This window comes from Dermacentor andersoni, chromosome 3 (assembly GCF_023375885.2).
Source record: "Dermacentor andersoni chromosome 3, qqDerAnde1_hic_scaffold, whole genome shotgun sequence".
NCBI lineage: Eukaryota > Metazoa > Arthropoda > Arachnida > Ixodida > Ixodidae > Dermacentor > Dermacentor andersoni.
This window is the reverse complement of record NC_092816.1, coordinates 57,058,671-57,177,933: the sequence shown is the minus strand read 5'-3', so window position 1 is coordinate 57,177,933 and position 119,263 is coordinate 57,058,671. Positions and strand designations below refer to the sequence as shown.

At 47.1% G+C, this 119,263-nt stretch overlaps 2 protein-coding genes and 1 non-coding gene across 6 annotated transcripts; 1 reads left to right on the top strand and 2 right to left on the bottom strand.

Annotated features, from left to right (window-relative positions):
• The first annotated feature begins 5,496 nt into the window (after nucleotides 1–5,496).
• LOC126547603 (succinyl-CoA:acetate/propanoyl-CoA:succinate CoA transferase) lies at nucleotides 5,497–32,969 on the top strand. Of its 2 annotated transcripts, none has more exons than XM_050195496.3 (7): nucleotides 5,497–5,883; nucleotides 16,866–17,018; nucleotides 20,019–20,258; nucleotides 21,264–21,452; nucleotides 22,981–23,196; nucleotides 27,148–27,285; nucleotides 31,764–32,969. In XM_050195496.3, the coding sequence occupies exons 1-7, from the start codon at nucleotides 5,709–5,711 to the stop codon at nucleotides 32,075–32,077; spliced, it is 1,425 nt and encodes a 474-aa protein (XP_050051453.1). In that variant the 5' UTR covers nucleotides 5,497–5,708; the 3' UTR covers nucleotides 32,078–32,969. The 2 variants fall into 2 exon arrangements, with proteins under 2 accessions (XP_050051453.1, XP_072143260.1); XM_072287159.1 differs by lacking the exon at nucleotides 5,497–5,883 and adding an exon at nucleotides 6,307–6,352.
• TRNAK-CUU (transfer RNA lysine (anticodon CUU)) lies at nucleotides 15,638–15,710 on the bottom strand. The gene has a single exon. It is a non-coding gene; the product is annotated as a tRNA-Lys (tRNA).
• A 24-nt stretch (nucleotides 32,970–32,993) lies between the features above and the next one.
• Gug (arginine-glutamic acid dipeptide repeats grunge) lies at nucleotides 32,994–118,979 on the bottom strand. Of its 3 annotated transcripts, XM_050195487.2 has the most exons (18): nucleotides 118,867–118,979; nucleotides 108,151–108,391; nucleotides 106,057–106,255; nucleotides 105,530–105,610; nucleotides 105,152–105,296; nucleotides 104,398–104,493; nucleotides 103,321–103,517; nucleotides 92,668–92,829; nucleotides 84,695–85,028; nucleotides 80,357–80,585; nucleotides 78,258–79,907; nucleotides 71,296–71,440; nucleotides 69,109–69,467; nucleotides 63,530–63,829; nucleotides 57,759–57,772; nucleotides 57,442–57,671; nucleotides 48,195–48,367; nucleotides 32,994–38,078 (listed from the first exon to the last, which is right to left on the bottom strand). In XM_050195487.2, the coding sequence occupies exons 2-18, from the start codon at nucleotides 108,222–108,224 to the stop codon at nucleotides 37,931–37,933; spliced, it is 4,536 nt and encodes a 1,511-aa protein (XP_050051444.1). In that variant the 5' UTR covers nucleotides 108,225–108,391; nucleotides 118,867–118,979; the 3' UTR covers nucleotides 32,994–37,930. The 3 variants fall into 3 exon arrangements, with proteins under 3 accessions (XP_050051444.1, XP_050051441.1, XP_050051443.1); XM_050195484.2 differs by having other exon boundaries at nucleotides 57,442–57,772; XM_050195486.2 differs by having other exon boundaries at nucleotides 57,442–57,772; nucleotides 63,530–63,826.
• Nucleotides 118,980–119,263: the final 284 nt, after the last annotated feature.

Genomic DNA, 119,263 nt, shown 5'->3' with positions numbered 1-119,263 from the left:
CCCTATTGCGAACTGTGCTTTTGTACGTCTCCGTCTTTTGTCGTTTCCCTACTTTTCTTCCACCAATCCTCCAATCGCCTCTTACTGATGTCTATTGCGGACCTGTTTGCTTTACCACTGCTCCTGCTGAACCCAAGGGCGTCAAGGAGGCCAGTGCCTAAATCGACCGCTGGATAGACGTCTTCACATTCTAATAAAATATGCTCCGTCGTTTCCCTAGCTTTACCGCAGCAAGCACATGCTTCTTCTTCCTTCTTATATCTCGCTTTATAGGTGCGTGTTCTAAGGCATCCCGATCTCGCTTCGAAAAGTAATGAGCTTCCCTTTGAGTTATCATAAATGGTTTCTTTCCTAATTTCGTTTTTTCCCCTTAAGTAGTTACTCATGGCAGGTTTCTTTTCCATTGCCGCCACCCATGAGATTAATTCAGCCTCTCTGACTTTCCGCTTGACCTTTGTTGCTGTGTTGCCCACCCCACAGGCCACATACTTGCTGGTAAGCTTCCTAGTTCTTTTCCTCCACTGTGAATCAATGTTTTGCCTGTACAGATACCTGAACACTCTCCCAGCCCATTTACTTTCCTCCATATTCCTCAGCCGTTCTTCATACTCAATTTTACTGCGAGCTTCCCTCACTTCAAAACTAGTCCAGCCCATATCCCCTTGCACAGCTTCATTTGTAGTCTTCCCGTGCGCGCCCAATGCGAGGCGACCCACTGACCTTTGGTTCCCGTCGAGTCCTGATTGTACCCCTGATTTAAAGCAAACAACCGCATTTCCAAAAGTAAGTCCTGGAACCATTACCCCTTTCCACATACCTCGGAGGACCTCGTACCTATTGTATCCCCATAGCGCTCTGTGCTTCATTATGGCTGCATTTCTCTTCCCCTTGACTGTTATGGTTTTTTCCTGTGTTTCCATATATCCGTTGCCTTCGTTTATCCATATACCAAGGTATTTATATTCTGTTACCCGAGGTATTTCTTGGCCCTGTATCTCCACTGTCTGTTCACTGTTTTCATTGAATACAATAACACCTGATTTTCTAACACTAAATTCCAAACCTAAATTGTTGCCTTCCTGTCCACAGATATTAGCCAGACGTTGCAAATCACTTTGCTTGTTTGCGAGCAACACAATGTCGTCCGCATAAAATAAACCTGGGAGTTGCTGCTCTATTACTGTACCTGCCTGTTTGTATGAGAGATTAAAACCGATATTACTTCCTTCTAGCGCCCTCTCCATCCTCACCATGTACATCATAAACAGCAGCGGGGATAAAGGGCACCCCTGCCTCAGTCCCTTGTTGATATGAACTTTCTCCGCGCTCCTCATCCCTTCCCATTCAACGCAAACAGTATTTTCTAGGTAAATCTCTCTCAAAAGCTGTATACAATCGTTACCTAAGCCTTCCCCTTCCAGAATATCCCACAAAATGCTGCGGTCTACGTTGTCGTATGCTCCTGTAATGTCCAAAAAGGCCACATACAACGGTCTGCTTTCTGCTTTTGATATTTCAATACACTGAGTAAGAACAAACAAGTTATCATCCAAACGCCTACCTATTCTAAAGCCATTCTGAAGCTCTCCCAAAATGCCATTATTTTCTGCCCATGCTTGAAGCTTTAATTTGATTGCCTGCATTGCTAGCCTGTATATTACCGATGTAATGGTCAACGGTCTATACGAGTGAATTCTGTCTTTCTCCCCCTTACCTTTATAAATTAAATTCATTCTACTTTGTCGCCAACTGTCTGGTATTCGTCTATCTTTTAAAGTTTTTTCAACTGCTTTCACGAGAGCTTCCTTACTTTTTGGTCCCAGTTCATTTATCAGCCTAACGGGAACCTCGTCTAGCCCTGTGGCTGTGCGCTTAGGAATTTTCTCTTCCGCTTTCTTCCAGTTTAAATTTGTAAGCACTAGCTCCTTTCCCCCTTGGGTCTCTTTCATGCTCTTTTTTTCCTCAAGTACAACCTTGTCCTTGCCTTGGAAAGATTCGGCTGTTACTTTTTGGATGTAATTTATTGCTGCTTCTCCTTCCAGTCTGTTTTCGTCTTCGTCTAGGATATGTTGTTGTATTGTTGTTGCCTTCCTGCCTAATAATTTTATGTGATTCCAAAATATTCTAGGTGCGGCCTTCTTTTTCTCACGTATTTCTGACAACCAACGTTCACTTTCACCTTTTAATTTTGTTTGCACCAGTATTTGAACCATAGACTTTTTCTCCCGGTATATTTCCCATTTACTGGTTACTTCATCCTGTGGCAACTGCGCCTTCTTTGCCTGCCTGTGCTCTCGAGATGCTTTCTGTCGTTCGGCGATGGCTTCTCGTATCTCCTTGTTCCACCAGCTTTTCGGTTTCTTTTTTCCTTTCCAATGAACATGTTGTTTCTCTTTCCGTATTTCTGTCGTTACTACACTTAGAAGCTCACCATATTCCCACTCCTTACTTGGCGACTTGCCAATTTCTTCCTCCACTCTAGTGACTATATTTGCTATTTGTTCAGCGTTCAAATTTGGACTGGCCATTTTGCTTTCGTTGCTCTCTTTCCCAACTACATATCCCATTTTCAAAATGATGCGTTTATGGTCACTCCCTATGCTGCTAAACCCTTCCTCATCGATGACCATTTCTCTCAACTTATCATGAATTCCTTCTGTCATCAGACAGTAATCAATGGTCGATTGCCGGTTTCCCACTTCCCACGTGATCTGTCCTTCACACTTAGGCCCTGTATTCACGATCACGAGGTTATGTTGCTCGCAAAGGTCTAGCATTGACTTCCCGTTATTGTCGGTATAGCCATCTAAATCCTGTATGTGGGCATTCATGTCACCTAATAGGACTATCTCAGCACCATTCCCGAAACCCCTAATATCAGCGCTTATGCATTCCACTAACTCTTTATTCTTCTCTGTGCAATTTATTCCGGTCCACAAATATGTAACTCCAAGCCAAGTTTCTTTCCCACTCATTGTACCTGATAACCAAAGATGCTCTTGACATTGTGAATTTACTCTTTTCCATTTGGCTCCCTGATGGATGAGCATTCCGACTCCCCCTCCCTTTCTTTCCGACTTAGTTCTGTTGCACCCTTCCCATACATAATTCTCAATAACTGGCGGCTCTTCTGAGTCTCTAAGGTGCGTTTCTGTAACCGCATACACCCCTATTTGTTCTCTATGTAACTGCTCCTCAATCTCTGCCCACTTTTCCTTTCTTCTGCCGCCCTGCATGTTTATGTAGCCTATTGCATGGCGAGCTCTTGTTCTTGCTTTCCTCCTTTTTCTGTTATCGACGGCGATGCTCTTCTGATGTTCCCCTAGGGGACCTTCTTCATTACTACCTACTCTGACCTCCTGAGCGCCCGCGGGCCCCCTAAAAAAGCAACAGCGCGACCCCCAAGTCGCCAGCCCACTTCTCGTGCTAGCCTGTAATTGAAGTGGATCCCATCTCGTTTAAAACCACCACAACTTCTCACTTCCCTGTTTACTTCGACAACCTCAAAGCCTTTCTCTCGGCTCATTTTCCATATTGCCTCATTGGCAGCCATTACGGCTCTTTGTACGTGACTGTCACGCACAGGCACCTCCGGCACCGTGCAAACCACGATCTGCACCTGAGGGGATAGCTTGCGCAAGTCGTCCACCCCCTTCGCCAAGCGCTGGGCTAGTCCTGGCCCTTTCCTGTTCAGGACGTCATTTAGCCCACCTGCTACTACGACAAGGTTGCGCACGTGGGCATTTTCCGTGAGCTTTTCTTTTGCTCGCTCCATGACAGAACCCAGTGTCTGCCCTGGAAATGTCCCTACCGCCACTCTTCTGTCGCCTTTCACCCTCTCCACAATTGCTTTTGAGCACCCAGCCATGTTTGAGTCGCCAGCGATAATTACCCTTTCACTCTCACCTACCTCTCCCTGCTTCCCGGCTTCCTGTGGCTGCAGCGTCGCCTCACTCGGGGCGTGTTGCGCTGCTTCGCTATAGCTACGTCGATTCACCGGCGGCGAGCTGGCGACCGCTTGCTTTGGCTCCCTGCCTCCCACTTCGCCCTCGCTTTGGTGTCCTGACTCGACATTAGCCGCTGCCCGAGTCTCAAGAGCGTCGAGCCGCCTTCGCAGTTCGGCGTTCCTTTCTTTCGCCTCCCCAAGCTCGGCCACAGTCCTCACCAACTGCGCTGCCTGGGCCGCCTCCACCTTGACGAAATTTTCAACCTTCGCCTGCAGTGCTACCCGCTTCTCCTGCTCCTCCCTCAGGTTTGCCTTAAGCTCTTCAAACTTAGCCGCCCAATTCCCTTCCAGTTTTTGGACGGCTTCCCTGACGCCCTCGCACGACCTGCACGTGAAGCTAGACCCCACCGCGTCTGCTAAATTCTGGAATTTAGTCTCGTCGAGGAAGCACCAGCGCAGGCACTCGTCGCACTGCACTTGCTCCCCGTCCCCCGCGGCCTTCACGTTTTTCGATTCCATCGCTAGGCCTACGTCCCTAGGCCCAACGAGCAAGTTCGCCAAATCACTCACGCAAACCCGACCTCGACCGCTATCCCAAACAAAAACGAAGAATTATCACTCCCTACTCCATGTAAGAATCCGAAGAGCTAGCTGAAAGAAATACCCCCTAGGCCTAACGAGGGAGCCGCCAGACCTAGACTAGACAAAGACTAGACTAGACCTAGACAAAGCCGGTACGTTTCCTACTCCTACCAAAAATTCAAAATTTGCGCCCCTACTCCATGCAAAAGAAAACACTTCAAAACACTAGCTAATAAAGATAAAAGAGTACTTAGCTACGAACGAAGTCGCTGAAGCCTCGTCCACAGGAGCGTCCGTGAGCCACGAACGCACAATCTCGCACAAGCTCGAACGCACAAATCACGCCACCACCGCACCGATCACACCACCACCGCAGCAAGCAGCATGACGGACGGAGACAAAAAGCACGACTTGCACGGTCGCGATGTGTCGCGATAGAATCACTGGAGAACAAGGAACGTGAGATACGGTAGACGGCGCCCCTATGACACTGAAACTCACTGAAACTGGCCTCCGAGATTGAGTGCAACGCGAATTCGTCTTGCGCGCTGACCCCAACTTGCGACATTTTAGTAAATAGCCCTTAGTGAAACTCTGCGTTCTACAATATATATATATATATATATATATATATATATATATATATATATATATATATATATATATATATATATATATATATATATATATATATATATATATATATATATATATATATGTATATATATATATGTATAAACAGATTGCGTTTTCAGCCCTCGCGCAAATAGTTCCTTACGAAAAACCTTCCTATCAAATGCTCGTGGGCTCGTGAAAAGGATCCTTGAAACATATGACCAATGATATGACATACATATGCCTTGAAACCATGCTTGGAACGCTTTTTGCTTCGCCGCCAAAACGGATGTGAGAAGCAGAAGACGTCAGAGTGACGTTTGTGACGTCACTTTCCGCTTCAAGATCTACATAGCGAACATCACTCGTGCACAGGTGCTACGGGTGGCGCTGCTTCTTTTTGTGCTGTTTCTCCTAGTTCGGCATACCTGCGATTACGGACTGCCGGACACAGTGATAACGGCGGGAAAGATCGCGAGGACAACTCCACCGCTTTGTAGAGCCGTACCGTGCCGCGTCTGACAGGTCGCGCGTCTTCGTGTTCACGCTTTTTTGCAACCCAGCCATGTCGTTCAAGTCGAAAGCGGCCTCGCTCTGCCAGCGGTTCGTCCGTCCGGGCCTGGCGTTGAAAAATGCTCACCGGAGAGGCTACTACTCGTACTGCAACGAACCTTTTCAGCCGCTGAAGCGCGATCCGAAGTGGATGAAGGCTGAGGAAGCAGTCGGCGCGATCAAGTCCGGTAAGGATCTTGTAGTAGCCGAGCAAGAAACGAGCGAAGATCCGCCCTTCGTGAGTTCTAAAAGAAATCGCGTTCGTGATCTGTGGACACGCCTTTCACTTTCTTCCTGTACCCTTTTTTAGCGCTGTCGCATGTTTTGTTTATTTAATTTTCTTTTCTTTCAGAGCGGTCGCCTAGCACCGTAACTGACCTTGCGCCGCCTATATGACTTCCTTTACCATAAATCACCTGTGACGTTGCTGTAAGAGATCATGTCCACGCCGCTTGTATTGGCGAAAATCTTTTCTTGCGTTACGACGTTTGCTGTCTATTTGACTTTCGTAAAATTCGGAAGCGAACTTAACGGTGTCACTAGTGAGGTTTTCTTCGTCAGCTACGACATCCTCTGCATTTGTGGTGCGCCCGTAGGTAAAGTCACTGGAAAAAACCCGTAGGCGGTCTGGAAACGATTTTGGACCTGTTGTAAACGGTAATTTTATCCCTCTGTGAACTGTAAACTGCAATGAAAAAAGAAACAAGAACCAGAGAGTTTCAGACTGCCGTCTTCGTAACATACAGCCACGCTGTCGGACAGGCACGCGTGTGTGTATTTATTCGTGTGTGACCTTGAGGTCTGTTCTTGCTGCATTACGTTTCCAGATACGGAGTTTCAGATTCCTTGCGTAAACAGCGAAGATCTGCGGCGCGCCCGTGCTTATGGCGCGCCGTCTATTTTGAGCGTAAAAGTCAATCAACATCGAAGTGTCGTGCACGGGTACTTCGGCATCGATGGCTCGAATAGATTGGCTACAACACCGCGCGTTGACCTCGCACTTGTTAACGGCGCGTGCGGCAAGCTTTCAACCGGTACATGGGAAAGGAAACGAGACCCGCAAACGAGAATAGACAAAAAAGAAAAATACAAAAGAAAAGCGCGCCAGGCGGTTCGTTCGACTGCATTATTTATCAGGCTTCCAGTTTATTCTGTGCTTCCATTCGTGGAGACAGCAGTTGTGGCAATTTTCTCGTTCGACCAGTTCTCTCATCATTTGAAGTCAGGTGTACCAAAGCACGACATTTGAGCACTGTGGTGAACGAGACGTCTTCGTGCGTGGCAAACAGAGGATACAGAAAGAAGGGCTTTGAAATATTTGTCTTTTTTTTTTTTTTTTTCCTAACTGGCGTCGTGGTGGGAGGCTGACTAGAAACGTCACTGTGCTGTCTACCCAGCGAAAATCAAACATGTTGTCTAGCGGTGACGGCCGCTTTCGATCGCTATCGAGCCCGATCCGGATCGAAATTCTCAATCGCAGCTCGCGCAGAGGAGTCAATCGCGACCTAGAAATTCGATCCCGAGCTGGCCCGATCGCGATCGAAAGTGCGCCGTGTGATCGCTGTTGGTATAATATTCTGTAAATGCACAAATATTGGACAGAAACGGAGCCCGGTCACAGTTTCTGTTGTGTGGGAATTGTGTCCTCTTTAACTGTGAAATTGAAACAATAAAGAGACTTCTAATTACCACTTTTGCTCCTCAACACTGTACGTGACAGCAGAGGTTGCCTGCTGTTTTTTTCCTAATGACACTTCTCTTGGAAAGACAGACTGAAAGCTCTAGGCAGGTGTGATTGGGACTGTATGTATGTGTCAGGTTGGCTTTGGCCAGATCTTTCAGCTTCTCTCTCTTTTTTTGTTTTTCTTGCCTCTTGCGGAAAAAAAATGAAGCCATATAACTAAAAAGCACTTTTGCAGGGCAATTGCCAGGCATTGAAAATGAGAACTCCCGTTATCTTCAGCTGTAATACGCCTGCAAGAAGGGGTAAAACAACTTCCCTTTAGTGCCTTGACGCGACCACAGTCCCAAGCTGATAGGGGAGGTCTTTTGTACCTTTGGAACTTGTTTTGGTCACATGACGGCATGCCCGACTATCTTCTTGTGCTAACATGCAAACAAGAGCTCGCTCACTTCGAGAGCGAAAGGAAGGTTGAAGCCACTTCTCAATGAATGCAAGGCTCTCGAGAGAGAACTCAAAAGATAGTGCCTTGGCTGCAGTGGGGTTTCTTTCTTCCGTGTTCTTTTCTCTATCTCTCTCCTTTTTTGCCCCCGGTATGTGTGTATGCAGCCAAGTTGCTCTTTTTTTCTTGTGTCATTCACACATTTGCTTGCTTTTGTCAGTGTGCAGAACTCCAAAATTTAGTTAGCACACATTAAGTGCCCTATATAACTTGCTCGGTTGGCAGTGAATGAAACGTGATAATGCGAGCATGGTGTCAGACATTGTCTGATACGTGTACTACATTGTGTGTGTGCTATGCCCTTGCTTCCTTTCCTGAAGGACGCATATAGTTAGTTTGCAAGTTAACAATAAAAGGTGCAGGTAGCACGCACACTCACACTTTTCACCCTAAACGCTTGCCAAGTCTACATTTTGCAGGGATGCTCTCTCACAACACAGAACACTACATGGCTGCACACTTGCCATGTTGACTGAGTAACTGCAGCATTCCACTGTTGTGAATAAGATTATGGTGTCCACATTCTTGTGAGGACACAATGCAAATAGCTTCTCTTCTGAAACTTTTTGTGCACATTAAATAAACCTAGGCGGTTGAAATTAATCTGGAGCACATTCTGTGATGCGTTTCGTTGTGCAGCTGTTGCTTTTTGATGATTACAATTTATGGAAGCCTATAAATTGGAATCACTTGGCACAGGACAGGGGTAATTGGAGATGGCAGGAAGAGGCCTTCATTCTGCAGTGGACATAAAACAGGCTGGTGCTGCTGCTGCTGCTGATAAATTGTTAATCGTAATGCAGCATGGTTTCATTATTGCCTTTCATTCATTGCCAAATGTATCGGAAATTATTTAATTGCAATCAGTGGAAAAGGCTCATTCACTATCCTGGTTTGGTTTAAAGAAAGCTGCAAATCTCAACTTGATAAATTTGCAATGTTGTGTGCGACTAATGACCCCTTGGTATGAAGCTTATTGTGTTGTAAGATTTTCTTTTGCCACTGGTGCTTTGCTGAATGCAAAATAATCATGTGTACATCACACATGAAAAGGAACGTTTTAGAGAGTGAGATGGTAGAACAGGCATGAAAAAATAAAATCCAATGAGATGAAAGGACAAGCGGCAGCACGATGTAGGTTGAAGTTGTCGCTGTGTGCCTTTAGAGAATGTTGTGCAATTACTAGTGTGAAAATGTTGTCAGAACAGCATCCACATTGTTCATCGAAGATTGCAGCAGCATGGCTGATCCAAAACCAGCTGTGACCCAATACCTAGCCATTCGGAACACCTGGCATTCCATTGTGCACACGTGTACACTTTTTCTGAAGCGTGTGAGCCTCAAGTACTTTGTTTGGAAGCATTTATAGAATTTTCGTATATCGATTGTATTTACCACGAGCAGCAATTTGGTACTATGCCTGAAAGGAGGCAAAAACAATAGGAAGCCCAACGATGCCTCAAAATACCCATACCAGCTTCTCATGACCTCAGATTTTAGTGGAAGCATGTGCTAGAGGCCGTTCAATTCGCCGATAAAGATAACAGTTGAATCTTATTTGAGAATAAATGCAATCTCAACTTGGCCACTTTTGTAGAAAGTTCTTGAACAAAAAGGGGAGCTCAAAATAAGTAGAATGCTGTGAAATCTGTGGCATTGTCAATGCTGTGGATCAGTCAGAAAAAATCCCTTTCTAAAGCTGCACTGATGTTTATCTTCAGTGTTCTATAAAGGGACACCAAACAGAAACATTAATCCAGCTGTATTAGTAAATTAAGCTTCTACAATGCCAAGAAAGCCACTCTTAGTGCAAAAGCAAGCTTGGCAAGCCAGAAGAAATGCAAGAACGACAGAAGTGTGGTGATGCCACGCCACTTCTAAAGAGCCCCTCACCAGGCCACATAGCAAATTTTGGTTACATGCTGGAAGTTGTTACGTGCCCTCCAAGGAATGTTCTACTGCAAGAATTTTTCGAATTATTTCATTAATAGCAGACATAGAAATATTTGAAGTGCCGCGAACCCATGATTTGAGGAGGTGAGCGTCGCCGCCAACATAGAAACTCTCTCCACTTGCACCGTCTAGCCTCCACAAGCGAAATTCCTTCCCTGTGTTCTCCCATACTGGAGCCAAAGGATCTTGTGATGAATATGTCACGCGCCCCGCCTTCTCTTTAATACGAAAGCATTATATGTCCCATGAGGCAGAAAATCCGGCGTGATCAAGCGATGGTACCAAAAATGGCTGACGACGCAAACAGTAAAAACACGTAAAAAAATGTTTGGATTGACATCAAATTTTTAAGGAAGGTTCCTATAAACGAAGTAAATTAATGGCTTTGAAAAGAAAATTTAGTTCATTTGGGTTTGGGTGGGAGTGGGCCTCCGTGGTGCGAGACGTGCACACTTCTGCGATGCCACGGTGGTTCCACGTTTCTGACTAAAGGTGTGCCTATTTCGTGCGTCTTTGCACACATCGCGTTGCAGTTGCAACGTTAGAGGCTTAAGGTGGAGTAAAGTAAATGAAGGTGAATTAAAGTTGATCAAGGTTGATTAAAGTGGATCAGGGTAGAGTTGTGAAGGATATGTGACAATGTATGATGTCGCATATCATGGACGCAACCATTTCATTAGAAAAGTCAAAATGCTTTTGCATTTAAATCACGTAAGGGTACTTAAGTGACTGTCCATTTCTTTCTTTCTCTCTCACATTTTTGCTTAGTGATGCACTTCCGGCGACTGTCTCACGCCCGAGCTTTTGCATTGGTCTTGTTTCACACAGTGGACGATTTTGCTTGCTCGGCACGAGAAACTTGATTAGTGGTATAAGTCAGTGCCACACTCACGAGCACTGAGGCAGGCGCTGAAAGAGCATGATCGCGGCACTGGAACACGGTAGGAAATAACACAGTTTCATTCTCTGCGTGTGACTGCACAAAGTGGGAACAAGCAGACAAAACGGAAGTACACCTCTCTTGCTATGGTACAAAGTAAAACAAAAACACGCTGACATTTGGTTTTTTTGTTTGTTTCTCTGAACTTTAATTCATCTATTAAAGCAACAGACTAAACAAATAACTGACGTTGCCTTGAATAATTCTCGAACTCTCGTCCTCCCTTGTCACTATGAGTGACGTCACAGCACGGCCATGTACGTAGGCACACATGGGGCGTACTTTTGCGATTGACATCTACTCTCCAGCTGGGAGCACGGCACCCACAAGGAGAAGGGCAAACGGCGTTCGGTTTGAAATTTAAGCTCTTTCTGCGGCACGTAGGGATGTAATACTTAGCAGACACACTCGTTAGCATGCATTCTATGCACTGCGCTTGTAACCGTGTGAGGGGCCCTTTAAGTTCCGCATGAACTCGCTACGTCATCGATCTTGATAGCGTGTACTCAGGACTGGTCTGTTGTTAATTGGCAAAGTTGTACTGCACTGTATTCTGAAGCAAGTTTTGAGAAAATTTGCTCCACCACAATGGCTTAAATACAAGAAAATATTATAAAATTTATGACTGCACAGTAGTGTACTGGTGCTTAAGTTTCAGTGCAAAATATATAAAAACTTGAGGTTTTTAAAAAATGCTTTATCAGTTAAAATTGAGTATTTCTATTTAGTATTCCTTTAATTACAGCTGTCTTGCATTAATCCAGACTCCTGACAACTGGAAGATTTGTTTGAATTAGCAGAAGCGTCTGAAGTTACATAAAATGGTCCAAGAGAGAAGTATGAGTTATTATATAAGCAAATAAACATGTGAAACAATGCTTTACACAGTGTGTTAATGAAGGACTGGCCATCACTGGGTTGCATGATAAAGAGAGCGGGAGAATTCCACTCAGTCTCCGTTATCAAAGTCGTGATTGTGTAAGTAGTTTGGTGGCATCACTTGCCAGCGGAACCTGTCATCACGCCCAGTAATCTAACCATAAAACCATATGCATGTCTTGGCTATTTCTGTGTTATGAATGTCCTCTCATCAGATGATTGTGGCCATGTTTCTGTGCCCAGGAAAGTGCAAGATTGTGAGCGAATTAAGGGCCTTGTTTGAACAAGGCAACTTTGAAATTTGCTCAAAACATAGTGAGCCAACCAGAATTTTGAAATTTGTTTAACTCACATTATCTGTATTTGAATTGCTACAAGTGGGGTGGACAGTTGTTTTCTTCAGCTTTTCTCTTTACTTCTTTTTTGCTAAGGGAGAGAGGCTGTGTAGATGCAGTTTGGTGCGAGTCCAGTGACATCAATGACATTCAACGAATATCCTCTGAACGTCTACTGCCAGGACATGTATAACCTAGGGATGTGCCGAATGCATCCTGTGAAGATCCCTCACACGATCGTTTGGCTGCACTTTCAGTGTCCTGCAGGCACCCCTTGCATGTCCACGAGGGACATCATGCGGACAGGCTGTATACATTTTGTGAACATAAGCCAGGTTCTTTGGCATAGGGGGCGCCATAATGCCTATCATGTTCGCAGCATATGCTGTGTGACAGATGCAACGGTCAGAGCACTCATGCACCAAGAACGGATACATTTTGTGCACACGTTATGCACACACGCGTGCCAGTGTACTCCTCATTCTTCTAGACCTTTCGCTAAGTGCAAGTGGCTTATTGGACTGAAGTTTCCAAAGCAAATTGCATCAGAAATTTACCGAAGTACAATGTATACAAGAGCTGCAGACATGATGGTTTCGGATTGTAATTGAACATGTGAGAAAACAAAATTCTGTTACAAGGAAACTCAGACAAAGCCACTTGGAGGACAAATATTCACATGTATGCTAAAAAATGCCCATGAACAATATCCTTGGGACAACCGTGGTAGGATATCTGAAACCGGAAGTCCATTGAATGTCCTGTCTGTCTCTGAAACAATGCATGGACATGAGACATGATTCAAATGTCCTACGGACTAGGTGTTTTCACTGGGATGTTCAAGCGATGAAGCTATAACTGTTCTAGATAAATCAACACACCAACAAATAGCCAGAGGGACATTCATTGAAATAAAGCTTTACTCCGTCACCAACAAATATTTTATTAATACAAGGTGCCATGTGCGAAGCATGTCCATCGTGTAGATAGGAAATAGGGGCATTTGGTGGGCGCATTTTGGTCTTTGACCCTTCAACCTTCTTTTGCCACTGTCTCTTAGTGGCATGGATTACTCTTTGGCCCTATCAAAGATATGCTATATCTCTGTGGCACCGATAAGGTAAAAAGCTCAAGAGGGATTCTAAAGGACAATGTGAGAACTGATAATACTCGTATCATGGCTGCCTGTCTGTACCGGATCAGTTCTGCTCTACTTTTGGCTCTTATGCAAGAGAACATGTGAGATCACAGCTACTGAAGGCAGCTGCATCCATGTGAAGTGTTCAGACTGCCTACGTGTCCGTAGGGTGGGCTGGCTGGCATAGAATGCTCTCTAAAACTCTTTCAAACTGCAGTTTTGGAACATGCTCAAGAAGGGTATTGCAAAAATGGGACCTAAAAGTCAACTGCAATGAAATTTTGGCAAGCAAAAAACTAATTTCAAATAGTGCCGATACAAAGGACCCCTTGTGCAAAATCCCGATCACTACTAATAGCAGCTCAACCGGCCGAGGCATCCAAATTAAAATGCGGCAAGCATCTCAAGACGTTGGCTTGCCCACAATAAAATATGGGCATTCTATGTTGCTTGTCAACGCATGCATCAACAGTGTAATAGTTTCAATGTTGGGGTTCTGTGCAAGAGGTCCTGTGTTCGAATCCTGCCTATGGATGATTTTAATAATGTTCATTTAATCATTTATTACGCAGTACTTTGTTGGAAATGATGAACTTACAAAGTCGAAGAGACGTTTAAAGTCAGAAGGACAAAGTTTAGGCAAATGCGCATTCTTCCCATAATTCCCATGCCAGCTGAGCCGCCCCGACTGTAGCTCCCATAGACACTAGCATCAGAGTTCCCTCTGGTAATTCTTGTATGAAACTATGTATTGGGTGGTTCCTTAGCTTTCCTCTCGCTACGCCAGGTGTCAGCACATGCTTTACTGGTTTGCTTTGCCTTCTCGTAGAGGGTGCGGGAGCCTTGAGGCACATACATTGAGAAATCTATGGTTGGGTAGACATACACAGCTCCTTCGTAAAATAATGGTTTGAACCCACCGTGATGTTGTACGTCCTAGCCTGTGTGGAAACAAAGCATCATTGAAGCAGCATAAATTATAGCCATTGTGTGCTCACAATTGGAAATGAGCTTGCTACATATTTTTCTTGCAACTCGAAACTTCATCTAGCTCACATATTGTACAGATTGTGAGCTGTTTGCTGCTGTCTTGTTTATGGCAGTTTAGTTCGGTTCTCTTTTCTTCTTCTGAGCCTTTGCTGCTGTCGCACTGCTTGCTAAGAAAAATTCCATTAGTGTGTTGCTGTGCGACAGTGTTAAGCAGTGCTTTGATAAATCATAACCTGTTCTTTATTTTTGTAAAGGTATCACAAACTCTTTCATTCCTAAGCCGAACATTTCATCTCTCTGGCATAAGTGGAAGCTTCTAAATAATTACACATACTGAATTCCTTGCTGTGGAGGAATATATGTACAATGCAATGCGACATGCAGTATGAAGTCATTGTCAGACCAATTATTTGCAGACTGTAAGAGAATTATGGAGATTGCAAAATTAATTTGCAGTAGCTTCCTCTGAAAAAGTTGCTTAACTGTGGTAAAATGGCACATGTAGCATCGACAGGGTAATAACCCTGTCACAAGGCATGTGTAAAGTCATTCGCAGCGAATGAGATTACGTCTTAATGCCATTTTTGTTGCTTCTACACGCGCATAGTGAATGATATTTACAGCTAATGACATTCACCCATTTAATGAGTTTCCCGAACTCATGCAATCGTGACTTGTGTAATCTCGACAACAGGGGCTTAACTAAAAATTACAAAGTCGATAAGTTAAAATGAAATGTCATCAGAGTAGAGGGTGTCATAATTGCTGTTATGAACTTTGTGGGGATCGCACGCGCATCCCGATATCTCCGGAGCGGCCACGCGGTTATCACGCGATAATCACGTGCTCGCTCGCGGAGGGTAGCGGGGAGAGGGCACCTTCGCCGCTCCCGCTGCTCTTCGCGCCTGGCCGCGACGCTGCAGCCAAGGCACCCCGTTTCCTCCTTTCCCTTTCTTGGAACCGGGGAGACTCCCTCTCCGCCGCTCGGGGAGAAGCGCTGTTCCCCCGATGCACCGTTGTCTTTCGGTTGAGGAGCTTGCGACTGGCCGCATCTCAATTCAGCCGCTGAGACCGCCGCACGCCGTCCCCCTGTTGCGTCCGGCCTTTGTGTGCGACTGACCGCCCCAGGGCCCGAGCGCGGATCCACTCTGGGTGAGCTGAACTCTTATCAGCCTCTTTTGTGGTTCCCACACTGTGCGGTTTATTTCACCCCAGACGTGCGGAATGCTCCGCCGCTGAGGTTTTGTTTTGTGTTGTATTTGTATGTGTTGTGGCTGTTGTTGCCAGTTGGTATACATGTACTCTAAGGTGAATAAACACCTTAGGTCGAGACTCGCCCTGTCCCCCCTGGCCTGAACCCGCCGTGGTCGCAACTCACTGCGAACCGCGGGTTAGGGGTCACAGCTCTGACTGCTAGGGCTGCTGCGAAAGTGCTAGCGAGCGACTGCCGCTCCATCGGCGCTGTGCGATCCAGAGAAGGGTCAGGTGCGCACGCGCGAGCCTGAGTAATACCCCTATATTTGGCGCCCAACGTGGGGCCCGAACCCACGACCCTGAGATTAAGAGTCTCATGCTCTACCGACTGAGCTAGCCGGGCGACTGCCGCTCCATCGGCGCTGTGCGATCCAGAGAAGGGTCAGGTGCGCACTCGCGAGCCTGAGTAATACCCCTATAACTTATAAATAATTTTTTGATGTACAGCACAATATTTGAAGTAGTTTGTGCAATTATATTCTTGTTCTTAGTCTGGACTGGACGCTAGCACCTCTTGTCGGTCATGTTTACAAACGCTCGTCTGTTTCTTTTTTTTTTTTTCCCCGTTTCTGCAACCAACCACGGAAGCCAACTCTGCAGCTTCGTCAGTGGCGAATGAGAAGCCAAAAGCGCACTGGACCGATGCCGAGGCGCACGTGTTGCTGAAAGTGTGGGAAGACCACCTCACTGATTGGCGCAGGGCGAAGCGAAACCCGAAAATATACATGTCTATGCGCAAGGCGCTGAGAAACATGGCCATCAATTGCGAATGCCATTTTGTATACCCGTGTAGACAGGGAACACAAGACCCCAATGACTTTCGGCATGAATATCATTTACTGTGAATGATATTCCATGTGCTGTGTGAGATAGGTATAACGCACCATGATGTTCAGTGGAAAAATAAAATCTGGCCACTTCAAATTTCAGTCGGGAAGAAAATCTGGCCTTTAATCCTTTAACAGCTAAAGACTATTGTGACTTATCTTAAATTTGTTTAGCAAATCATGCTGAAGATGTATCAGACTCTTCTTTTAAGTGTCACTGTCACGAACTGCACTCGTCTTCTGTAATTTAGCACTGTGGTGAGTTTTTTCTATGGTTGCAAAGGGGCCCATAGACCACAAATCTCAATAAATTTATTGGATACCAGTGATCTTGTTTGTTTGGCAAGTGGTGTTGAGAAATGCCATTATCCAGTCACATGCACCCTTGTTCATCACACAAATGCATATTTCAGGTGACCTTGTGATCGAGCTCCTATGAGCATTTTGGTGCTTGATGAGACTGCCTACAACACATTACTTGCATTTGAAATCTTCAAGAGTGGTTCTCTTCAGATGTGCAATAAAAAAAAATATTCTTTTCCTTTCTTTTTTCTAAATGTTTATATAATACATACTTTTGACAAGCAGTTAGAGGCTTAAGGTGCTGTATGTGTGTAATTTTTCTTTGCCTCTTCAGCACCTAACTCTCTTCATCTTCTGATTGGCCACAGGCGATACAGTGTTCATCCATGGAGCGGCAGCCACTCCTCGAGGCCTCATCCCTGCCATGGTGGAACACGGAAAGAAGTCTGGTCTCAAGAATGTCACTGTTTGCCACATTCACACAGAGGGTGCAGCGGAATATAACCAACCAGACTGTCAGGGTGAGTGGCGCTTTTGCTTGTGGTGTGTGGAGCAGGAGCAGTCACTGTCTTCAGTGTTGAGTTTACTGTTAACTTGTGATGCTATATAAGCTGCATCGGAACTCTGTCAGGCTTCAGCCGAACCTGTTTATTAGCCGAGCACAAACTGGACTGTACTAAATTTGTTCTGCTACTGTGGCTTGCACTTAAGAGCGGACTGGAAGGCCTTACAACAGTCATCACACGATCGGTTCTGTCCATATTTATGTAAGATGCCTTTTCTTCCATTGGGGTTTCTGTTTAGGTGCCTTTTCATATGCCGAGAAAGCAGTACCACATATTTACATATTTAAATGGGAATAAACTATTTAGGGGAAATAAACGTTCAGTATTAACTTCTGCACGAAAGCAGAATACAATTAATTGGTCTAACATTGAAAATTTTGACATTGTAGCCTGCACAATGCTATTCAACCAAGTAACAAGTATTTGTGCAAAGAAGCTTTATTTTTTCATTGTTTGTTAAGTGATGCAAAGCTGGGAGAGTAAGCTCCTGAATGGCTGAATAATCCACTTGATTTTTCTGTAAATTCGTGTGCCTTGGTAGCTTAGTGACATGACATTTCGCTGACAAACATGGGGATCTCGAGTTCGATTCCCAACCATGGCGACCACATTCTTATGAGGGTAGAATGCAGAAGTACCCGAGATTTTGATGCACATTGAAGGAGCCCAAGTGGTCAAAATGAATGCAGCACACTTTGCCACCTCTCATATCCCAGGTTTTGGATGCAAAACCCTATGCATTTTTGTTTTTCGTAATGAAAATGCAGCAAGCGACTAAATTTTGTAGCAACCTGATTGTCGCCATCTTCGCAATGGCCTGTGTTCGTGTGACCATAGATCCCACCTAAAGTTAATGAAACCAGCTTTTATTACATTTCACTCTCCAGTAGCATGATTATCTCACAAAATTTGGGTCATAAATTAATGTAAAATTTCATCATGGGATATTCTTTTTCAGTCAGTAAAAATAAATAAATCATTTATTGAATCAATATATGCAAACAGTTGGGCAGATAAGTATACAGAAGGCTTGCAATATGGAAGAAAACTGAGGTCCCAATGAGCAAATAAGTTGATTTGCACCTCTTCATTTCCTGTTGCTGTTACAAGCGGAACTCATTTTCATGCAGTGTAGCTCTGGCATAAGCATACCAAGGTTAACTGGTGTTTGTGGCCCGCTTCTTTGTGCATTGCACCGAGGAGAGTTGCTAAACGACATGTGCACGTCAGAGATTGTGAAACCCCCCCCAGTGTCTGTGTCTTGGGAATGTAGTGACGCAAGTGCCTGTTGACAAAGGTAGCGGCCGGGCATGCTGAAATGCCATGGCACCTGGCAGGGTGAGAAGAAATGAACGGTGGCAAGCCATAAGAGCAGTCAGACACTTAAAAAAGAAACGGGCATGAGGAACTGAGAGGTCGTGCTAAACATAGCACGGGTGGAGCTTTGACAGGCCCGCACTGTACTTAAGAAAGCTTAAATGCATGGTTTAAAACAGGAAACAGGCGAAGAGGAAACACCACGTTGAAAGCAACCCAGGTTGCAATGAACTTGCCTGCGTCAGTTCACGTTGCTTGTTGGTGTTGTGAAATTGTTGACTGTGCCCGTGCATTTTTAGCTGGTGTGGCGTTCATGCAGTGCGAGAATCTTGCTTTGAGTTTTGTGTGGACATTTATAAAAGCCGACTGGGACATTGTAAAGTTGTTTACAAGCGATAGGGTGTCTTTTCTTTTTCTATGTTTCATTTCTTTTCTAAATGTGTTATGAGTTCAGAAATTTTTTAGGCTGGACGATGTGTACAGGGCGTGGTAATTCTTATCGTCGACAGAAATAATTATGCAGTCAGACCTTGTTGCTAGAAAGTTGGATGCAGTGCAAGCACTCTCTTCCTTCCCATCTCTGTCAGCTTTCTGTCCCTTCTCCTTCTTCCCCACACTGCTGATTGATGTTCAGGTGTCAGCCATGCGCTAGACAGTTACGGCGCGCTTGGGTGGCTTTCCTCTTCTCTGTCACTCAATCTGTCTCTCTTCCACATGGGAATACTTTTGTTATATTTGATATTCGTTGCAAGCGTATATTCGTCACATGCGGATATCGGCAAGAAACATTCGCTTTACTTTGTTATATCCAATAATTTGTTGTACCTGTGTTGTTTATGTGAGGTTAGAATGTAATTATACCTTTACTCTGGTCTGGTGAAGAGCACTAGTACAGCATGCAGGGCTTGGGGTCAGTGACTCGCGTAATGCTCAGAAAAAAAAAAAAAAAGGCAACGTGCTGTGTGCTCTGTTATGCTTTCTATAGGTTAAGTGGAAAAGGAAGTAGGTGATCATGATTTGGCAAGCATCATGAAAGGGGCTGATGCACATTGTATCTTTGGGAATGCAGTCTGTGTCTTACAGGAATACTGTAATTCTGCACTGTGATTGTGTTCAGAAGGAGGCAGACACACAAGCTTTCAACTTGTTTACTTTCTATTATTATTATTATTATTATTATTATTATTATTATTATTATTATTATTATTATTATTATTATTATTTCCACCAAGGACTAAAGGAAATAAGAGAATACTGTGAAATCTGTGCCGTTGCGCTGATGTCAGCACTGTGGCCTGGGTGCATGGTTGGAAAAAGGAAATGAAAAAGAAAGGGCTTGATTGTCAAATATATTTTGCATTTAGAGGTGCAATGTACTAGTCAAAACTGATTCAGTGCTTCTCTTTACTGTCCCTGCTGCCAAGTGTTGCTAATGAAGGTGATTTTTTTTTTTTTTACTTATATCGCTCCCCTGATGGATAACTCCCCCTTGCACGTCGGCCCAATACAATCAATCATAGAATTGATTTATACAATTGATCTTCCTCCTAGTCAGCGAGATGTGAGGAACAGACCTGAAGCAAAACAGATTGCACTGAAAAGATTACTGCAGAGCACCTTCGCTTTCTCGCTGTGCAGGCATCTTCCGAAGTATGTCGTTCTTTGTCGGAGCCAACTGCCGGGAGGCCATCAATGCTGGTCGTGCCGACTTCGTGCCCATCTTTCTCAGTGAAATTCCCCAAGTCTTCCATCGTGGTGTGCTCCCTGTCGACGTCGCTATGGTGCACGTGACACCGCCTGACATTCACGGTTACTGCAGCTTGGGCACCAGCGTGGACTGTGCGCGGGCAGCTCTCACCCATGCCAAGTACATAATTGGTAAACAGGAGGCTGTGGCAATGGCTAGAAGTAGTGTCTATCATGCAGTATACTTTCTTTTTCATTGCTTGTGTGGTGATAACTTGTGTGGATGATATATATATATATATATATATATATATATATATATATATATATATATATATATATATATATATATATATGTATATATAATAAAAGGTTAGTAGCATCCCTGAAAATATGCCAAGCATGCAAAAATCTTGCAGGGACAGCAAAATGGAGCAAATATGTTAAAATGTGTTAAAGTAGTTCAACTCTTCCAGGCGTGTGCGCTCCTCATATGTGCGTATCCACTAGTCCAGATGTTCGTGGATAGCTTGGAATCTGCGACAATGTCACATGAGGTGTGTGAAAAAAAAAAGATAGAAAAAAGTTGGAAGGCAATTCAACTTGTATTTAACATTGATTAAGGACAATGTCTTCCTAGGCGAGTTGGAGATGAGACTGAGGCGAAGTCACTGTGCACAGCACTCTGTCGCATCACTCCTCGTGTAAGGGGAGTAGGAGGAGCCTCGCACTGCCCGACTTTTTTTTTTACTTTACTATCTTCAGGATCAGCCCACATTTTTAGATTGCACTATCACCTGTATCGGCACATGAGAGAGGCTAGAAACACACATATCCAATATAGAAAAGTGGGGGTAACTTGATAAGAAAACATTGCGTTTAAAATCTTTTTTGTTCAAGTCGCATGCACATGACAGTAGAACTGTTGTGGCTTATCAACAGTCATCTGTGTTGTTGCCTTTCTTTGTCACTTGAAATCCTGTGTGCTTGTTGTGAGGGTGCCAACTCACTTAATAAAATTTTTCTCTTCTTCCTCACCCCCTTTATTCTTTTTTGTACCGTGTGCCTGAGGTTGATGAACATATGCTGCGCTTGTCATACGCCTTTTGCCTGTGTTTAACTGGCTTGCGTGCTGCCCGATGCATAGGCCAACTTTCCAAGATTTCGGTTCTTGTTCTGCGTCTGTGCCACTTTCAGGGCAGGTAAACGAGCACATGCCGCGCACGTGGGGCGACGGAAACATCCACATCTCCCATTTCGACGCCCTTGTGAAGCATGATGCCAAGCTGCCCGAGCACAAGCCAGCCGTGTTGACCGATGTGGAAAAGCAGATTGGCCGTAACATTGCCGACAACTTGGTTGAAAACGGTGCCACGCTGCAGCTTGGTGAGTGAATCCAACCTCGCAATTGGGGTTGCATACCAGAGAGCTTCCTATATAAAAAAAATTATTATAGGGGACTCCCGCGCTAGTCTGCCGGAGCAGCAAATGTGGTGGCTTAGCCAGCATGGGATGATGATGGTTAGAACATGGAATTACCTAAACTTTCTGTTTCTGGCTTCAAAAGGCCCCGCAAGAGCAAGATGATTATTTTCAACAATATATTGCATTATAAATGCCACAATTCTCAATGGTTATGCATATAGACTAATTGCCTCGCTGTGTTTAGCAAACTATGAGGGCTTGGAAGTTTAGAAAGACATAATAAATAGCGCCAGAAGAATGTTTGCAACTACAAGCACCAGGATTAAATTGATGTATGCCCACTTACCATCATTCCCATGGTAACTGAACGACTGCAGCTCCAGAGTTTGCTGTAGCAAATTTTGTCGGAAACTCTGTAGTGTCTACCACTGTTGTGTATGCAAGCGTGAAGTGTGCTTCCATTTCTCGGTTGCACTTCTGTGATGCAAAAAGCGGTTTACATCACGGAGCATGGATGACGCATTTTTTTTTTCCCAACCAAAGGCTGCTGAAAATTTCTTTCTTTTTGTTCGGCATGCAACATTTGCCACTTTGGCAACAACCAAGCAAGTGTCTGTGCTGTTCATTTGTTTATGCCTCCTACCTTTCACCAAGCTTCCGCACTCACTCTTGAGACGTTCACTGTACTGTTCTAACAGCCTTCGAAGAATTTCAGCTAGATTATGTCATAAAGGTTCATGCAAGGATAGCTGGTGCTGTTGCTCTTGCATTTAGTGCACCATGCCATGAATGGGATTCAATAGAAAGATGTTTCAGGAGTAAGATAATGTTAATTTTTTGAAGGTTTTAACACAGTGCTCATTCATTTATCTTCGATAAAGGTCAAGCTTGGGCAACTCTTGAAATCAATCACATTCTATCTACAGTGCCTAGCTATTGTGGCATTAAAGAACTCTATTGTGCTGCTGAGTGGGTCGTACGAGACGTGTTAAAAACATTGCAGTAAGCCTTGACATGCAGATGTCGCTGCTGTATGCTGTCAGTGAGAAACGTTTGTGGACCGTGCATGGCTGCTACAGATGCTCAATGTTTCAGCAGTGTATGTGTGCACAACGCGAGGTTAAGATGCAAGGTGTGCATCCGAATCTGCGACACCAACTGAGGGGAAGTGCAGGCTTTTGTTGGCAACTGTGGCTCGCAAACGTTTTCCCCCGTAGTACAGGTGGCTAGTTCAGCATTGCAAGGGGTCCACGTGCACCAATATGTTTGTGAAAGCCGCTTGAAGTTTTTCCCCCTCAACTAGCCCTTTGTATCATTTTCATTCTGCCACCAGCTGCTCACTTGCATTTCTAGATTGTTTAGAGTGCTGCATGTGTTGTGACTAGTACAAATAAACCCTTGACCAGTTGGTAGTTGGTACTCCTTTTGTTGTATTTCTTCTTGTAGTTTCTAAACACCACCCATCCTTGTTGCGCAAACTACATGCCAGGTATTGGGTCGATTCCGGATGCTGTGCTGAGCTGCCTCAAGGGCCACAAGGACCTGGGAGTCCACTCGGAGATGTTCAGTGACGGTGTGGTTGACCTGGTAGAAGAGGGCTGCATCACCAACAACAGGAAGGTCATCGAGAAGGGCAAGATCGTGGGCAGCTTCTGCATTGGCACCCAGAGGCTTTTCGACTTCATGAATTGCAATGCTGGGCTTGGTTAGTGCAGTGCATTTCATTCCTTATGCGCATTATCTTGTACATATCGAGCACCCTAAGCTCAGGAAGTAGCTGCTGAAGCAGTTGTACCAATGTATGAAGCGCCATATCGGCATTTTGCTGGCATCCAGGTTCAGCAGTTGGATAATCCTTGTCCCTATGTCAAGTACTTGCATAATGATCGCACTTTTTGTCAAAGAAATTGCCGCAAAATCAGGGGTGCTATCATTACGCAGGTTAAATTTCCCACAGAAAGAATCATTTTTTTTTTTTTTTTTTGTCCCGCATTTGCTGCGGGATGACAACAGATCAACAAACAGGCGGGTCGGCTGTAACAGTGCGGGACACCAAAACAAAAATGGCGACCGACGGAACAAGCCAAAGCGCCGAATGTGATTTTTTTTTTTTTCGTACGTACATTATGCACACTAAAACAGTTTCTTCCGTATCAGTAATGAATATCGGCATATCGTTAATATCGGCAAGTCTGTGGCAATAACGTAGCCATGTCCACTTTGAGGGGACAGAAACTGAGACGGGCGTGCTTAGCTGCCAGTGACATAGAAACACATGGCCGGTATGCTGCGGAAATTGCGGCATTTGTCTTCACTACTATCCTAATACGGCATGTTTCCGCTAAGGGTGGGCAAATATCTTAGCTGTGTTACAAGCGTCAGCATGTGAATAGGGTACACTTCTAACGTATCAGTGTAAACGTGGCTACCATCGTTGCTTCTCGTGATTTGTTGCATGCCCACGAGTGCAGACGAGAAGAATCTAAAGGTAGCCTTTTTTGTTCTTGTTGTTTACCACACCCATTATAAACCCTACAAATAATAATGCCAAGACAAGTTTGGTTATAGCTCTCTTTTTTTATTTTTCATGGAAGTGTGGAAAGTGATGAAAGGAATAAAATGGGACATCTGCTTAAGAATGTTTGGTGCATGCAGACCGCTTGGTATGTCTTGAAGTCGCATTCGACAGCACTCAACAGATGGTAAGCGCGATCATCATTAGCTAGACTTGGCACACGACATATCGCTGCAGCAAGTTTGGGGTGCGATCATTACACTGGAAAGAAACAAAAAATCTAATTCTGACGACAAAATTCAGGGGTGCGATCATTACACGAGTGGGATCATTATGCAAGTAAATACGGTATGTATTTGCAGTCGTTCAAATGTGAACAGTGGAATGCGTGGTTTCTATAGGGATAGCTGCGATGGGCCCACTGCACTGGTCGTTTGATGTCTAGTGGTGTCCATTGCTGTAATCCCAAAAATGTTTTGCAAGAAAAATACAGAGAAATTAATATTCTCGTTGTGCCGCGAGGATTCAAACTTACGACCAACAGATTGGCAGTCCAGGATTCTACCCCTCAGCCACTCTGCCACCCTGCTGACGCTACAGCAGTGCAAAAAATATAGATTCTGGAGAGCGTGATCATGCCAGCAGCTGCCATGATTGGCTAATGCCCTCTGAATGTCTGTATAGAGCTGGAATCCTTGCCTTCTTCGTGTTCTAGCACATTGCCTCCCAGTTATGGAGGCGTTCCTAAGTTTTCTTCATCTGCATATTGTAATAACATTGATTCAGCGCTTCTGCATTGTCATTTCTTCTTGCAGCCCTCAGCCAATTATTGTGTTTACTGGATGGCGCCGACATCCTTTTGTTTTCATTAAGGATAATGTGACGCCTATTAATGATGCAGCCCAAGTATAGATTTTAGAAAAGCCCAGTGAATCTAGCAACAAGGAGCTAAATGATTTAGTAGAGACCAGTAGCTAAGTTCGTATGGGTAAGAAGAGGAAGAAAAGCTGAGTCTTTCCTACTTCACCGCCAGGAGATGCATCTTCCACAAACAAATACGACTCGGTCTTCATTTACTTCTCGAAAAGAGATCGCTAGCTAGCACCTGCAAATGTTCGCACCAACAAAGACTGCACGAAACAGTGTAAGGCTTACTGCGCATTATATTTTGCCAGCTATCGTGTGACTGCTTCGTGGTATGGGCGAAGGTGCAATTTTTTTGTGCAACATAGAGAAAAACCAAAGGGTGTGAACATGTATGGCCTTCTGTGATGCATCTTGAGTGGTGTCTGTGATGCATCAGGATTCGTCATACAACTCTTCGGTCTTTGCTAGGTTGCATAAAAACCACTTACTCTGCTATTTTAATTTGGACTGCAGGTATAGTAGATTAAGCACTGCCACGCTGCCATGTATGTTGGCCACACTGGAGCAAAGATGCTGAAGATGTCAGTGTTGGACTCTTGTGTAGCTAATTTAGTCACAAGCATGGCATGTGCATTGAACATATTGGTGTAAACAACCTTATGGCTTGCTTTATGCGAGGATGCAATGCTGATTTGCTTGTTTAAGGACTTTGGCAAGATTGCGTCAGTGCAGCACATTGGAAGAGGTAAATGTTGTAGGTCTCCAAAAGTGCTAGCGGTTACCGTCACTGCTTTGTTTTATTGGGTAAGTCTGGAAGATGTTGTTCTGCCTTAAGTGTGGTTGTGTAGACTGAAACAAATTCTAGGAAGCGGCTACCTTTCTGCACCAAAATTATTCTTGTAAAACTCAAAGAATATATCATTTACTCAAACTTCATGCCATGCTCGATTCTTCTTCCCTAATCGACTGCATTTTTCTTGACCTTTCCAACGCAATTGACAAGGTGTGCTATAGACTGCTTCTGTACAAACTATAGCTTGACATAGACCCTAACCTACTCACCTGGCTATAATTCTTTCTTGCTAACTGTTCCCAGTTTGTGTCTGCAAATAACGTAAACTTTGAGCACCCTGCTGTCTGATCTGGGGTACCTCAAGGGACAGCGCTAGGCGCTTTACTGTTTCTTATTTGCATAAATGACTTACCCACGTGTTTCCTCATACCTGTCTGCCAATGATTATGCTGTCTATCAAGAAATAACCTGCGCTGATGATACCGAAGTCCTTCAACCGAGCCTTGATACTATTAACCATTGGTGAAACACATGGTTGACGGAGCGTAACATAAGAAAGTGCAAACGTATGTGCACATCTAGAACATCACATGTTCTGCCATTTACTACATTGGTAGCACTTCTCTGGAGACTTGTGCTTTCATACAAATATGTTGGGATTCTACGTCTAGCCTTTCTTGGTCAAACTGCACTTCATACATAATTAGCAGCGCTAATCGAATATTGGGATGCCTCCATAATAACTTTGCACAAGCACCTCCATCCTTAAAATTACTCCTGTACAAAACACTCATTCACTCTAAATTAGAATATGCTGCCTCAGTCTTCGCTAGAAATGGTTCAAACTAAGTTTGTCTGTTTCATTCTTTCAAACTGCAACAGAACAGCGAGCATATCGTTAATGAAATCAAGCCTTGACCTGTCGTCTCTTGCATCTTGATGCAAGTTATTTCATCATCTTCACCTACACACAGAGTTTATATTGCCTCCACGGTTTGTTTCATCATGCTTAGGTCATGCACAAGAAGTTGAAATTCCTTTCTGCAAAACTGATCTTCTTTTCAGTCATTCTTACCATGGATATCAGAAGAGTGGAATCACCTTCCTGCACAAATAACGATCACAGGCCAACACTTGTTCAGGAATGCCTTCGCTAACATCATATAATTAGGACTTTTTCATATTTTTGCCAATTCTTTGTTTTTCCATTGCTGATCATTTATGACTCTCTCTAATTCCATTGGACCTGACAGTCTGTTAAATAAATAAATAAATAAATGGTGGTGATAACTTGGCAAAAGTTAGTGTGGTTTCCTCTACATTTCTTTAAATGAAGCGAAAATGATCTTTTCTCACCCAGTGTAAAAGGATGTGTAGCGAACAAAAGCTGTCACAACTGTATAGGATATGTATTGAAGTTGCCAGCAGGCTATGTGCCGACAGATTCACCACAACATCTCCAAACCTATTTTTATTTGCAGTGATGCTGGACGTTTCATACGTCAACAACCCTCAGATCATCTGCCAGAACCCAATCGTCACAGCCATCAACTCTTGCATTGAAGTTGACATCTGTGGTCAGGTTGTGTCAGATTCTATTGGCCCAAGAATTTACTCGGGTGAGTAGTGTTCACGGTGCATTATGCTAGTGCCAGACTGCTGCAGTTCTAAGTGGCGAGGCGATATAAAATGTGTGGGCAAAAAATGACGACGTGCATCTTCAGAGTTCACTTGCGTAGTAAGAGAGCCCTTCATTACTGGAACAGGTACTGGACAACTCTGCTAATAGTACACAGGTACGAAGTACTAGCTCTTGTCAACGAACATGCCCATTTATGCATTCTGTGTTTTAGTTCCTCTCACATGTAAATTCAATGTTTCCTCTCATATGGACTCCATTGTGAAGCACAGTGCACTGGGAAAACGTCCAGCACGTTTTCGCTGTTAAAACCCTATATCATTGTATCTGGGGCCATTTTACAAAGTTTCTGTATAACAAGTACTACAGTGCAGTCCACTTATAACGATACCACATATAACGATATATCGGTTATAACGATGGGTCGACATGAGAGTGTCATTTTATGCATTAGGTCTATGGGGAAAAAAACCATTTATAACGATAGGTTATTCACCGCATATCGGATATAACGATCAAAATTTTGCAGTCTGGACGGCGTTTTCCGTGCCAAATAATCGTAACGTTTGCGTTGGTTAGTTCCCTGAAACGAACGATGTCGAGGCGAGGCGATGTTTACCTCTGTAAGTTCGTATCTGCCGCCATTAGCGCGCAGCGCGTCTCGCCCCGCCCGCGCACGAGTAGGCGCAGCCAACGTTGGCGCAGCGCGCCACAAGATGGCGCTAGCTGCTTCATGCGCGTCGGCCCCAGTCGCTCCGAAAGAGAGAGAAAGAAAAAAAGAAGCGACAAGCAATGCGGCGCGACGGCACCCGTCCCGCGTCTCTTGCTTTCCTTAGATCACTATCATCCGGCGTCTCTCTCGCGATAGTAGGCTGACGCCACCGAAGCAGCGTGCAACCAACGGTTCAACCCAGTTCGACGATGGCGCCGACAAAGCGCAAAGCTGTGTCGCTTGACACGAAGATGGATATATTGCAGGACTCTCGATGCGGCTTCAAGGTGAGCGCCCTCGTGAAGAAGTATGAGCTCGTCCAGTTAACGATATCAACCATCTTGAAAACCGGGAGCACCGCGATTGTGAAGGCAGGAGCTATCAGCGGCCATTCCGATCAGCGGAAAAGGGGTTAGTGCTTTACCAATGGTTCATCACCAATTGCTTCAAGAAGGCGGGCTTTGTGCGTAAGGACGAACTTCCCCAACCCGCTGAGACCGACCCGGTGGAAGTCGCTGACATAACCGAGCTCTGGGAGCTCGTTCCTACTGGTGACACAGGTGGTGTGTCGAAGGAGGAGTTTTTGACTGCAGACTGTGCTGCCTCGTTCTGCGATGAGGTCACCGACGAGGCGATCGCCGAAGATGTGCTGTCTTGACAGACGCAAAGTTGTGCGACGGTGGCGACGGCATCAGTGACAGTGACAACGAGATCGACAGTGGCTCCTTGACCCCGACGACGATGTCCACGCAAAGTGCACTGTCGTCGATCGACTCCTTAATTGATTTTGTGCATGCTAAAAGATTGCCGCCAGTGTTCGCGCAGCAGCTGGAATCCATGCACACCGTGGTTGTGAAGCTGAAGCTGCCGCAAAAGCAAGTGCAGATTTCGGACTATTTCGCTGCGCCTAATCCTTGACACGGTCATTGGCGCTAGAAATAAAGTTTGTTTTTCACGGCCTGCTGTATATATCATCTATTCTTTAGAGCAAGTAGCGAATTCGAGTTCAGAGCTGCAAAGGTAAAGAGCGCAAACGCGTTTAATTTTTATTTTTTTTTTGATAACTGCAGTCCAGATATAGCGATCATCGGTTATAACGATCATATTTTTCGTCTTTCTCGATATCGTTATAAGTGGACTGCACTGTACTAGTAAACCTACCTGTTACGAAAGGCTAGCCACCCAAAGTGGACTGCACTGTTACCAGCTGTTAGGCTTTGTTTGTACCATGCATTTGCTAGCAACACTTGCCAGAACTTGCGTAGCTTCAGCCCGAGTCTGCCTTGGGCCTGGCAATTTTTATTGCTTACAGTGTCGTAACAAAATGCCAGGTTCATGTTTTTTCATATACACTAGTGTGCGTAGTCTCTGATGGCGAATTTGGCAAGTCGCACTCGTGTGCACCAAGGCACCGTTTCATTCAATCATGGTCACACCAAGGTGCCCTGGCACAATTTGCCGGATTTACCATAAATGAAATCTCGTGCCTAATCACAGCCCAATGTTGTGCTTCCTGGGCAGAGTTGATGCCATCAGATGTGCATTGCCATCTTAAAAGCTGCTGCCTAAAGCCTGCATTTGTCTGTATTTTTGAGAAAAGGAATTGCAAAAATACCATACTCGCGCGATTCTAATGCGCACCTTTTTTAATATCACGTGCGTTCAAATTTGCATGCACATTACAATGGTAACTGATTCTACTCAATATAAAAAACGAAACCGAAACCGATACTTACAAAAGCTTAATGCAAGCTAACTAGCCATGCTGCCATCGAATGGGTCATCTGAAGATAGCGACGCTAAGAGATTGTAAGGTGCTATCATGGTGCGTGAAATGCCCTCCCGCATACAATGGTTGCGCGAGCCTTCAAGTGTGCCATTGCTAATGCATTAAATGAAACTGAGCGAAAAGTAGGTGTCATCGGACTCCAATAGCAACTAGCCACCAAGGTTCAGCTGTGTGCATGTCCTTTTCAACATGGTATGCGTTGACTCGCGTTTCTTTACTTGATGTGTGCATTAGAATAGGCACCAAGTTACTTTTCTTTACAGCGAAAGCTTTAGATCTGTTTCAAGGTCACGTTGTGAGGCACAGAAAATTCGAGCGCTCCTGCATTCGTCACCCTCCACATCGATGCCACTAATCATGCAAAAACAGATAATTAATATGGAGTAAATTAAGACACTCAAACCCACGAACATTGGTGGGAGTCGAACTCATGGCCTTTAGTGTTAATTAGGGTAATGTTGATTAGGGCACAGTTAATTTATATAGAATTAAGGCATTCAAAACCCACAAACTTTAACAACACATTCAGATGACAATGGCAAATAATTTAATGGATCTCTCTTGAGTGCGTAGGCTTTTGCCTTCACCCTCTTTGGCGCATGCTTAAGTGGCTCAATTTGTTTAATATTTGGGCAGTAATATAACTGCATGTTATGGTGGCATGGTAGAACCGTGCAAATACTTCTGTGTGATGGCTGTAAATGGAAGCAAACAGATAACCTTCCGTTAATTTGACCCTGACAAGACCGACGAAATTGATCTATTTATCTGGCGGGTCAAATTAAACTAGAAAAAAAAAAATGCCAGAACACACTGCCGATTAATTTTGCAGTATTTGCGCGAATAAGATGCGCACCCGCTTTCTGTGTGTGCAAAGTAAAAAAAAAAAAAAACGTGCGTTGCACAACAGCAGCCAGTTTGCTAAATTCAACTTCGCCACAGTACATTTGTGTTATGCGGTAAAACATATGAACACTGTAAAGGCAGTTTTTGTTTTGTATATTTGAGCACTGCACAGGCAATTTGTGGCCCATTTTTCTCTGGGGGGAGGGGGGGGAATTAAAGGCATGCATTAGATTAAGGCACGTGTGCTGAAGAGCCAAGATCAAATTATGTGGCAAAGCTCGAAATAATGATATTTAGTGCTCGTAAAAGTGCCTGGGTGCCAGCCAGGACTCAATCCAGAGTCGAATTTAATGGAAGTCTACTGTACCAAAATCTGCCTTTTTTCATGGAGTACTTCTGCGAAGCAGGCGATTGCAAATCTTTTTAACTTTATTAGTAGGTTCAACGAGCGCAACTGTTTGTGTGCTGGCAGACGTAGTGTCCCAGGTAATGTCTACCAAAGTTAAAAAAATATATACTATAACAGATCCAATACAAAGTAATGAAACAAATTGGTTACGGGTTCTCTAAGAGAGCGCTAGCATAACATTTGTGTACTAATTGCTTTGATAACTTGAGACCAATTGAAAAACTTTCCAATATTCATATTAAGGGCGCAACTCCGATGAAAAAGCTGTTGTGTCCCATAACATCCTGTTCAGTCATTTTCAGAGCGCTACGTCCTGTGTAAATATTTTCCCCTTTAGTTGTTGCCGGCAAAATACGATAAATGCCGCATGGTTACCTGCTCGCGCAACACTGGCAGTCCCGAAATGAAGGAACGAACTCCTACTGCCCAACCTTGGTGACCACCTGTCACTGTTGCTGCTGGCTTCTGCTAATAGCAAGCTACGAATTGCGCACAACAATCGTAGTCTGCTCAATGACCGGGCAGCAAGGCCAAGTGAGGCAATGAGTGGAATTCATTCTTTCAAAGCACTTTTCGCACCGCTGGCGCTGCGGCATGTAGGCATGAACAGCAAGCACATTAACACGGGTGCCACTGCAGTGCCGTACTGCTGTACACTCGTCTCCGCGAAACTCATTGCTACTTCATCGCCACATTTTGCAGGTTTCGGCGGGCAGGTCGACTTCCTGCGGGGAGCAGCTATTGGCCAAGACGGAAAGGGCAAGCCCATCCTGGCCATGCCTTCCGTGTCCGCCAAGGGCGTGAGCAAGATCTGCACCTACATCAAGCAGGGTGCCGGTGTCGTGACGACTCGTGCCCACACCCACTATGTAGTTACCGAGCACGGAATCGCCTCGCTCTTTGGCAAGAGCATCCGCCAGCGCGCCCATGCACTCATCAACATAGCTCACCCTGACCACAGGGAAACGCTGGAAAAGGAAGCCTTCGAGAGGCTCAAGTGCATGCCCTCCCCTTAAAGAACTTGCCTTGTTCTGTAGAGGCACTCGTACTTCATCATTTCTACTTTACATGCTCGGTGATTTCAGTTTATGTCCGACCGCAAGCAGCATTCGCGGGATAGATCTAAAGGAACTTTGTGTATAGCATTTCTTTGGCACATATTGAATTCGACAACATTCTTTGCATAGTTAAAACAATGACCCGCACTTGTTCAATGGGGCTATGGTTCACGACTAGTCCTTGGCACGTTTTCCGTTGAGGCCACTTTCACTAAACCCAGGTGCAGGCTGTGCACTGCAGAAAGCGAGTGCAGTTAAGGGCAGTTGGCTTCACCAGTCAGTCAGGTTACGTCAGCACTGCCATTTTCAATAAAAAAAAAAAGTGAAATCGAGCCGGATGGAGTTGTTTCACAGCTTGGCTAGAAGTCCTAATGACAAGTATTTTATTGCCTCGAGCCATATTTCATTGGCCATAGAAACTGTTGAAAGTCTTTGTATATTGCTGTTGTTAGCAAGCTGAAGGAGTTTACTGCTTTTTTTTTTTTTTTGCAACACTGCATTTGACCAGTCTTCCAAGCTGCATGAACTGTCTCCATCAAGCTGTGCCCATAGAGGCTCGCGATATGTAAAATATTGAAGCACAGCACCCCCACCGCCCCAGACATCCTTATATATAGCTCATGCTCCTTTCAAGTCCTACAGCCATTACATGTCCGGTGCAGTTCTCTCAATGTAAACATTTATGTGCACAACTTTTCAACTTGAAGAGGAAGTGCTGGAAGCATAATGCTTACTCTTTAGTTCAGAAGCAGAGTTGTTGCTTCTCCTCACTGTGTACAATTGTACAATAAGTTTAGAAAAAGATGCATATACTGTGAACGATTCAAATAAACAGCAATATTTTCCAGCAGATTCAGTCATTGGTGTCACTGTCTTTTAGGGGAAGAAGTAATGAATATTTATTGTCTGCGATACACAAGTTTTACACAAACTCTTCCAGGTGCCCAAGTAGATATAAAATTACAGTCGCCTCGCGCACTTCACAAAATGTACACCATAGGGAGCAGCAAGGCTGGGACAACACTGGCTGGGATGGCCTCGGAACAGAAATTTGCGAGGTGGGACGGGACAACATTTAAGTATGAGACGAGAAGAGACTTCCTCCTTGCTGGCTGCATCTTTTTCTTTAGTCCTGTGGCCCAGGAGGCACTTGCAAAAGTAATGGGTGGGGGGAAACCCTTGGGCAAGGTCGTTTTCAATGCCGAGGAAATGCAACCTACAAGGAGCTGCATCTCAGTGCTCGTTGAGGTGTAAATAAGATGTAGAAAAGGAAAAGCAATGCTGCATTTGTTTTAGAAGGCACCTGTATAGACAATGCACGAACAAGGAAAAAAAAGAAAGTGCAGGAATACAGCTATTTTTTTTTTTTTAACGGCTGGCCCGTCCCACCGGGCTGGAAGCCGCCACTGACAGAGCGACATGGAAACAGTCAAGCCCCTTGCCAGCGCACCCCACAAGGAATATGCAAGAGAATCGCAGGGGTGAGGAGAACTGTGCCCAGCTTGTACTAGAAGAGTCTTATTTGGTGCGACTGAGTTGAGATTTTGGCAGCCCCACTGACAACGCTCGCGGAGGAAGAAAGGCAAGGGGACACGGCCACAGTTATTTACATCGATTGGCAATAAATACACAAACAATGAAAGCATTTGCAGGCACTACGGAGGCAGCTGGGCAACTTGGAAAAGATGCTTGGAAACAAAAAAAAGGGGGGGAAAGCAAACCTCAACTCCAAAGGGAGAGTTCTCGGAGGAAAGTGACATATTTTGGGGAAGGTGCGCATGTCTGAATGAGCACATTCATCATTTATTTACACAAAAAACATTTTGCTGAAGTTACGTGGCATTGCACGTGCCGGTCGGTGACTGACCTTGCCACATTTTTTTTCTGAAACTGCCCACTTGTTGCCTCTTCGATTAAGGCGATGGGCGACGACAAAAAAAATGAATTGTGAGGGATGGGACAGTCTGTACAGATGCAGTTCGTATCTTTGTGTGTTCGCTTCCCGGCTCTCCCGCTTCTAAAGCTCGGGAGGTCTGCAATGAGGAAAGCCTTTTTTTTTTTGCTCTTGTACTGTGGCGGTTGATGACTTTTTTTTTTTGCATTGTTCTTGTAGTAGTTGTAGTAGCGGTCGTAGTAGTTGGTGATGGGGTAGCCTGTCTTTGCACTAACTTTTGTTTAAAAAGTTTTGCGAAGTTGTGTTTTTTTAAAAGTGCATTCGTTGGGGGAACACCCACAGTTGCATACAATTGCATTCCTAGTGATATGCGCGACACAGGTTGGCGCGCACTACATGACAACAAAAGCCTGCACATGTTGCAGATGCCAGAGAAATATCCATCTAGCAATTTTTATATATATATATATATATATAAAGAAAAGAAGAGACAAAACAAACGACTTGACAGACCACCCACTGGTACAGTGAAAAGTTGCATTTTCTTTCCTTTCTTTCCTCTTGCAAGTTGGCTAGTATGTACAGGGAACACTACCTCATAACTATGTTACATGAACAATGCGTGGCTGGCCCATGAAACTTGCGAAGAAATAAATAAAAAATAAAGTAATCAAAATGTGGATATTAATTTATCCCTTTTCTTTTAAGCGTAAAAATACTACCATCCTAAAAATGTCACGTTAAACACGAAAACAGCACAATAAGGCCCTTTTAAAAGGTCAGTTGCCACCAACACCCCCTTGCCACCAAATTGAAAATGGCGCACGTTTTTCCTTGTCTGTGGATAGAATCCAGTGTGCGCTGTCTGCCACTTCAGACACATTGAACAACATTCGCACACTAACAGCGCTGATCGCCTCAAAGCCAGGCATTCTGCCTAAAATTATTAACGCAGACTCAAATGACCGTGAAAGAAAATTGTCATCCACCCGACTGTAGCACGAAACTACAAAAGGAACGCATACGGATTTCTCGGAAAGAAAGCTTCATGGCTGAACAATGATTCATTACTGGTCCAGGGAACTTTCACTGCAAAGTCAATATGGGTTTCCTTCATAGCGAAGTGCTTCAGCCGGATGGATGACAATTTTTACGCTTCGTGAACCTGTCCCCACCTTTGCTGATTTGCCATATCCAATGTCCCTGTGCTTCGAATCGTCAATCAATTCGGCCTCACTTTGCAAATGCTAGCCTCCCGGTTGTAGATGGTAAATGCCATGAAAAGGCGTTGGTCCCGGGTTCAATCCATAGACCAGGGTGAAGCTTTCTTTCTAAGGAACTCTTACGGGCTTTCTTTATAGCATTGTGCGACAGTCACGTGGATGAAAATTTTGCCCTTCCAAGAACCCTTCTGCAGCTTAAGGTCTTCCGCCAAACTGATTTGCCACATTCAACCAACCGTATTTTACAAAGCTATAAAAAAATTGTATTTTTTTAAAAATCAGCCAGCCACTAGTCGGGCTTCCTCCAAAATCTTGCAAGAACACACACACACACATACATGGCACCAGAAGAATTGCTTTTGCACAAATACAAAATAAGCACATCTGAACAGGCACACACATACAAGCCAAAAAAAAAAAAAAAAAAAAGAAAAGAAAACCTTATTTTAAATGACCTATTATACCACACTGCTCACTTGCGAGCCCTTTCCACCAGCTCATTCAGTACGGAGCGAAGGCTACCACATTAACAGGAGAAGGAACACGAGGTTGGGGAGGGGAGCCATTGCATGATGTGAAAACTTAAAAAAACATCTGTGGTCCTAACTAACACTGGGCGAGGTGAATAATAAAACTGTTCACAACAACTGGCGGCACAACAAGTTTGCAGGAGGAATAATAAAATGCCGCAATGTGGGGCCAGAGCATCTTGTAGCCTTGCGAGAAAGGAAAGGCAGGTTCTCTTTCTTGACTAGTAAAAAACCTCTACATGCAAAGTGTCCACAAAAAAAAAAAAAAAAAAATACAAACAACCTCTGCAAAATGAGGTGCTGTGCCGACTGCCGTTTTCACATAAAAACAAACTTGATACTTACGTACTTAAAAATATTAAAAGGTAATGCTTGCAAAAGGGCAGAATAAACACTTTACAGGACAAGTTCAGTACCTACACATGAAAGAGAGCCAAAGGTATTTTTTTTTTTTTTTTTTCAGAACAGGAAAACAATTGTCAATGAAAAGTGTGTACGTGCACACACACATGCACATATATATAATATATAACACATCTCTGTTTGTGTACATACATGTAGAAAATAACTTTATGAGAATAAACAAGAAATAAACGCACCACCTTTTTATCCTTTTGGGTTTCGAGGAATGACTCAACTTGCCTCTGTCACAAAGAAACACAAGTCCTTGCCAGAGTGATCAGATTCAAAGACACGCTGCAGGCCAGGATGACACAACCTCATTTTGTCCTCGTGAGGGGTGGGGTGCAGAAGATTGAAAAATGCCATCGCAAAGGGAAGGGGGGGTTGAAGATCGTTGTAGCAGCAGCAGCTGCAGTTTGCAAACACACACTGGGCCACCGTCGAGGAGGTTTTAAGATGTGCCCCCTTTACACCTTGTCACACACTTCTCTCTCAACCGTGGTAAACCAGTGCATATTGACTTGGAGAGCACAAGAAGGTGCCGACTAGTGCTATGTATAAAGCAAAACCTTTTTGTAATATCTTTGGTACGGCACATCCCTTGTCATGTTAAACCCAATCAAATCATTATTCCAATGGAAAAAAAAAAATCACTACGTAGTGAACTGCAACAGCAGAGAAGCTCATTATAGCAAGAACCAGCAGCTTGAGTCGACGGTTATCTGTGTGGTGTGAGCTAGGCGTTTTTGTTCCCTATCTCGAGGTCGCTGAATTGTTTGGGGGTCTGAAAGTCCCACTTCCTTCATGACATTTGTGTGTAAAGGTCGTTTTGTAGCATTTTGATTTAAACTACTATGCTCCTCCGATACTCTAGTGCTCCCTGGCTGTCCAAGCACACACACTGCTGCAGCTGGGTGCGCAGCAGCTAGCCACTGAGCTACCACGATGGGTGTAGGGCTAACAGCACTGCAATCGTTAAAAGCAATTCAGTTGCCTGTACCAAGTACTCTGAGAGACTTCCCTTGTTAGGTGAAGCTCCCGTTGCGGTAAACACATCACGCAGGAAAATGTGCCCGAGTAACTAGAGATATTATCCAGCTGTACCCCATTGCATTAAGTGTGCTTGATTATCCATAAATTTAACAATAATTAAATTATGGGGTTTTACATGCCAAAACCACGATCTGATTATGAGGCACGCCGTAGTAGGGGACTCCAGACCACCAATTTGGACCACCTGGGGTTCTTTAATGTGCACCTAAATCTAAGTATGCGAGTGTTTCCGCATTTTGCCCCTATAGAAATGTGGCCGCCATAGCCGGGATGTGATCCCGCGACCTCGTGCTTAGCAGCCCAACACCATAGCCACTAAGCGACCGTGGCGGGTGTCCATAAATTTAAGCTGGGAGCCCATAACTTGTTTGATGACTTTCTCCACCCTATATCATGTTAATATGGGCTGGTTTACCACAATACAAGACCAACTTGAACAAAGCCACACCTTGTGCATTTCTCTCTTAAGCTTAGGTCGTAAAATCCTTGTATTCGGTGGAGAGAGAGAAGTTATGGGGTGGAAGAGTGGCCCGGTGACGGTCGTCACGGCGATTGCATTTCCCGTGCCAGCCTCTGCAGCTGCTGCGGTGGCGGCAGTGATGGCGGGTCGAGCCAGGTGAGAACACCGCCACCAGATAGGGGGAAAGTTCGCAGGAACCATTGCGTCGGCAGTGGCGGCCGCGCTGTTGACGGCATCTGCCCCGCCTCCTCAGTTGATGGGCGGCCGGCCACCGCGGGCAGCCTCCTCCAGTGTCCTGAGCTTCAGCTCCCGCTCCCGCTGCTGCTGTTGGCTGCAGCGACGAGCCGTGGCACTACAGTCACTGGACAAGTCTTGCCTTGGGACTGTGGGGCGCCACCTGACAACCCCCGGGAGATGACAAATCACTGGCACACCACTGTCGTGGCAAGAATTAGGCCCTCCCCCCCGCCCACCCCACCCCCCCACCATCCCCACTATGCTACTGCTGCCACGTCCTTTGCTCAACATCGTCAAGCTGACATGAGAAGGAATACACTGACATGAAAAGAAGGAAGGGTGATGGGGTTGTGCCACTGACCTTTAAAAAGACAAAAAAAAAAAAGTCAGTATGCTACCCTTCTGCAGTACTCCCCCCTCCTTCTGCCCCTTCCTCCCTCTGATAAAAACACTCTCATTGTGAGAAGAGGCTTGGTAAGCTAGAAAAGATGCAAAGAACGAAAGATGGCTGACTATGCCGTGTGGAAGTTAGTGCATCAGCTCGGCATGACATCGCAGACTTCGATGGCATCTGCTCAGGCTTAGCTGGCTTTCTGCCGGTAAAGGAAGACTGCACTAGCTGCATTTACATGGATGTGGTAAAAGCATATCGTATTAGTTTACCGTATCACATATACCCATACGTAATTGTCTAGATTAATGCACATTTTCCTCTCCAGCAAGCTAATGCCATTAAGTGTCGTATTTGAAAGTTTCCGCTCTATCTTCCGGCATCCTGGTTTTGCAGCTGCATTGTGAAATGCACCACAAGTACCTCCAGGGTGTTGGCTAGATTTCCTCAAGTTCTCCTGCATTTGTTCATATACACAAATTTACACGATGGTTATTTTGTGGAACCATGCAGTACCGTATCAGGATGATGAACTTCCCAAGCGTGTCCACAACATGACATGTCCAGTGATCTTTGAAATCCGTCACACCACACTGGTGTGCGGGTGATGTGGTTCAGGCACAATGTTAAAGGAAAAACTGACAATTTTTTTGCCATGGTTAACCTCTTGCTGCAAAATACTTTCAAATCCGTGATGTCGCACCGACATGCGGGCGATGGGATTCAGGCGCAACATTAGAGTAATTACTTTGACCTTCATTTTATTTTCTTGCGAGCAATCTCTTGCAGCAAAATGCCTTGAAATCCGTGATGTCACACTGACGTGCAGGTGATGTGGTTCAGGCACCATGTTATAAAAACTCTGACTTTCATTTTCTTTTATCATGCTCAACCTCTTGGAACAAAATTCACAAAAATTGAGTTCTGGAAGATTACTTTATCAATTGAATGCGATTTGGGGTTTCTCTTAAACAAACAACACCTGGGAAGTACAGCTAAGTAACCAGAGAAGGCACCCAAGCAACGATGCAGTCAGGCTTCCAAAGTGAACATTTTGCATGGCTCTGTTGTTTCCTTGCAGTTTGATAACATACAGTCATTCTAAATGCAAGTATGTACTGAGGGAAAGTAGAGGACATCACACAATTAGACCCCACGAAACGAAACACTAAAAACAAAAGCGTGTTTAAAAACAATAAGAAAAAAAAAAAGAATGCGGAAACAATGTGTGTAACAAACTTGGCCATCCACTACTCCAATGAACCAGACTCACCGATAAGCTACATCATCATACTTACAGTTGGCACTATTTTGATATGCTACCATCACAGTTCAAAGCCATCTGGGGAGTTAACACATTAAGCTACACTATCAAACAAACATTCTCAGCCTTCAAATTATGAGCAGTGATTGAGACACTACGTGTGAATAGAGTGGATGACCCAAAGCTAGAGGGGAATACGCAGCTGCATGGCCAGAGCTCCAGTGCATGCAATGTGCCAGGTGCCGATTGATGACCAATGAGGTATAACATCTCAAGAAGCTGGGCAATGAGTGTTGCACATGATCTAAGATATTCACGTGTGCTGGTCTGTGCAGGAAAATTTTCGCAAATGCAGCTATGGGTACAGTTGGAGAGCTGCTGGTTGAGGCTGACTTGCACTTCCATTTACCTTAGTCTGAATTTTCACGTAACTGTCTGGACACATCCAAGGCGAAGCTAGCACGTGGTATCACAGCATCCAGTGCACGGGTGTTTGCCCCCACAAAGCTATGGGCTACTTGCAGAAGCTCAGCCACACCCTCAGAAATTCCGAAGGCAGTTGCACTGTCAGAAAAAAGTGCTCCTCCCAAAGGACGTAAGTGAGTGAGTAACAGGAGGGGCCCCGGTGGAACAAGCCCTGAAAAAACCAAGGGGGCGCGAGAAGTTGTACAGAGATCTGGCTGAAGAAACAGGTTCGTTGCTACAATCGTGGGAGAAATGCTTGGACCATTACAGCTTTACTTTACTAAAAAAGTGGTGCTAGGCTGGAGGAACTACGTGTTAGGTTGTTACGTGAAGTATCATATTTAAATACACAAAGAAAACATTAGGCACTACCTTTGCTAAGCAAGTAATGCTAAAATGAGAAAACAAAAGGGGGGGAGGCGGGCAGAAAATCTTAAAAGGAATCGTAGTGCGATTATGATGTCAATAAAATTTACGAAAAAAGAAACTGCAACCTTTGCTTGTTAAATTTGTTGCTGTGCTAAAGCACTGCACAGGCCTGGGCCCGCCCGAAAGCCTCGGCCGTCTAAAGCATTTTTCAACGGGCCCAGGCCTCGGCCGAACTCGGGTGGTCTACGTTAGCACAGAAAATAGAAAAACAGATGGTCTAATTTTTTTTCTCCTCCAGAAAAACGAACACTGTTTCCATGTAAGGAACAATTATACAAAAACACTGCTCTTCAAACCATTTCCCTGTTACCATTTGTTACTGACGCATAAAGCACGCCGTGATCCCCTGCTGCAGATTGTGATCGTACGATATGTTTTCCGGCAGCTAGATCACATGTAGAACAGTAGCTGCCCGTTGCACCAGCTTCCCGGCAATATTCGCCCACCCATCTCACATGAAAATGGCGGCACATGCTCAGTTGCTTGTACTGGCAAATCTCCTGGCAGGATATTCACAGCTATCACCGCCAAACCTGTTGCGATAAGCATCTTCACCTATATGTTTCACAGTGCATGGGGCGTAGTGCTGTTGGAAGCGCACTACAAGCTTTTACTAGCTGTTAAACCAAACGTGCCACCGTTCCCTGCTGCAGGCAATGTAATATGAGCATGACGTTTCACTCAAGCAGCATCGCTCCACTAGCTTGATTTCATTTTGGTACCCTGTTACCTACGCAACCAGCTCGATGCGGGGTGGTATCTCGTCTCGCGCCTGGTGCCGCAACGATTCATGCAACCCTTTGCATTACGTAGATGTCAACTACAGTCAAGTCTCACAGTATTTACTTACTCTGGATGGTACATTTTCTCTATTAGCAAGCTTTTTTCTTTTCATGTTTATTAAAGAATGTATGAACGAGGTTCTACTGTATTCAATTCTTATAAGAGTCGAATATTCAACTCTTAAGATTGCGAAAAGAAAATGGAGTTGCAAAATACGGCCCTTAGCTCATCACAGTTGCACATCTATGACAAGAAATAATAGCGCTCCGGTATTGGAACCATAAAGGGTTTCCTATTAAAATTACTAGAGAAAAACCTGGTGCTGTGATCATTACACTGCCATGGAAGTGATGGCTAGCATACAGATTTGTATAATCTTTGTACTTGTGGCTTCAGATCGCACTGTGGCTTTAATTATCATGCTTACACTTTTCAGGATGCATGACAGCAATGAGTATCTACAAAGATGCATAATCATTGCAAACTGTTGCATCATTAATGCTCATTGCTGTGCCCAGAGAAATCCGTGATCGACAGTTCTTCTGCACCTTGTCGAACATTTCCATTGGAATTTTTCTGCTAGTGATGTCATGCACTGCATAAAATGACAACTGAACTTTCACTATCACTGAACTGAACTGATCAAATTTGACAATTTTTGGCAGATTGGGAAGTACGGAGAAATAAAACTTCAACTGGAGGTATCTTTGAAGCTAGGCTCCAGTGCTCCTAGCACTTCAACAAAACGTCACAAAACTTGCCTTTTGGTTGACTCATAAATCTAATTTTCAAGTGACAGTAGCAGTGAAGACACATAAGCCTCCGTCGAGCTGTCCAATTTTCCGATCTGACGTTTAGGCTGTTTAACGATGTCTCTACAAACAATGGTAGATGCTCATGAGTGTGTGCTATTCTGATAATAGTGTTCAGCTAATATAGAATGCCATTTTATTGTTTCCCCTGTGGGTTACTTTTATTCATCATCGTTTTGACAGTGTATGTACATATTATCATGAGCAATCCGCCCCATCGTGTGGAGTTTTCGCACACACAAGAGCATGCAGTCAATTTCAGACCTACCTTTGGCCAAAGCTTGACTAACTCTTACATATTGAACACTGCCTGTGCAAATGCCCTTATTCATTATCGTACAAGATTGTGTGACACTCCACACTACTGTGCACACTACTGTACACTACTGTACAGCAACTCAACAAAGCACGTGGAGGCTACCACGCCAGTTGAACATGCACTAGTCAAGCTTTCTTGCACAGGAAACCTGATCGAACACATTAATCAAGTATGAGGAGGCTTCTGCATGCTCCCTGTGCTGACCATTGCCTCGAGAGCCTAAAGAATGCAGTAAAAAGCGAACCAGGTGCCTGCTGCAATGAGTGAAAGCAAGTACTCCGTGCACAATAGGAACTTACCCAATTTCACATTTTTTCCACGCATAGCATGGGCATCACTATGGCTAGTATTGATGCCAATAAATTTACGAGATAATATTTTTTTTCACGCGGTCTGATTCGAGTAAGCTGAGAACAGGATCCGGGCACATATTTTGTACATTTCAAATTTCAAAATCAGGGAGAGGCTTTCATCCTGCAGTGGACATAAAATAGGCTGATGATGATTTATATAAGAATAGCTAATTATTACTTTCTTTCATGTTCCTTGAGACACTTCCTTGAAGTTTCCCATACCAGTACTCAATAACTGTCTGAGCAATCATTACTTCTCTACATCCACATTCAAGGCACCAGTGATCAGGCTATAATTTTTTGTATAACAGTAAATGCTGTGACTGCTACATCTTGACAAGAAGCGTTAGAACATAAAAGCACCAAAAATAAGCACATTTCTAGCAGTAAAAAAATATATAACAGAAATTTTGTTGGAAAAAGTCAATCTGTGAAATCAACAAGTCGTTTCAAGCCAAAAGGGTGATGTTTAGGCAAGTACCATAAATCTAGGGATCGCTAAATTGCTGCGCTTGCAACTCTATTAGACACAACAGTGACAGACAACTTTCTGTGGCAATGAAGGGAGAGCTCATGAGGCATGGTGCACATGTGACAGCACTCCTATAAATAGTCCCAGTGTCTCATTTGTGTTTAGGCAGGGGAACAGAAAACATAAAACAGCATTTATATTAAAGACATAAAATAAACCACTTTATGTTACCGTATTTTGTGCTTACACGTGACACAGTAAAAGCTAATTAATTCGAATTCCACGGGGATGCCACGAAAATTCCAATTATACAAAATTCGAACTACTGAAAGCCACAGAAAAATAACCTCTCAGTTAGGCGCGTATATAATCCGACGTAGTGTGAGCGCACGCACACGCTACGTCACGTTGGCGAGAACGTCTACAGTTTTAAGCACTGGCGCAGCCAACCTAACCGGACGTGGCCAACGCAGCCCGGCGTGCCCGACGTTGAGATGGCTCTCGCTCCATCTGCGCGTTCGTCGCGCCGACTGCACCAATCCACAGTGCAAGTGTGCTGGAAAAAGAAACGTGCTCACGCTGCTTCACCAACGATCACAGGCAGCCGTTCAAAGCGGCGCGCGGGATGGGGATCGGTCTGCATGTGCTTCGAAGAGAACAGCCGACGGTGCGTGCGTTGAAGTCTGGAGGGATTGGCATTTCGGTTGGTGCAGCGCAAGCGCCATAGCGTGACTGGCTGCATGCGACGTGCGCCAACGCTCGCTGCAGGAACAAGAGCTGCGCTCTAAAATGCGCTCTCGAAACACATCACAACCTGCTGCAATGTTTTGGTCTGGGTTGTACTTTCGGAGTGCACTGGCTGCACGCTGCTGAGTTCCAGCGTACGCAAAGGTGGCGTCGAAACACGTATCCCAGTGATGCTTTCCTTTTAGTAATACAGTCGAACCCAACTATATCAAACCTGTTTACATCGAATTTTTCTATATATCGAACAATTTCTGGGCACGGTATAGTTACAATGAGTATATATAGCAAAACTTACGTTTACATCGAACAAAAATAGCAGCGACTCCGATATATCGAACGTCGAGCGTCGGAAAAGTGCCCCCAGAAGTTGGCTTTCCCTCGCGGTAGCGGGGAAACACGACGGCGTGGCTCCATCCTACCACTTTCCCTACCGTGACCGCGCTGCGTCAGACGAGCCCTCGACACCCCCCTGCAAATAAGGATCCTGGCCCGCCCTGAGCACTTGCTCAGACAGCCAATCAGGGGCTCTTGCGCCCTCGTCGTGCAAAATGGCGAAAGTGAGAGTTGTCTCGGTGCTTTTCTGGTCCATTGTGTGTGTGCCTTGTGAGCCTTCTCCCGCAGTGTTGCCGTGATGAAGCGGCAGAATTTGCCTTTTGTCGTGAAGCTCGAAATCATAAATCGGGTCGAACGCGGTGAGAAGTTGGATGTTTCCACGCAGCGTGAATGACTCCGAGGAACACTCTCACGACGATCTTGAAGAATAAGGGCTAAAGCGGCCAAACTCTCGCCCCGGTGCCTGTAGCGCCCGACGCGTACACACGGCCGTGTACGAGTGGTTCATCCGAAATTGCTTCAGCCGTGCCGGCTTCCGCGTGCTCGATGATGACTGCCAATTCTGATGAATGCGACGCAGCCGTTGCCGGTGTTGCCGAAACTTGGAGCGAGCTGTCAGAATTTCCGGAAGCTGTTGACGAATCAACAGTGGACGAGTTTGTGAGTGCAAATGATGGTGTCGGGACCACGGGAGAGCCCAAAAACGAAGACTACATTGCTGACATCGTACCGAGCACAAGTGAAAGTGGGCACAATGAGGAAAGCAACGACGGTCCTTTGCCTACTTCCTCCGAAGTGATTGGTGCGCTCGCACTAGTCCGGTGCTTCTGCGCGAATGCGGAAGGTTGCGGCCTCAGCTGCTCCCGACTCCTTAGACAATGTGGAGAAGTGCGTGCGTCGCAGGCAGCGAAATTGCCCAAGCAGAAAGAAATGCAGGACTATTTCATGCGAGACTAAGCTAGTTTCATCAATAAAGTGATTTGATAAATGGTGTGTGTGTGCTTTTATGACATCCAATTATTCAGCAGGCTTATATCGAATTATGCTCTAAATCGAACTGATAGGGGTTTTTTTGGGAGTTCGATATAAGCTGGGTTCAACTGTAGCCACGAATCTCAAAAGCTATGCTTTTGGTTCTGCAAGTTCTGATAAATGTCACGGCCGCTGTGTGATAAATGCTTCTCGGCATAACCCCTCGTAGATAGAAAGCATAACCTCCAAGATGTAACATGAAAAAAAGAACGAAAAAAAAAATGACGCAGTTTCGCCCGAAAGGGGGAGCATCGATTGCGATAGCAAATTAGCAGACAGCCGTACGAAGTAAGGATAGTACTTTTGTCGGCCGCATCAACTTTTAAACATTCGCTTGCTAACTAAAATTCTAAGCATGGTGTCAGTATGCACAGCAAACATGAACACATCACACCCGACTATGGACACTTGCTGTCAAAACGCTGGCGTGAGAAGACGCAGCAACAGCAGCAAGTGAAATGACATTTGTGCTGTCTATCGCTTCAACGCAAAGTGAGCGCCGAGAACACACAGCCCGCACAAGGCTGAAAGCCGCCACATGTACAGTTGCAGGTGGAGAGAACGCCCTCCTCCTGGCGCCTCGCAACGTTGGGTGCCTCATGCACGAGGGAAGACAGCGCACTTCCTCTTCGCCTTCGTCCCTTTCGCACGGACAAGATTGAGCTGCAATCGTCCAAAGCCCCTTAAAACATTGTAGAGACACTCTCCTCCTCCGCCTTCACTCCTCCTCGCTACTCATCTCTTTCAAGCTCCCTCCTCGACCATGGCGCCACCTACACCACTCGAGCGTAGCAGATGACCGTTCGCAGAGTGAATGCACGCATAGCGAGGTGGTGCGCTTTAGGCGTTCGCATTGGACTTTTGGCTCCGAGTAACTTCGTGTACAGCATAGAATTTTTATGTGGACGGTTATACAAAGTCAGTGACAGCAGCTTTTTCTTCCTGTTTTGGTATTTATTTATTTTTATAGTATCTGAGCGAGCGCTAACGCTGTGCCATGACAACTCCAAATGTATTCCATGCGCTACAATGAGGTACGCAACATTTGTCAAGTGAGTGTCGAAAGACGCTGTTGCGAATGGTTGTAAATAAGACATATTCGATCGAATGCCAACATCCTGACCTCCAGCAAGCCCTCAGTAGCCTAAATAATCTGCGCCGTCCTTACCATGTGAATTTGCGGCGCATCTCAGCTATGACGCACAAAGGCTGACAGAGGGCACAAATGATCGCTGCTCTGAAGGTTCGAAAGAGTATTACAAGCTACAGTGCTGCCAATGTGCGTGCTTGCCAATCTTCTGAGCATATGCAAAGGCTCAAAGGTGGGCGATGGTGCTATTATGTTTCTCGTGCCTAGAAGTCGACAGAAATACGCACGGCCAATCAGTGTTGAGATTCTGCGTATATAGACAATGAAATCAGTTTTTTACTATTTGTTTGTGAAGCGGTAATGCGGTAACAGCACTTATTCAGGCTCAAACAAGTGCACTATTTTTTCAGGTTAGTGACTCATCACAAATAACATTTAATTGCATGTTAGCTCGTCTGTTCACGAAGTGGCGTCGCAGCATATGGGAATTTATGCTGCTATGCTGCTACAGACGTGGGATGCCAGCTTTTTCATTCAAAGAGCCATTTGACGATTTCGCATAAAAAAGAAACAGCATATTTGTGCCACGAACACCAAAATACAGCGCAAGGCTTATTCTGCAGCCAGAAATTTCGGGGGAAGAAAATATTGTTATTTTTTTGTACGAACATGGTACATTTTAATTTGATTGGCAAATATGAAACCTTTGAAACGATCAATCTATGCTGATCCTACATCAGCTCTGAGAAACCAGACCCCTTGACACAGTACCGTATTTGCCCAATTCTTATGCGCAGCCAGCTTTTGCGGGCTTAAAGTAAGAAATTAGAAGTGCACCTGAATGTAACATGCTGGCGATTCATAAAATAGTAATATAGCATGTCGACCACCCATTTGCGGTCACACACACACACACACACACACACACACACACACACACACACACACACACACACACACACACACACACACACACACACGCACGCACAAAATGGAAACGGAAGGGAAACTTTTTTTAAGGGAGCCTTCGTAATGAAAGCGGCATGTCGTCGCTGCCATTTGTGCCTCATTGGCTACGATACCATGCAAACAGCAGTAGTATGCTTGAGCAATTACTTTTACTGATACTGCTGTCACTTTCACGAGACTGCATTGCACTTGTTGAAGTATGTGACTGACAACATTCCTGGTACTGTGTGCAGGAAGCAAATTTGGCACAGCACGAAAAAAGGTCTTGTCCCTATACGCCGCACATCTGGTGCCGAGTCGAGTGAAACCTCGCAGAAGTGATAGTATCTTTGAAAGTTATTGACCGAGCATACACCACACACTAGGTCTATCACCATGGCTAGATTGTAGTCGAGCACGAGACGTGGCCACAGCCCATTCACAAAAATGTGCTCTGTCGACATCTTTGTGATGGCCACAGCCTACTGGTAGGCTGTTGCCTACCAGTAGGCTGTGGCCATTGCCTCGAGCCAATGGCCATTTTGTGGCCATTGCCACACAGCAAACACAGTTTTGGTGTCGTATCCAACTGTGACGTGCAGACAATTTTCGGACCCATATCCTGGGAAAAACGGAGCATGTTAGATTAAGGTAAAAGAGGTAACGCGTGTGGCAGCTCTGTCCCTGTAGCTTTTCTTTCATTGCCACAAAAAGTCATCCGCGAGTCTGCAGTACTTTAGTCATTTTCGTACAAGAACTGGCCTCGCCAGAATCGAGCAGCAAGGATGTCCAGGTGCAAATTCCACGATGACTTGAGAGTGGTAGTGGAGCTGCTTACCGTAGGAACTCCTCATGCTGGGGCAGCAGCTGCGCGGCTGAGGCCTGGTGGGCCGAGGCCGCGTGAGCTGCCCCCAGGGCACTCAGGTGGGCCAGTCGCTCTCGTTCGAGCAGGAACTGCCTCTGCAGCTGCTCTTGCTGCTGCTGGGCGGCCGCCACTTGGGCTGCATTGATCTGCACAGGAAGGGTGGACCACAACAGGGAGTTGGACAGAGTTGGGGGAGGCACAACAAAAGCAGAGTGCTAAATAAGGCAATCAAAAAAAAAAAAAAAAAAAAAAAGAAGAACCTTATGCAGATTCGACAAACTGTGGGGATGAATGGTACGTGGAGTGTTTTGCGGGTAAGCTGGTAATCCAGCCTTGTTAGGGGTTGCACAATGTGTTTCCAGATGGCGCAATGTGGGTGTGCAAGTCTAGCCATAGACCTTTTTCAAGCAATCCCACTGTGCCCCACGGGCGCATGATGCACTATGGGGAAAGAGATACGTCGAGCGAGCAAGCTCATTTGGGGGCACACCACCTGTTTCATGCGTTCGCACTGTGGGAGTGTGAAACAAGAAGATGGACTGAGAATAAGGCCCCGTTTCATTCTTGAAACTTCTCACGACTTAAGTACACATGCCCACAAGCATACACATCTGTATTTCTAAGAAAGGAATGGGAAAGAAATAATGCAGTCTTATGTTGGCTTCTTATGATAGTCTTATGGGTAACACTGAGCTCCTGCCCTATTGCAGAGAGTTCAGCTCCGCTGTATACATATAACATTCATCACTTAAAGCTTTGTTTACAGAATACCGCTTTGTCAGACAGCATGTTAACGGTGACCTAAAAGAAAATGCGTTTGTGCCTCTTCTGCTGCCACAGTGGTTCGATAAGAGAAGTGCATATACATTGTGAGGTTTTAGAAATGGTCAGAGTGCTCACTGGTTGAGTGCGCGTAGGTTGGGTGCTCATGTATTCCCATTCCTAAAAAAAAAAAAAAATTGCCCATACACCCTGCCTCTTTCGTACGAAAACATTAAGCTAGGATCGAATTTATGGCTCGGCTACTCCCAATATTGCGTTCTAGTACTGCAATCCACTGAATCTAGGTAGTAGCTCGCAATACAGTTTTCATTTGAGTGCATGGGTCACAAGTAGCTTGCTGCATTGAGGTGGCAATCTGTCTGTAAATCAATCTATTTATTACATTACATAAAAATGTTAGTAGGGCATTTTCCTTGAATTTTTGGGCAAGTGCTATATGCAGCAAGGTTCAGACGTTAAATCACCAATCACAGTTAGCCCTTTCCTGTCTGCAGGAAAATAGGCAGTTTTTGGGTAGTCTAGTAAATGATTTTTTTACTGCTACAGCAAACGCTTGATACAGTCGCCGACTGCGGAGTTCCAGGATGTCGAAGAGAAACCCAGCAGCTACACCAAATACAATGGGGGTGTTAGTCTAGCAGCACTAGTTCTAGCTTGCAGCAGTAGGCTGAAACAGGTCAGTGCTATCGCAAAACAAAGAAGCAAGCAATTCTCATCGCCGTCTTCTCTCCAATAATCCGGACATGCTCTGTAATTCAGACAGCTTCGCAGCACCGCCAATGGCCCCATAGACTTAATGTGTACAGACGACTGATACTTTGGACAGCTGCCAGCTCTACATTCGATTATTCTGACTCTGTCCGTGGCTGTAGCCTACGCCGACTCTTCCAACATTATCTCCTCTGGCAATCTCGACAAGACATCAAGTATGGCCTCGAACGTGAGGCATCAAATATGGCCTCAGAGATTACACATGTGATGGCGATCCCTGAGGCCTTGCCTTGATCGCAGCACTACATCTAAAGAGATTTAATTGCAAATGCCGATCTTGGACGCTTTGTCTGAATTATAGGTCACACCAACATGGCGATCATGTAGAGCGCCATGTTGTGATCATGTGAGCGCCGGGTGTAGAGCGCCCGAATTCTATCTTTCACTGTCTTGTTCAAACAAACACCGAGCGATGTCAAGCCGCCAGGTATCATGACAAGGTCGGTGTTGCATGCAGCCAGCTTGTCCTTGATGCGCTGGTCAAAGTGGCATCTGAATGCATCAAGCACAAGCATCCCACGCAGACCCAAACTGCCACCGGGTCTCTTCCGCCAAACGTTATCAATCCAGTCAGTGACGAAGTCTGTGGTCATTCAACCTTTTTAATTTGCGCGCACAATCACACCACTCAGAAACACGATTCCTTTTGGGAGCATCTTCCGTCTGAAGATAAGATACAAGGGCAGCTTGCGCACATCCGCAATGCAGCAAAGCATTGAGGTGACTAGTTTTTTTCGTGGCCGGAAGACAAAACGCGCACTTGCTTTGCCCCCTTCTTTTCAATGGTTGTGGTGGCAGGCATGTCAAAGTAGAGCGGCATCTTATCGGCATTTCCAATCTGTCCGAAGTGGTAGCTGTTTCTATGGCGCAACTTCAAAATGTACCGCTGAAAACTGTGCAATTTCTCTTCATAATCTTCGAGCAATTTTCGGCATATCCTTGTCCGCAGTCGAAGAGAAAAGCCTTTTCTCTTCACAAAATTTGATAGCCAGCACCTGCTCGCTTTGAAGACACTCCGCATTAGCCCTTCCTGTAGGGCTAACTGCATCGCCCACACTTTGAGCAGATCGCTCGTCACAGGCTGCTGTGCCGCTCACTGCTCTTGCACGTATTCCGCGAGCAGCTCTATTTCAGCGAAGCGGCCCTGCTTCGGTCCCCTGAAACTCTTCCTTGTTGCTTTGCTGGTGAAAATATTCTCCTTCTGTTTGCGCCAGTCCCGCACGCAAGTTTTGGAATTACCGAACGCCCATGATGCAGCCTGATTTCCGCCCGTCTCTGCGCACATGATAACTTTCCTTTTAAGTGCAGCATCACGGTGGGCTCGGAATGTCTTCGCAGTCGGCGCGTCCATGCTGATTGAATAAACGCAGAAAACGGGAAGACAGGCGGTAGATTAGGTTATACCAGCGCCTGATTACACGTACAACATGGAGGTATGCACATGGAGGAAGCTACTGCAGCTAGGCTAGAAGCGCGTACGAGGTGGACATTTTTCGAATGCCGATGGCGATATGGTAACGCGGACTTAGGGTCGTACTCGATTCTAACGTGCATGCCATTTTTGGACCCGTTTTATCGGAAAAAAGGTGCGCGTTAGATTTGAGTAAATACGGTAAGTATGAAGAGTGGGTGCAGAACTCTGACCGGAATAAGACACTGATGGGAAAGATGCATAAAACATCCCTGTCAACCAACGCAAAGGGGATTTCAGATGCGTGAAAGCGGGTCCAAGGCGACGTTGTGTCCATGTCATTTAAGGGGCGAGGAGGGGATCAGAATTAACTTTTTTGTTTCTTGACAGAAAGGGCTGAAATTTGGCACACACACTGCACATTGCAATAAAGAGACAATTCTAAAATTTCATTAGGATATCTTAATTAGTTTTTGTTTTATAAGAATTTATAAGTTCCTTGCTTGTGGAATGCCTGGCACAGTAACGAAACATGATAGGGAGCTGGAAATACTTTGCATGTTTGCCCAGATGTCTAATCTACATCAAGACAGTGTTCGATTTTTTTTTTTAGTGCGCTAATAATTTTTTGCTCAACATAACATGCACATGACTGTGCTTCACTGCATGGAGCCATGTAGTAATTGTGAAATAATTAAATAATGGAAAGATAAAGAAACATTTCAAGACTGTCTTTAAGTACAGCACAGCTTGTGGATCACAGCAAAACAAACTGGACCAAAATCAGTCAAGCCATTGTTGTGCTACGCTTTCCACGAGCGAGGTGATTGACAAAAAAAATGCAATTGAGAAAACTGGCTGCAAAGTTTGCAAAGTTTTAAAAGCACTGCAAATTTATTAAAAAGCACCAGGACTGTAATATTTTGAATCATTGCTGTCAGGCATCTTCTTACACCTTTGCCTCTTTATTTGGTGGGCTTTGGATGCCTTCTTCAGGCGTTCTTTATCCTTTTCTTGCGCCGTTTGGAGTAGTGCATGACCACCATTTTCACTGCCAGGCCGAGCCTGGTATCGCAGTGTACACCCACAGAACGCTGTTGGCATCTTGGGCACAGAGCTTTAGCGATCAAAGAGTTCATCGCGGAAACAGGCATAATAATGAACTCGCAGTCACAAGGGGCCTAAATTTGTTCTTGGCATTGCTGCTTCCACTCAGTCGCTGACACTGCGCGAAGGGAGTCGCGAACGCTGCATGCCTGCGCTTCTGCAGTCACCGCTGACACAAAACGCGGCTCGAGGTGCGTCTGAATCGTGCGACGATTCGTTTGGTGAGCCTTGAGTCACCATACAGTATGTAGCTCGTCGACAGTTGGGGGTCACTCGCAGGCTGCGTGTCCCTGTCGCAAGATGCATCGGAAACGCACACCGTCTCTGCCGGCGATGGAGACCTTCGACCCGCGTCGCCTCCAACAACGCGATCTCGGTTGCTGACTCGCGCGGCCGTACGCACAGGTGCGAGAGCCTCCATTGGCACGTCTTCCGGTGGCTTAGTTATCAGTATCGATGTCACAGGGCGATTGTTGGCTTCGCTGCTGGAATAGCACGGTGCAAGATAACGCGGCACGTTATCCGCGTGTTCAGTCGGGTTCTCCGCTTCTCCCGCTGGCCGCCGTCTTTTTCTCGCCGTAGGAGGCTTGCGCTTCCGTTTTCAGAAGGCATGCTTCATTTAAAAGTTCTTTTGGAACGAGCGACGATCCATCACTGACCTGGGAGCTTTCATAAATCCGAATTCTGCGAGTGTCAAGCGAAGAACGACGCCGGCGTGGGTTTCAAAGCAGACAACTGCCGTCCGCTGTGGTTGCCAGCTTGCCCGCTGCTGCAGCAGCAACCAATGGCGAGACGCCTTTCAGTACGGCAACCAATCGGAGGCCCGCTTTCATCGCAGGGCCCGTGTGACCGCCTTTAGCAGACCCGCGCTTCTTTTGTGTTTGTGCGTTTGTTACAAGATGGCGACGACCGAAGAATTCAGAAACGGAATGGTGAAACTTCGAGCGTTCGAACGATACCAAGATGGCGGCATTCGGTGGCGGGAAAGACGAGTTAGGGCTCCGCGTACTGCGGTGATTTTACGCGATTTAAAGCTGTTTTCTCGCCCTACGCACTGATAAATTAATTTTTTTCGGGCACTTTTAGTGCGTTTTCAGTCAAACCATATTGATACAATGTAGATTAGGCATTGCAGATACCAAAACGCGTCGTTGCCAAAAATCGATCTTTCTTGCGATTTTCGCGATCTGATCCCCGCGTCCCCCCTTGAGAAGTGTTCAATTACAAACCATTTCGATGAAACAGAAGATGACCTGCTGTGGGATACTGAGAGTGGCGGCTCAAGCGATGCGATGGACTTGAGTGACAGTGACCGAGCAGTGAGTATTAGACACAAGAGGGTGTCTGAGTCTGCACTTACGCATCGTTCCTTTGAGAGAGAGAGAGAGAAACAACTTTATTGAGCCGAGCTCGACATCTTCTTAGACGCCGTCGATGGAAGTAGTTCCCTCTTCACGGGACCCATATGCTTCCCTAGCCGCCTGGCCCCTGGAGATCAGGACGAGCTGGTCTTCCAGGGCGGTGCTGGTTAGCAAGGTCTCCCATCGCTCGGTAAGGGTGGATGAGGGATGGGGTAAGGTAGCGGGGCAGTTAAGAGGTGGGGGGATCCGCCTTGATGAAATCGCATACTCCAATGACGTGTTGGAGCGTGCCTAACTGAGTTTTGCACAAGTTACAATCCTTCTCGTACCTTTCCGGGTACATCTTGTTTTGAAGGTAAGGGTGCGGGAAGGATCCTGCCTGTATTTGCCTGTAGATCGCTTGCTGTTCTCTGCTAAGCGATTTGTGAGGATCGGGGTAACGGCGCCTCTCCGTCTTATAATGGTTCGTAATGTCTCTGTAACTAAATATGGACTGTGGCTCACCTTCCTCAACCCGGTGTTCCATCTCACGGGCGAACTGATGGGCAAGTTCGTTGCCCTCCAGCCCAGAGTGAGCCGGTGTCCATATTAACTCAACTTTCCTTTCAGGTACGTCGCGTTTACTTTGGAGAATATCTAGTGCCGCAAGAGACACCCACCCCTTCCTGTAGTTGTTATATGCCTTTTGCGAGTCGGTGACAATTCTTCCCACCTTGGGCTGCGCGAGTGCGAGCGCTATTGCGGCCTCTTCTGCCACCTCTGGAAAAGACGTCTTGATGGAGGCGCAGGTTACGAGCACATCCCGCGTCGTAACTGCCAGCGTTGCTTTTGATGAAAACTTGGGTAACGAAGCGTCTGTGAAGAGAGTGACCCCTCTTCCTCTTCTACTATTTGACCCAAAGTCTCCGTCAAGGCCGCTATACGAGCCGCTCTGCGGCCGTCGTTACGACCCGACCTCATGTTTCTAGGCAGCGGCTTACTGTGGATATTATGCGCCCACAACCTGGGTAACGGCCCCGTTTCCTTCCGCTCTGCCTCTTGCCAGCCCAACTTGGCAAGAACAAGACGTCCCGCCGACGTCTGACTGAGCCGAACTCTTTGATTAGACAGATGAGCTTCTATTAACTCTTCGACGACGTTGTGCTTGGCCATGCCGAGAAGCTTGTCGGTAGAAGAATGCTTCGGAATGCCCAGCGCCATCTTGGTTGCCTTTCGTATAATGACGTTCAACTGGTCCCTGTCTTTTTTCAGTAACTTGAGGTACGGCGCCGCGTAAACGATGCGCGACGTCAAGAAGGCCTGGACGAGCGTCAGTACATCGTCCTCCTTCAATCCCCTTTGTCTGTTTGTGACTCTTCTGATCATGTTCGAAATTTGTTCCGTTGCAACTTTGATTTTGTCTATCGACGCCCCCGCCTTGCCATTGTTCTGGAAGATGACACCCAGGATACGTGCTTGCGTGGTTGGTGTTATGGTCGTCCCGTCGATGGTGATGCATACGTTCTCTTGGTCTCCTTTCTTTCTTCTTGGCTTGATGACGAGTAACTCGGACTTCTGTGGCGAGCAACTGAGGCCGCACGATTTAGCGAACTCGTGCACGGTCTTTGCCACTCTCTGAAGGGTCTCCTCCATCCAACTCTCCGACCCTGCCCTCGACGTCCACACAGTGATATCGTCTGCATAGAGAGCGTGATCTATGCCCTCTATGTCTTGAAGCAAAGTCGGGAGAGGGAGGAGTGCCAGGTTGAAGAGAAGCGGCGAAAGAACCGATCCTTGCGGGGTGCCTCTGTCTCCCAGGGCTATCGGTTTCGACTTCTCCTCTCCAATTTTGATGGTTGCCGTTCTATTGCTTAAGAAATCCTGCACATATTTGAATGTTCGCTTTCCGCATCCCGTTTGGTGCAGGTTACGGAGAATACTTTCGTGTGTGACGTTATCGAAGGCCCCCTTGAGATCGAGCGCCAGGATAGCTCTTGGCGTAGGGGACTTCGCTTGCTTGATAACCAGCTCGTGTATTTGCACCAAGACGTCTTGCGTGCTCAGGTGCCTCCGGAATCCGTACATGGTCGGTGGCATCTGATCAGTGACATCCAAATGTCTCTGTAGTCTCTTGAACACCATACACTCGACCACCTTCCCTACACATGACGTGAGGGAGATGGGGCGTAGATTGTCGACGTGGGGTGGTTTCCCCGGCTTGGGAATGAAATGCACCTCCGCTTCTTTCCATTCTTTTGGTAACGAACCCTTCTCCCAGGACGCGTTGACGAGGTTTAGCAGTTCAGCTTGGCTTTTGTAGCGCATATTTTTTAGCATCTTGTATGTAACGCCGTCAATTCCCGGTGCGCTGCCTTGATTACTTTCATCGATGGCCGCAACCAGCTCCAGTTCGGTGAAGGCTTCGTCCATCTCGACGTTGCTATCGCCTTCATACTCGTGAGTCGGGTTACCGCTCTTCTCGGTCTTGAGGTATTTACTTGTGAGTTCACGAATGAGCTTCTCTCCGTCCCCGTCATAACTGTTGATCGTTCTTGTGAGGTCTCGAGCGCATGCGCTCTTGCTTTTTAACGGATCTATGAGGTGTCACAACAGCTTCCAAGTCTTCTTCGTAGACAGTGTGCCTTGCAGGTCATCATACATCTTCATCCAGTTTTCCCTGCATAGTTGTTCCGCATACTCGGTCACTTGCTTGTTGAGCGCGTGTATACGTCTGCGAAGCTTCATGTTATGTCTTTGCCTCTTCCACCTTCGAGTAAGACCGTGCCTGGCCGCCCACATGTGACTAAGCCTGCTGTCTACAAAGGAAATTTGCGTGGTCGTAGTAATCTTCTGCGTAAATTTCTTTACAAATTCGCGTTGCTTTTTGGCTCACGCCTCATACGTCTTGGTGTCTTGGTTTTCGTCCTTGCCTTCACTGTCTGCGCTTCTACGTAACCGGTCCCAGTCTGTTCCTTTGAATGTTTTATTTTTCGAAACTAAGCACTTCCCCTCACTTTGGGCAACCCGATCGTGAAAAAATGGATTGCTTAGAATCGATTAAATATGGTAGCTCTTTGAGGAAACTGGCGCGTGTTGATGATTTCCATAATATGGCACATACCGACAATGGGGGGACTGGCCACAATGTGGCCGGTGCATTTAAAATGAGTAAGAAATGCAGGAATAAAAGCCTTCTCATACTGCCTAGAAATACAAGATTTGTCACATTGTCTAGCTCGAGTACATGGCAGCACATATGCATGCCAGTTTTCTTTATGCCAAGGACACAGGAATGAAATGCACAAATTTATAGCTTTTCATCAACCGCTTCACGGAAGCTTCACTTCATTAAAATAATTTGCCTCCGTCAGTAATGGCATCCAATTTGCCTTCGTCATGTTTTTCAATGATGTCAAAGCACGGCAAAGGCCAAATGTTGCGTAACGCCGGTTCGCAAAAGTCAGCTTTGCAGCAGCAGTAAAGCATAGGCAGTGCATTGCGGTGAAGCATATGAAAAATGAAAAAGGGTCCACTGTCATGGGACACAGTATGTATTCCTTAATGCATGCACTTGCGATCTGCTGTCACAGTTGGGGCACCAATAATACCTTATAGTTATACTGGCAGGCGCCTTTAGAGCTATTTCGGACAGGGCTGTGGTGAGTGGAGCCTCTGGGGGCAGTAAAAGACGTACTTATTTTTCTGAACTCCCCGATTTTTCGAGTGTTCACTGCATTACATCCCACAACCACAGCCTGAATACGAGGAATATAGTATCAAAAAAGAAGGGAGAGGCAAGTGGGCTCACCTGATGCGCGAGCTGCTCCTCGTAGGAAGAACGCATGAGTGCAGCAGCAGCAGGGTGCATCAGGTCCTGGGGCCGCGGGCCACCTGGCGGGGGCCCGTGCGGCGCGCCTCGTGGAGGACCACCGCCACCCCCGGGGGGCGCCGAGCCTGGCCCACCAGACGGGTAGCCAGTCACGTACGGCCCGGCCGAGGGAGGGGGCTCCCCGCCGGGGGGCATCGCCATGGCCACTGCTGCTGCCGAGAGCGGGTCATGATGAGGGGGGTGCAGGTGCAGGTGTGTGTGGGCGTGCGCATGCGTCGGGGGGACGTGGAGCTCACCTGCCATCTGCAACCTGAGGAGGGCGAAACAAAAAAGGAAGGAAGAGAAGTTAGCAATGCGCATTGTGCCACACAGGTCCCATACCCAGGGAAAAGGACACATGTAAAGAGGACACAAAAGGAAAATTTTATGTCAGGCTAAACTGAAAGATTAGGCTTCTGTAGTAACGAATTTGTCATTTATGGCAATAACAGAACTTCTGTAAGCGAGAAAATGAAAGGTGAGAGAAAAACAGAAAGAAAGAAAGAAAAACGTAAATTCAGAGTGGTGCCACCTGTTGTAGACTATGGTACTTCACTCGTGGCATCTGCACTGGCAGATTCCCAGAGCGCCATACAGGGAGGTTACGTGGAGATTCGTCAACTCATCCATTTTACCGCGGGCAGTTCAAATTGAGGAGCAGCAGCAGGACCTACAGCGGCAATTACCTACACAATTAAGTAAGATACTGGCATACTGAAAACAATGACAGACGTCTAGACAAATAATCTACCGTATAGTGTGGAATATAGGTCGAGATTTTTTTCCAAAAAATATTACTAAAAGTTCACCCCTCGACTTATATACCGGCCCTTGGCACAACATGAATAGTCGTCTGGCAACATGTAGGAGCGCAGACCTTTCGGCATCCGCATCGTTATCGCCCCCTTGGTGACAGACGTGGACCATGGACGTGGACCATGAACGCGGACCAACTCGCGGGCGCCGCGCGGTTCTTTATTCTATGGCGCGGTGCACCCGGGGCTCGAAGACAGGGTGGAGGATTTCGTCCGCAAGCATCGTGCCAGATCTTTGCCAGTGACAGCAGAACTCATCCGCATCAAAGCTATTGAGATCGCCCGAGAATCCGGACTGCCCAAGGAACAATTCAAGGGCTCCATTTATTGGGTTCGTCGCTTCATGCGACGCAAGGGATTCGCACTTCGACGGCGCACATCAATCTGCCAGAAGCTGCCAGAGGCATACGAGGACAAGCTGGTCGAATTCCAGCGCTATGTTATCCGTCTCTGGCAGCAGCATGGCTACATGTTGGGACAGATCGGCAACGCGGATGAAACGCCGGTGTGGTTCGGCATGCCGTCGCCCACCGCAGTGTGCGAACGCGGCGCAAAAGAAGTCACGCTTCCTTCTATGGGGAACGAGCATTCGTGCGTCACGGTGATGCTCACGTGTACTGCAGACGGCAGAAAGCTGCCCCCATACATAATATTCAAGAGGAGCACGCTGCCGAAAGAGGCTTTCCCGCGGGATGTCGTTCGCGTGAACGAAAAGGGCTACATGGACGAGACCCTCATGCTCAATTGGATCAAGACCGTCTGGAATCGGCGACCTGGCGCACTCCTGCGGTGTCCGAGCAGGCTCGTCTTGGATGCCTTTCGCGGGCACTTGACCGCAGGTGTGAAGCAGGCACTTCGCGAAGGAACTCGCCGTCATTCCGAAAGGCATGACGTCAACACTTCAGCCACTGGACGTCGTGCTCAACAAGCCCCTTAAAGACCGTGTCCGTGAACAATATAATCCGTGGATGGCCGGCGACAACCCGAAGACCCCAACCGGCCGGCTGCGCACGCCGCCTCCCGCCACGGTGGCCACATGGGTGTCGCAGGCTTGGCGCTGGCTGCCCGACGATATGGTGGTGCAGGCATTCAAGAAGTGTTGCATTAGCAACTCCTTGGACGGCACCGAGGATGACATGTTGTGGGACGCAGCCAGTGAAAAGCAGTCGTCTTTGGACGAGAGTTCAGACAGCTCAAACGAATGAGCAGGTGACGAGTCTGGCGGCACCACTAAATAAAACGAAGTTTTGTGCCTTATAATTTTTATGTTGACTTCTTTGCTTCAATGTAAGGGGGTCGACCTATATTCCGCCTCGACCTATATTCCGCATTATACGGTATCGATCTAGCTTGACTTTATATTCTCCTTTATTGCCTTTTTAGGAGCCACTTCATTTCAAGACAAGGTATTTTGAAAGCTAAAAAACGGGGAGGAACCTGAGACATTTTGCTTAGATAATAAAGTTGATGAATGACACCAGGTCCAGCATTATCAGACCTGGTGTCACCAGTGTTATGATGAAGTCATTTACCGTATTTACTCGCATAATGATCGCACTCGCGTAATGTTCGCACCCCTGAATTTTGTCGTCAAAATTCGATTTTTTTTATTTCCCGTGTAATGATCGCACCCTGAACTTGCCGCAGCGATATGTCGTGTGCCAAGTCTAGCTAATAATGATCGCGCTTACCATCTGTCGAATGCTACGCGAATGACTCGTCTGCACGCACCAAACATACTTAAGTAGATGCCTCATTTCATTACTTTCAACACTTTCCGCACTTCCATGGCAAAAAGACGTACAACCAAACTTGCCTTTGTTATGGGTAGGCTTTATAATGGTTGTGGTCAACAAAAACAAAAAAGGCGCCTTTCGATTCTTTTCATCTGCACTCGTGAGCACGCAACAAATCGCGCGCGGCAATGACAGTAGCCACGTTTACACTGATACGTTAAAAGTGTACACTATTCATACGCCGACGCTTTTAACACAGCTAAGATATTCGCCTACCCTTAGCGGAAACGTGCCGTGTTAGGATAGTAATGAAGACAGATGCCGCAGTTTCTGCAGCCCGCCGGCCATGTGTTTCTATGTCACTGGCAGCTAAGCATGCCCATCTCTGTTTCTGTCCCCTCAAAGTGGACGTGGCTACGTTATTGCCGCAAACTTGCAGATATTAACGATATTATTCATCACTGATACGGAAGAAACTGTTTCAATGCACGTAATGTACTCAAGAAAAAAAAAAAAAAAAGATTGCGTTCGGCGCGTTCGGCTTGCTCCGCCGGCCGCCATTTTTGTTTTGGTGTCCCGCACCCGCATCCCGCAGCAAATGCGGGACGAAAAAACAATTTTTTTTTTTTCTCGCGGGAAATTTAACCCGCGTAATGATCGCACCCCTGAATTTGCGTCAATTTTTCTGACAAAAAAGTGCGATCATTAGGCGAGTAAATACGGTAGTAATCAGGCCAGGAGCATGTGTTGCCCATAAACACGTAAGCAAGAGTGCAGCATGTCTGTCTTTCTGTCTGAGCTCATGTGTGGCAGCTGCAGTGATTGCAAGAACAGAATGAGCCGACGTATCATGACACATGCACCTCCTTGGTTAGAAAACTGGCTTGTTTAAAACCTTGTTTATAAGTCTTTTCTTGAGGGGGGGGGAGGGGGAAGACACAAAAAAGAAAATGCACCAACTTCAAAACTTGCTAATCAAAGTCACTAAAAAATTTGGCATGGATGTACGCCAAGCTAGCAGGGCCCGAGGAACTTGAGGCACGCATTCTCGTGATTATGTACGCTAGCTCACGTTTGCTCTCCCTGAATTCGGACTGGGTCAACAACTTCTCAGGGGCGGGGTTTGTTGGCTGCAAGTTTTGACATGTTTACTCGGCAAGAATCCATGTGGCATAAGATGCTGACGTGCATTGAGCTGGTATGGCCCAAGGGGCCTGAGATGCGCTTGTGTTATTTTCCTACTGCGTTGCCTTTTAAGGTGGCCACGAAAAACAAACTAAATCGAGCTGGTGTACATCAACCGAAACATAATGCTACCAGAGCGAAACATGACGCTCACTTCACACCGGCGGCAGCAAGGAATGGCAACACCTGGTTTACTGCCTATTAAAAGTGTGCAGTACGTTTCAAATGGCATACGCCAAACGTGCTGTGAAACGAGATAGGTGAAGATGCTTGGCAGCCATAGCTGTGAATGCGATATGCGACGGCGAGCGAGGACATCTGTTGATACCGGACGAGCAAACGGTGCATGCTGGCATTTTCACGTGACACAGGCGTGCATGCACTTCTAGGGAGCTGCCATGGTGAGCGCCCACTGCCCTCTATCGCACGTGCCTTACACCTTTTCTTGTTTACATGGGATCTAGCAACCAGAAAACATATCATACAATCACAGTTTAGTGATGTACTGAACATTGGTGCCAAAAGATTGTGTTTTCTGGGACCTTATTAACTAGTAAAACATAAGCGCAGCTGCACTGGGTAACTTTTTTGTGTTCTTGATCGCAAACATTGGCGCCGGGAAGTCGTATGAAACGGGATCGTACCAACGAGGTTCTACTGTATAACAGTAAATTATTTAGGATGCTCTAAGACTTTACAGCATTTTTTTCTGAGGTTTAGAGGGTTTGGCCCTTCATTTATTGCAGAAAATGAGAAATCAGAAGTGCATGCAAGCACTCCACTGAAACTCGTGACAGGACACTTAAAACGAGAGTGGCAAAAGGGAGATACACAAACAAAGCTTTGTATGTATGTGTCCCTCTTGCTGCTGTCGCAGCACGAGCGTGTTGTTGGCAAGACTGAATGCAAACGCTGAACTACCAAATCCAGGCTCTGAAAGGACCACACTTTTTGAGAGGAGCCAACCAGCCACTGACTAATATTGCAGACAGAGAAAGGAGTGCAGCAAAACTGCTTAAATGATTAAGCAGGTTCAATAAACGAATTTCGAGAAAAAGTAATTTCATTGCACTGTCAGTGACACATAAGGGTCATTAGTAAAAGTTTGGTCGGCCTTGCTTTCTTAATAACATTTAAATGAATGACATACTTTTGTGTATTATACAGTCAAACCTCGATATATCAAACACGGATATATCGAATTATTGCGTATATCGAACAATTTCTATATCACATGAAAAATCGCATGCATTTTTAATTCTTTATTTCGAACGGGGCCGGATGTAAAATGGGTATATCGAACTCCGCCGCCCCAGACCAAGTGCGCTCTGTTGACATGAGGCGAGCTTTCCCGCAACACCTCGAAGATAGCGGCGGCGCGATCGGCGTTCCAGACTGCTGCGTACGACAGCTGCCCACATCGGTTGCGCCGAGGGCGCCATTTGAACGTAGCGGTGTACACACGCGGCGGCTTGGAGCCAGCACGGCCGCCGCGATCACGCGCGCACCTATGCGCGCACGGCGGGGCAAGCCGCCTCGATCACGCGCGCACGGCGAGGCTTGCCCCCGCCGTGCGCGCGTGATCGAGGCGGCCGTGGAGCTAGTTGGAGCACTTTGTCGGTGCTGAGCCACACATCATGTGCATTGCGGACTTCGTTGGCGGTGACGACTGCACCGGAACAGTGGCGGAGTTAACAGATGTGGAGATCGCGGCAGAAGTGACTGCTGAGCGGCCAAACGAAGACGCTGCCGAGGCTGATCCAGCAAGCGCTGATGTTGCCCCGCTCCCGACTGCAACTGAGGCTGTAGCTGCTTTGGCCGTTGTACGCCGCTACTGCGGCGCAATAGAAGGCACTGGACTGTCTATTGTGGACCGTTTGGACTATGTTGAGGACGCCGTGGTCAAGCACGCGGTTGCCAATATGAAGCCGGCTACACTGCTTCAGTACTTTCAGCGAACTAAATAAATACTTTGTTTGAAGCTTCATGTGAGTATCTATTGCGCCACGATTGGTTCATTGATTGATTTGCGCTAGTTTTTGACGCGTTTTCTACGTGATTTTATATATGATTTTATATATCGAATTCTGGCTATATCGAACTATTTTGCGATCACCGCGCTGTTCGATATATCGAGGTTCGACTGTACATTTACCAAATATGCATATCGCACAGTGACATCCATGCGACAGATATGCACAGCAAGTAGTTTAGGTCAAATTCTATTCAGGGCTCAAGAAAGCAGCCACAACTAGCAAAATGAACAGGCCCTGTAGGCAGATGCACACTCACCTCAGCAGGGGATCGGCGGCAGCGAGGGCGAGGCGGTCGGCGGCCGGGTGGAGCCGGTCGTCGGGGGGCAAGCCCAACCGTTCTCGTTGGTCTCCATAGATCGCAAAGGGGGACATGCCCGCCGCAGCGGCCCCCAGTGCGCCCCCGGCCGCCCCCAGCCCCGCCGCAGCCGCGTACCTCCGCTGCAGCTCCAGCCAGTGCGGGTCGTATGCCTGGGGGAGCCGTGACTTGAGCTCCAGCTCGGCCTTTAGCTTGTCCTGCAGCTCGCGTTTCTCCATCTCCAGGTCCAAACGCAGACTGCTGCAGTGGTGTCGGGGGGAAGAACAGCCCACTCATTAGCGCCATCAAGTTTGCAAAAGAAGGCATCCCCCTGACAGCCCAGTGGGAATGCATGTCCTGCAGTTGACTGCAAAAGCTTCCTGTGCTACTGTTTAATGTCACCCTCATTGCATGCATCTTTGGCCAAAGGCAGTGTAGCGCATACTATCGAGAGTATGCCACTGAGCATTCAATCCTGTAGGGAGTGTATTCTGTGTGAAACCAGTTGGTTACCCTGCATTGAGATGAGCGGTATTGAGAATTAAAGCTGATAGAGGGAGGCACGAAATGAAACGAGACCGAAAAGAAAGAAAAGAAGTGTCCTTACAATGCAGTGCAGCCTGTGAACACTCAAAGTCTGTCACATAAGCCGCATATCCTCAGGAAGTAAGGCAACATGTTTAAGGCCTTTTGGGCTGAGAACAGTGCGGGCCAGTGCTGAGCAACATAGAAATCCAAGGCCATGGGTGATTGGTCATGCGGGAGTGCCTATTGCCATCGCATTAGAAACTGACGAAAGTGAGCCGCCAGCAGGAGTAGATCCCAAGCAAAATACTGATGTTGCCTTGCAAGCATCTTTATCGAGGTACAGTAGACTTCCACTAATTCAATCTCGACTGAAGGTCCCATCCCACGCCCATAGAATTCCTTGGGCCCATACTATTTCGATCCTAAAATTTACCTTCGCCCGATAACTCAAACTTTGCTGTTCAGCACGTCTGCACCTGACCCAAATGGTGACCCATATCGTGACCCCTCTAACAGCAGTGTCAGTCTTGGCGGAGCTAAAGAGACAGTGAATACATTTAACACACGCCATCCCCTGCTGGAAACACTTATTTGCGGCCAGATTCTAAAGCCAGAACAGTAGCTCACAATGCATAATTACAGTATTTACCTGGTCTTAATGCGCAATCTCTTTACCCAATAAATGTGGTCCGAAAATTAACCACGCAGTTCAATTGAATATGAAACCAGAACTGCATTTATAACAGCCTACCATCAGAGCCAGCGTCATCTTCATAGCCATAACAAGATGGCACTTCGCATACCATGCTCGCGTAGCCTAGCATTGACGATGTGCCGCTTGGTCTTCGATTACGAAGGCTCATTCTAAGTTATTGTACATGTTAAGCTAGTGGAAACGAGTTGCAACAAGCGGTTTTTTGGCATTGCAGAGAATTATCATATTTACTCTATTCTAACGCGCCCTTGATTGTAACTTGCACCTGTTTGCCGTGACCTAAAAAAAAGAAAAGTCCTTTACAGTACCGCGCACCTCATTTTTTTCATACAGAAATGCAACTTTCTCTAATTTGGAAAAAATAGATTTCCTCCCAATGCACTAAAGTTGCGATAAATAACAGAAAGCCGTAGTTTCGCCCGAAGGTGAAGCATCTATTACGATAGTAAATTAGTAGACAGCTATACGAAAAGTAAGGATAGTAGTTTTATCGGCCGTATAAACTTTTAAACATTCGCTTACTAGCTATATTAACAAGCATGGTGCCACGTGCGCACAAGCACACATGGACACGTCTTACTCGATGACCGCAAAAACTAGCAAAACACTGGAGTGAGGAAGTGTGGTAGCAAGAGCGAGGGAATTGACCTTTGTGCGGCCTCTCGCTTCGACGTGAACTAAGCGATGAGAACACAGCACAGTGCGCCTAGATGCGTAGACTCCTGTCTCCGTTGCAGATCGCTTTCAAGATAGGGGTTGCGCGGCCGCGTCGTACGTAGCAGCCGCCGTTGTAGAATGCCTCTCCTGTTTGCACCAGTCCCGCACGCAAGTTTCGGGAGCCCCAAACGCCCGTGATGCGGCCGGATTTCGATCCATCTCCGCACACGTGATCGCTTTCCTTTTAATTATGGCATCGTGATGAACTCTGCATGTCTTTGCAGTTGGCACTTCCATGCTGATAGAGCAAAGGCAGAAAACGGACTCCAGAGGAAGCATCAGTCTAAAAATGCTGGGAAGCATTGCCTAAGCACACGCACTGCAGCACATGGAGGAAGCTACAGCAGCTAGGCTCGAAGCACGTATGAGGCAGCCATTTTGAAATGCCGATAGCGATATGGTAATGGAGATTTAAGGTCGTACTCGATGCTAACGCGAACGCAATTTCAGGACCAGTTTTATCAGGGAAAAAGTGTGCATTAAATTCGAGTAAATACGGTGCATTTGTCTCAGGACGAACTAGCAAAGTGGTCAGTCAAGGCGAGAGCCACTACAGCGTTTGATTGTTGTGGGGTCGCTTGAGAAATATTAAACATGCAGTGGATCATAAGGTGGACATGTTATGGTTCATAGACAGCAATAAAGTGCTCTCTGGGCATTATGATGATGGACATAAGGGGTAAATAAATCTATATTGTGTGAAAGCAGAGTTCGCATGCTTCATTTTCCTTTCCTTATTGACAGAATCAGAGGCACGCTGCTCTTCTTGCTAAAAGATTGAGCGCATGTTTGATTTCTAATTTGTTTAGGAGCCCTAACGTCTTTTTATGTTCATTTTCTACTACACATAGAAAGTGGGCGCGCGTCAGATTCGGAGGTGCGAGAATCGGGCAAGTACTATCAAATCTATCAGTGGTGTATTTGGGGATTTTTCTACCGCTTGTTTAGACCAGCTCCATAATCAATCCAATTTCGTCGGTTCCACCATGGTTGAATTGACAAAAGTCGACTGTATAAAAAAAAAAAAAAAAAGAAGGAAAGAAAGAACTGTTTAGGTTTGAAGATCCTTCTTTCTTCCCACCGAACAAAACATGCATTTGATGAATAACAATCAAATTTTAGTGCTCCACGCTGCTGAGATCAACTGAGGGCTTTCCCCTACCACCACATGCACTTCTGCTAGCCCCATGCACTGATTAGTGTTGGCAGGCGGAATGAGAAGCTAGACTGTCACCCTTTCTCAGGTGCCTGATACGATGGCCTTGGGCCGTAACTTCAGCACAAGCATGTATTTTGTACTCTATGCATGCCATGCATCCATTGTAGTCATGAGCAAAATGCATCCTTGGTCACTTACTGTGCAATAGAGAATATACATCCTTAATTTGCTAATATACAGTTCACAACTCTTCATTAAAACCTTTAGAAAAAGCAGCACTAAGAAAACAAAACATACCCACATGTTACCCGCAATAGTAACTATGTATATGCTATGAAGCTTTCATAATGTCTACAAAAAATATTGACACCCAGACAAATCTTCAGCTATCGAAAAAGCAATAGTGCAAGAACGAGACAAGTGAAGAGGCAACACACACATGCACTTTCTCTGTCTTTCTCTTGTTTTTGTGCTGTTACTCTTTTGCCATGTACAGTGAAACCTCGTTAAACCGTAGTCGGCCGGAGCTCGGAAAAACTACGTACTAAACGGTAGTACTGTTTAACCAAAATAGCATGAGATCGCCCACTTACCTGTCGAAAACGGAGCTCGGAGAGAGTGCGATGAAAGGGGAAAAAACATGCAGTATTTATTCACTTCGCGCGACATAAGTGTTATTTTCGTTTGATGCCGCGGCGGCCTAGCACGATGACAGCGGCCTCAAACTTACTGAAGCTGCGTGCGAGCTTCTCAGCCAGCCCCCTCCTCTCGACAAACACTCGCACGGCAGATTCCTCGTTGGCGTTACGTATTCTCTGTGCACGCGCGCAGTAGTGCTGCATAAGTCCCAGGGCGCCTTTTTCATTGCCGGGTGCCGGAGTTCAGAAAACTTTTGGTTTGGAATAGTTACGTTATCGCGCCCCTGTTCTCGTTGCGACGATTGCATTCATGAGGCTGACGTAGCGCGCAGCTTATGCCACTGTCGGGCCTGAATCACCCGTGCTGTCGCTTTCCGTGTCGTCCTCATCACTGTCGCTAGTAGACACTTCGGCAACAACAGAGGCAACGATGGCGAAAAGTCGAACCTCATAGCCGACATCGCTTCGCAGTCGCAGCAGCGCTGCCGAGCAACTTCGCATTCCAAATGCCACTCACTGTAGTCAACAGCAGATCCATGTCACGGGCCAGCGCCGACTTCTTCGTGTCACGTTTGATAGCACGGACCATGTCTAATTTTTCTTCAATGCTGAGCACCCGGCGTCTTTTTTATCCGAGCTTCGGCATGAAGCTAGTCCTCGCTTGCACGACGTCACAACGCTCTCTGGCACGGCGTCGAAATGATGTTGATGCGGCTTCACGTGCAAACGCACAGGGCGCTTGGAGGCCGTTGTACCAATCTCTGAGGCTCGTTGTTCTGCTGGGCCGCCCGATGGAGACGACGCACCGCCGTGTTTGCGCGACGAAAAGTGGAAACGCTACGTTTTAACCGATGCGTACGCAATAAGCTGGTACGATTTATGCGGATACAAAATACATTATGTTCAATGGCCGCTGAGTCGGGGAATTGACTTTACTACTTTTAAACCGAAACTACTGTTTAAGCGGGTACGGTTTAACGAGGTTTTACTGTACCGACACACCCAAACTGCTCTCGTCAATTTCAGCTATCATCCCTCAGTAATGCATTCTGATGGAAACCAATTAGGTGGACAGCACACCTACACAATAATTTCTCTGCTGCAGCCTCTACATGACTATATACCATACTTTGCATAGCTGCTGGGCCTTGATTCTGAACTTCCTGCAATGCTTGCATATAATTTTGCTTGCAGGGCAACGCATGCTTTCACCACCCCCACAAGCCCCCATGACTGACGAAGCGGCACACATCAGTCCCAGAGCCACACCTAGATAAATCTCATGCCTCATTCATGCTTTCGCACAGATCTTCCAGGACCACGCTTTTTTTGTTGATACCATTTTTATCATTTACAGGGTCAAGCAAACTTATCTTGGAGCACATGACTGGGTGACAAATGGCAACGAGAATAGAACAGGTCCAAACATGTCAGCTAGTTGTTTACTTGTATAGAAGCAGGAACAGTTCCAAAGTCACCGACATACATATAAATATTTCGTCATTTTTACGAATGCCCTTTTTACAACCGCTTCTTTCTCATCCGTTTCACCCTGGATCAAGTATACAGCACAGGGGTGGTATGCTCAGATGATCACTTTCAGGTTACGAATGCTGTTTGCCCATAGATGTTGGTGTGTCTAGTGCTAGTCAAGCCACATCTTGCAAAAGTGTGACCATCTGAGAATATGACCCCTGGCTCGACTGCACAAAAATGCAAAACCGTGCCTACAGTGCGCGAAGGAAGCCAGTATCGAGCGTCACAAAAGTGCAGAAACACTCACTTCTCTCTCGAGGCAGCAGCTGCTGCAGCATACATGCCCAGTTGGTAGTGTAGCATCATGGGGTCCATGGCGGCGGCAGCCGCAGCTGCTGCAGCGGCCGCTGGATGGGACCGGGGTGACGGGTACCCACTGGGGGAGAAGCCTGCGTGTGGTCGGGCATACTCGCTCAGCTGCCGCAGGGCGGGGGTGTCTGCTGCGGCTGCTGCTGCTGCCGCTGCCGCATACGGGTTGGTCGCGGCACCGCGCTGGGGTGCTGCCCGGTAGGGGTTTGCACCAGGGGGGAAGTCGCATGGGTGGCCACTGGGGCCCGCTTTGTTCTCGGATGCCCCGCTCCTGTGTTCCAAGGAGCTGAGCCGTTGCTACGAAGAATGAGAACAGAGGAGCCAGCCACATGGCCAACGTAAGAGAACACTAGTAATAAAAGCAGCGGGAAAAAAAAAAGAAATTGTTTGCGATTACAGATTACAGTTCCCCTGTATTACACAATCCTGCGCAATACAGAGGAACGCTTTCTAAATGCACTGTCATTGTTTGTGTGTGGAGCTAACGGCAAGTATTCCGGTAGTATGCTGAGCTATAATACAAAACCGCACTTGCTGTTGTATTCATGCGTGCCTTTGCCAAAATATTTTCTGAATATTACTTTCAAGCAATTTAAAGCATGAAAACTGCTCATAATCTAAAATCTTCCCCTCGTGTACTACTCCTATAGTTATTGATTGCATTGGTTTGAAGGTAGTGATATTGGTTACATACATGCGGATAAACAAAAAATTGCATGATTGAACATTTAGCAGCTACGTAACCACTGTGAGAAGCAGAGACACAAAACAAATGATGTCAAGAGTGGCAACTGAAAATTGCGATTTCTGCCACGGAATGCTATCATTGCTGAACTTTTCACAATTTTCTACAGCTTACTACAAATCACGACTGCTTCCTAGCATCAACTTACATCATAGATTAGTTTGCATAAAAGATAACATTGCAGCGGCCTCTACAGGTGCAGATGGTCTCCTATATTTTCAATTGCAATAGCATTTAAATGAAAAAAGATACTGCTCACAGAACACGAAGCAATGGTCATGTGGATGGCAAGATCTTTTTCCATCAATCTACTTTCATTATAAGGAGTGAAACAACTGATTTTGTTAAGCATCTTTCTAGCTACCAGCACTTTCAAATTTACCAATAATCTACCCTTTCACTCTACCGTACTAGCTTTTTTTAATCAAGTGCATCAGCTGGGAGAGCAACTGACGTGAACAAGTGGTGCTTCTGGGTATCAAGAAAAAATTCATTTTAAATTGTGAAGCTTTTCGAGTAACATGCATGGTTTTGGTTTGCGATGTTATGCTTTCTTTAGGAAGAGCTGCACCTAAGAAAGAACAAACACAGGAAAAAAAACGGGCTAGACGAAGAGTGCAAGTGAATTACAAGTTTTCCTCTCAGTGATAGTGACATGCAGTTATAAGTGTGCCCTCAAGACTGATGAAAGGTCACAAGAATTGCAAGGTGTGCACATAAAAGCGTCGTTTCATAATAACTGGGCCATATAGTTTTATACATGGCACTAGATGTGTTATACATGGCCAGCCATCCTCCATAAAGCAAATCAATAGTTCACCCTGTAATTGCTACAGCTTGACTGTTGACATACGGAATATTGTCAACAAGCTCCATTTGTTCTTCCAAATAAATGAAGATAAAGTTGTTTCCAGGGCTGACTGGCTACTAAGGCAAAAGTGTCAAAGCCGCAAACTTTATGGTACATTCAACTGGTTCCTACCTCCCTCTAACTTGGTTTGCAACAATATAGAGCCTGCTCAAAATTGTAGCCAAAGAGCCAGGGCCCAAGCCAAATGTTCAGCTCCTCCCAGAGTGCAGTCAAATTCATTGTAACCAGAGTTTGTAAGGTCTTTGTTGAGCTACAACATTAGGGGTGACAGCACCTTCAAGCACTCTTAGCTCGAGAGAGGCACTCCGATGAGTTAGGTGAAGTGTCCCAAATGCTCCGGAGCACTTGAAAGTGACCAGCTGTATATAGCGCGAGAGTGACAAGGCCTTTTTGAACTATCTGAACCAAATAACTGGTTCAGATAGCTGACAATGCAGCTGACAATGCAGCTGACCACATCTTCGGCGCCCTGAGAATTAATGTGCCTTCTGCACTGTGTGGGCACTCACCTTGGCTTCCTCCCTTTCTTTCTCGGCTGCCTTGCGTGCCCTCTCCTCCCTTTTTCTCGCCAGCTTCGAATCAGGAACGGGCTTGAAGGTCAAGTCCGTGCGAGCGCAAGAGTTGAATTCGCCTCGACTCCAGTGCCGCAGAAAGCTGGCATGTGAGCGAGGAAGGGAGCGACATTCAACACTGCACACTTGGCAAGAGCAACTATGTAAATGCTTAAAAGGACCATTAAAGAGCAACACTAGATCAGTTCAGAGTGATGGAACTGTGTTTCAAATTTGCATTCACTTGGCATAAAAAAAATATTGATTGGTACTGCAGAAAACGAAGGCCCAAAGTTGTTTTTTTTTTTAATTTCACGCCATGACAATGCAACATTAGGGATTTCAAATACAGTTGACTCTAGTTACAATGGACCCTGATAATCCTATAAATCCTTAGTTCTGAAACTATCGTTGTGATCTCTAATAACTTTGTTTTCAAAGAGTGAGGGACGAACATTTAAAGAAAAAAAAAAAGGAAAACGTCGGTTTCACCACTCGATAGGCGAAGCATCAATTGTGATAGCAAATTAAGAAAGATAAGCGCGGCAACAGCAGCGAGCGATTTGACCTTCGTGCTGTCTCTCGCTTCAACGCAAGCTAAACGTCGAAAACACAGCACATATGAAGCTACTGGCACTGGGCGCACTTTGTTCACATCGCAGATCGCTTTCAAGATACGGCTCCCACACAGGCATGCTGTTAATAGCAGCCACCGGAGGTGAATCCCCCCTCTTTCCCTCGCTTTCCCCTTGTGCCTCGTGCAAGAAAGACCGTGCGCTTTCCTCCATCCCTTGCGCACAAAATATTGAACCACGATGGTCGGCTGACCCACGCAAGTCAGTTGCCAGCCTGTGTGGTCATGGCAAAAGTCCATTTTGTATGCCTGATTGGCAAAAATTGCCGCTAATTTCGTCTGCTATAGCCGATAGTTCGTTGAAGCATGGTCCGTTAAAGGCAAACTTGGTTGCTTTAATAAAATAGGCAGACCAAACTAAGGTTGAAATATGGTCCATTGTATCCAAAAGTCTGTTGTACGCAGGCCCATTGTAGGGAGCGTAGACTATACCTACATGTGTTAGGGTAGTTTCTTGTGTAGCAAACAAAATGAAAACTCCTTAAGTCCAGTCTTTGGTTCATTCAGAACACTATGTAATCGCCATTTAAAAAACTACTAACTAATCAGTGGCAGGCACTACTTAAATCATGACATCAGTATAGCTACTTCAAGGTGGCCTCACAACCAGTCTTTTGCTTTTGAATCTTATCTGGCCTGCCAAGTTCCTTTGCTTGGCTAATATAGAACTTTTTGGTATTCAATAGCCATTATTTGCCAACCTAGCTTAATCTAATACAGTGCAGTCCACTTATAAAGGTACCACATATAACAATATGCTGGTTATAACGATGAGTGAACTTAAGACTCCTATAAACTTATGCATTAGGGCTAGAAGGAAAAAAAAAACTTTATTCACCGAATATAGGGTATAATGATCAAAATTTTGCATTCTGAATGTCACTTTCCATGTAGTATAATCATGACATCTGTTCCCAAGTTCTCTTTAAACGTATGATGCCGGGTCAGGGCGAAAACTTTGCCTATGTGAATTTGTATCTGCCACCATTACTGCACGGCATGTCCCGCTGTTGGTCCCGACCGCACTGATTGCGAAAGCCACTGAGAGCTTTGCGAGTTGGTGCCAGCCACTCCGTGTCCACGTCGTCTGCGATGGTGCTTCACGTGTGCAGAGAAAGAGAGACAGAGAAAAAGCCAAAGGCGAAGCGGCGCCTGCCCTTTCTATGCTCTCCCAGTGAGCATGGAAATGCACTGCGAAAGCAGCCCCGACGCAGCAGGAGACGTATTCTGGGATGATAACTTTCAGCAATACACGGCCTTTGATGACGTAGTGCTCAACCAGCCAATCCGCTCATACATTTTTGCTCAAGCAGCCAATCAGCACATGCCTGATGGCTGAAGCAATAGTATCGCCTCAAAGTAATCGTCCCAGAACACACCCCCTGGGAGCACGCTGCTACTAACAGTGGAACATGATGGAGGAGTTTCTGAGTGCAGGTAGTGCTGCCTCCTTCTGCAAAGCGATATCTGAAGGGGTCATCGTTGTCACGACAGACGGCAGCGTTGTGCGACGGACGTGACGAGATTGACGATGGCCTGTCTTTGACTGGCAGTAGTTGAGTGCTTAGTAAAGATGAGGACAAAGAAAGGAGACACACGGGTGCACAAAGGGATATCGTTTACTAAGCGCTCAACCACTGCCATTCAAGATGTACCAACAAGCCCATTCCGCCACACTTGTCTTTGACATCGACTCCGATCGAGTCACTCATTGATTTCATCCAAGCTAAATTATTGCCACCAGTGCTTGCACAGCATCTGGAGGTGATGCACACTGCAGTTGTGAACCTGGAGCTCCTGCAAAAGCAAGGCCAGATTTCTGGCTATTTCAGCATGCCTAACGCTTGACAGGCTATTTAGAGATATACATAAACATATTTTTCACTGTCCACTTTCTACATCTATTTTTAATGCAAGTGGCAAATTTGGTTTCGAAGCTGCAAGAGTATTTTCGGTCCAGATATAGATATCGTTATAAGTGGACTGCACTGTATTCCTATTTCGTTTCTTTTTAAACTCCGAAGTGGTCACTGCAGAGAGGCACAAGTTTGCAGAGCAAATTTATGCCGTAGCTAATTACAGTGCAGTCCACTTATAACGATATCAAGAAAAACGAGAAATCTGATTGTTACAACCAATCATTGCTATATCTGGACTGCCAAAACAAAGAAGGAAAAGAAAAGCTGCCAAACATACCTTCAGAGCTCAGAAACCAAGAATAAGATAAAGAATTGACGTTGTAGAAAGAATGCTGTGAAAAATGAAATGTTTATACGTCTAAACAGCGTGTCAAGCGTTAGGCGCTTGGCACAGTCAGAAATCTGCACTTGCTTTCAGGTTCAGTTTCAGGTTCACTACCGTGCTGTGCATCGCTTCCAGTGGCTACACGAACACTGGCAGCTATAATTTGGCTTACATGAAATAAATTAGCACCGCTATCGACGACATTGCATATTGCGGGAACATTGGGGTCTGTGTAAAAGATGGGCCACGGTCGATCTCCTCGCATCTGTCACACAACGCTGTCATCTGTTGCAGAACAAGGCGGTGCTATCTGCACTCAGAAACTCTTCCATCGAAGCACAATTTATTTTATCGGCAGTAGCGACGTGCTCCCAGAGTTCGGTGATGTCAACGGCTGCCACCATGTTGGTTTCACACATGGGGGTTTCACCCTGGCGCAGAAAACCCATCGTTTCCATTTATCGGCATGGTCCCTGGTTCTAGCCTTCGTGATCGTAGCGCCCACAGTTTTCAGAATCGTCAATATCATCGACTGCAGAAGCTGGTACTTTTGAGCCTTGCAAAATTTGCAGCTTCATCTCAAGCTACACAGTTTGCGCTTTGTTGGGGCACCTACCAGTGCTTCCGCGCTCACTGAGGAAGACGGGGAGATTGTAGAAAGGGAGGGCAGGTGCAGTTCATTTCTTGTTCCCCCCCTATCTGGACGCTCGCCAGCTATGCAGATGCAAAGTAGCTGGCGCCATCTTGTGGCACGCTGCACCGAATTGGGATGCTCTCCATGGCTTTCGCAAACAGAGTGCTGGCAAGACGCGCTGCGCAGTAATGACGGTGAATACGAACTCACGTAGGCAAACTTTTCCCATCGTCTCGGTTAAGAGAAACTCAGCAAAGCAAATTTCATCATTATTTTGCATGGAAAGCGCCGCCTAAAAGGCAGAACTTCAATTGTTATGTCTGATATGCGGTATATATTATATACATATACATATATATACATATATTATATACATATTATATATGGCTTTTCTTTCTCATAGCCTTAACGCATAAGTTGATACTCTGGAATTAACTCCTTGCTGTAACTAATATATAGTTATATGTGGTGTCATTATAAGTGGACTGCACTGTAGTACTCAATAAATTCAAGTCATTCAATAAGAATGCTTCCGCTTTAGGCAGCCTGTAGATTTGTTTCACTGGCTTAGGAAACTCAGTTTATCATGCAGACAATCTCATAATGTTTGCATACCTTTAAAACCACTTGTGGTGCTGCAGTATTACACTTTGCTTCCACAACATCCAATGGCGAGCTGTTCCTATGTCTCCCCATTATTTTGTCATGGTGTGCCAGATAGGACTACATTTCAATTGCTTAATTACAAGCTCCTCAGCTGACAGAAAGTTTAGTTCTGAATGGCATCACATTTATAGAATAACGCATATGAACCTTCTTTACAAAACAAAATCTACACAGCCTTTATATTTCACTTTGTTTAGAAATTAGAAAATACAGTTAAACATTGATATAACAAACATCCCATATGACGAAACTGTTGAAATAACAAAGTATTTAACTTTTCATAAGTTCTTGTCCATAGAAGGCCATGTATTTAGAACCTCAATATAATGAGGTGAGTTTGTATGAGATTTCAATATAAAGAAATTTCACCGCTGCTCCGCAAAAGAAAGCTGAGACAATAAATGGAAACTTCCGCGGACTCAGATGGTCAAATAATTGAATTAGAAGCGGCTGTTTGCAAACTCGCTGAGTTGGAGTGTCACGTTCTCTCTTAAGCTTTCTTTTTCTTTTTTTTCTTTTTTCTATCTTGCTTGCTTTTTGTTGTCTGTTGTTTTGTACATCCATGTTGGATGTAACCCACACCTGCTTGGGCCACCACATTGGCCTGCAGTATTTTGAAATAAATAAATAAATAAATAAATAAATAAATAAATAAACATACCTCTCAAATCATGCCCCACAAGAGCGACCACTGAACTGGAGCCACATCATGTTCCGTATAAGTGCAGTAAGATCCTATCCTTCCCCATGCACTGTGCGCTTTAGGTGCAAGTGAAAGCGTGCAGAGAAGAAAGATGGTGGCTTCCCGAGTGCCGCCTTCGTGCAGGCGATGAAACAGAGAAGGAGGGGAGTGAGCTCATGTGAGGGGGGGGGGGGGGGGGGGGAATTGGGGGGTAAGTTGGTGAGCGTCTAGGCCATGGCTGCGCATGGCTCTAAGCGCAGCTGAGCACACATGTAGCCACGCACCCTGCTTTAGAGGTAATCTGCCGCATATGCGAAGAGTGCGTGCCGAGACAGCGTGGTGCCATTGAAGCTGCCTTACCGCGCATTTAGTATTGGAGGTTGCGTAATCTCGAATTAAGGTGACCTGTTGAAGTGAGAGGCAGACGAAGCATTCACTGCCCCTAGCCGGCACTTTCCCTGATAGCGTCATCCCAGTGCGGGTGACGCTATTAGAGGCTGGATTGCACAACATTTCGACGAGACACACAGAAGAGAAACACAGAGCGCTACTTGCAACTATAGTTTTATTCCCTTGTCAGTGGAATAAATATAGGAAGACACTCAACCTTGGCAAGTGACGCTATCAGTTACAGCAATGGAGTGCACGTGAAGGCGTGGCTGGATTCACTCAATTTGTACCGTCGAGAAGATACTATCCACGTACACGGCATGAAATTGCATCATTCGTTGCCGACTTCCAAATTTATCAAAATAAAACGTTTTCTCATTCAAAATTTGCTTTTTTCGATTGCCCAATAAGTTGGAAAATTCTGCGGCCCCTTTTCATGTAAGAAAAATAGATCGGTGACAGGACTTATTTGCATAGAAGTTTGAATTTCAACAGAACGAAATTTCGATATAATGAAGGAAATTGCAGATTTTACCTACTTTATTATATCAAGGTTTAACTGTATTTGGTTATTTGCCTTGATACTTGAACGTAGTTTTTTTTGAACATTAGCCTTTGATTTGGAATGCCGCTATTCGCACAACCGCAGTTTTTGCAGTTGCGATAGCAGTGCTGATACAGTCAGGCCAGTCAATAAAAACTGTAGCTTTGCATTCCGTTGGTCTCATGGGCTAGCTTTTGTCTGCCATTAGAGGTTCCGTGCAGTGAGAAATGGGAGTCCCAAAACTAAAGCACGGCTACTACACATGGCACAGTGGTGCTCCCACACCCACCAATATGGTCTGTACCTGTGGCACAGCACTTGACTATGAGAAATTGTTGTGAAACAGGCTTTTTTTTAAGGGGGGACGTGGATTCTAGAATGATAAAAAATCTAAGAAAAGTTGATTTTGAGAAAAATTCATTTTAGAAATGTTTATGCCTTCAAGTACTTGCCCGCAAATTATTAACACTGATTTCGATTGGTAAATAGGAACAAATCTGCTTTCAAAATGCCACGGGAGCCACGAAACGCCCTGCGCCAGGCAAAATTTGGTCAAACTTTCCGCGCAAGCCGTGGCCGCAGCCGCTAGCCGACCACCGTCATCTTGGACTTGTTTTGAAGCTAATTTTGTACGCATCTTACGCAAGCTCAAATGGTTGACATGACTGAAGCGGCCATTTTTTTTATTTGTTTTATGTGGCCACTGTCTCCACTACTGCTGCCAGTTTGCGTGGGCCATCTTTGTTTACTTTCGCTTGTGTTCATGCAGCTGAAGACCACGGATAATGGCGTGCTGCCGAACGGCTGGCACGAACGGAACGGCCGCAACCACCTGCTCTGTCCAAAGTGGCATTCTACTACCACCGTGGGGTCTACTAGGCCTAACTGCAGGTTGATGTCATCAGATCATCAGCCAGCATGTCCAGCGGCATTCTAGACTGCACTGATATGACATACTATTCAGTATTCAGTGGGCGAGACAGGTGAGTGCGCAAGAAGTGCAGCGATTGTGTTTAAAGGAGTGTCTGGCATCACCGTGCGCTACGGAGTGGGAATTCAAGCTGCTCGTCGCAAAGGCTTCGGAAGTCGCAAAGGGAGCAAAGAAGGAAGGCAGAAAACTACGTACATGGCGGACTGGCTGCGGTGGCATTCGCTGTCTTCAACCTTGGGCTCGGGGCTGGGTCCCCTCACCAGCTGCTGGGCCTCGGGCTCTTCCTCCTCCTCTTCGGGCACAACGTGGTGAACGGGGCCACCATGGTGGGAGCTGCTGCCGTGATGCGACGACAGCCCACCACTGTGGTGGCCACCAGAGCCCCCGTGGTGGGAAGGTGGGGCCACCCGGTGCCCGCTTCCCCCGCCACCACTGTCCAGCGGAAGCTGAGGGGGGAGAGGCATGGACACGGGGGCACGCGAGGGAGGAGTCTTGGAGTGGTGCTGCGGCGCCGTTGCCTGATGGGCTGGCGGCGGAGGTGCGGGAGGAGGGACAAACTGTGGATGCGTCTGAGGAAAGTGCAGGTGTGGGGAGTAAAGCTGGGGACTGAAGTAGGGTGAGTATGGGAACCCCGGATGCATTTGTGGTGGTGCACCGGAAGGAGGTACATTCCCCGGGTGCTGCCGAGCCACAGTGACCAACGGGCTCGGGTATCCACCACCCAAAGGAGAGGCAGAAGTTGACACGGCCACCGAGGAAGTGGCAAAGAGGGGGGGTGAAAAGGGGTAGTGGTGGCCGGAGGCTGAGGAGGCGGGCGTGGAGGTTGGGGTTGTTGGCATGGGAACAGAGCAAGGAACCGGCTTCACATGTGATGGTGAGGAAGAATGAGAAAAGGAGGGCATGTGGTGAGGGGAGGAAGGGGCACTCACGCGTTCTTTCGGGGGAGAGGGTGGGGGCTCGGTTTTGACATGGTGCGGGGGCGGGCCCGGGTAGTCCACGGGGGCTCCGGGCACAGAGCACGGCGAGGACCGAGGGGGAGCCGAGGCACCAGCGGCCGCCAGAGAAGATGCTGGCAAGCAGGAGGAGGATGAGGGGGGAAGGGGCGCCAGGGGAGACAGGCCCCTGGGCGCCCCCAGCGGTGAACTATTAGCAGCCAATGACTGTGTGGCTTCCGGTGGAAGTGAACCGACCCCGCTGCTGCTATTAGGGGGATAACCCCTGGGGGGCCCTTCCATGAGGAGCGTGGGCGGTCCGCTCATTTCTTCTTTGATGCGCACAAGATGGCTCTTGATAGTGGGGGGCATCATGCCCGACGGGAGCAGGGGCTCCACAGGGGGTGGAGGCATGGCCGACAGAGCTGCCAGGGATGGGTTGATGCCTCCCGGCAAGGGCAGTGGGGGAGTTGGGCGACCACGTGACAATGGGGATGACACCAGCCGAAGGGGCTTGGACTCTTCCACTTCCATCTTGATCAGGGACAATGGCATGGCATCAGGTGGTGCTGCTGGTGACTTCACTCTCGGGTCTGGTAGCGAGAGGGTGGGTGGTGCCTGAGGAAGCAACTGATCAAACTTATCCTCAGACATCATCAACTTCGGCGATGGCGCCAGAGTTTGCGTTGGAGGTGTTGGCACCCCCCTGCCGATCAGCTGATGTGCCGGTGGTGGCACGGGCGATGATATGCGAGGCAGAAGTAACTGTGGAGAGCGCTCCAGGTGTGGTACTTGGCTCGGCATGCCTGGCATCACCAAAGAGACAGGCGAAGGACATAGTGGTCGTGAAATGGGGAGGGCAACAGGTGCATCTTCTGTAACTGCTGGGCTACACCGTGCTTCCTTCGGTGGTCTGCAAAGTAAGATTGCAACATTTTAATACTGTCAAAGGAATTCAAAACTGCAATTTCTCGGCACGTGCTACACACTATGGAGCAAGGTGATATTTGCCTCACAATTCACAGTAATATCACATACACCTTTTCACAGCTATAAGCGTGCAGTTTCTAACATCACAGCACTTTAATAAGGAAAAGCTTAGGCCAACAGACTTTACACAAATGCATACCGTAACTCCTTTCACCTTGCAGCTCAATTATGACTGGCTATGTGACACGGCAAGGGCTGTATGGGCATTTAAATTAAGAAGATGGCAAGGACTTTGAGCATTACCATGAACTTCAGTGCAGCGATGGGCGATGAATTCAGGGAAGGGAGTCTTGACTTACAAACAGAAAGTAGGCAGGATTGCCATCGTATGGGGCAAAGACAGCTGTTAATTGTAAAAAAGAGGTTGCTCACCCATCATTTGCTACAGGGCTAGGCTCGGGCTGCTGAGAGCTTGGCCGAGAGTTTGGCCGCTCCTCTTCCACTGGCGAGGGTAGCCGCAGCGGCATTGATGCGGCCTGCGAGGGCTCTTCAGCCACATTTGTCACTGGCGGCACTGCTGCCGGGATGGGGGCCACAACTGGAGACGGTGACACGCTGGGAGGGCTAACCGACGTCGCCTCAGGTTCTTCCGGGGCATTCTCTGCAGTAGCAACAATTCACGGGACTTTACACAGTGTTGGCAACTTAGTGAACAAGTACTGTATTTACTCGCATAATGATCGCAATTTCTTTGGCAAAAAACTTGACGCAAATTCTGGGGTACGATCATCACGCAGGTTAAATTTCCCACGAAAAGAAACATTTTCTGTTTTCATCCCGCAGCAAATGCGGGATGACAAGCAGGCGACTGCCGCTGTCAGTGCAGGACACCAAAACAAAAATGGCGGCCGGCGGAGCAAGCTGAACGCGCCGAACAAGATTTTTTTCCCTTTTTGCGAGTACATTATGCGCATTGAAACAGTTTCTTCCGCATCAGTTATGAATAATATTGTTAATATCTGCAAGTTTGCGACAATAATGTAGCCATGTCCACTTTAAGGGGACAGAAACAGATGGGCACGCTTAGCTGCCAGCGACAGAAACACATGGCGGACATGCTGCGGAAACTGGCATTTGTCTTCACTGCTATCCTAATATGGCACGCTTCCGCTAAGGGTGGGCGAATATCTTAGCTGCGTTACAAGCATTGGCGTATGAATAGGGTACACTTCTAACGTATCAATGTAAATGTGGCCACTATCATTGCCGCTCGTAATTTGTTACGCGCCCACGACTGCAGGCGAGAAGAATCGAAAGGCGCCCTTTATGTTGTTGTTGTTGACCAAAACCATTATGAAGCCTACAAATAATAAAGCCGAGGCAAGTTTGGTTGTAGCTTTCTTTTTCATGGAAGTGCGGAAAGTGTTGAAAGGAATGAAATGGGGCATCTGCTTAAGAATGTAGGGTGCGTGCAGACCGCTTGGTACCGTATTTATTCGCGTATAACCCGCACCAAAATGTGAAAAAACGCGTTTAAAAAGTGGGGGTGCGGGTTATCTGCGAATTTTTTCCTTGGGAGGGGGGGGGGGGTCGGCTTCACCGCAATGTGCGGCGGCCTCCCCGTGTAGTCCGCCATCCCCATCGTCATCGACGCTTGTCAAGCCGATGAAGGGCCAACGAAAGGCCAGCATTGTTGAGCCTCGCGTTAGGCGCTGTTTAGTGTACTTACCCCAGTTTGCACTGTTTGCCTGCTTTGTTTTGGCATCATGAGTGCGACTCGACGGCAGTGTTTCACAGCGAAAGAGAAGCTAAAGATTATAGCCGCTGCCGAAGAAATCGGCAACAGAGCTGCTGCAAGACAGCATGACGTCGACGAGTCGTGCATTCGCGACTGGAGGAAGAAAAAAGAGAGTCTCGAAGCAACGAACCGGGACAGGCGAGCGTTTCGGGGTCCAAAGACTGGCGCGTACCCCCACCTCGAGACGCAGCTTGCAAAGTTCATTGAGGAGCAGAGAAGTCGTGGCCACGCTGTTTCGACTGAGATGGCGCAAATGGAAGCCCTGAAGTTGGCCCGGGAATTGAACATTCCACGTGAGTTTCGTGCAAGCCGTGGATGGCTTCAGCGCTTCATGCGAAGACATGGATTTTCTATGCGGCGGCGAACAACCATGTGCCAGCGGCTTCCTGAAGCCTACGAGGAAAAGTTGTTGAACTTTCAACGATATGTGATCGCACTTCGGAAGGAGCACAGCTATTTGCTGTCTCAGGTGGGAAATGCTGATCAAACACCTGTGTACTTTGAGATGCCGATGGACACGACCATGGAAAAAAAGGGCTCCAAATCAGTCAGCGTGCTGACCGGCGGAAATGCCAAGCTGCGCTGCACAGTCATGCTATGCGCTTTGGCTGACGGCACGAAACTGCGCCCGTATGTCATTTTCAAACGCAAGACGCTACCTAGCATTCCACTGCCCCCAGGAATCGTTGTGCGTGCGGAAGAAAATTCGTGGATGAACAGTGGCCTAGTCGGTGACTGGCTTCGAGTAATCTGGGAGCGAAGACCAGGTGCCTTGCTGGCACGCCGGTCGATGCTCGTACTAGATTCCTTCAGAGGCCACTGCACTGATGCGGTGAAGGCTCGCCTTGCCGAGACCAGCACCGACCTCGTCATAATACCTGGCGGCATGACGTCCATGCTACAGCCACTCGACGTGTGCCTGAACAAGCCGTTCAAGGCACACGTGAAGCGGCTGTATGCCCAGTGGATGGCCGACGGCATTTACGCCCTCACACCGACGGGACGCGTGCGAAGGCCTGATATTCCATTGCTGTGCCAGTGGATCGTGGATGCGTGGAAAGCGATACCGGCCGATTTGGTGCGGAAAAGCTTTAAAAAATGTGCGATCAGTAATAGTTTGGATGGTTCCGAGGACGACTACGTCTTTGAGAGTGGCGATGAAGCCTCGGATGGCAGTAGTGAGAGCGGCGACGATTAAGAATCGGATAACCAGTGACGTGGTGGCGGTCGTTTGAATAAATGTTCTGAAAACGAAATGATCACTGAGTGTGAGTTGCATCTTTCTAGCGCTCATTTTTTTTTTTCAGGTAAACGTGCGGGTTATACGCGAGTTTTTTTTTTTTTTTTTTCCGCCGAGTTCAAAGTTAGGGGGGCGGGTTATACGCGGGTAAATACGGTATGTCTTCAAGAGTCATTCGCGTAGCATTCGACACATGGTAAGCGCGATCATCATTAGTTAGACTTGGCACACGACATATCACTACGACAAGTTCAGGGTGCAATCATTACACGGGAAAGAAATAAAATCAAATTTTGACGACAAAATTCAGGGGTGCGATCATTATGCGAGTGCGATCATTATGTGAGTAAATACGGTAGCTAAATTTAGCAAGTGTTTAGTCATCTTATTAAAGGGGCTGTGACATGGTCGACAGACTGTTCTCTGTTTAACATTGTAACTGAGAGTAAAGAGACCAATATGATTATACAAATAACTGTGCTCTCAGCGCACATTCAACAAGAAATTTCAGTTTGAAATCGCTGCCTCAAAACCACTCTCAGCGACGGTGACTTCCATTTCGGTATAGACTGTGTGACAGTCACGAAATAAGGATCAATGCTGTGTCGTCTGCTTTGAACCAGCCCAAGACCAGATTGGACGTTGTGCTGAAACATTGTATAGTGTCCAAAATTTGTTTTCTAAGAAATTTCACAGTTTTTTGCGTGTGCCGCAACGAGGAGATGACAGCGATAAGGAAAATAAGCGCAGTAGCAGAAAGGAGCTGTTCACTAAGATTGTGCCGCGTTTCTATGTGTACGAGCCATGCTGCACTGTCTACACATGCATGAGTGCGCAGACGCGAGCTTGCACGCGTCTGCAAACATAAGAGGTTAGCAGCGATGATGAAGTAGAGTGAGCTCGGTAAAGTCATATTAAATAAATAATGTTTGCATTTTGTGAACGCTGTCCTCACTTTTTTGTTCAGCCTACATTCCAGGCAAGATTTTTTCATTTTTTTTCTGGCTTCAGACATTCGGGGGTCGGTTTAGAATCGAGGCCTGCCTAGGTTCGAGTAAGTACGGTATGAATTAGTCAGGCATTTCTTATACATATATTCATATCTTGTATTTTTTCCATAAAAGCATCTGTGCACGTGCCTTTCTCATATATATTTCATGTTGAAATTGTCGAATAAACAGTTGAAAGTAGCGCCTGTCCTACGTATGACCTTCCTTTTATGCCGTGTCTCTTGTTCTCGCCTTAAATATATTTGTCAAATATGCACCAACTAGGCCCACAGAAAGCTCTATGTATTAATGCTTTTTGCACATAATGTCTGCCCATATTATCGCTACGGATGTGCCGATTAACAGTTCTGTTCTCTATGGAATTATGCAATAAAGCAACAAACGCTACCTAAAGAACCTCGCTGCTACATATATGTCGCCAAGCGCACCATTCTGTTAAAAATAAAGCGAATAAGTTTCTTGAATTGTTCGGCTCTTTGCTTACGTTGACTATCATCGTCGATGGTTTCTGCACAATTTTCTTTTAAAAGACACCAAACGAGCTAGGCAACAGGTCAAACAGTGCAATGCAGACACGGACAAAAAGTGATGAACCCGCCCCGTCTTTTCCTTTGCCCTTGCCCGTGTCTGTGTTGCGCTGTTTACCCAAGATACCAACGCGCCCCAAACGTCAGTTTTATTATGCTCGAACTGCACTTGACCACAGGCCTCGGGTCCCTCACCTTCATTGGAGGCAGCACCGCCACCGACACTGCTGCTCCGGCTCGAAAGGCCCTCGGCTCCCCCTGGTGAGTCAACGGGGCTCTCGGCTGCCTCGCTCTTTTTCTTCTTGGCAGCTGAGCTCGCTGCCGTTCTATCGTCCTCCTCATTTACTGGAGATGGTGCGGTCGCAACAGCAGGGGCTGCCGCCGCTTCTGCAGAGTCCTCCACTGGGGAGACGCTTGGCGTTGTTGGCGTCGTCGGCGTCGTCGGCGTCGTGGGGAGTGCATTGGATGCAGGGGCAGCGTCGTCCCGGCCTCGCTTTTTGCCTTTCGTCGGAGTATCGGGATTGGTCTTCTGCACATGCAGCAGTGAATGGCACATTGAGTAAACAGTGGGAGCAACTAAAGCAACAAGTGCCGGAACAGGTATTGAACAGATTCATATAATGACCAAAGTATTTCGAGGTTTAACCCACATTTGGTCTTGTCCATAACTTTCAGAGGACATAACTTCTAGCAGAGGGGGAAGAAAGCAAGTCTGGCCATCTCAGGCCCTACTCACAATCGTATGTCAAAGTGTTTGTGCTTGCTAGCCAGTGGCATTCGCCTCAGTCCATTAACCCATTAAAGACCAGCGTGACCATATGGTCACGTTAGTCATCACAGTGGATTTCAATTAATTAAGATTACCCAGCAGCACCAAAATCGCCTTTGACGGGCCGTTTGACAGATTAGAGTTCCCTTTATGGATACCAAGTGGCAGCAGCTGTCAGTCGTTTTGTGGGAGCCCCTCGCAAAGGCGGGAATAAGTGTTGCTCTGCGAGTAGCGTTGCCATGCATCGCTCCTAGGGATAAGTGTTTTTTTTTTCACTTATTGTTTAAGCAGTAGTCAGATATTCTTACCTCCATATTGCCCTTTGAATATGTGACCTTCGATGAGCATTTGCGAAAGATTAATGTTTGATTTATCCATGAACGAACGTGTCATCTTGCGCGTTGCCATATGGTCACGCTGGGCCTTTAGGCTACCGAACTTTTTATTTAACTTCATTCTCATCTCTTGCACGTCTGCTGCCACGTTCTCGCAGTGGTTATTTTTTATTTTATTGTCTGAATAGGTTGATGCTGGAAAAGATAGTGAAGATAGACGTAGAGGAAGATGATGTCGTGTCAGTGACTTATATCGAGCCGCCAGAGGCTAGCACCTATTCGGATGAGGACTCGGTCGATGAAGACTCAGGTTGGCTCATTGACAATCTAAGCAGGTGGCAGCTATGAGCCGGCGCTGAAACGCGGAAAGCCTATACGCTTCGGTTATAAAGTATGGTGCCTAAATGCCAAGAACAGAGACCTTGCAAACTTCAAAGTGTATCAAGGCAAGCAGCTAGGGGAGATCCCAGCACACCTGAAAAATATGAAAATGACTTCAGAAGAGCAGCGGCGCCACTTCTTCAAATGGTGGAAGAACTCGCTGCAGAGACGCACGACCTTTCTTTCTTTTTCTATTTTGATAATTTATTCACAAGCATGAAGCTACTCAGGCATCTCAAGGCACAGGGCTACGAAGGCACGAGCACAGTGAAGCAGAACTGTGTTCCCAAAGAGTGCCCTATCGCTTGACCAGAATACGTCAAGTGCCAACCTCGTGGGCACGAAGATCCCGTGCTGAGCGACCACAAGATAATTGCGGTCCGCTGGATGGACAATTCTGTAGTAACGATCGTAAGCAACATTCACGGCGTAGAGCCAATGTCATCTGCAGACAGGCACTCTCGTGTTGAGAAGAGGCGAATGAAGGTGGCCCGTCCAAACACTGTTGCTCAGTACAAGTTTTATAGGAGGTACGGACCATATAGATGCAAATGTAGGCGCCTATAGGATTGCAATCCGTGGCAAAAAGTGTTGGTGGCCGATTTTCATATGACTTTGTAATCTATCTATCAGCAACGCTTGGGCGCTAATTCGTAGCACAGGGCTCAACGTGACGCAGGTGGAATTCTGCAGGCAAATTGCACAAAGCTACCTGATGCGATGGGACAATAAGCCTAGAGGACCTGGTCGACGCAGAATCCCAAAGACTGGTGATGTCCTGAATGGTACATGGTATGACCAAGCAGCCCACTTTGTTGCACCAATGCCTAATGGCAAGAGGTGGAGGTGTGCATGAGATAATTGCAACAGCGCAGTGCACACACAATGCACAAAGTATGACGTCGGCATGTGTATTCCATGATTTAAACCATATCACACTAAATAAGTGCTCGACTATTCGCTATGTATGTTTTTTTGTGATGTTTCATGGCTTGAAATAAACGTTTTTAACTTTGCGTATTTTGCTGTAGCGTAAGGGCCCAGTGTGACCATATGGTCACGGGCTATATTTCAAAAACTAATTAGGCAAGAGTAATAAATTCGGACCCTCTAGGGAACGTAAAAACGTCCGAAAATTCAGGCAGTCCGAAAAAATGAATGCATGCAAAAAAACGCACCCTTTTTATTTTTTTTCTCAGATCTAGAGGTAAAGGGCGAAGTAACAGGCTTCCGAAACCCTGCCACAGCATCAGTGAAGTGGCTATAAAAAGAGGCGTTCAAAAACTCTGTATGCAGCCGAATGCCGGTTTATTATGTACATGTGCATCGTCGGGCAGGCGGTGTTATTGCTGCAGTGGCTTGAAGAACTTGTTCATTGTTGTTTTGACGGCGTTCCGGTTGCATGCGATCATATTCGCCTCGATCTGAGCAAGGGTCATGTCAGCACTGTACACCGATGAAAGAGTCAACAGTGCTCGCGTCAACTCGGCGCCTGTAGGTGGCGCAGGCATTGGCTCCTCATTTTCGACATCGGAGTCTTCTGAATCCCCCACAACCCGACGGACTATTTCCTCGTCAGTCAGTTCTGCGCGGAAGTCGAGCTCGTTGTCAGCGTCAACAAACTGTTCAAAAGTTATTTCCGTGGGTATGGAAACCCCAGCAGAGCGGAGGTCATTGATCACGTCGTCCGACGGTACTGCTTTCCGCGCTTCGATGCCATTGGCGAGGACGACGAAGACGGAGTGGGCGCCATCGAAGGCAAGCGAAATCCTCAAGTTGCGAACAGTGGAGTTCGCTCACGAGCGTCGAAGCACCTAGGCCTAGCGTCGCAGAGCACACTTGACACAACAGACAACCACACACCACGCCAGCCAAAACGTGGCCTGCGCAAACAAACCAACAAAATGGCGCCGCTCCGGAAACTCCGCCGGAGGCAGAAGTGCGGCAATGAACATAGCCAGCGTGGCCAGACCAAATCGGTGTGACGACTAGATTCGGCTAGTTGTGCTTCAAAGCGGTGATATGCTTCGGCTGCAAGTGGATTTCCTTCTCAAGGGCGCTGCGCGAGGAGCCAAAAATTCCTTCCATCCGTCAATAAGTCCGGAAAATTGGACGGCGGGGGGTTCGAGCGTCCGAAACTTCAGATGTCCTTTGTGGGGTTTCTGGCTCTCGCGGAGTTTTTCGGGCTCTCGCGGTGGTTGTGTGGAGCCATTGCGTTGTGTTGCCGGGGGCTCCGTGTCCCTTTCCTCCTTGCCTGAACGGGGTGGCAGCGGGTCATAAAACACTGTCACTCTGCTGTCATCCCGCCCACGGGAAGGTCAACAGGCTTTCCCCATTGGCCGACATTTTGGCGGGATTCGGGCCCTGCTTGCGTGCACTCCGGGTAAGCGCGCGCAAGACGGGCGCGCGGAGAGACCACATCGGGGCGTCTGAAGGTGCGTACGTGTTCCTCTCTGCCGGCGGCGGCCCCCTTTGTCCGCCGCCGGCCGATGGTTACTTCGGCTCGTCGGGGTCCCGGCCTCGGCGGGCGCGCGCGCACTCTTCCGTCGTCTCGATGTCCTGAGGCATCGTCTGCCGATCGTGCCCCCGTCTGTTCGTCTGTCGTTTCTTTCTATTTCCCTTTTCTCTGCTGTGGGGCGCGCGATGGCAGGCGCTGACCGAAGGATAGGCAACCTCTTACTGCTCAGGTTCTTTGTTCTCTCTCTGTCGCAGTGCGCCATTAGCGGCCACCGGCGACCATTCGGCCATGTTTTGAGTAATTAGATTCAGATTCGGACGTTATGTTAGAACGTGTGTCTGTATTGAGTCCAACCTTAATAAATGTACTTTGTGACTTCTAGAGAGATTTGCCTAGGGTCTCCCTTGCTGCGCGCGCGGTCTTGCCTTCCCCTAAACTGGGGCCGGCGGGGCGTGTACGCGCGCAGCTGCGCGTCGGCACACGGAGCGGGCGCAGACGCGGTGCCCTGCACGCGTGGCGGCTCGGAGTGCTCGAACCCGCGGTGGTCGTCCGGCGCGCGCGGAATCGGAGCGTGCGCGCCGTGAGCGTCGCGAGGAGACCACAAATTTGGCGGTGCCGCGAAGACGTCCGAAATATCAGGCATGTCCGAAAATTTGGGCGTCCGAAAATTCAGTCGTTGACTGTATAAAGGTAAGCTAATATATTAGATTTATTTCAAGATAGCAAGAAAAAAAAGAAACCGGTCCCTAATGGGTTAATAACCGAAGTCTCAAAGTCCAGTTGAGAGGATGTTTCATTAGTATCTTCACATGGTAAGTCAAACACCCCTGATGCTTTAGTGTGTCTCACTGATAAACTATTCCCTTTAGTTCAGCTAGCTGGCATTGTTTTAATTCGGTTAATTTGGACGTGCCGTGTGGTCCCGCCAAACTTGTACATATAACTATGGCACAAACCTTTCGTTATTTCGGATATATTTGGTCGTACTTCCGTTAATTTGGACAGTTCACGGAGCTCAGAGGCTTGTGAGGCATATAAGATCGGGTGGCACTAGGGAGAGTCCAAATTGCACCACAAGCGACGGAGTCTCTGAGTAGCGTGCGCCGATCTAAGTGCCAAAAGGCTGAAAATACGTCAAGGCCTCCATGTTTATTTATTACTATAATAGACAAGCCTCTGTAAGAAAAAAAAAAAAAACCCATGGCGGTTATGACGTACTTCTGACTTTGCAATCGCTTCTGCCATCGGGCACAACTTCTGCATCACTATGGTTGCAGAGTAGTTACTGGTCTATGCTAGTTACCCTATCTATACATACTTTTTTTTACATCATTCCTTTTTTTTTATCTGTGTTACCGTACGCCATTTGCGACATTTTTTGCTTGTGCATTTGTGTGGTTGCAAAGTTAGGCATTCTTTTTCGTTGGCGTTTTTACAGTGTTTATCACTTTACGTCAAGTGTGTGTACGAGAATTACTAAACTTTTTTTTTGTGAGTCTGCGTGTTAAATTCTGCTTGCACTTTTTTTTCGTTTATACTTTGTTTTTTTGTCGGCATCGTGTTATGTACCCGGCGCTTTACTGCCGTGCCACCATGTGCTCTCGTGCCCCACCGAAGCAGGCAAAGTATGAGGCGAAGGATTTGGCAGAGGTAGAAATATTGAAACCTGTGAAGGCAGGGGTGCCTCAGCAGCTCGGAGCAAGAAACATTTAGGAGTGGAAACTCCACTGTTTGCGGCGACCAGAAAAGGTCACAAGCCCGCAAAGCCGTTATCGTGCTGGCGGCGCCTGCCGGCCTGGAAAGAAATTACCGCCGTTGAGAGTGCGCCGGAGCCGCCTGCCCGGGCACTGCATTTTTTTTTCTTTTCGCTGCGGCTTCTATGACACGCCGCATAGCGCCGCCACTGTATACGGCCCCGTCGGTGCATACAACAATTACGACCTTATCTGGTCGCCCGCGCTCGCTCGCGCTGACGGGAGTTTCACCTCCTAAATGTCTTACTCCATGCTCAGCAGGTCATAATGAATAAATTTAACGTGAAGAGAAGCATGCTCAGCACATACGTGAAAAATGAAGCACATATTGTTCATACGTACGACATCGACAAGTTTGCTGACAACAGGAAGAGACTGCGAACGGCAGCGCACCCGATACTTGAAGCATATTATGATGGATTGCCGATTCGTGCGAAGCACAGCTGCCTTTGAGTGGCCCCCTTATCTGTGCGCAGGCTGAAAAGTACGCGCTGAAGCTCAGCACCCAAGACTTCAAGGCATCGGAAGGCTGGATCGACCGATTCAAGAAATGACACGGCCTGGTCTTCCGAAGCGTGTGCGGCGAGAAAGGGGCTGGTGAATGAAGGCGAAGATTGGAGGGCCGGATTACCCGCACGCCTAGCCGATTACGATGCCTGCAACATTTTTAACGCAGATGGGACGGCCCTCTTCTACAAAGCCTTGCCAGATAAAACAATCACATTTAAGGGGGACCCTTGCGTTGGCGGTAAACGAAGCAAAGACCGGACAACTGTTTTGTTGGTTGCCAACATGACTGGCATCGAGTGGCTACCGCTGTTGTTAATCGGCAAAGCCAAAAAGCCGATGTGCTTCAAAAGTATCAAGAACCTTCCAGTAGACTATCGCTCGAATTGAAAGGCGTGGATGACTTCAGAAATATTACGAGCCTGGCTGCACAAGTTGGACCGCCGGTTTTCTGCATAAGCGCGCAAAGTGCAAATGGTTTTAGATAACCGCACTGTGCATAACTGTGTCGGGGCTGACAAACAGAGCTGCTTTTTTTGCCTGCGAACATAACGGCTTCCCTGCAGCCTCTGGATCAGGGAATTATTCAATGTGTAAAAAGCCAATACAGAAGACAAGTGTTGTCCTGTATGGAGGCATGAAAAAAATATGACGCGACTCTACTCAGTGCAGTGCACACGGTGGCGCACGTGTGGAACAACACGCCGCCCACATTAATAGCGAACCGATTTCGACACAGCGGCTTTGTCCGTGAAGCTGCTGCCTTGGAAGCTGGGGATGCGAATGCTGACGAAGACGACGAGCAAAACAACAGTCGCTTCGACAGACTTCCTTCTCGCGAGTACATTACGCGCACTGAAACAGTTTCTCCCGTATCAGTAATGAATAATATCGTTAATATCAGCAAGTCTGCGGCAATAACGTAGCCATGTCCACTTTGAGGGGACAGAAACAGAGATGGACGTGCTTAGCTGCCAGTGACATAGAAACACATGGTGGGTATGCTGTGGAAATTGTGGCATTTGTCTTCACTACTATCCTAATATGGCATGTTTCCGCTAAGGGTGGGCGAATATCTTAGCTGTGTTACAAGCGTCGGTGTATGAATAGGGTACACTTCTAACGTATCAGTGTAAACGTGGCTACTATCGTTGCCACTCGCGATTTGTTGCGTGCCCATGAGTGCAGACGAGAAGAATCGGAAGGTAGCCTTCTTTGTTCTTGCTGTTTACCAAACCCATTATAAAGCCTACAAATAATAATGCCAAGGCAAGTTTGTTTGTAGCTTTCTTTTTTTCATGGAAGTGTGGAAAGTGATGAAAGGAATAAAATGGGGCATGTTCTTAAGAATGTTTGGTGCGTGAAGACTGCTTAGTATGTCTTGAAGAGTCATTCGCGTAGCATTTGACAGCATTCGACAGATGGTAAGCATGATCATCATTAGCCAGACATGGTACAAGACATAATGCTGCGGCAAGTTCGGGGTGCGATCATTACATGGGAAAGAAATAAAATCGAATTTTGACGACAAAATTCAGGGGTGTGATCATTACGCGAGTGTGATCATTATGCAATATGGTTAGTCTGCATTGCATTCTAAAGGAGCCCAAGACTAAGGAAGGTTTAAGAACTTTTACTAAGCCACAGCAGCCCAAGTACAAAAGCAATACTTCGAATACCGTGACACCACAGTAATGTACCGGTGCAAAATTTGCTTTCTTACAACGCTTCTCAGAAGACATAAGGGGACAGACATAATGCAGGAAAGCATAGGCTAGCACTACTCTGGCAGCATGATATTCAAATGCTGATAAGGTGGGCCAAGGTTGAGCAAATGAGGGTGGTATGCAAAGTTGCAAACACTGTTAATTAACTGCACATGTGGAGAGCATATCGAGGCTATGGTTAGACGACTCATTTCATTCCGTTGTGATAGAACGGCCCCAGGGGGCCTGAAAACTTACTTTTTTCTTGTCTTTCTCGGCTGCACTGGCAGCGGGTGACTTGCGGCCTCCGAGCGTGGTGCGGTTGTTGGCAGTGAGCGCTCCATCCATGATTTCTGGGCTTGCTCCGTCACCCCCATTGTTGCCGCCGTGTTTACTTCGGCCTTTCATGTGGTTCTGGTTCTGAAAAAAAAAAAAGAAGGGAAGACGCAATGGATAAGCGCAAAAGAAATTGCAGCTTCCAGAAAGGTGAACCACCGACTGCAATGGCAAATTATTAGACAGCTATACAAAGTAAGGATAGTACTTTTATTGGCCATACAGCCTAACCGAACTATATTGAACCTGTTTACATAGAATCATTCTTTATATCAAACAATTTCTGAACACGGTATAGTTACAATGAGTATATACAGCAAAAGTTACACGTACATCAACAAAAATAGCAGCGACTACCGATATATCAAACGTCAAGCACCGGAAAAGTGCCCCAGAAGTTCCCTTTCCCATGCGGTGACGAGGAAACTCGGTGGCGCGGCTCTATCAAACCGCTCTCCCTACTGTGACCGCGCTGCGTCGAGCGAGCCATCGACACCCCCCTGCAAAAAATTATCCTGGCCCGCTCGCAGCGCTTGCTCAGACAGCCAATCAGAGGCTCTTGCGCCCTCGTCGTACAAGATGGCGCAAGTGCGAGTTGTCTCGCTGCTTTTCTGGTTCATTGTGTTTGCGCCTTGCGAGCCTTCTCCCGCAGTGTTGCCGTGATGAAGTGACAGAATTCGCCTTTCGCCGTGAAGCTCGAAATCAAATTGGGTCAAATGCGGTGAGAAGTCTGATGCCCCGCAGCGTGCAAGATTCCGAGGGGCACTCTCAGCACGATCTTGAAGAGTAAGGGGGAGATTAGGGCTAAAGCAGACAAACTCGCGACCCGGTGCTCGTGGCGCCCGATGCATACAAACGGCGTTGTACAAGTGGTTCATCCAAAATTGTTTCAGACGTGCCGGCTCCCGCATGCCCGGTGCCAACTGTAAGTTTCCGGAAGCTGTTGACGAATCAACGGTCGACGAGTTTGTGAGTGCAGATGATGGTGTGACCACGGCAGAGCCCGAAAATGAAGACTGCCGACATCATACCAAGCACAAGTGAAAGTGGACACAATGAGGGAAGCAACGACGGTCCTTTGCCCACGTCCTCCAAGGTGATTGGTGCACTCGCATTAGTCCGGTGCTTCTGCGTGAATGTGGAAGGTTGCGGCCTCAGCTGCTCCGACTCCTTAAACAATGTGGAGAAGTTTGTGCGTCGCGGGCAGCGAAATTACCAAAGCAGAAGAAAAGACAGGACTATTTCATGCGAAACTAAGCTAGCTTCATCAATAAAGTGATGTTATATATAGTATGTGCATTTATGATATCCAATTCTTTAGCAGGCTTATATCGAATTATGCTCTATATCAATATGATATGCGTTTTTTCGCGAGTTCGATATAGCCAAGTTCGACTGTATAAACTAGTGAACATTTGCTTACTAACTAAATTAACAAGCATGGTGTCATGCGCGCATAGGAAAACATGAACATATCGCACTTGATGACCTCTGACACTCACTGTCACAACACTGGCGTGAGAAAGAGCGGTAGCAGCATCAAGCAACTTAACCTTCATGCTGCATCTTAATTCATTGTGAATGAAGTGGAAAGAACACAGCACACATGAAGCTATCAGCCCTCAGTGCGCCTAGACTCTGTACACATCGCAGATCCCTTTTATTAGAGGGCTCGCATGGCCGTGTTCAGTCGCCTCATATGCAGCCATTGTCGCAGTAAAACTGCACATCTATGGATATGCACGGGGGACCATAGGAGGAGACTATAGCATCATCGTGTACAGCAGCCAAAAGCAGGTGCAGGTTAGCCTGTTTGCTCGAGGAACACGCGCTTTGTCCAATCACAGCTCTGCATCGGAGAATGTGATTTGTTTCTTCGGCGTAAAGGATGGCAGCCCTCTTGAGCGCTGCTGTGAACGAGGGCCGAACGATTAGCGGGCCTGGAGCACTGATGACGACTGGGGAACATAGAAGTAGCAGGTAGCCGGCAGTCAAGTGGAACGCGTCAAACCAATGCCAATGCCTTTCAACAGAGAAAGAGAAACCCGCGAGCGGTGTCTGCTCTTCCATGAACTACCGATACTCCCCGGAAGTGCCGCTGTGTTGAGGGTGCCGCCACAAATTGGAACAGCGGCGCTTCCATAAACTATCGACAACCCCCCATGAGTGTTACATGCACTGTAAAACTCTCAAAAATGTCGAAAAACACTTCCGAAAAGCGAACAAACACACGGGATAGCGAAAAGATACGGGTAGGGCCATAGAGCCAACATAAAATTGTAACTAGCTGTAGCTTCTGTTGGTCTCGCTTTTTTGGCGGGCCCATGTTTTGGTTTCGATTGTAAGTCGACCCCCCAACTTCAGAGTTTCAAATTTTAAAAAAGTGGTCGACTTACAATGGTGTAAATACGGTAGTTGTCAACAGATCGTCCGTCTATTGCGATGTAGCTGATGCTCTCATCCTCGATAGCTTTGGACTGAGTAAAAACGAAACTACTGCTTGCTGCAACCGCTGCGGACGAAACCGCAGTCGCTATTGGCGCGATCACGAAGGCAACCTTGCAGTTCTGAAGGCATGCGGCTGACACAGGCACCGAATGTAAACGAAACTACCGTCTGCTGCAATAACTGCGGACAAAGCCACGGTCACAATCGATGTGGTCATAGATGGTGACTATGCATTTTTGTGTGCGCGTTGGCCACGCGAGTCAAAGCGTAACTACTGTTAGCCACAGCCACTACGGACGAAGCTGCGGCCACTATCGATGCGATCACTGATGGTAACTACACAGTTATGAAAGCATACAGCTGACGCGTGCACCGATTAGAAACGACCATTTGCCATAACCGCTGTGGACAAAATCGCCTATCCAATCAATTATGGATGGTGACTGCACAGTTGTGAAGGCACGCGGTGTTACACGTTGTGAACGTAAGAATAAAGGAGTCGTAGATAAGCACGAAGCATTCCGGTGTTGCTGTCACTCACAAACGATTTCCGCTTATGACTACAGCAATGAGGACTCTGCCGCTTTGTTTCGGTTGGATGCTAGCGCCGATGTTGGTCTTTCGCATCACACATTTGTGGCACTAAGTGCTCGATGAGCTCCGAGAGTTGTCCGAATTACCCGATGTGCGGCCAAATACGTCCGAATTAATGAGAGTTTGATTGCATTAAGGGGGGACGCGGGGATCAGATCGCGAAAATCGCAAAAAAGATTGATTTTTGGCAACGACGCGTTTCGGTATCGGCAATGCCTAATCTTCATTGTCTCAAAATGGTTTGACTGAAAACGCACTAAAAGTGCGCAGAAAAAAATAATTTATCAGTGCGTAGGGCGAGAAAACAGCTTTAGATCGCACAAAACCAGTGCAGTTCGCGAAGCCCTAACTCGTCTTTCCCGCCACCGAACGCCGCCATCTTGGTATCGTTCCAAAGCTCGAAGTTTCGCCATTCCGTTTCTGAATTCTTCGGCCATCGCCATCTTGTAACAAACACACAAACACAAAAGGAGCGCGGGTCTGCTAGAGGCGGTCACACGGGCCCTGCGATGAAAGCAGGCCTCCGATTGGTTGCCGTACTGAAAGGCGTCTCGCCATTGGTTGCTGCTGCAGCAGCGGGCAAGCTGGCAACCACAGCGTACCGCAGTTGTCTGCTTTGAAAACCACGCCGGCGTCTTTCTGCATTTGACACTCGCAGAATTCGGATTTATGAAAGCTCCCAGGTCAGTGATGGATCGTCGCTCGTTCGAAAATAACTTTGAAATGAAGCATGCCTTCGGGAAAACTGAAGCGTAAGCCTCCTACGCCGAGAAAAAGACGGCGGCCAGCGGAAGAAGCGAGGACGCCGACTGAACACGTGGATAACGTGCCGCGTTATCTTGCACCGTGCGATTCCAGCAGTGAAGTCGACAATCGCCCTGTGACATCGACACTGATAACCAAGCCACCTTCGAAGACGTGCCAATGGAGGCTCTCGCACCTGGTGACCTCATGACCGCGGTGGTAGCGGATCACAATGGAGGACTGATAGAATATACAACAATCACGGCTGGCCGAGTGGTGGAAGCGGAGGAAACCGCGATTGCCATGGCCATGCATGCGGAAGCGAATACCGTCATCAGCGACAGCAAGCAGGCCATCGGCAATTTCGTCCGTGGTAGAATTTGCAAACAGGCGTACCATGTCCTCACACGACGCCCCCTAAGCGGCTTGAAAACCCTCGTGTGGACCCCCGCTCACGCGGCTGTGCCCGGCAACGCGTCGGCTCACAGTCTGGCTCGAGATCTCGCGCGCCGAGCCTCGTCCGCGGATGCGGACGGCGTGAATGAGCAGGAGAGACACGAGGAACCCTGCGAGATCTATTATGAAATAGCTCATCGGTATCGCTTGAGGCGTCGCGCGCTTCCACCACCGGCCAAGCAACTCGACAAAACGCAAGCGGTCGCGTTTCGGCGACTTCAGACAAATACATACCCACACCCAAAATACATTAACAAAATCACGGGGGGCAGGGAAAGCGACAAATGTAGGCTATGTTCAGAAACAGGAACACTAACACACATAATGTGGGAATGCACCTCGCTCCCGTTCTCTCATCCCCCCGTCAGCAGCGAGACTGACTGGACAGCCTGGCTCAGTTCCGGGGACGTCGACCGACAACTTGAGCTGGTGGACTGGGCGGAAAAGGCCAAGCAGGCCCAGGGCCTTACTTGAGCCCTAACCCTCAGCCACGTCCCTCTTTACCCTTCCCCCTTTCAATAAAGTTTATCACCACCACCACCTGTGTGCACGGCCGGGCGAGTCGGCAACCGAGATCACGTTGTTGGAGGCGACGTGGGTCGAAGGTCACCATCGCCGGCAGAGACTGTGTACGCTTTCGATGCATCGTGCGACAAGGACACGCAGCCTGCGAGTGAGCCCCAACCGTCGACGAGCTACATACTGTATGGTGACTCAACGCTCACCAGACGAATCGTCGCACGATTCAGACGCGCCTCGAGCCACGTTTTGTGTCGGCAATGACTGTAGAAGCGCAGGCATGAGCGTTCCGCGACTCTCTTCGCGCAGTGTCCGCAACTGAGCGGAAGTTCAGTTTGGTGGACCAGCAAGGCCAAGAACAAATTTCGGCCCCTTGTGACTGTGAGTTCATTATTGTGCCTGTTTCCGCGATGAACTCTTTGATCGCTAAAACTCTGTGCCCAAGATGCCAACAGCGTTCTGTGGGTCTACACTGCGATACCAGGCTTGGTCTGGCAGTGAAAATGGTGGTCATGCACTACTCCAGACGGCTAGAGGAAAGGATAAAGAACGCCTGAAGAAGGCATCCAAAGCCCACCAAACAAAGAGGCAAAGGTGTAAGTGGATGCCTGGCAGCAATGATTCAAAATATTACAGCCCTGGAGCTTTTTAATAAATGTGCAGTGCTCTTATAACTTTGCAGCCAGTTTTCTCAATTGCATTTTTTTTGTCAATCACCTTGCTCGTGGAAAGCGTAGCACAACAATGGCTGGACCGATTTTGGTTCAGTTTGTTTTGCTGTGATCCACAAGCTGTGCTGTACTAAAAGACAGTCTTGAAATGTTTCTTTATCTTTCCATTATTTCATTATTTCACAATTACTACATAGCTCCATGCAGTGAAGCACAGTCATGTGCATGTTATGTTGAGCAAAAAATTATTAGCGCAAAAAAAAAAAAAAATCGAACGCTGTCTTGATGTAGATTAGACATTTGGGCAAACATGCAAAGTATTCCTAGCTCCCTAACGTGTTTCGTTACTGTGCCAGGCTTTCCACAAGCAAGGAACTTATAAATTCTTATAAAACAAAAACTAATGAAGATATCCTAATGAAATTTCAGATTTGTCTCTTTATTGCAATGTGCAGTGTGTGTGCCAAATTTCAGCCCTTTCTGTAAAGAAACAAAAAAGTTAATTCTGATCCCCTCCTCCTCCCTTAAGGGGGGACGCGGGGATCAGATCGCGAAAATCGCAAAAAAGATCGATTTTTGGCAACGACGCGTTTCGGTATCTGCAATGCCTAATCTACATTGTATCAAAATGGTTTGACTGAAAACGCGCTAAAAGTGCCCGAAAAAAATTAATTTATCAGTGCGTAGGGCGAGAAAATAGCTTTAAATCGCACAAATCACCGCATTTCGCGGAGCCCTAACTCGTCTTTCCCGACACCGAACGCCGCCATCTTGGTATCGTTCGAAAGCTCGAAGTTTCGCCATTCCGTTTCTGAATTCTTTGGTCGTCGCCATCTTGTAACAAACACACAAACACAAAAGAAGCGCGGGTCTGCTAGAGGCGGTCACACGGGCCCTGCGATGAAAGCGGGCCTCCGATTGGTTGCCGTACTGAAAGGCGTCTCGCCATTGGTTGCTGCTGCACCAGCGGGCAAGCTGGCAACCACAGCGGACCGCAGTTGTCTGCTTTGAAAACCACGCCGGCGTCGTTCTTCGTTTGACACTCGCAGAATTCGGATTTATGAAAGCTCCCAGGTCAGTGATGGATCGTCGCTCATTCGAAAAGAACTTTTAAATGAAGCATGCCTTCGGAAAACGGAAGCGCAAACCTCCTACGGCGAGAAAAAGACGGCGGCCAGCGGGGGAAGCGGAGAACCCGACTGAACACGCGGATAACGTGCCGCGTTATCTTGCACCGTGCGATTCCAGCACCGATGCCGACAATCGCCCTGTGACATCGACACTGATAACCAAGCCACCGGAAGACGTGCCAACGGAGGCTCTCGCACCTGTGCGTACGGCCGCGCGAGTCGGCAACCGAGATCGCGTTGTTGGAGGCGACGCGGGTCGAAGGTCTCCATCGCCGGCAGAGACGGTGTGCGTTTCCGATGCATCGTGCGACGGACACGCAGCCTGCGAGTAAGCTTCAACCGTCGACGAGCTACATACTGTATGGTGACTCGAAGGCTCACCAGACGAATCGTCGCACGATTCAGACGCGCCTCGAGCCGCGTTTTGTGTCAGCGGTGACTGCAGAAGCGCGGGCATGCAGTGTTCGCGACTCCCTTCGCGCAGTGTCCGCGACTGAGCGGAAGCAGCAATGCCAAGAACAAATTTCGGCCCCTTGTGACTGAATTCATTATTATGCCTGTTTCCGCGATGAACTCTTTGATCGCTAAAACTCTGTGCCCAAGATGCCAAAAGCGTTCTGTGGGTGTGCAGTGCGATACCAGGCTCGGTCTGGCAGTGAAAATGGTGGTCATGCACTACTCCAGACGGCGCAAGAAAAGGATAAAGAACGCCTGAAGAAGGCATCCAAAGCCCATCAAACAATGAGGCAAAGGTGTAAGAAGATGCCTGACAGCAATGATTCAAAATATTACAGCCCTGGTGCTTTTTAATAAATTTGCAGTGCTTTTAAAACTTTGCAGCCAGTTTTCTCAATTGCATTTTTTTGTCAATCACCTCGCTCGTGGAAAGCGTAGCACAACAATGGCTGGACCGATTTTGGCTCAGTTTGTTTTGCTGTGATCCACAAGCTGTGCTGCACTTAAAGACAGTCCTGAAATGTTTCTTTATCTTTCCATTATTTAATTATTTCACAATTACTACATGGCTCCATGCAGTGAAGCACAGTCATGTGCATGTTATGTTGAGCAAAAAATTATTAGCGCAAAAAAAAAAAATCGAACACTGTCTTGATGTAGATTAGACATCTGGGCAAACATGCTGTGGGGATGCGCGACTCTCGCGCGTCCCCTGATGTTTTCCCGCATAGCGCATCCCCTGATATGCTGTTCTCCCGCACGGCTCGCGTGGCCTGGCGCCCGCGGCGTGGTACAAGCGCGGTGCGAGAGATGGCGCGACCGTCGCACCGCGGTGGGGGTTACTCGGGCGCCGAGGGACAAGGGGCTGTCTCTTTCCCGGCGGGTCGGCGCGCGGCGGAGGACGTCTCCCGCGAGCGCGCGGCGACCGAGGCATCTGCGAGACCGCCTCGCGTGGCCGCCTTGGAACGCGCCACGATTCGCGTGACTATACACGCGAACGACCAGGCGTTGGGATCCAGCATGGAGCGAACATATTCGCTCGCGAGGACGCGGTGAGTCGGACTTCTAGATTTGTCGCGCGCCTATCGGCATGTTTTGGGGATATGAACTCGGCTAGCAGGCATTGATCCATGAAAGGTGCAATAAATGCCCTTGTGACTGTTTGCACTACTGTGTTGTCGTTCCTTTGTCCCAAGAGTACGGAGGAGGAGAACCCCGTATCTCCCACATCTGGCTGCCCAACGTGGACCTCTTGGGGCATCGGACGATAATTTTAAGTGTTGCTTCGTTCAAGACCTTTGTTTGAACCGAAGCGTAGGCCTAGCGTGGATTTTGATCGCTAGCGTCGGCGGCGTGCTTTCTTGAGCGAGGCGACGGTGGCTGTAGTGTGTTTGAACTTATCAGCATGCTAAGCCTTTTCGCAAGTGTTTTTTTTTAATGACATTCGTCGGTACGCGAGCCACGTGGTCTGCATCCTGGGAGAGCGAGGCTGAGTGCCCGCGGAGCAGTGGCAAGCCTGAAGCGAGTGAGTACGGAAGCCTCGTGGGTGGTCTGAATTTCTTATGTAAATAGCTTCTTCTATCTCTTTGACTCGGATGAAGTCGCGGCTCTGGGAGCCGGGTGGCCGCGGGCCACGGGTGCCTCGACGGGCTGACTGGTATTGCGGCCTGGCACCGGGCGCTCCGACACCGTCTGGGACGGTGGGCGCCGTCAACTCGGATGCTGTGTGCACCGAGCGGAGTAGGACCACCTCACAGAGCTAACGTCTCCTCGCGGCGGCCTGTTTTGCGCCCATTTTGGGTGTTGTTTTTGGATGCCGGTTGTTGTCAGAGTAGCGACGATTTAGGCCTAAGGCTTTACGAAGCTGCCTGTCGCACGTGGAGGGACACAACCTGGTGGACCGTGGCGTTGAGGCGTTGCAATTTGCTTCCCTCATTCTATTTAGCCTCGCACGAATTGAAATTACTCGTTCGGCTCAAGGAAGCGAGCTTCGTTCACGTGAACTTAGCATCTGAGTAGCTGCCCGATCTTTTGCTAGCCGAGTTGAACATCGTACCACGTGGGCGATGCGCATGCAGAATTCCTCTCCCTTGCACTACTGTAGTGTTTGCCGAGTGTGTTGAGTTTACGCAGCGTGATTGGAGTCACCCCTGGCTTGCTGTCACCTGCACATCATCTGCGCTGCTGCCCCGGACTACGATCGAGTCACCCCGGGCGATGGTGATGCTGTGGCCAGTTCGGCGCAGCGACTTCGGCGGCCTCCTGCATCCAGCTCACAACCCTCGGCGGCGGACAAAGGAGCCAGCGGTCACCGACAGCTACGGCGGCTCTTGCCAGCAGGGCGCGTCGGCGCGAGCGACGCTTGCTCGTACCGACTACTGCGTCGTCGTCTCCGGAGTCCTGGCCTGGAATGATGCCGTCGAGTCTGCAAAGCTGCTGCTGTGACCGGCGGACGCCAGCGGTGTACCCCAAGGACAGTCGGCTCGCATGTTACGGACAGCGTGTGGACATTTCCCTGGCGCGGCCACTGTTTCATGTACCACCTTGTTCGCGAAGCACGGGTTAATGTTAGACCGTGTGACATGTTTCGCCGGAATAAGAAGTGATTTAAGGTTGGGGGGATGTGGGGATGCGCGACTCTCGCGCGTCCCCTGATGTTTTCCCGCATAGCGCATCCCCTGATATGCTGTTCTCCCGCACGGCTCGCGTGGCCTGGCGCCCGCGGCGTGGTACAAGCGCGGTGCGAGAGATGGCGCGACCGTCGCACCGCGGCGGGGGTTACTCGGGCGCCGAGGGACAAGGGGCTGTCTCTTTCCCGGCGGGTCGGCGCGCGGCGGAGGACGTCTCCCGCGAGCGCGCGGCGACCGAGGCATCTGCGAGACCGCCTCGCGTGGCCGCCTTGGAACGCGCCACGATTCGCGTGACTATACACGCGAACGACCAGGCGTTGGGATCCAGCATGGAGCGAACATATTCGCTCGCGAGGACGCGGTGAGTCGGACTTCTAGATTTGTCGCGCGCCTATCGGCATGTTTTGGGGATATGAACTCGGCTAGCAGGCATTGATCCATGAAAGGTGCAATAAATGCCCTTGTGACTGTTTGCACTACTGTGTTGTCGTTCCTTTGTCCCAAGAGTACGGAGGAGGAGAACCCCGTATCTCCCACAATGCAAAGTATTCCCAGCTCCCTATCATGTTTCGTTACTGTGCCAGGCTTTCCACAAGCAAGGAACTTATAAATTCTTATAGAACAAAAACTAATTAAGATATCCTAATGAAATTTTAGATTTGTCTCTTTATTGCAATGTGCAGTGTATGTGCCAAATTTCAGCCCTTTCTGTCAAGAAACAAAAAAGTTAATTCTGATCCCCTCCTCCCCCCTTAAGTATTGCAAACGCCTGCCGGGACTAGAGAATGAGTTCGAATTAGTTGATTTTCCAAATTAATGAGGGTCGAATTAACGAGGTTTTACTGTTGTTGATATTCGTATTGACAGTTGGCAAAAGTACTGAGGTTCCACTGTAGTTCACACCTGTGTGTCAAAAACGGTGCCCACCTCTTTGTTTCGGCGGGTACGCATCACGTGCTTGCCGTTGAGTGCATCTCCATCAACAGGCTTGAAGAGGAACGGTGAGGAGCCATCCCCATCACTGCCCGAGAGGGGCCTCACCGCCTCGGTGCCCTTCTTCTGCTGGCAGCAGTCCCAGCAGAGCACTGAACCCTCCTTCCCCGTCTGGAACCACTCCTTCGAACCTGCGTTACCATACCATGCCTGAATGAGATAGGTCAACAAATACATAGAGACACCACGAAGTCTGGACTGATGTTAGGGGCTCGAAATCCAAAGAATACTAGATTGGCCTTGGTTTTCCACCATCAATGACAACCTTGCCATGACAGAGAAATGCAAATAAGGTTTGGAGAAACACGCTACCAGTGTATACCGATTTAGCATATCTCTTTAGTCGCCCTACAGGAATCTGCGAGAATCGACTTTCAGTAAAGCACTTTGTCTTTTAGAATCCCTGTCACTGGGTTCGTGTTTCTGCTCTACAATTCAGCGAGGTTGACAACAGGATAAAAGGAGGCGCCTACGTAAACAACACTGTGCCAGATGACAATAAAATAAGTTCACCGGAGGCCTTCCTATAACCCATACCATTGACCACTCTACGAACGATTCTGTTAGCAGCTCTTCAGTTCACTTTGTCTTTTTAAAAAGCTTTGTCTTGGGCTAAGGCCTCACGCTAGTGCTTTCAATCAGCAATGTGTTACCAATTTTCAACGAGTGCTTTCGATCCGCAAAGAAAGCAGTCAGTTGTCAGTCAAGTCATGTACTGCATATAAACATGTCTCCCCTTGTCGCATTTTCAAGCAGTAAAGTTTTCAATGAGTAAATCCACTGCATACTGAAATACCTGTCTTCTTCAGCTCTGCTCTTGGCAAGAAGTCGATACAATATGTCAGACATAGGGGGGGGGGCAACATGTCAAGCACGCCCTTTCACATGGACAAAACAGAAGTGTTTTGCAGCAAGCAAAAGCAGGAAGAAGTGTTTTGCAGCGGCAGCAAAAGTCTAAGGCCGAGACCGGAAAAAGTGTCGAGGTGTCGGGAAACGCAGCTGAGCACTCACTGGTAGCAAGGCAGCTGTGGCACATGTAGGCCGGCACTTCCCGGGAATCAGAATCATCAGCAGACTCCTCTTCTTCGCTTGCTGAACTCGCGTCCGCTGCAACAGACAAGAAAAAAAACAGCAAGTAAGCAGCAGATACAATACAAGAATGCAAACTTCGGATTGCTTACGCTTAACACTCCTCAAGGCAAGCAAAGTTATCTGCCGAGTTTAAAAGTTAAACGCCCAATATGCTGCTCATACAGTGACATCCATCTGCTAAAATCCCCGTTAAAGAAAGGGGGAGATTCAAGATGAAATGATGACTTTCGCTCGCCAAGAACTACAGCAACTGCGGACATCAGAATTTGAGGTACAACTGCAAATGAATGACCTTTTGAGCCAACTAAGTTTCATTAGCTAAAGTTTAAAACCATTCACTTTAAGGTACATGTTACAACGACAGAATCAAGGCCAGTCAATGCATGAGGAATTTCCACTTAGCGAGTAACCCAATGGTGGCAGAAGTTTAGAGATGCGCATTACCAAGCTTGAAGCAGTGCAAACTGGTGTATCACAAATATTCATAGATAATCACCATCTTTCGTTTCTTTTTTTACGACAGCAACATGCCACCGCCATCATTGTGGAACTCAATATTACGCTTCGCATAAATGCCGATTCTCACAGTGCACAGAATCTGCATATATATATATTTTTTTTTTTCTCCTCAGAGGGACTCTTGCTAAGTGAGTCACAGCTGTTACACACTGACCGAATTCATTCTGCGCCACTTTGGTCAGTCGGGATGATGGTCTGCTTCGCCGAAGCACGTTCTGCCTGCGGTGTCTCCGGTGAGGCCGGGAAGTCGCCGCGCCTGGGGTCTTCTTCCACAGGTAGTAGAACTCCACCAAGTCAGCCTGCTACCACAAGTCACAATCAATCAATCAATCAATCAATCAATCAATCAATCAATCAATCAATCTTTATTAATGATAGAACAGAAGTGATACATAGGAAAATATGCAGAAAATGGCAAACATAACATTGCAAACTAAGCCAAATATGTCGCTCCATAACATAATGAAGAAAATCATTTGAATTACTCTAAGGGAAAAAAAAAAAATACTTCAGTAAAACGTGTAATACTGACCGTCTCCTTATGTGAGAGGAGCTCCTTGCGTATCTTGAAGAAGTTTTTGCCATATTGCCTCAGGCCCTTGACAAAGCGTTTCTGCACAGATGGATGACAAACGAGACACCATGTCAAAAGGTACGGAATGTGTCATAGCGTAAACTTACAGGCTACCAAATTAATTGTAGTTGCACAGAACTGAGCTCTCCCCTGTCCCGTAAACTTTTGTGGCCAACAGTACTTCACCTGCTGACCTCCTCCTAACAGATGGTAAACAGTTTCTCATTCATGCTGTGCCTTTTCTTCCCACTTCTCAATGTTGCCAAGTGGTTCCTCATTCAACCTTTGAACATTGAAGAATGGCTACGTGAGCAAAGTGCAATTGCTAAGCCTCTCTTGTAGAAGCTCAAACACACCTCTAACAATGCTTATCCTCGCCTAATAAGCAACTTAAATGAACCTGAGGTCCAAACAGACAACTAGGTGGAGAATCACTTGTCTCAACGAAAATGCATTTAGAAAAACACTTGCGCCAGAAAACCCACCTGGTCCTCGTCGGTCCACTTTTTATCGAGGCCTCGGGGAACGGGGTTCTTGACCAGAGCCTGCAGGGCGCGGCCCGTGTCATACTGGCTGTCGTGCAGCAGGTCCAGTGCATTGATGGTCGTGTCATCCCGTGAGGCCGCCAAACACCCGTCCTCCGCCGAGCCCCCATCACACATGCCCGCAAATGCCGCCATGCTCCTGCAACAAGCACCATTTAGAGAGTCAGCATGCAGGAAAGGGCAAACTAGTTGTTGCGCAGCACTTTTGATTGCAAGTGTAGCGTGGCAGATGATCTCATGACAAGCTGCACTGCACCACTCCTGCTGCAAGAACGATGGTTGCAGTCCTTAGCGGGATGAAGGGCAACTATGTTGAGAGGCATGTTGTGTTTGTACTATGATAAACCCGGTTAGCTTTCACGATCAAAAGGCATTGAGGTGGGAATATGATTGTACAAATGGAGCGCAGCTGAGAAGACACATGCCCTAATTTCCCCCTACGGTTGACTGGAAAAATTCACAATGGCAATCCCCTTGGCCTTCTGAGGGGAAGCAAGAGAGCGGCAATGACTACTGTCATGGCAATGCTTGGCAGAGGCCATGGCCCATGCGCTTTGAACGTGGTCAAACCCAACGTTACTAGACTAGCTTCAGTTGTAAAACTCCGCGCCCGCGCGCTTACAGCTGCTGTCGCCACTTCTGTGACAGCCGCCAGAGGGCAACGCTGTTCCATCGGGCTCCACTGCAGACGCCTCGTCACAGCCTTGAGCTCGTGCGGACGAGCAGTTAGCGCGTGTTTCACGCTCGCTGGCGTTCTTCCTTGTCCGAATTAGTGATACCACGAAAAAGCGGTATCCACCTACAGCAATAAGATTTATCGCGCCAGTTCGTTAATACTGAAAGAAGGGTAAACTGCACGAAAGGAAGAAACGCATACAGCGAAGCGCAGAAGCTGCGTTTCTAAATGTCGTGTATTTCTTCCTGTCGTCTTCACGTTTCGCGCAGTTTAGGCTCACAAGCCTGAATATCTGGCCAAAGTGCGTGATTGTAGGATGATCTTCATCCCCACCGAAGCTTCTCACCACGCCAAAGAAGTGCTACAAAAAGAATGATGAGGTCGGTCTTTGTACACACAAGCCACAAAAAAATAAGAGAGAGATGGAAAGAAAGAAAGAAGTCGGATTTTTCGTTCCGTGTAGATGCTTAATCAGCGAAGCTGAAACGTGCGGCCCCTGTGTTTATCACTGGGTTAATCCCGAGGGTTCATTAAAGTATTTCTCAGTTATGAGGTTACACACACAATCGGCTGCGACGGAGAGAACGACGTCTGACGGTATGCCCGCAGTCCGCAGTTGTCGCTTGCGTTCGATGTCTCGAGTTTGCTCGGCGGCGTGGTTAGCAGCCTTCGCCTGCGATTTGCCGCTTGTGATTCTTCGAAATTAAATTTCTTCTAAATTAAATCTTTCCGTTACGTAAGACCATGAGTGCCTCATACTCCCTTAAGCAATGGCTCATACCCCCGTAAACGCGGCCTCCCCATTACGACGACAGAAGTGAAGTGAAATTCTATGCTGGAAAGATGAACGGCCACGCAGCCAGCTGTGGAAGACGACGACGAACGCGGGAGCAGTGGCACGAGCGCGTGCCGTTGATTTCGCAGAGAGTTCCCGGTCGGCACGAGGAATCGCTGTTTCACGCCGAGCAAAGCGTCGCATTGCTGGGAGCACAGAAAAAGTGGTGCGCCGAACTGTTGACATCGTTCCGATAGCGGCCTATGCAGCCAGGTACGCAGCACGTCGGCATCGTCTGCTGATATTCTTAAGAAACTCGGCGAAGGCTACAGTTCCACGGATGAAATTCTTTGCTGAAATTCGCTGTCAACAACGAAGCACAGAATACACCAACGCTGCACCGCGTGCTTTGTCCGGCCCGCCCGCGTAGCCGGCTAGTGAGGAAGTGAAGCCGGGCGCGACTGCAGCGCCACGAAGGCGCGGGCGGGTGGCGGTTCCGCGCAACGGCGCTGAGTTTTAGAACTGAAGCTAGTCTAGTAACGTTGGTCAAACCTGCCTACTCGCCCTGAAAGAAAGCACTGACCTGGCGGCCCTGAGGTACATCATGAGGTCGCAGTCGGGAACCCCGGGCGTCCAGCGCAGCTCCTCGCGGGGCATGCCGGGGGGCTCGTGGGCGGGCCGCAGTTCGGGCAGCCGTGCCTGGTGCCCGGGCCCCACCCGGATCTCGCCCCCGGACGGCCGCTCGGGGCCTTCCCCCGCCACTCTGCCTCCTTCCCACTGCGGGGATCACCCACCGCTGCTGCTTCTTCTGGCCACCCCCCTCCCTGAAAAACAACAAAATGAAATTATGTTCATTCTTGCAGGCACAGGTGCAGTGCATTCCAAGGAAGAAAGCACTCAAACACTAACTTCATGCACACAGGACATTGGTTAATGATGGATCAGGAGCACTAAAAGTGTGCATGCTGGGTTGGCTGCAACGAAGCTGATTATGTAGAAAATGAAGAAAGAAGTCTTTCAGGTCATATGGCTTGCTCAGACAATCAATGCCATCATTATCAACAGCAGCAGGCAACTGCTGCCTACTGCAGGACGGAAGCCTGTCACAATGACATCCAGTTACCCTTTCCTACATCAGGTGACTCCATTCTATGACATCAAGCTACGATAAATGTAACATTAAGAGTTAGGAGGACGAGTATGTCAGTTACCAAACACAGCGAGCTTATATTGCGGTTGCAACTAAGATAAAGTACACATGGGCAGGTCATGTAACATACAGGATAACTGGTCGTCAAATAAAACAGTAGAACAGGTTCCAATCACTGTGCCACATAAAAAATGTACAGCAAGCAGTTGAACTAGACTGCTGGATAATTGAAGATACATAGTCAGCTATGCTTTCTTATTCTTGCAATGGCAAGGGTCTCGGGACAGAACAGTGCATGTCATCACATGAAAGATAATTCTTTACACCAGTGTACCACCATTGACAGTACTAATTGTAAGTACTCCCATCATGTAACACTCATGGTCAGTTTTATGAGCAAACTCCCGGAGAGAAGCTCACCATAACAAGACGGTCGCACAATTCACAAGCAGGACTAACTGACACTACGGTCAGCCACTCTGCGACACAAATAAAGCCAGTGCCAAAAAGGGTGGACTTCACCTTAGTAATCCCAGAATGGCTGAACCGTTTAAAATGTTTCTCCAGACACTGATGCACACATCTACTGTTCAGTGACCCTTCACCTCTGCAAGACTGCCTAGTACTCTCTGTATGCCCATATAACTCTGCTTCAAAACCGATGAACACAAACTGCAGTAATGTGAATGACCCTTTCACTTTTGACAAACAAACCCTGGACGGCTTCCCGTTTTCCCCACTGATATAACCCGCTAAATTTACCAGGAAAACAAAAAAGGAAATGGCAATTAGGACAAGTGGGATAAAACAGAATCTCACAGATTTTTCAACACTTTTCAACAGTACATAACCGCAACTTCATAACAACTCAAGTTTGCCGTAATACAACAAATTAGAAGTGTTAGTCTTGAGGCATTATGCACCTTTATTTTTATCTGAAAACGCTAAAAGGTACTTCTCGTACGTTGAAACAACTTAAAAGCATGCATCTTGTTCTGTTTAGTAGACTGATAGGGCACGTGACTGGAATTTTCTTGGGGCTGCACGCTCACTACCGTTATCACACACTCGCGAAACCACCCATACTCACATTTCACACACAGCAGGCAACACTATAGAGCAGGGTGTCGGAACGAAATATTTTTTGTTCTGGTTTTAGTTTCGTTTCACTGAAAAAAGTTCTGTTCTGGTTCTGCTCCATAACAAAAAAAAAAGGGGGGGGGGGTAAAAAGGAAAAGAGAAGGTCCATAATGGTTCATAAAGGTTTTGGTTCACATGTTAAAAATTTTCGAAGTAACGTAACGATAAAAAAAAAAAAATGCCTATTTTTCTCAGTAAGTGAATCATAAATTCTGAAATCGTGCTCAGTGCCTTCAGTCAAGGCACAGAGCATGATCTCAGAAGCAGCATGTCATCAAGTGTACTCACTGAAATGCGAGGCCACTGTTCCGATAAAACGAACATAAACGAATAAATAAAATGATTCAACAAAACAAACCATTGTACCCGTAGTAAATGAAACGATAAGCTCTTCGGCACGCAAGCTCTGGGTTTTGCTACGACGCCGATCTGCTAGTACACGAACGGCAGGCTTAGATTAGTAGACTATCCACTATCCCAGCCCAAGATAAGCACTTATGCAGACCCCGAGATGTGCCTTAATGTTGACGTTTCCCGACATCAGTTGTTTCGGATTGCAGATTTTCTCCTTGAACCGAAAACCGATAAAAAATACTTTGGTTTCACTCCGAAACAAAATAACAAATAATGTTTTCATTAGGCTTTGTTCCAATAAAAAATATTGCTGCTGCTGTTCTTTTTCGCTTTTGTTTTGTTCCAACACACTGCTAAGGAGACTATAGACCCACTGCTCAATAAATAGTGCACCCCATATGAAAAAGATATGGGAATGTGTTATGTAACAATTGAATAATGAATGTAATTCATTGCAAGAATGTGTACTTTTGTGCAGCAAAATATGATGTATTGGTACATAGGAAGCCTCGTAGATCTGAACTGAGTTACCATCAAATGAGCGGAGTGATACATTTCTGCGACCAGCAGTTACAGCGCACCACTTGAGTTTGCAACCAGAACGTAGTACACCAATTACTGCAAGCACAAAGGTGCACAAATAATGCATCATTTGACACAACCTCATGTCCGGCAGTTTTAGCTGCAGATATATGAAGTAGTTATTCTATAGAAAGCGCCACAGAACAAAAGTAACCAATGCAAAAGAAGTGAAGTGAGACTTCTATGACCATACTACTCGTATAATTTCTGCAACGTTGCGTGCAAAGAATGGAATAAACTATGGCTCGACCTTTTGCAGCTGTTTCAGTTTGACCGATAGCAAAGCAGCGTTTTTGCAGCCTAAAAGCAAGATGCCCAGCAGTTTCACAGGAAATGTTGGAAAAAATGTGCCCCCCTTTTCCTTCCGTGGCAGTGATTGATGACAAACCCTTGTCCTTAAATGGGGTGAATAATTTTGCAAAGGGCTGTCCTGCTGCCAAAGGCTGCATTTGACAGCCAGATTACAGTCAATTTAACGCCAATAAACAAAAATAACACTTTTAACAGCAACACCACAAATCTGTGTTCCCAACCTGGAAACTCGGCCACTGCAGTGTGACGAAGCTATACTCGGTGCCAAAGTCAATGTTAGGTGCCAGTGCAACACAATGCTGAAGACATTGGCTCTTTACTTGATGTAACCCCTTGCTCCAGCAACAGAAAAAGCAAACACAAATGGATCATACATTCGCTAGAGGATTAGTAGGCACAGAGTATTGGTAAAAGCAGGCGAACTGCGTGTCTTCATTTATTTCCTTTGCATTTGGACAATCATTGCTATGGAGAGAGGAATTCGAATATGGTGAAACATTGAATCAAACAGCATGCTGCCCTGCCCAAAAAATAAATTAGGAAAAATAACATGGGAAAGGGGAAGGCAAAAGGGCAGACACAAACATTAACCCCACAAATGTTGGGTTGGTTGGCATTCAGCACAGCATTCTTTGAAGAGAATACTTAAGAGGTTCAACAGTAGTGAGCAATGGAACATGATACAGCACTGTTAGCTCATAGGAGTCTGTGTTCCTGCCTCTATGAATGAACGAAACAAATAAAATTACAGCTCTTTTACATCCCAAAGGCGCTTGTTACTGACAAAGACTTCAACAATCACCTTCATGCACAATTCACCAAAGGGCACATTTCTTACATTATTGATGTCACCACCCAGCAACCCTCAGAGCATTTGCATTCCGACTGTTTGATTGGTGGACATTTAGTGTCGCAAGGAAATGCAAGGGCTATTACACACCAAAGTGGAGGGCAACAGATTAATTTTGGTGACATGAGATTTTTAAGTGTGTGCCCAAAGCTCGGTAAACAAGCATTTTCGCACTGCACTTCTGAAACAGAGCTACAGTAGTTGAAAATGAGATCTGCGAAAAGAATGAGTAATGGCTCTACCTTGTAGGCCAAACAGGGCCAGCTGCTTTCTGGTGCCAAAACAATTGTGCACTTGTGACAGCAGCAACGATTTAATGGCAGCAAAAAGCCTGTCTCAGGGTTGAGTGAAGTGTGTTAGGAAAATTCTAGATTGCCAATAGTACTCCTGACCTGGATGGAATGGAGTTTTTCAAATAAAGCATTTTGCTGCAAAATGTAAAACTATTTCACCATTGTCAGTCCAAAGCACGTGCCCAAATAGTCGACCAACTTCTTTCGAGTGTTCTAGTGTCAAATGAGTGCTACAATAGACTTCTCGGCTTTTCCTTCTACATAGTACCTTTCACTCCTCATTCTACCAAGGGACACGACTTAAGACACAGTTAAGGGTCTTTAAATTTGTTGGATGTGGATGACATGCGAACTTGAAAACTCTTCAGAGATCTGTCAAGCGACTTTAATCTGAAACAGAGTCTAAAATTCTCATGCAAACAGCTCTGAAAAAAAAAAACAGGGGGGGGGGGGCTAAACTCACAAATGTGACACTTCAACTTGCCATTCACGCCCTCCGACATCCAGCACATTTTTCTACCCTTTCCCCAACAGCAGTTCGTTCCGAAATTCCCAAGCAATGCCGTTACACACTCACCGAGACCATGCCTATGAGAAGCAAATTGGACAAGCAGCGAGGCCTCAAAAATCAGGCGCAGCAACCAAGTTGCAATCTGCTTTAAGCCCGCTTAGCGCTTCACCGTGGGCAGCAGCTGTCGCGGCACGCGGGTCTGCCATGGCCCACTCATTCTCTCTCGGGCTCTTCCTCCCGCAGCAATTCTCCAGTGCCTTGTGATTGATGGGCGTGCAGCATCACAATGCGACAATAACTGCCAGCGGCACAGATACTAGCATCGATGCACGTCACGCATGCGCCATGGGACAATGGCTGGTTCCCCCAGATGCACGGACGGGGACACGGGCAGATACAGATGTGTGACTTAGGCGGGCTTTCAACACATGTGTGCCTGTCTCTAAACAGATGGACGACACGTACCATTAAAACGCCAGGATGGCCCTCAAACCAATGGAGAGGGAGAGAGAGAGAGGGATTGTATTGGCTATCGGCACGTCATAACTTTTCAATGCATTGTTTTGGCGTTTTAATGAAAATAGCAGGGGGGGGGAAATTGATGAACAGAAAAAATTGTAAACAGACTACGGTGGACAAATGAAATTCAAACAAAAACTGAGAGCACTGAAAGACTACGGAAGACAACACTTTAGGCAGAAGAGACATTAGCGTTGATTAGAATACACCATACACCATTCTTTATAGGAGAAAACACATTCCACCTTTATCTGAAATTCGTGCACTCTTGCATTCTTTGCGCTTGCATACAAGTGTCACTGTTCGCGTTTCATCTGTTCTAGATAGGGCAGTGTGTGTTGGGACTTTGAAGTCACAGCTGGTCAGCATTCCATTTTCAGCTACAGCACAGATTAGACTTGGAAGCCTACAGGCTACACTTTTTTTTTACTCTGCTTGATTTTGTATATGTCTAAAATCGTAGTACTGGCTGAAGCAAAAAATTGGTAGATGAATGTAACATCTTCAGGTGAAACAACTATTCATTACTACAGCCTTGGTTAAAAGCTTTCTTGAGTGCTAAAAGAATTGGGAGCAAGGTATCAGCAAAGTAAGGTCTGCTGACTAGCTATCTTTTCTTTCTTTTGTACATGTCTATATAACCCACTGCGACAGTCACCGTTGCTTGAATAACAGCAAAAATGCAGAAGATAAAACCTGCCCTAACACTACTTCACATTTTTCTCCCTCCAGCTGTGACATATAACATATTTATTCAGCCTTAAAAGGTTTGCAGATGGACACGCAGATGCGTAAAAGCAATTTGCCACTCTACCCACTTTTTTGTTTTTCCCTTCTAGATGCAGGGCTTTCTATGACACTTCATAAGCTTGGCAGCTGCTCCACTTGACTGATATATGAACACGAAGGTTGCCCTTTTGAAGGATCACCACTTTTGCAAACAAGCTCACAAGCGAGGTACTTCACGTGCATACTACGGGACCTACTATCACAAGGCTAACAGAAAACAAGAGAAAGAAAAGGTGCCGCTTTGTCCCACGCACCAGCTCGAAGCCCTCGGAGCATCCAGCCACTTATGTTTAGACAGCCAGATAAGAAATCTCTGGCACTGTGAAAAACGATACAAGCGGTGAGACTGTTTGCACAGCTTCTTCCCCTCGCTGAATTACTGTTATTTAAGCAACTGCTTAAGCAGGTGTCCACACTGCACGCCTTTTCCCGCTTACGGCATAATTATTCGTGGCTTTCACGCAGCTCACTTTTCTCCCAGGCTGAACAGTAAGAACAATGCGCCCGTCTGCTCCCTTACGAGCCATTTATAATGATAAAGGCTAGTTACACGAGGCCCAGGTTTTTCTTTTCTTGTTTGACAGCCCTAACTATGCTGATACTTTATGGCCGATACCCCTGCCCAACAACCACTCAGTCCCTGTGTATAACATACATAACAAAAGTAGACAAATGAGGAACCGTTATTTGTTTTATGCCACAACGGAGATGTTTGTTTAAACCCTATTTCATGAGGTAGGATGTAGTGCCTCAGCTGTGTGCATTTATAAAACAGGTTCCTTGAGAAGAAGCCTTTATCGCTATTAGAATGTTTAAGAAAAAAAACTTGAGTGAGGTGCCCATTGAGCTGTATATATACAAGACAAACGTAACGCTTTTCCTTACAAACAGAAAACCATGAAGCAAAGTGATAGCAAGTGCTTTCTATTACATTAAAAATTGACAATTACTAACTGATTCACTGCTGCAGAATACCGGATTGCTGACATCCCATTTTTCCCACGCCTTTTTCACCATTGCTACTGATGCAATCACAATTGGTCCAGCTTCCTTTCACAGAAAAGAAACAGCCTAGCCAGTGAAAGATATTGCAGGCTATATGCAATACTCTCCTTAAAACTTTTGTTGAAAGGCTTCTGAACCTTCAGCAGCACTAACGGAGAGAACATTTGGTTTGTTTCTTTTTGCTCCATCTAACCAAATTAATAAAAAAGGGCTTATTCCTTTCAACAAGGTTTTCAAAGACCCTGTCGACTCACTGGCAAACCAGCGGGCTACGCTAGAGCCAAGTTCTATTATGGGTAGAGAATAAAGATCTCTTGTGGAACCAGTACTGCAACTCGAAAAAGCAACCTGGAATTGCTCCTAGGCAGACAGACTTGTACTAAACTTCCTATATTTCAAACATATCTCTTGGAGGCAGCACCAAAGTGCACTATAAAAATTGCACGGTGCCCGAGAGCAATAGCAGATAGAAGTCGGTCAGCACACAAGGCACGACTCGAAGGAAAGAGCAATGCAAGGTAGTCAGCGCCGTCTTCACGTCTCCTCAGTGCACAAGCAGACGAGAATCAACTGCCACTCTCTTCTTGTCAATGTAATAAATAACTCAGGCCCTCTCATAAGGCAACAGAACGATTTTAACATCCCCTTTCTAAACTTGGCTGCAATGTCCGCAACATTAGCTGTTCACATCTTTGCCATGCTGTTGACTATATACTCCATCATTCCACACATAGAATAAAGTTAAATTATGGGAGCTCATGTTCAAAAGCAACCAGCAAGCTTAGCGACACCATGGAGGCGAGTTTCCGGAACCCCCCCCGGTGGCACACTTTGACGTGCAGACAAGGCACGGTACATGTGCGTCCTTGTATTCAGCCACCATTGCAAAGTGTCCGGGAGTCAACCCTGCGCTTGCCATCAGAACGCCACTGAGTTGCCTCAGCAGCTACGCCGCACATCCATGTAAGCAGGCTTGATTCATCATTCACCTTTAGAATAAAAACAGGAACAGCACAAGACAGGATAATCAAGTAAAGAGCACAGGACAGAGCGCTCTGTCCTGTGCTCTTTACTCGAGCGTCCTGTGTTGTGCTGTTCCCGTTTTTATTCTGAAGATGAACCAACCTGCCCCACTGAACACACTGCCATCATTCACGTGTTGGTTCCTATTTTTGGGCTTCATCAGAATCACTTCCGATTCCACACGGCACTGCCGGTCGTTCTGGGCTCCGCTTGCTTATCTCCGCCGCAAGACATTAAGAAAATTGACCATGTCGGGACACGCTCCTCTACTCTGCCTCTCTCGGGCAATGAAAGACACCGAAATTCGTAAAGATCGCAATCGCCCCAACTCGGACGGCGTTCGGGTGCCCCACATGCAGAGGTGCGGTTGCCGACACGCCTCTGTTTCGGCCCCCTTCCACAAAGGCCGCGAACTAATGATTGCGAAGTCCCACCGCCCAGAAAGACAAGAAGGAAAATGAGGAGGCGACGGGAAAAACAAAAACAACGCGCGGAAACAAAACGCCGCGCGCCCAATAACAATGGAAAGAAAGAACGCAGCTGCGCGGGCAACCACGACTCCTCGGCGCGCGCGTGCAAGTGGCGAAGTGCATACAAAAGGCCATTTCGTGAAAGGCCTTTTTTTTTTTTTGTAATACTCCTGTTTCGTTTCTCGCAACTTCCCAGCACCACGGCTATGCACCTTTTGCTCAAGTCGGCGCTCGACGCGAAGCAAGCGCGTGCAATACAAACACAAGTAACGGTGGGGTAAAATTAAAAAAAGAAAAGGAGCGACACGCAAGACGTAGACGGCATTCCTTTCACGTAGTAGGGAGACCTTTCGGTGTTGTTTGACTCATCGTGAAACAAAAATAAGGTGGCTAAGACGCTCCGGGTCACGAAACCGCGGCGGCAGTCGACAACCGCCGCCGGCAGCCAAACACATCCGGAACATGAACTAGAAGATACTTTTTTTTTTTTTTTTTTTTTTAGCGATAGAAATGGGGGAGGACGGGAAAAGGGGTGGTGAGAAACGTTTCGCTTCGACGCGAACGTCGTTGCCGCCGACGTTGCCAGAAGCGCGAAAAGCTGCTGCTCCTCTTTTAGCGCCTCGTCGCCTTTTTTTTTTTCCTTCTTTTTGACGAAGTCAGCGCGTTTGAGAACAAACAGCGAAACGTGTTGACGCTCGCTCGATAAAGGAAAGCGGTTGCAAGACTCGTTCGGAGTGCGGCGCGCACTCCCGTTCTTCTTGTTTTTTGGCAACGGCGGCACAGAGAGAAAAAGCCGCGATCGGGGGTCATTTTTCGAAGCCAACAGCCTTTGACGCGCAGCGCAGGAAGACCAACACTCGGGCGCGTGCCGCAACGCAATAACAACGGCGCCAAAATATCCATCGACGTCGAGGCGGAAATGCAAGACGCCACGAAACGCCCTATCCATCCCCCCACTAGCCGCCGCTGCGCTCCGTCGGGTTCTCTCTGGCGCGAGCATGTCGTCTTGTCTTCTCGCTCATTTTCGCGGCCTTCTCCCGTCTCAGCGAACCGTTCGGCGCAACTTCCTCTAACGTCCAACAAAAAAAAGCGGGCTCGCGCTGCTCTGTCCTGTTCGGCCCGCAAAATAAAGGTCAAGGCTCGCCGCGGCGAACAACTACTGCTAGTCGACGATGAAGGAACTCGTTCTTCGTCGCATTCTTCGTCGATGCTCAACACACGCACACACAAGCACAAAAACTTCACGCAGACTTTTTAAAGCTACCTCACACCGACCTGCGGCAGCCGAACCTTGGTCCCACGATGAATCTAGCATTCGCGCAAGACAGCCGTCGAAAGGAAGCAACAGTCACGATTTCGCACCTCCCGCAGAGTTTTAATCGCCAGCCGTAGAGAACCCACCCCGGTCGCCGCAGAGCTTCAATTCGTCGCAACATTGCCACGCGCGGACGAATCGGGAAGCAGATACTAATCGTGCCAATAAAAACATCCACAACACGCGCACGCCAAGTTGGCACGAAGGTGTGAAAAGCGCTTTTTCCTTCTTTCTGCCGAGATTTATTTCATACAAACTCCGCGCGAAGTTCCCCCGAAGTGGCACCGATCGCCCGTGGCACACGGCTTCCGAGGCCGCCCACACTGGAACGTCGAAGCTCATCTTTTACAAAAAAAATTTTGCGCGCACCACGCGATTCCGTGCAGGGGGCAAGCGCTGCGTGTGCGGCGATGATTTCGCAATGTAGGTGCGCTAGCGGACCTCGTCCAAAGTGTTCCACTTCGCCAGCGAATTCCGAAATGATTGAAGACTCTGCGCAGCCAGGTTCGGAGTGACGCCAGCGTGCAAGCAATGCGCGGCTGCAAAGCGGCATAAAATCGCAGGCATAAACACAACACTCACCGCAGTAGGAAAGGAGGCCGGGCTTTCTCAAAGGCTCTAGGTATCGAAAGCGATTCACGCACCGGATTAGCCGCTACGGTGCAAATTGTTCCGAGCTTATCGTTAATTACTTCCAGCCATTGCTGCTACTGCTCTCACGTTCGCGTGAAAACGCGTCGGCTAGTGCGGACCAATTCGCGTGCTCCCGTCGCAGAACACGTCGCATGCGTCGGGCATAGTTCGACCGAATGCATACCGATGATGCACTGGTGCGTATGCATATTATGCGGCGTTTAATATGCAGTGCACCTCTAAATATGTTAGGCCTAGCGAACAACGCTCTCGCGGGACACGGTCAATTAGTCCGCACGGCTAACGCGGACGGAAAGACTTTTTCGCCATCGGTACGCAAGGGAGACATTTACCTTTATATTGCGAAAAGTTACTCCCTCGATGCGGGGTCATGCCTTCTTCGCCGAATCGATGATTCGGCTACAAAGAGGAGGCCAATCCATTTCTATTTACTTCCAACAGCTCCGCCATGTTGAAAAACGGAGTGACAACTACACACGTCACGGCGACGTCACGCCCTACGAAAGCGATAACGATCGCTGCGAGGGAGTGCGAGCCCACTCAACCCCTGCCTGCGGTCTTAATCGGTGTTAATCGGGGGTCGCCCCTGCGGTCGCTACCTAATTGTCGACGCTGGCGAAGCGATGCGACACCGCTCGCGCCGCGAAGGCCCGACCAATTTCTCGCGCTTCTTTGCTTCTCGCTCGCGCTGTATGGAGGCGGCGGCGCGGACTGCGTGCCGCTCATCAC

Coding starts and splice junctions, on each gene's coding strand:
- LOC126547603 (XM_050195496.3), top strand. CDS start 5,709: ATGTCGTTCAAGTCGAAAGCGGCCTCGCTCTGCCAGCGGTTCGTCCGT. Junction 21,453..22,980: donor CGGTGCCACGCTGCAGCTTG/GTGAGTGAATCC, acceptor ACTACATGCCAG/GTATTGGGTCGATTCCGGAT. Junction 27,286..31,763: donor TGGCCCAAGAATTTACTCGG/GTGAGTAGTGTT, acceptor CACATTTTGCAG/GTTTCGGCGGGCAGGTCGAC.
- Gug (XM_050195484.2), bottom strand. CDS start 108,224: ATGCCCCGCGAGGAGCTGCGCTGGACGCCCGGGGTTCCCGACTGCGAC. Junction 79,908..80,356: donor AGCCCTGTAGCAAATGATGG/GTGAGCAACCTC, acceptor CTTACTTTGCAG/ACCACCGAAGGAAGCACGGT. Junction 48,368..57,441: donor AGGAGCAGCTCGCGCATCAG/GTGAGCCCACTT, acceptor CTTCCTGTGCAG/ATCAATGCAGCCCAAGTGGC.